Source organism: Oncorhynchus clarkii, chromosome 10 (assembly GCF_045791955.1).
Source record: "Oncorhynchus clarkii lewisi isolate Uvic-CL-2024 chromosome 10, UVic_Ocla_1.0, whole genome shotgun sequence".
Lineage (NCBI taxonomy): Eukaryota > Metazoa > Chordata > Actinopteri > Salmoniformes > Salmonidae > Oncorhynchus > Oncorhynchus clarkii.
Genome location: NC_092156.1, coordinates 28,234,647 through 28,378,825, shown reverse-complemented (window position 1 = coordinate 28,378,825; position 144,179 = coordinate 28,234,647). Strand labels below are relative to the sequence as shown.

General features: G+C 41.9%; 1 protein-coding gene across 2 annotated transcripts; it reads left to right on the top strand.

The window, feature by feature from the left end:
- Window positions 1–24,771: 24,771 nt before the first annotated feature.
- On the top strand, window positions 24,772–130,648 carry LOC139418227 (delta-sarcoglycan-like). Of its 2 annotated transcripts, none has more exons than XM_071167517.1 (9): window positions 24,772–25,138; window positions 46,461–46,646; window positions 75,738–75,839; window positions 76,774–76,861; window positions 85,248–85,367; window positions 109,156–109,228; window positions 120,287–120,410; window positions 122,356–122,448; window positions 124,238–130,648. In XM_071167517.1, exons 2-9 carry the CDS (start codon window positions 46,461–46,463, stop codon window positions 124,268–124,270), a joined length of 819 nt encoding a protein of 272 aa, XP_071023618.1. In that variant the 5' UTR covers window positions 24,772–25,138; the 3' UTR covers window positions 124,271–130,648. The 2 variants fall into 2 exon arrangements, 1 of the variants encoding a protein (XP_071023618.1); XR_011635287.1 differs by having other exon boundaries at window positions 24,909–25,138; window positions 122,356–122,754; window positions 124,327–130,648.
- Window positions 130,649–144,179: the final 13,531 nt, after the last annotated feature.

Genomic DNA, 144,179 nt, shown 5'->3' with positions numbered 1-144,179 from the left:
CGTTTCCACTTCACAGTAACATCACTTACAGTTGACCGGGGCAGTTCTAGCAGAGCCGAAATTTGACAAACTGACATGTTGGAAAGGTAGCATTCTATGACCGTGCCAAGTTGAAAGTCGTTGAGCTCTTCAGTAAGGCCATTCTACTGCCAATGTTTGGCGGTGTGCTCGATTTTATATACCTGTCAGCAACGGCTGTGGCTGAAATAGCCGAATCCCCTAATTATTGGGTGTACACATAGTTTTTATATATAGTGTCCATGTAACGGCTGTCGTGGGAAGAAGGTGAGGACCAAAGCGCAGCGTGCTAAGTGTTCATCTTATTTCATGAAAACTGAACACCAAAACAACAAAGGAACAGTTCTGTCTGGTGTAGACACACAAAGACTGAAAACAACCACCCACAAAACACAATCGAAAACAGGCTACCTAAATATGGTTTGACAGCTGCCTCTGATTGAGTACCATACCAGGCCAAACACAGAAACAGAAAATCATAGAAAAACTTACATAGACAACCCACCCAACTCACACCCTGACCATACTAAAACAAAGAGACAAAACAAAGGAACTAAGGTCAGAACGTGACAGTCCATGAAAAATGTAGTATAGTGAACAATTTACAATAGCAGACAGTTACAAATAACAAATGAGTGAGAGAAAGGCTGTAGAGACAGACAAGGGCCCAAGGGGTAAAAAAAAAAAAAACTCTACTGAAAATAAAACTTTTTTTTGTGAAGACTTTTCTTGCAGGCACACATATTGGATTCAATAGCACCATTAAAGTATTGTCAGTGTTTGTAAATCTGCTCTTGCTTCAAGGACAGACCTTAGTGTGTGCAGTTTAAACCACGATCAGAGGGAAATTGTATTAGTGTGTAATCATCGACCTGGACTTTTTTGCTGGTGAGGCAGACATTACGCCCCTCGTCCCTCCTCCTTGCTGGCAAAATCAACACACTGAGCAAATCTGATAGGTGAAAACAAAAAGAGAATTGCCAGCTTGGCCTGCATGTATTTTTGTGTTATTCCAATCAATCATCACATTAATAATTTCTTCAATGGTCCTGCTAGTGCTTTTGTTCTAATGAATGTTGAGGCTGGGCTGCGTGAAGGCATTGATTCCTCTGGTTAAATGATTATGATCAGGCACAGATTAATACATTTTACAGCTCATTGGGACACGTCTTATTCAGAAGGCCTTGTTCCTTCTCACCATCCCCTTTCTGCCATTACTGTAGCCACCCCATGATGGATGACAGACCCCCCACCTCACACCCCCAACCTCCCTGACATGGAGCTATTTTCACCCCCTTCAGTGGTCTGCACTGTCCCAGTCATATTTTAGCCTGTCCGTACATGAGTTGTTGCTCTTCAGGCTCTGTGGCCCTGCATGGAAAAACAGCAGATCTGAAACTACAGGACTTCTCATTAGGAGTCAGAGTGAATAGCACAGATTGGTCTCTCTCTCTCTCTCTCCCTCTCTCTTCCTCCTCTTTCCTGTCTCTATGTCTCATCCCCTCTCTCTCTCTCTCTCTCTCTCTCTCTCTCTCCTCTTTTCTGTCTCTGTCTCATCCCCTCTCTCTCTCTCTCTCTCTCTCTCTCTCGCGCTCTCTCTCTCGCTCTCTCTCTCTCTCCTCTTTTCTATGTCTCTATGTCTCATCCCCTCCCTCTCATACTCTCTCAATCCCTTTCTCTCTCTTAACCCTCTCTTTGGATCAGAAACTCAGACAGATGGTTGCAGTGTGGAGAGTAAACCTCTATAATGTTAAAGTTTGGCTTTTACATATAAATGTTAATTCATTTGCTCGGGGGCTCAAACGTGTTCATTATTTTCATGCCATGTTTAGCAATGCCATAACAGGAGATTGGTTACACTGGTGATTTGCTCAGTGGTTGTTATGGTTGATTTGATGGGGATTACGGTTATGAAGTATATAGTATTTATAAGAGCATTACAGCCTGATCTAGAACATTTGACTCCTTAAGAAATGTCTCAGATCACAGGTGCGTAGGAAAATCAAAATATGAAGTAGAATATTAGAATGGACACCTGCCCACTGCGTAGCCTACTGGGCCTAGTCTACTTTCAAATGAAACACTACAAATCAAAGCAAATCACATTTTGATAGAAAGTGTGAGATTTCGGTCACATGTGGTAGGTAGATCATTAGGGAAAGAGGTTGTAGGACCACCAATACAGCATCAATCACTTCTACGAAAGACCTCTTTGCAAACTTGCTGAAAATTCCATCCGCAGCCGTTTTCGCTGACAGACATTGATCAGAGATCATAGAAACCTTGTGCTTTCCCTAAGACCTGGCTGTCTAATTTCAAATCAAATCAAATCAAATCAAATTTTATTTGTCACATACACATGGTTAGCAGATGTTAATGCGAGTGTAGCGAAATGCTTGTGCTTCTAGTTCCGACAATGCAGTAATAACAAGTAATCTAACTAACAATTCCAAAACTACTGTCTTGTACACAGTGTAAGGGGATAAAGAATATGTACATAAGGATATATGAATGAGTGATGGTACAGAGCAGCATAGGCAAGATACAGTAGATGGTATCGGGTACAGTATGTACAAATGAGATGAGTATGTAAACAAAGTGGCATAGTATAGTATAAAGTGGCTAGTGATACATGTATTACATAAGGATACCGTCGATGATATAGAGTACAGTATATACGTATGCATATGAGATGAATAATGTAGGGTAAGTAACATTTATATAAGGTAGCATTGTTTAAAGTGGCTAGTGATATATTTACATCATTTCCCATCAATTCCCATTATTAAAGTGGCTGGAGTTGAGTCAGTGTCAGTGTGTTGGCAGCAGCCACTCAGTGTTAGTGGTGGCTGTTTAACAGTCTGATGGCCTTGAGATAGAAGCTGTTTTTCAGTCTCTCGGTCCCAGCTTTGATGCACCTGTACTGACCTCGCCTTCTGGATGATAGCGGGGTGAACAGGCAGTGGCTCGGGTGGTTGATGTCCTTGATGATCTTTATGGCCTTCCTGTGAAGGGGTGATTTAAAGTAAGGTCTAAAGTTAAGAAGGTAAACTACTGTATAGCCAGCCAGTGCACCAAACAATAAATTATTTAAGAAAATGTTCACACAAAATTATAGCTGAGGAATTCTATTACCTTGATGACTTAGGCTTAGCAGACAAGTTTTAGATGAGCCAGGGTATGCAAGGTAGAGGGAGATCCATACTACACCAGAGAGAGTAGCAGTCTCTGATAGTTTTTATGAGAAAGACACACACTCTCCTGCATGAGCAAACACACACACACGCACGCACGCACGCAGAGAGACTTTACTCCCTCCACTGCCCTCTTATTATCAACATAATATGGACTTACTGATGATAGAGGTGCTGGTGGCTGGGTGGAGATGTGGTGCTTAAGGGCCAGAGAGATAGATTTATGTCTTTGACTGACACACTGCCTCTGGGCCCCTGAGACCTGTGTGATCAGAATGGGTTGTTTTTAGAGTGATTTTCGTCTAATAGTGGCCCAGCTTTCCAGCCTATGCCACTCTATTAGAGTGTTTGTAGTGATATCAGCTGTGGCGAAGGTTGCTGACCCATACATTGGGACCTCTGTCATACTGTACGCACACAGGTGCATTCATCAAGGTGCTGGTGTTACAGATGGCAGCTAGCTTAGCATTGTGTAGTAGTGACATGTTGTGTGTCCCTGAGATCGGACATACTATTGCTGCCAACCAAAAATAAACATTGGCTTTTTAGGGTCAGCAATAATGTCTTGTGAGCTTTGGTACATTGTAGTGAGCATGTGTCAATGTAGTGTGTGGACTGGTACATGCTACATCTACTACTGTAGATGGACTCTTTCTTATCGCAACTGACTGTGCAAAGACGTGCATGAAAACAGCTGGAGAAAACAAAAGTTTGCAATTAACTGGAACCTATAACGAGGGACACATCAGCGTACTCATATCTCCAGCATTGCCCTCAATCTCTCTGACAATGTGTCATCTTCTGCTATGAGAAAGTTTTTAGGTTTTTCTATTGAAATGATCTGCTGTTTTCCGATTAGAAAACCCCAATCTGTGTAGCTTTTCCAGAGAGGAGATGCCTCTAATCAATGTTTTATTCTGCAAAATAAACACATCAATCTTGCTGGGGTCTGTTTAGACTCATCAAAAGCAAACAGTGTCTGGTTTTGGCCTTATCCTCATCATTTATCTCAGACGGGCTTATTCAGTGTCTTTAAAGAAGATCAAATGGGAAAGAGCTACCACCCTAAGATAAATACCATCTATCTCAGGTTGGTAGCTACAACCTTGACACAATCCAGCCTTGATTCTACTACCCAAACTGAGAGGAATGGATCATTATGGCTGTGCGTAGCCCAGCAGAGCTGACTATACCCAGTCCTTCTGTTGTACGTTCCACCATGTAAGTAATGCACATCAACTTAGTGCCAGAGACAGGAGGAAGAAACCATCTGGAGGGTTTAGTAACGATCAGGTGTACTGCTGTTTCAGGCTAGATTGGAAAAAATGGAGGCAAACAACAATTCGGCTAAGCTTTTAGAAAGCTTAGACATAAAAACATGAATACATGCAAAACATGGATTAAAAAATATATATTAAGCACTCTACGATGCTGAATTAAGGCAGAAAGATTAGGTGACTACTGTACGGATTATTCTAAAAGCTTTAGTGTGAAAATGATCATCGTTATCATGAAACAGATAAACACTGCGAATATCTCACTGACTACAGTACTGTTGGATATAAATACTTCAGCTTTGAAATACAGGAAGTCAAATCAAATCATATTCTATTTGCGCCGAATACAACAGGTGTACCTTACAGTGAAATGCTTACTTACAAGCCCTTAACCAATATTGCAGTTTAAGGAAATACCTACAAAAAAAGTTAGAGATAAGGATAACAAATAATTAAAGAGCAGCAGTAAATAACAATAGCGGGGCTATATACAGGGGGTACCGGTACAGGGTCAATGTGCAGGGGCACCGGTGTCGAGGCAATTGAGGTAATATGTACATGTAGGAAGAGTTATTAAAGTGACTATGCATAGATAATAACAGAGAGTAGCAGCAGCGTAGAAGGGGTGGGTGGGGGGGGGCAATGCAAATAGTCAGGTAGTCATTTAGTTTTTTTTATTATTACTATTTTCTACATTGTAGAATAGTAGTGAAGACATCACAACTATGAAATAACACAATGCCTAGAGGTGCATGCTGTCATCAAAGCAAAGGGTGGCTACTTTGAAGAATCTCAAATATAAAGTATATTTTGATTTGGATAACACTTTTTTGTTTACTACATGTTTCCATTTGTGTTTTTTCATAGTTTTGATGTATTCATTACTATGCTACAATGTAAAGAATAGTAAAAATAAAGAAAATCCTTTGAATGAGTAGGTGTTCTAAAACTTTTGACCAGTAGTGTATGTGTGCGTAAGTGTGTGTTTTGATTTTTAACTTCTAGAAGAAAAAGAAACGCACACCTATTAAGACGAGGTGCTGGCTAGCGGAGTAGAAACTTGAAAATAAAAGAGAGCCGCACACTCTTGGAGCTCAGATGCAAAATTTTTGATACCAACGTTTCGACAGCCAAGCTGTCTTCATCAGGGTATGATGAAGACAGCTTCGCTGTCGAAACGTTGGTATTAACATTATTATACATTAACAAAATTATACATGGCGCATCAATACACCCAGTCACTACAAAAATACAGGCGTCCTTTCTATCTCAGTTGACAGAGAGTAAGGAAACCACTCAGGGATTTCACCACAAGGCCAATGATGATTTTAAAATGAGGATGGATCAACAACATTCTAGTTACTCCACAATACTAACCTACAGTTGAAGTCAGAAGTTTACATACACTTTAGCCAAATACATTTAACTCAGTTTTTCACCATTTCTGACATTCAATCCTAGTAAAACTTCCCTGTCTTAGGTCAGTTAAGATCACCACTTTATTTTAAGAATGTGAAATGTCAGAATAATAATAGAGAGAATGATTTATTTCAGCTTTTATTTCTTTCATCACATTCCCAATGGGTCAGAAGTTTACATACACTCAATTAGTATTTGGTAGCATTGCCTTTAAATTGTTTAACTTGGGTCAAACGTTTCAGGTAGCCTACCACAAGCTTCCCACAATAAGTTGGGTGAATTCTGGCTCATTCCTCCTGACAGAGCTGGTGTAACTGAGTCAGGTTTGTCGGCCTCCTTGCTCACACACGCTTTTTCAGTTCTGCCCACAAATTGTCTATAGGATTGAGGTCAGGGCTTTGTGATGGCCACTCCAATACCTTGACTTTGTTGTCCTTAAGCCATTTTATCACAACTTTGGAGGTATGCTTGGGGTCAATGTTCATTTGGAAGACCCATTTGCGACCAAGCTTTAACTTCCTGACTGATGTCTTGAGATGTTGCTTCAATATATCCACCTAATTTTCCTCCCTCATGAAGCAATCTATTTTGTGAAGTGCACCATGATGCTGCCACCCCAGTGCTTTACGTTGGGATGGTGTTCTTCGGCTTGCAAGCCTCCCCCTTTTCCTCCAAACATAATTATGGTCATTATGGCCAAACAGTTCTATTTTTGTTTCATCAGACCAGAGGACATTTCTCCAAAATGTATGATATTTGTCCTCATGTGCAGTTTCAAACCGTAGTCTGGCTTTATTATGGCGGTTTTGGAGCAGTGACTTCTTCCTTGCTGAACGGCTTTTCAGGTTATGTTGATATAGGACTCGTTTTACTGTGGATATAGATGCTTTTGTACCTGTTTCCTCCAGCATCATCACAAAGTCATTTGCTGTTGTTCTGGGATTGATTTGCACTTTTCGCACCAAAGTACTTTCATCTCTAGGAGACAGAACGCATCTCCTTCCTGAGCGGTATGACGACTGAGTGGTCCCATGGTGCAAGGAGGCACTGAGTTTGAAGGTAGGCCTTGAAAAACATCCACAGGTACACCTACAATTGACTCAAATGATGTCATTTAGCCTATCAGAAGAATTTTCCAAGCTGTTTAAAGGCACAGTCAACTTAGTGTATGTAAACTTCTGACCCACTGGAATTGTGATACAGTAAGTGAAATAATCTGTCTGTGAACAATTGTTGGAAAAATAACTTGTCATGCAAAAAGTAGATGTCCTAACCGACTTGCCAAAACTATAGTTTGTTAACAATAAATGTGTGGATTGGTTGAAAAACTAGTTTTAATGACTCCAACCTAAGTGTATGTAAACTTCCGACTTCAACTGTACATTCATCATATCCGCTGCTACTGCTTTCTGTTATTTATCCTGCTCTTCCATTTACTTTTACTACATGTACATATCTCACATTTACATATCTACCTCATCTACCACCGGTACCCCTGCACATTGATACAATCCTGGTACTGACTCCATCCATATAGCTGATTTTAAAATCAGATAATATTTTCTTACCTTTGATTTTGAACACTGCGTTGTTGGGGAATAGCATTTCACTGTACTGTACACCAATTGTATCCTGTGCACTTGAAAAATAAACAGATTTTATTTGGTCAGCACTGGCCCTCGGTACATCTCACTCCTCAGGGATGACTTGGCTTTCGTCTGGTTTCATTGAATCTTACAAAGCTTAAAAGACCAATGTCTGGCGATAGGTACATTGTTTTGTAGTGTAGTAAAATCCATAAAAACGTACCTGTAGAGGTCTTACTGTATACTTTCTATATGGAGCATTTATGCTCAGATTTGAAGAAAAGTATCATAATGAAGTAAACCTTTTATGTCCATTAAACAGACAAGCATGTATACTGCAAGACCATAGAACCCATGTGCTGGTGTACCAGTCAATTCATTCTATCTCTTTCAATCACATTGAACCTACACAGTCAAACAATGGTGAAAATGAGTCCATCATTCTATCTTTCTCTGTCTCTTGCTCTCTCTATCGCACTTCTTTCTTTATCTCTGAGTCAGAATGAGATCTGCAGGTGCAGAATGATGATGTCTTGTTTATTTGCTTGGAGAAAACCTCAGAGCTAGCTGATGATATTTTGGGAAGGATGTGATTGAGTGATTGAGTGATTTTACTGCCAGAGATGTTCGATCGTGTTTAAGTCCGGGCTCTGGCTGGGCCACTCAAAGACATTCAGAGACTTGTCCCGAAGCCATTCATGCATTGTAGTGCCTGTGTGCTAAGGGTTGTTGACCTGCTGGAACGTGAACCTTCGCCCCAGTCTGAGGCCCTGAGCGCTCTGGAGCAGGTTTTCATCAAGGTTCTCTCGGTACTTTGCTCTGTTCATCTTTCCCTCAAACCTTACTAGTCTCCTAGTCCCTGCTGCTGAAAAACATCCCCACAGCATGATGCTGCCACCACCATGCTTAGCCATAGGGATGGTGCCAGGTTTCTTCCAGATTTGACCTTTGGCATTCAGGCCAGAGTTCAGTCTTGGTTTTATCAGAGAATCTTGTTTCTCATGGTCTGAGAGTCCTTTAGGTTCCTTTTGGCAAACTCTAAGCTGGCGGTCATGTGCCTTTTACTGAGGAGTGGCTTCCATCTGGCCACTCTACCATAAAGCCCTGATTGTTGGAGTGCTGCAGAGATGTTTTCCTTCTGGAAGGTTCTCCAATCTTGACAGAGGAACTCTGTAGCTTTGTCAGAGTGACCATCGGGTTCTTGGTCACCTCTCTGAACAAGGGCCTTCTCCCCCGATTGTTCAGTTTGGCCAGCTCTAGGAAGGGTCTTAGGTGGTTCCAAACTTCTTCTATTTAAGAATGATGTAGGCCACTGTGTTCTTGGGGATCTTCAATGCTGCAGAATTATTTTGGGTATCCTTCCCCTGACCTGTGCGTCAACACAATCATGTCCAATCAATTTAATTTACCATAGGTAGACCCCAATCAAGTTGTATAAACATTCCAATTCCATAACATGAAGATTGAATTAAATTAGAATTTAAACAATGTAAATTCTCCTGTTTGTTAGTGAACTGGAATTTCAAATTAAATTGGAATTGACCCCAACCCTTCTGGGCACAAAATGTTTGAATCAACATTGTTCCAATGTGATTTGTCAACGTAATGTGACGTGGAATCTACGTGGGAAATACATGGAATTTTAACACGAAATTGTTGCTTTGAGGACATTTTTTGTCATCATGGTAACCAAATTCAACATAGACAAACCTTGTATAAAATATGTTGAATTTGTACCAATGTCAGAATTTCAACGCACCGTTGCGTCAATTGACTCTAGGGAATTGACCTAGCGGCCCTATAGCCGCTTGGGCTGGGCAGCACCTCCTAAGGGAGAATTAATCGATCTACAGCTAACCATTGTTCTCCCATCCAGGGTTTTAACCAAGTCTAGCAATGCTTAACAATGATATTTGTCGCTGACTATTACCATTGTGTATCTCATTCCAAAGGGTAGGTTTAACTAAGCAAATTAAATGTAACCATACTTTATCACTCATATACTGTATCACCAATGATGCTATTTAGTCCTACAGTGCCTTCAGAAAGTATTCACACACCTTGACTTTTCAAAAATGTTTTGTTACAAAGTGGGCTTATGTCACCGATCCCTCCGGTACTGCTGCTCATTCCGTGTACCAGTTCCGGAGTTCTATGTCAACAGCTTCTGTCACTGAACTGGTTCATTACCACTAACCACGGACTGTCTTGTCTATTTACACACACCTAGTTCCTATTTCCCCCTGATTAGTAATTGTATATATGTGCCCCCTGTTCACCATTGTCTTGTCGGTTATTGTTACCATGTCTGTTGGACCTGTGAGTACCTGTGTTGTTGTTTCGGCTCTTGTCCTGTGTGATTTGTGCAATTGTTATTATGGGTCTCATCCCGTGTATTTATTAGAGATTTAACCTCACTATTTTGTTTGGGTTACATCCCTGCGTGTTTTGTATATGTCTTTGTTTTGGGCTTTGTCCCCGGGCCTTCCATGGTTCACAATGTGCATTAAATACTGTCAATGTAGAAGCACAACTAACATTTGTAAAAGAAAATATGAAAAATAAAACTATCTTGATTAGATAAGTATTCAACTTCCTGAGTCAATACATATTAGAATCACCTTTGGCAGCGACTACAGCTTTCTGGATTGTGCAACATTTGCCCATATTTTTTTCAAAATTCTTAAAGCTTTGTAAAATTGGTTGTTGATCATTGCTAGACAACTCTTTTCAGGTCTTGTCATATTTTCCAGTGGATTTAAGTCAAAACGCTAACTTGGTCATTCAGTGTAGATTTGGATGTGTTTTAGGTTATTGTCCTGCTGAAAGGCGAATTCATCTCCCAGTATGGTGGAAAATCAAATCAAATCAAATTTTATTTGTCACATACACATGGTTAGCAGATGTTAATGCGAGTGTAGCGAAATGCTTGTGCTTCTAGTTCCGACAATGCAGTAATAACCAACAAGTAATCTAACTAACAATTCCAAAACTACTGTCTTGTACACAGTGTGAGGGGATAAAGAATATGTACATAAGGATATATGAATGAGTGATGGTACAGAGCAGCATAGGCAGATACAGTAGATTGTATCGAGTACAGTATATACATATGAGATGAGTGTGTAAACAAAGTGGCATAGTTAAAGTGGCTAGTGATACATGTATTACATAAGGATACAGTCGATGATATAGAGTACAGTATATACGTATGCCTATGAGATGAATAATGTAGGGTAAGTAACATTATATAAGGTAGCATTGTTTAAAGTGGCTAGTGATATATTTACATCATTTCCCATCAATTCCCATTATTAAAGTGGCTGGAGTTGAGTCAGTGTCAGTGTGTTGGCAGCAGCCACTCAATGTTAGTGGTGGCTGTTTAACAGTCTGATAGCCTTGAGATAGAAGCTGTTTTTCAGTCTCTCGGTCCCAGATTTGATGCACCTGTACTGACCTCGCCTTCTGGATGATAGCGGGGTGAACAGGCAGTGGCTTGGGTGGTTGATGTCCTTGATGATCTTTATGGCCTTCCTGTGACATCGGGTGGTGTAGGTGTCCTGGAGGGCAGGTAGTTTGCCCCCGGTGATGCGTTGTGCAGACCTCACTACCCTCTGGAGGGCCTTACGGTTGAGGGCGGAGCAGTTGCCGTACCAGGCGGTGATACAGCCCGCCAGGATGCTCTCGATTGTGCATCTGTAGAAGTTTGTGAGTGCTTTTGGTGACAAGCCGAATTTCTTCAGCCTCCTGAGGTTGAAGAGGCGCTGCTGCGCCTTCTTCACAATGCTGTCTGTGTGAGTGGACCAATTCAGTTTGTCTGTGATGTGTATGCCGAGGAACTTAAAACTTGCTACCCTCTCCACTACTGTTCCATCGATGTGGATAGGGGGGTGTTCCCTCTGCTGTTTCCTGAAGTCCACAATCATCTCCTTAGTTTTGTTGACGTTGAGTGTGAGGTTATTTTCCTGACACCACACTCCGAGGGCCCTCACCTCCTCCCTGTAGGCCGTCTCGTCGTTGTTGGTAATCAAGCCTACCACTGTTGTGTTGTCCGCAAACTTGATGATTGAGTTGGAGGCGTGCGTGGCCACGCAGTCGTGGGTGAACAGGGAGTACAGGAGAGGGCTCAGAACGCACCCTTGTGGGGCCCCAGTGTTGAGGATCAGCGGGGAGGAGATGTTGTTGCCTACCCTCACCACCTGGGGGCGGCCCGTCAGGAAGTCCAGTACCCAGTTGCACAGGGCGGGGCAGACTGAACCAGGTTTTCCTCTGGGATTTTGCACGTGCTTCGCTCCATTCTGTTAATTTTTCATCCTGAAAGACTCCCCAGTCCTTAACAATTACAAGCATACCCATAACATGCTGCAGACACTACTATGCTTGAAAATATGGAGAGTGGTACTCAGTCATGTGTTGTATTGGATTTTCCTAATCATAACACTTTGTGTTCTGAACAAAAAGTATATTGCTTTGCCACATTTTTTTGCAGTATTACTTTTAGTGCCTCGTTGCAAACAGGATGCATGTTTTGGAATATTTTGTCTACAAGCTTCCTTCTCACTCTGTCAATTAGGTTAGTATTGTGGCGTAACTAAGATGTTGTTCCATTTTCAGTTCGTTCACAGTCATTCAACTCGGGAACTGTTCTCAAGTCACAGTTGGCCTCATGGTGAAATCCCGAAACACTTTCCTTAGTCTCCAGCAACTGAGTTAGGAAGGACACCTGTACCTCTGTAGTGACTGGGTGTATTGATACACCTTCCAAAGTGGAATTAATAACTTCACCATGCTCAAAAGGATATCACGTTTCAGGAGTAGACACAGACAGTGTCAACGTAACAAGTTTATTACTAGAACAGGGACAGCCAAAACGACATGTCAAGGGCAGGCAGGGGTCAGTAATCCAGATCAGAGTCCATAAGGTACAGAATGGCAGGCAGGCTCAGAAAAAGACAGGAGCAAGGGGGAAAACGCTGGCTTTACAAACAAAATGAACTGGCAACAGAAACAGAACACAGGTATAAATACACTGTGGATAATGGGGAAGATGGGTGACACCTGGAGGGGGGTGGAGACAAGCACAACGACAGGTGATAAAGATCAGGGTGTGACAGATATTGAATGTTTGCTTTATCTTTTTTTTTTTTACCAATCTACCAATATATAAAGCCCTTTTTAGAGGAAGGATAGGAGAGTGCAAGCAAGCTAGTGACTCAGCTCCCGTAATTGGGTCAGAGGCAAATAATCCCAGTGGAGAGAGAGAAGCCGGCCAGGCAGAGACAGCCAGGGTGGTTCGTCACGCCAGTGCCTTTTTTTGTTGCCATTTTATTAGGATCCCCATTAGCTGTTGTAAAAGCAGCAGCTACTCTTCCTGGGGTCCACATGAAACATGACATAATACAGAACAGTAATAGACAATAACAGCTCAAGGACAGAACAACATAAATAAAATAATTAAAATGGCAAATGTAGCCTACATGTCAATACCAATACATACACACAAACTATCTAGGTCAAATAGGGGAGAGGTGCCGTGAGGTGTTGCTTTATCTGTTTTTTTAAAACCAGGTTTGCAGTTCATTTGAGCAACATGAGATGGACCGGAGTTCCATGCAATAATGGCTCTATATAATACGATACGCTTTCTGGGGACTGTGAAAAGACCACCGGTGGTTTGTGGGTTAAGTGTGTGTGTCATCGCTGTTGACTATGCAAACAATTTGGGATTTTCAACACATACCTTTTTCTTACAGAAATAAGTGATGCAGTCAGTCTCAACTCTTAGCCAAGAGAGACTGACATGCTTAGTATTTATATCAGTCCTCTGATTACTATGAAGAGAAAGACGTGCCGCTCTGTTCTGGGTCAGCTGCAGCTTAACTTTCCTTGCATCACCCGACCACACTACTGGACAATAATCAAGATACGACAAAACTAGAGCCCAAAGGACTTTTTGGAATTTGGTGTCAAAAAAGCTGAGCATCTCTTTATTGCAGACAGACCTCTCCCCGTCTTTACAAACATGGAATCTATATGTTTGGACCATGACAGTTTACAATGTAAGGTAACGCCAAGTAATTTAGTCTCATCTTGTTCAACAGCCACACCATTCATTACCAGATTTAGCTGAGGTCTAGAACTTAGGGAATCATTTGTTCAGGACCAGTTTATTACTGGCCACCCATTCCAAAACAGACTGCAACTCTTTGTTAAGGGTTTCAGTGACTTCATTAGCTGTGGTTGCTGATGCGTATATGGTTGAATCATCAGCATACATGGACACACATGCTTTGTGTAATGCCAGTGCCATGTCATAGGAAAAAATAGAAAAGAGTAGAGGGCCTAGAGAGTGTCCACATTTGACATTAGCGAAGCTTCCATTAAAGAAAATCCTTTCAGTTATTTTAAATAGATAGCTCTGGATCCATTATATGGCAGAGGTTGAAAAGCCATAACACATACATTTTTTAACAATAGGTTATGGTCAGTAATATCAAAGGCTGCACTGAAATCTAACAGTACAGCTCCCACAATCTTCTTATCAATTTATTTCAACCAATCATGACTAATTTGTGTCAGTGCAGTACATGTTGAGTGCCCTTCTCTATAAGCATGCTGGAAGTCTTGTTAATTTGTTTACAGAGAAATAGCATTGTATTTGGTCAATCACAATTCTTTCCAACAGTTTACTAAGAGCTGGCAGCAAGTTTATAGGTCTGCTGTTAGAACCAGTAAAGGCCTCTTTACCACTCTTACTTTGGCAAATATGTTCCTCTAGGCTCAGATTTAAGATTTGACAGATAGGAGTGGCTATAGAGTCAACTGCCATCCACAGTAGCTTTCCATCTAATTTGTCAATGCCAGGAGGTTTGTCATTATTGTCATCATTTTTCCACCTCTCCCACATTAACTTTGCAAAATTCAAACTTGCAATGCATTTCCTTCATTATTATTTTTTTATGCATGAAAAGATGTTCGTTGTTGGCATTTCTTCCTAAATTTGCCCACTTTGCCAATTATGTAATCATTTAAATAAATAGCAACATCAATGGTTTTGTGATGACTAAGCCATCTGATTCGATAAAATATAGAGTTGAATTGGTCTTTTTGCCCATAATTTAATTTAAAGTACTCAAGTTTTTTTCCCCACTATTCTTTAAATCACTGATCTTGGCTTTTTAATATAGTTTCTTATTTTTTGTTGAGTTTAGTCACATCATTTCTCAATTTGCAGTAAGTCAGTCAGTCAGCCAGTCAGATGTGCAGACAGATTCATTAGCCACTCCTTTTGCTCCATATCTTCAACCATACAGTTTTTCAATTCCTCATCAATCCATGGAGCCAGTAAGTTTCTTAAATTTGAACAGGTGCATGTTTATCAATAATTGGAAGAAGCAATTTCATAAATTCATCAAGTCCAGCGTCTGGATACTCCTTATTAGTCACATCAGACCAATACATATGTTTAACATCATCCACATAAGAGTCACAGCTAAATATTTTGTATGATCCCTTATACACTATTTTAGGCCCAGTTTTTGGAACTTTGGCATTCCTGGATATTGCCATAATATTGTGACGGATACAGCTTTAGAACAAAGTTCTACAGTATTAGTAAAATGTGATTGATACTGTACATGTGGATAATCTGTAGTGTTTGTAAATACCCTGGTAGGCTGATTAATAACCTGAACCAGATTACAAACACTGGTTGCAGTGAGTAGCTTCCTCTTGAGAGGACAGCTTGATGAAAGCCTGTCAATATTCGGGTCCACAGGAAAGTGGACCTCTCTGTTTACATCACATACACTATCAAGCATTTCACGCATATTATTTAGATACTGACTGTTAGCACTTGGTGGCCTATAGCGACACCGTTGCCATTCACCTTCACACTCTTGGGTCAGACTACACTCAATCGTGGGACCTACTCAAGAGATCTCTCTAGGCTCTCTAGGAGAAAGCCCTGCCTCCAGCTGTTTCCTTGGAAACTGTAGGAACAATAAGGAGGGCTGCATCTTGTGACCGAAGCGTAAGTGTATGTTTGTATGGCAGGACCAAATCAGTGCAGTTATCAGTAAAACCTTGAAATCAGCCATAGCCTTAACAGGAAGAAAAAAAAGAAACAAAAGGAGGCTAGCTGGGGTAATGTGATATTTTTTATTATTCTAGTGAAGATTCTAGCAGCCGTATTTAGCACTAGATTAAGTTTATTTAGTGCTTTATCCGGGTAGCTGGAGAGTACATCACTGCAGTAGTCCAAAGTAACACCTAGGTCCTTCACAGTTTTATTTGAGATGACTGTACAACCATCGAGATTCATTGTCAGATCTGACAGCAGATCTCTTTGTTTCTTGGGACCTAAACTAGCTTCTTTGTTTTGTCTGAGTTTAAAAGTAAAACATGTGCAGCCCTTCATAGCGAGGTATTGGTCTTTGTGATTGAATTTATTTTTAAAATTCACTACTTGACTGCAGGACATTACAGATAATTGTATACAGTATGTGGGGTACAGAGATGAGGTAGACACTCCAAAAAGATCACACTATTATTGCAGACATAATCCATGCAATTTATTATGTGACGTCTTAAGCAAAATTTTACTTAAAATAAATTAAAAAACATAATTCCACTTTGACATTATGGGGTATTGTGTGTAGGCCAGTGACAAAAAAAATCTACATTTAATACATTTTAAATTCAGGCTGTAACACAGCAAAATGTGGAAAAGGTAAAGGGGGTGTTAACACTTTCTGAAGGCACTGTAGCATGCATAGGTCATCACCGGTCTGTGGAGATCTTCACAATTGCTGTAATAGTCTGTGCAGAATCTCAAAAAGCATTTTTCACTTGCACCATGTAGTTTTAGGGCTCCTGAGTGGCACAGCGGTCTAAGGCACTGCATCTCAGTGATAGAGGCATCACTACAGGCCCTGGTTTGATTCCAGGCTGTACCACAACCGGTCGTGATTGGGAGTCCCATAGGGCGGCGCACAGTTGGCCCAGCGTCATCCGGGATAGAGTTTGGTCGGGGTAGGACATTATTGTAAATAATAATTTGATATTAACTGGCTTGCCTAGTTAAATAAATAAAATAAAAAATGATGTAATATTAACTACAAATCCAGGTAATTTGGTTCTGCTATTAGATTAAGTACAGTGATAACACATTAATCTGTTGTTTAAATAAAGAAAATATCTGGCATTCTTTTTCCATTTTAAATTGGTTGTGCATTTAGATTGTTGAAACCATAGTGATAACAATTTAACTAACTTATGGCTGTCTTTTTGAGAGGGTGAATATAGGTTGTAATCTTATTGATTAACGTCTCAACCAAATATTACCCAATAATCCACGTAGAAATTATGTGGTGTGCCCAGTGTTTATCTCCTCACCATACCCTTAAGACACATCAAAACATAGTTTGTTCTTAACTGACTTGCCTAGTTAAATAAAGGTTCAATAAATACAAAATAAATAAACCCACTCAACCTTTTACTTGAAGGTTGTTGGTAGAGTGTGTGATTGTTTTTGTAGACCTGGACAGAACCTTTTTGTTTGACCTGAGCTCTTCACAAACATGGCATCACTGTGTGACCCCTCTCACACTCTCTCTCCCCACTGGATTGAAGTGTGCTTTCATAACTCTAAAGTGCTTTTTTCTTGATTGTCCTTGCACTCTGTGTAGAGAGCTACTCGTCAAGGTTCAGCTGCTGTAGCACAACTCCTCCTCCTTTCTCTCTCTATAATAGGCATAATATCAGTGGGCATAGTGTAGTGTTTACATCCCATCCTCAAGACCTCACCTGGCAACATTTATGTCCTGGTTCCTCTGTATAATTACCTATGGGAAGAGCATGATGGTGCAGAGGTTGATTTCACACAGCCAGGCTCTCTCTCTCAACGCCAAGCAGCTTTTAATGCCAAAGATGCTATTTACTCACAGATCAATAAGGCCTGTCAAACATCATGTTCCAGGGGTCCTTCAGATGTCAGTGAGTGTGCGTGCGGGTGTGTGTATGTGCACGTGTTCATGTGTGTGTTCCTGTCTGCGTGTGTTCTTGTCTGTATGTGTTTCTGTCTGTGAGTGTTCCTGTGTGCATGGGTGTGATGTCTGTATGTGTGTGTGCCTCCGCAGTACTCGGCTGCAATCCGTCTAACACCAGCAACAATCAAATCTGCACAAAAGAACACTCCCTTTCTGACTCACTGAACAGTTAAACAATTGTAACAGTGCCAAGGAACATTTAACTCTGTCTTCACTAAACAGCAACTAGAACGTTTTTAATGCCCTTTTCCTTTCTATTCTCCTCCACTGGAGTGTTAGCTCCTCGGAGTGCTGCTGTTTCAGGCTGCCAAAGCCATCATCTACATCATTCCCTGCTCCAACGGAACACAATCAGTACATTTCTATGGAAAACGCAAAGACATAATGGGAGCAATATGTTGTTTTTTTCTCTCTCTGCTGGCTGTGGGGAGAGAGTGAAACATGAAGGCACAGGCCTGGAATGACAGATGCTAATTCCATTAGCGACTCCTGAGGAGCACTTTGGGGAGTCCTCCGCTGGATTGAAAGAAGGTCATGAGGTGTAGGTGAAACGCATGTCCAGTTGGCCCTCCCACGCATGCTGCCTGCCTCACCTGGGACCACTTTAGAGATACCAGTTTTTTTATAGTCAAAAGACTACAGTAGCCTCTTGACAATCAAAGAAACCATTACTGCAGTTGTTTAACAGTCAACCTATTTCCCTAGTGTCAAAATTATTAAACATATATATTATGTAATTAAGTTTATTTTCATTTCTACTTCAAATGGAGCACACTGTTAATAGCATGTATTAAATCACATGAAATAATGTCTCAATAGAGTTGGGCAATATGGGCAAAATTCCATATTGTTATAAATTGACACATTTTGGGGGGATAATGATAAATCAGTGATAAATGATGCTTAATACTTTTGGGGGAGGTGCTAGAGGTGGACAATATGGACAAAATAAATGTAAATATTTTGCTCAGTAACAACAAAGACAACAACAAAAAAATGTTTTATCGACAGTTACTTTTATATAAGTGGGAGGGCTATAGACAATTTTATTCCAGTGCCAAGTAAGACAACTGAGATGGAAGACTATGAATGAACAAGTAAGATATTTCATGTAACACACCCAGGAAATGCATGATTGATATATGTGCAACTTGTCAAAATAGGATCCAGAATTTGCTCTTCAGAGAATTTGCCGACTCTTTTGTGCATATTGGCCTATAGGCTATACTATTCACCACCTGATGAAGTGGGAACTCAAAACACTTAATTAATCTGTCAATAAATGTCAGCTAATGTCCTACAAAAACTTTCCAGCACTAGGCCTAAGCTACTTGATGTACTTGATGAAACTTCACTGCAAATGGCTCACTCTGCTCGGCTCCTTTACAGGAGCTCATCAAAACCATACTAACTACAGCCTACTGTACGCCTCGATCACACCTACAGCGTCATTGCATTTTGGTACACAAAAAGTACATTCATTACTTTCATTAGGAAAGCTGCATTTGCCTTGCAGCATTGCGTTGCAAAGGAAGTTGCAGTGCGTTCTGTGTGGTGCATATGTTGGATTTATAAACTGTATGCGACTTGACAGAAATGTTAGCGGAAGATGAATGTAGAACTTTTGTTGCACACAGATCCAGATGATGCTGCATGCCATTTCACGCAATGACGTTGTAGGTGTGAACGAGGAGCTACTCCGGTTGTAAAGTGGTGCCATGACCTCATTAATAAGAGGTGAGAAATACATTATATATGCCTACTCGAAGAAAGCTGTGACACCTCTCTCTGTACCTAGAACAACAGTAGTACTTTGAAAACTGTATTTTCCCATAATTGCATTTTGAGTAACGGTCACATGCTTGTGCTTCGCAGAATGCATCTCTCCCACCTCCATCCACACAGTCCTGAGTGGGAGTGAGAGTCGGCAGCCTGACAAGCAGATACTTTCATAGCAGGAATCAACATAATGCATAGGCTATTACTGTTGAGTCAGGCTATGACAGTGTTGACCAAATAATGGTTTTAGAACAATCTATAGGAACTGTGTGTAGCAAAATCAAAGAAAATTACAGACATAAGCAAAATGCTTCGGTAAGAGGAAGGCAGTATTGGTGACCTTCATTTTCAGCTTATTTTACCAGTTAAATGACTCACCCACATAAGTTTACCTGGATGCACATGTATTAGCTTAGAAGTTTTTTAAATTGTTTGGGCTAGTGGCTTCTAGCACCAGAGCACATGGTACTTGGTAAAAGCCTGAAATACAGACCTCCCATGTAATAATTAATATAACTCTGTGTTCATTGAGCAGCTTTGCTGCATGCGCTAGGCAGTGGAGACCAACTTCAGGACTGCACAATTTGCGGCAGATGCAGGCGGTGACTCTACTTCTGTCGACGGCATAATTTTCCCCTGACCACTGGGACACTTTTTGGGGCTATGAACCCAGCGTGAACCGGCAGAGTTCGCCCATTGGTTGTTTGCGTCACGTCACCTTAGCTGAGGAACGGACCTAAACACTGTGAAGCAGGATGTGACGTCCCTCTGGTGTTACCTCTCCATGTCAAAGTCTCCAATATAAAATATCTAGAATCATCTTCACCTTAGCCATTCATGACTTAACCATTGTTAACACAAAACTGACCTTAGTATTTGGCAGCAATGCCATATGACTGGTGATACTGCTCTAGGTAGGTCTTGTTAGTATGCACTGATTTAGGATCAGTGGACCCTCCCCCAAATCCAAACTTTCACCACTGTGACAAAATGTCTACCAAGCTGACATTAGATCAGTGTCTTGGGGGAAATTAATCCTACTCTGGTTACTGGAGTGAAGAGGAAGCGCAGTATCATTTATGTCTAATAACACTGCTATCCTGGCAGGCCACTATGATTATTCACCCTGCCCCGTCTCTATGTAATTCCTCTCTAGTTCCAAAGCATACTAGTACTAAATCCCCATCAATAGCCTTTTACACATCCACACGTCCAAACAAAAGTGAGCAATAGTTGGATAATAGCAGCAGAAATATGTTTGTATTTTTTATGACAACGCTGGGAAGACCTGCCTGAGAGGTAACATATGATTTATTTTAATTTGCCTACAGTGGTTGTCAAAGCTGTGCAGTCTGAAAGTGTTGCAAAAGCTCAAATGGGCGATGAGACGCTAGGAGAATAGCGGCGACTTAAAAAATGTACCAGACATCTATTCAATACTTTCTATTCTGGACACAATACATAATTGATTTGCTGATAATGCCCAAGAAACATATTTTCAGCACTGTGTTGTGTTATCTCTATTTGTGTGTTATTATATTGTGGAACCGGTGGGGTAGTTCCTCTAAAGGTACACTTTTTCTCAAACAGGGATAATGTAAACTCTGTTATCACCATTTACTGAGTGTTTCTGCATATACTGCACATTTAAAAGCAAGGTCTAATGTGTCACATTAAAATTGCATGTGGTAAAATGTATCTTTTTCCTGGGCACCACAAAATGGGCATAGAAGTTAGAAAGAGTGACAGTGCAGGAATCCTCTTACATGCATTGCATAGGCTGCCGTAAGTGACAGACTCAATGATTGTCAGTGATTCCAGCACTTTCTCAGTTATTTCAATGCCTCAACTTTCAGTGATGTAAAAATGCATGTATCCTCTGAAAGAGCAGCAGAGTTAAAAGAGAACAGGGAAAATATCTCACCATTTAAGAAGTGTCAGGCTGTAAAGAAGTGATTCTATATCTAAGTTTCATAGACTCAGTTGCTATGTAGGACTTTTGCCAGCAAGTACTTTGCATCAAGTGAGTGTGCTGTCATGTTTAATAAAAACACTAACTTACCCTGACACATATTCCTATGAATACCCAATTTTGAGTACTTACTTTGTTACTTCTTGTAGCTGCATCCTCCCCCAATTCTCTTGAAAAAGTTTACAAGTATTTTGCTCAATCTAACAATTCTCAATTTACATCAACAACATAGCTCAGGCAGTAGGATGATACAGTCTTATACTCAGCTGGCCCCTCCCTGGATTTTGTGCTAAACGCTCTACAACAAAGCTTTCTTAGTGTCCAACAAGCTTCCTCTGCCCTTAACCTTGTTCTGAACACCTCCAACACAAAGGTCATGTGGTTTGGTAAGAAGAATGCCCCTCTCCTCACAGGTGTGATTACTACTAATAAAATGAGCCCTTAATTGATAATTTCCAAATCTAAGTGGAGTAATGGTAGAAAGTCACCACGAAAATAGCTCCAGGTGAGAAGTGATCAAGTTGTGAGAGTCTGTCTATTAGAGCCTGGTCTATTTGCAGGACCACTCAAAAGAGGTGACTTTCAATCCCCAGCAATTACTTCAGTAAATGAATCAAACGCTGTGAGTGATCATAACCAACAGCAGAGCCAGAGCGCCTGCAGGACAAGTGTTGAAGAAACCTAGCTAGTTAACTTAACTAGCTAGCCTAGTTAGCTTAGCTGGCTAGCCTGGATGGTTAACTAGCTAGTTTAGCTATAAACAGGAAGATTGGTTGGAATGTAATAATGGTTTGTCACTTCATTCCAATAGTCAGCTAATCAAATCAAATCAAATGTTATGTCACATGCGCCGAATACAACAAGTGTAGACCTTACAGTTAAATGCTTACTTACAAGCCCTTAATCAACAATGCTTTAAGTTTTAAGTAAAAAATTGAATATAGAAAATAAAAGTAACAAATAATTAAACACCCCCTGTACCAGTACTGGTACCCCCTCTACTGGTACAGGGGGTACCAGTACAGAGTCAATGTGCAGGGGCACCGGTTAGTCACCGTAATTGAGGTAATATGTACATGTAGGTAGAGTTAAAGTGACTATGCATAGATTATAAACAGAGAGAAGCAGCAGAATAAAAGAGGGGTCTGGGTAGCCATTTGATTAGCTGTTCAGGAGTCTTATGGCTTGGGGGCTAGAACCGGCCTTTTGGACCGAGACTTGGCGCTATGGTGCCAATTGCCGTGCGGTAGCAGAGAGAACAGTCTATGACTAGGGTGGCTGGAGTCTTTGACAATTTTTAGGGCCTTTCTCTGACATAACCTGGTATAGAGGTCCTGGATGGCAGGAAGCTTGGCCCCAGTGATGTACTGGGCCGTAAGCACTACCCTCTGTAGTGCCCTGCGGTCGGAGGCCGAGCAATTGCCATACCAGGCAGTGATGGAACCAGTGCTCTCAATTTTGCAGCTGTAGAACCTTTTGAGGATCTGGGGACCCATGCCAAATCTTTTTAGTATCCTGAGGGGGAATAGGCTTTGTCATGCCCTCTTCACAACTGTCTTGGTGTCTTGGTGCAGCTCTACCCTTTAGCTCAGTGTGGATGTTGCCTGTAATCCATGGCTTCTGATTGGGGTATGTACGTACGGTCACTGTGGGGACGATGTCATCGATGCACTTATTGATGAAGCCAGTGTACTCCTCAATACCATCGGAAGAATCCCGGAACATATTCCAGTCTGTGCTAGCAAAACAGTCCTGTAGTTTAGTATCTGCTTCATCTGACCACTTTCTTATTGACTGAGTCACTGGTGCTTCCTACTTTAGTTTTTGCTTGTATTAGGAAGAACAGATTTGAGTTTCCCTGCATTAAAGTCCCCGGCCACTAGGAGCGCCGCCTCTGCATGAGCCTTTTCCAGTTTGCTTCTGGCAGTATACAGCTCATTGAGTGCGGTCTTAGTGCACTCGGTCTTAGTTCACTTAGTTAATTTTTTGACATGTTCTGTTCATGTAATACAGTATCTCTAAGATCAGACAATTATCTATGCGTTCAATATTGTTATTAAGTGACCCATAATACCATCTTTGATGACTTGCGAAATCTTACTCATAATGGTGTTACAAATAATCAGGGAATTAAGGGCCTATATTTCAGAAATAGAGCAGGTGTTTGGAAAGGAGAGAGAGCAGTGAATGTTGTTGGTGGAAGAATGAATTGTCGTATATTTATTAATGATGACATCTGTGTCACAATACATATTTTCTAAGGCTGCTTGTGTTTGGACCAGCTCTAAATCCTGTCGATGGAACATCACTCTAATTGGTAGTTTTGAAACCCATATCAAAATAAAAAAAGCTCTGGAAGGATTCACTGTCAATTCTAGCCTGGATATTCATATAACAGGTTGGGGAATTGTCTCAGAGGTGAGATTCACACAACAACACAACAAAGCCAAGAGTAAGCCAAAGCTTTAACCTTCCTGAAATTCACAAATGCTCTTGTTTTGATGTTCTATCTCTCCTACATAAAAAAAGGTTTCAAAAGTGTTCTTTGACTGTCCCCATGGGATAACCCTTTTGGTTCCAGGTAGAACCCTTTTTGGTTCCATGTAACCCAAATGGGTACTACCTGAAACCAAAAAGGGTTATTCAAAGGGTTCTTCTATCGGGACAGCCGAAGAACCCTTTTAGGTTCTAGATGGGACCTTTTTTTCAAAGATTGTATTCCTCTTCACAGCTTCTTCTTGGAATCTTTAAACATTTCTTTAAAACAGCAATGATAACTCCCCAGATGTACTGTATTAAAACTGTAGGCTACATCTCCACATGCAAGTCAAGTAGCTCAGGAGCATTGTGTCTCGTGCTGCTGGCTTTTTAGGGATTTCCCTTTATCGATAAAAAAATCATGAACCCAAGCAGCTGAAGCTCCACACCACCACCAACAACAACACCATACGTTCCCTGGTGTCTCTGGGCTGTCTTCACTGACCACTTATTAAGATGCTGGATGGGCCGTGCCTGTTAAACAATGATTACTATTATTCATCAGCTCTGACCACGCTGTGGCTGGGAGGGGGAGTAAAAGAAAGTGCTGTGTAGGAGAACCTTTGTGGTTATTTCCTCCCTTGCTGGATGGACTGGCAGGCCACAGCATATTAAGTGGAGGAGGGGAATGTTTTTTTCCTTCTATTTTTACAGTCCTTCTTTTCTTTCAGAGATACCCCCCCATACCCCCTCCCACCCTCCAAAAGACACATGCAACACATACATACAAACACACCCATACACGCACCCACCCACGCACACGCACACACACACACACACACACACACACACACACACACACACACACACACACACACACACACACACACACACACACACACACACATCGTCAGACAGCCCTGCCTGTAACTTCCCACATGTGTCTGGGCTTCTAAATCTGGCTGGTGACCAGAAGGCTGTAACTCAGCACTAGAAGCCAGTGTGGGGCAGAATCTCCAGTCCCCACCAGTAGCACAGCAGAGCGGAGTAGAGTAGCCTCCAACTTAACCTAACATAGCAGGCGTAAAAAGAGCCTCCAATGAGATGGCTGGGATAACAGAGTGCGCAGTAGTGTCCAGGATATACCTCACGAATTGGGCAGGGACTTGGCCGGGGAGTGTGTTATTGGAAAAGCTGACAAGGGGGCTGCCTGGAGTCTGTCAGAGGAGGCCTCATGCAACTTTTTAAGAGGAGCTCAATCTCCTTTTATCTGCCTGACACTCCCTGACTTAGTGAGAACTCACTGAGAGCCCTGAGAGAGAAAGAGAGAGAGATAAAGGAGAAGGAGAGCAAGACAGAGGGAGAGGTAAGTTAAGTTTTCGCTCAGTTCCTGTCCTTTGTTTTAGGGGGACATTTAAGTTTCCTACTCATAACTGTTGACTGGTGGGAGGGGGAGTATGCATGGAGAAAGAAGCCTGTTCTTTACTTAAAACACTATTGCCTCATTGTTCTGAAGAAACTAAAGACATTTTGCCTTTATCTTTTGAAAATAGTATTTTTAGTTTAGTCTCAGTAGCTCTGTTATTTGCTTCAGGTTTTTCCCGACGTTCACAAAAGTATATTTTAGAACCGCTGTTTACGGAGACCTCTGGACTGAGGCTGGAAATTAATGTATTGCCAGGAGAAGTTACGAAGGTGGAAAGCCACAACTATTTAATAAAAATGAATTGCAAAAAAGATTTCCAAGGGTGTTGATCTGTAACCCTCGGGGCTGCTAGCGAGTGAACGCTGGGGCTGACCGGCCCACTTCCCCATATCAGTCCTGTCGGCATCACATTTGGTTTCAATTACTTTGCCCCTCTGGGATACGTGTTGCTATAAATAAGTAACAACGCACTTACTGTGGAAAGAGTTCAGACAGCAGCAGCCTTACTGTTCTGGGGGCCTATTGAGAGGGGCTGCATGCTTTATATTCACTAGTTTCAGAAGGGTAGGGGGGGTTGTGGCTACTGGTATGTCTATGTATAGCCTATGTGTATTGGCAGGGTTAGGAGGGGTGGTCTTTGGCAAAACTCTTCCCAAAATAGTGTTGTGAACAACAGCTGCTGTGTGTCCATGGGGACAGTACTAAACCCTGATATAGCAGTAAGGATCCAAGCAGGTGTTAAGGATCCAAGCAGGTGTTAAGTGTTTATTCGCGTTGTTGATATTTCCTGTGACCTCGTGAGTCATAAGCAGAGGGGCCGGTGTTAGGAATCCAAGAGGAGGCAGGATATGTATATATTTTCTCAGAGAGAGAAAAACACAGTAAACTGAGATGACAGAGATGGGGACATTACTGTTATTCATTCTGTATAAAGCCATTGAATAAAATCACCCACATATTCCTACTGGACACACTCTCACAATATATCACTCTTTGAACATCCATACACATGTGAACACCCATTTTTGTCTCTCACATGTACAGTACTGGCATGTATTGTATGTACTGTATGTACATTCACACATGCACAGTATTTCCTTAATGTGCAGTCTCAGCTGTTCATTGCAAACTCTATTGTGCATTTTACTGTGCATTCCTGCATTTCTGTGAGCAAACAAGCCAAATAGAAGGTGTCCATTCCTCTGCATCAGATGTGAAAGGAAGGCCTATGAGATTCAACAGCTCCTTTCCAGTCTGCCCTAGAGACGGAGTTTACTGAAAATGTCTGAGTTTTTCTCACAAGGATCTATGCCAAGGCTCAGTATATAACACAGACACACTTCAAAAGGAGAGCTCGTTCTCATCTGCTTAAAATCTAGCTCGACTGTGCAGTGATGTTCTCTGCTCACTGGAAACCAGAGTGCGAGAGAGAGAGATGAGAAAAGATAGAGAGACTGAGAGGGAGAGGAGAGAGAGGGAAAAGTGAGAGAGAGATTGAGAGGGAGAGGAGAGATGCAGAGTAATAATGTACGGATTAGGCTTTTGAATAGGAGCCACTTGATCAGTGGTGTATTTTGTTTTTAGGTTAGGGAGCAAAAATGTAAAAATGAATTGTACCAACAGATGTAGCCAATTGAATAGCCTAGCATTATAGCTTATTATCACGGCTCAGGCTGAGACCCAGACGCAGACACAGGAGGCAGTTAGTACGAGTCTCAGAGTTTATTACAGTACAATGGGCAGGCAATCGGTAGGTCAAAGCAGGAAAAGAGTCGTATTCCAAATCAGAGTCAGGCAGGTGCAGGATCAGGGACAGGCAGAAAGGTCAGAACTGGAAGTCTATGAAGGACAACACGGTAACACTCTGGTAGGACTAGATGGGACAAGACGAACTGGCAACAGGCAAGCAGAAAACGCAGGTCCAAATACACAAGGTAATGGGAGACACCTGGTGGGGGTTGGAGACAATCACAAGACAGGTGAAACAGATCAGGGTGTGACATCTGGCATCCTACCCTGGGACAGACCTGGTTGACTGGGGTGTAGACGGCGGAAGTTCACAACGAGGGCTCGGTCCGGGATATTAATGGTGGGGACCCAACTCCGGGCCAATACCCTCCCAGTCAACCAGGTACTGGAATACACTGCCTGGAATCAGGACATAAAGGGCTGTGAGATAGGGGTTTAATTCTAGATACATGGAAAGTGGGATGTATATGGAGCGTGCGAGACAACAGAAGGCCAGCTGCAGAAGTACCTGGAGATGGTCTTGAGAAGAATGGTCCCTGCTCTCTTCCAGATATTGTGACAGCGAAATACGAACATCTGGGCAGAAGGTATGCTGACCTCTTCCTCTTGTTCTGGGAAGAGTGAGGGCTGATATCCCAAGGAACACTCAAAAGGCAAGAGACCAGTACCAGAACATGGAAGGGTTTTCCAGGCATATTCCACCCACACGAGTTGCTGGCTCCAGGCGGTGCGATTGGTGGAGACGAGGCAACAAAGAGTCGTCTCCAGGTCCTGATTGGCTCGCTCCGACTGACTGCTAGACTGGGGATGAAAACTAGAGGACAGGCTGGCCGATGACCCAATGAGGGTGCAGAACGCCTTCCAGAACCGGAATGAAAACTGAGGACCACGATCGGACCATGTTGACCGGAAGTCAATGGATCCGGAAGATGTGCTGCACCATGAGCTGGGCCGTCTCCTTAGCTGAGGGCAACTTAAGAATGTGCATAAAATGGGCGCCTTTGAAAAACCTATCCACCGCCGTAAGGATGGTGGTGTTGCCATCTGAAACAGGGAGACTTGTGATAAAGTCCAAGGATATATGGAACCATGGGTGGTGAGGAACAGGGAATGGTTGAAGAAACGACCGTGAAGCTTACTAGGGCTATAGTGCCACTAACAAAGATAACTACCCACAAAATACAAAGGAAAAAAGGCTGCCTAAGTATGATTCCCAATCAGAGACAACGATAGACAGCTGTCCCTGATTGAGAACCATACCCGGCCAAAACATAGAAACAGAAAACATAGAAATTAAGAAACTAGAATGCCCACCCTAGTCACACCCTGGCCTACCCAAAATAGAGAATAAAAGCCTCTCTATGGCCAGGGCATGACAGATCCGAAGCTTTACTCAAGCGTTGCTGCAGCGTGGATGAGTTATTGTCTGCGTCGACTGCAGACAATGTGCATAGCAAAATGGACTCCAACCCATGATGGAACCCGTAGCTCCATCGATAAGGGGGTTATGCCTCTGGAGCCATGAACATCTCAAAACTTTGGGTACATGAGGAGACTCCAGGAGCAGAAACTGCATAGGCTCACTGTGGTTGCCTGACATTCGCAGGTTGATAGGAACCATATTGTCAGTGACTCTGCCAATAGAGCTCCCATCTGGCACTCTGATATCCATCGGGTTGGAAAGAAGTTGAGTGGCGATACCCAGCTCTGACACCAGGGTAGTGTCCATAAAGCTTTCGTCGGCGCTAGAGTCAATGAGCAGTCGGATGGACTGGTCTCCCCACAACAGGGTAGCATAGAGGGAGTTACGAGTAGTGAGAGATTGGAAACTCACCAGTGTACTCGTAACAACTGATGAGCAGGTCTTTTAATGGGCAGGTAGATAACAAATGTCCCGTTGCGCCACAAAACAAACATCTCTTGGTGGAAACAATCTAGCCCTGTCCAGTTGAATGGGCTTCAGAGGAGGTGAGTCGACAGCCCATTGTAATTTCCGAGGGATCTTAAGTGATACATCTTTCCGGATGGTCAAGGCTATGAGGGATTCAAGGTCCATGGGCAGCTCTCTGATAATCCATGAAGGAACGTATCAAACTGGGCTTCTGGGTTGCAGGCACTCTCAGCCGCCAACATGCGGAAATCTACCGCTCAGTCTGCCACACTACAGGAGTCTTGATGCAGTTGGAGCAGCTTACAGTAGTTTTTCCTGTAAAAGTTGTGTCATACTGCAGCACACCTTGCGAGCTACCGCAGAATTCTATGGCACGTTATTTAACCTCTCTATGGTATGTGGGATGCTAGCGCCCCATCTGGCCAACATCCAGTGAGGTTGCAGAGCGCCAAATTCAATTACAGAAATGCTCATTATAAAAATTCAGAAAACAAAACATATTTTACATAGGTTTAAAGATTAACTTCTTGTTAAACCAACCACAGTGTCATATTTATAAAATGCTTTTCGGCGAAAGCATACCTAGCCCAGAACATACCTAGCCCAGAACATAGCCCAGTTGACAAATTATTACAAACAGTAACCAGCCAAGCAGAAGCGTTACAAAACTCAGAAATAGAGATCAAATGAATCCCTTACCTTTGATGATCTTCATATGGTGGCAATCAGAAGACATTAATTTACTCAATAAATGTTCCTTTTGTTCGATAAAGTCTCTTTATATCCAAAAACCTCCGTTTAGTTAGTGCGTTTTCTTCAGTAATCCACAGGCTCAAACTCAGTCAAAACAATCAGACAAAAAATCCAAATTGTATCCGTAAAGTTCATAGAAACATGTCAAACGATTTTTATATTCAATCCTCAGGTTGTTTTTTTAGCCTAAATGATCTATAATATTTCAACCGGACAATAACGTTGTCAATATAAAAGGTAAACAAGAAATGCACATGCGCCTGAAAAAAGTCTGCGAGACGTTAGGGTCCAAACGTTCAGACTGGTCTTACTCCCTCATTTATAAGAATACAAGCCTGAAACGATTTCTAAAGACTGTTGACATCTAGTGGAACTATATGAACTACAAATGGAGTCCTAAGTCAATGGATGCTGTAATGGCATTGAATAGAATAAAAAAAAACTACTTCCTGAATGGATTTCTCTCAGGCTTTTGCCTGCTAAATCAGTTCTGTTATACTCACAGAAACTATTTTAACAGTTTTGGAAACTTTAGAGTGTTTCCTATCCAAATCTACCAGTTATATGCATATCATATCTTCTGGGCCCGAGTAGCAGGCCGTTTAATTTGGGTGCTTTTCATCTAAAATACCGAATGCTGCCCCCTACCCTAGAGAGGTTAATTGTCAGCCATTAATGCTAGTTAGTAATAGTTTGAACACCAGAAGGCATCTTTGAGAAGCATTTGACAGTCTTCAATATTGGCTGTACTAGAGAATGTAAAACCTTTTTTGTAAGAACATAGTATATGGGATTGAGAAATGTAGCTTAATTCATTTTATGAATATTATGGTGTTTCTATTCCAAGAAAAACAAAACCTTCAGGGTTTCTGATAGGAAAATATGGCGCTGTACAAAGTGACCAGTTGGGAGCAGGCTACAATAATAAGAGCAAATAATCCTAACATTTCCACACCCTAATTGTAGTCTAACTAGATTGTAGATTCAGTAAAAATAAAAATCTCATTGATTTATCAAGACCAGTCCCCATGCTTGTCTCAGAGCAGCGCGAAACGGTGCTGAAATAGTTGACCACACACGGGTAGGCTAGTGCTTCAAATCCTATTGCTTCTAACTTCAATATGCTTTAAATGCCACAATGTCACAAATAATTGAACACACACAATTCTTAAAACTCTAATGCTTTAAATATTTAATAATTTCTGCCTTCCGAATTCATATTCATTACATACATAAACCCACGTGCACCTTGATATTGGGGGTGAACCATGTGGCCGTACCTAACCGGGAAAAGGGGTGCACCATGTGGCCATGCCTAACGGGGGGAATGGAGCTGGTCGGGTGCAACCCAGGCGAAATGGAGATGAGGGGTCAACATACGTCGGCTAAAGCGATTTAATTCATGAATGCATTTGAAAGTTTTTAATACTGTGATAGTGAAGAGAAAAATTCCTCTCAAGAGAATTAACATTACAGTTACACCAACTGGTAGGCTAATCACACAATTGTACAAATTGGTAAGAGAAATAGTGAAGAAAGTTACCCCTCTACATACACATTTCTTTACCGGATTCTCAAAATGGAAATACTGGCAGATTAATAAAATTTCCTTGTACAGTAATAGATCTAATTAAATTTAGAGGATTCTAAATTAATATCTAAGGGGCTTTTATACAATTACAATGCAGGGTTAATAAAAATAACTGTTTTAAAATGTATATGTTTATTAAGTAGTCTTTCTTGTCTCAGAGCAGTGCGAAACGGTGCTGAAATAGTTGACCACGCATGGGTAGACTATTGCTTGTTGGGGAGCATTTTCACACAGTAGCCGGGCTATAAACCTAATTGTTGGATAACAGATCAGCTCTCGGAACTCATTAACACACGTTACTGTGTGTGTTTTGATATTTTCTCTCTCTCTCACACACACACACACCTGCTGTCTTGACCTCTGAATGCTCGGCTTTGAAAAGCCAGCTAACAGTTACTCCTACACTCTAAAAAGAAAAGGTTCCTGGAGTATCCTTTAGGTGCTCTTCAAATTGAAACTGTGGGGGAACCACTATATGTTCTTTGAAGATCCCTTGATGAAGGTTATTCAAAGCACCCCTTATAAAGGTTCCCTTGAAGTACCCTTTGGGGTAAAACATTTTAACTCTCTATCCACCCTCCCTCCATCATAAAAAATATTTTAATAATAAAAATATTGACTTAAATAATTCATTGTTTATTTAGTGGCAGCACAAATGTGAATTCATATTTACAAAACAATTTACTTAACAAAGCACATGACATTATGTAACCTTTATTTAACTAGGCAAGTCGGTTAAGAACAAATTCTTATTTACAATGACGGCCTACCCTGGCAAAACCCAGATGGCGCTGGGCCAATTGTGGCCGCCCTATGGGACTCCCAATCACGGCGAATGTGATATAGCCTGGTTTCGAACCAGGGACTGTAGTGATGCCTCTTGTATGTGTAAGAGGCATCACTGTAGGCTACTGTAGGCTACATAACGAGAAAATATGGAAAAATAAATAAATAATGAAAAGTTAATTATTGAAAGCAGCCCGTGTCGGCTCGAGTCCGATCATCATCAAGAGATATGCTGGACCCTATGTCAGAGAGATGTTTTTGGGACCACATCGTGTCTATTGTCCTGCTAATAGCCCTTGTGAAAACGTTTTTACATAAGGCCTCCAGGGCCGACTGAGAAGTTTCTTATTTTTCCCCCCTTCCACTTGCCTAATTTCATGTCATTTTAAGCGATTGGTGCGCCCTTCGTAGTGCTGAAAAGACAGCACCAGGATCGCTCAATTTTGTTAAAGAATATGAACCAACTTGTGGTGCTGCAGGATAGCTGAAGGATAGCTCGGCGCATTCGGACAGTTCAGGGACAAACAACAATAATTTGCAGTAGGCCTATAGCCTAATAGGTCTACGATTACATGGTATAGATATTTGTAGGATATAGCCTAATGTAAGGGAGAGCTTTACTGCGAGTTGACATTTCATTGTATTGCGTATTGCGTGATTTTATTAGCTTGAACACATGGTTACAATATACCCTATTACAGAATAGATATACTGTACAACAGAAAGGTGAGCTATCAATTCATACACTAATTGTGACTTTCCACCTGGATTTGGTCTTATGTAGCAAAATTTGAAATGGTGTTTTTTACATTAGATAAATGGACTCAGAGCTACAAAATGGTATATCATACACTGCATTTGAGGAACAACGGGAAAGTAATTCTGCTTTGAAAGTTGATCAACGTGTAAACTCACTTTTGAGAAAATCGCCTTTGAATATTTTGCTATCTATCGTTCACACCCTCACCCTAAGCTTTAGCGCTACCCATCTCGTTTCACTCTGAAAGTGCACACTTGACGCTCTGGCCGGTGTTTTGTGAAAACAGCCTAACCATCTCTGCTGGCAACAATTTCATTACGCTTTTTTGCAGACGTTTACTGACACTGGCCATATTCAACGTGTGTTGTACACACGTCACATAACGTTAGCTAACGAGCCAGCCAGCCAATGTTAGCTAGTTAAACAAAAATGAACAGTGCCAACAATGACACAGTGCTGGGAGCTAACCAAATCATGATCAATGTTAGCTAGCTAACATTAGGCTCTATCTAGAACATCAAACGGCTCTGGGAAATTAATAATAACTTTAGCTAGGGAGCCAGCCAGCTATTGTTAGCTAGATAGCTAACAGTACACTTTAGCTTGAAATGAAACCACTTTCTGTCATAATTAGAAATCGTGTAATATCTGAAAATGTAGCTAGCTAACACTAGACTATCTTACCTGTATACATCATCATGCATGCACGCGTCTCCCTGTCAGGAATGCCATGCCCTTAGTTTGAAGATGTAATCCGGAGACAGGTGTTTTCACCATCTCTTTAGCTATCATACTCTAATTCCACTGATTTCAAAACTTGGTCCTCCAGAAAGTGGAGAGCAACGCTTACGCAGCTCCACTACAAAAAAAAAAAAATTCAAGTTGAGTTCGACAGGATTACCAACACAGACTGATGAGCTTCTATGGCAGGCCAATCCGAACTCCTCTCTCGGCATGCCCAGCTAATCATAGCTAGTGGGAAGGTTGCTCACTTTTTCTGTGGCTTAACCAACAGGGCTTGTAATTTAAAAATGTATTCGTATTTACAGATGGCATATAAGTTTGTTATTAAAAAAAATACAGTTTTATATCTTTATGTTTGAAGCCTGAAATGTGGCAAAAGGTCGCAAAGTTCAAGAGGGCCGAATACTTTTGCAAGGCACTGTAAATGATGGATATGAGTGCATTCTGATGGGAGTGCATTCTGATGAAGATCATCAAAGGTAAGTGAATATTTATAATGCTATTTCTGACTTCTGTTGACTACACAACATGGGTTGTTTTGGTGTCTGAGCGCCGTACTCAGATTATTGCATGGTGTGCTTTTTCCGTAAAGCTTTTTTGAAATCTGACACAGCGAGAAGTGGATCTAAAATTCCATGCATAACATCTTTTAGCAATGTTTATTATGAGTATTTCTGTATATTGATGTGGCTCTCTGCAAAATCACCGGATGTTTTGGAACTACTGAACATAACGCGCCAATGTAAACTCAGATTTTTGGAAATAAACATGAACTTTACCGTACAAAACATAAATGTATTGTGTAAAATTAATTCCTATGAGTGTCATCTGATGAAGATCATCAAAGGTTAGTGATTAATTTGATCAATATTTCAAATTTTTGTGACTCCTCTCCTTGGCTGGAAAAATGGCTGTGTTTTTCTGTAACTTGGCTCTGACCTAACATAATCGTTTGGTTTGGTTTACTTTTGTCGTAAAGCCTTTTTGAAATCGGACACTGTGGCTGGATTTACAATAGGTGTATCTTTAAAATGGTGTAAAACACATGTATGATGGAGGAATTTTAATTATGGGATTTCTGTTTTGAATTCTGCGCCCTGCAGTTTCACTGGCTGTTGACGAGGTGGGACGCTAGCATCCCACGTACCCTAGAGAGGTTAACTGCCTTGTTCAGGGGCAGAAGGAGAGACTTTTACCTTGTCAGATCAGGGATTCGATCTAGCAACATTTTGATTACTGGCCCAATGTTCTAACCACTAGGCTACCTGCCTTCCCAGCTTCAAGGGGTAGTCACCTAGAATGTATTTCAATTAACAGGTGTGCTTTGCTAAAACTGAATTTGTGGAACTTTTTCACGTGTTTGAGCCAATCCGTTGTGTTGTGACAAGGTAGGGGTGGTATAGAGAAGATAGCCCTATTTGGTAAAAGACCAAGTCCATATTAGAGCAGTCACAAAAACCATCAAGCACTATGATGAAACTGGTTCTCATGTGGACCGCCACAGGAAAGGGAGACCCAGAGTTACCTCTGCTGTAGAGGATAAGTTTATAAGAGTTAACTGCACCTCAGATTGCAGCCCAAATAAATGCTTCACAGAGTTCAAGTAACAGACATATCTCAACATTAACTGTTCAGAGGAGACAGCATGAATCAGGCCTTCATGGTCAAATTACTGCAAGGAAACCAGTACGAAAGGACACCAACAAGAAGAAGAGACTTGTTAGGGCGAAGAAACACGCGCACTGGATATTAGACCGGTGGAAATCTGTCCTTTGGTCTGATTTTTGGTTCTAACCAATTTTTAGGGCCTTCCTCTGACACTGCCTGGTGTAGAGGTCCTGGATGGCAGGCAGCTTAACCCTAGTGATGTACTGGGCTGTACGCACTACCCTCTGTAGTGCCCTGCGGTCAGAGGCTGAGCAATTGCCATACCAGGCAGTGATGGAACCAGTGCTCTCAATGTTGCAGCTGTAGAACCTTTTGAGGATCTGGGGACCCATGCCAAATATGTTTTGTATCCTGAGGGGGAATAGGCTTTGTCATGCCCTCTTCACAACTGTCTTGGTGTTCGGACCATTCTAGTTTGTTGGTGATGTGGACACCAAGGAACTTGAAGCTCCTTACCTGTTCCACTACAGGCCATTGATGAGAATGGGGGGGTGCTCGGTCCTCCTTTTCCTGTAGTCCACAATCATCTCCTTTGTCTTGGTTACATTGAGGTATAGGTTGTTATTCTGGCACCACCCGGCCAGGTCTCTGACCTCCTCCCTATAGGCTGTCTCGTCGTTGTCGGTGTTCAGGCCTACCACGGTTGTGTCGTCTGCAAACTTAATGATGGTGTTGGAGTCGTACCAGGCCATGCAGGCGTGGGTGAACAGGGAGTACAGGAGGGGACTGAGCATGCACCCCTGGGGAGCTCCAGTGTTGAGGATCAGAGTGGCACATATGTTGCTACCTACCCTCACCACCTGGGGGTGGCCCGTCAGGAAGTACAGGATCCAGTTGCAGAGGGAAGTGTTTAGTCCCAGGATCCTTAGCTTAGTGATGAGCTTTGAGGGTACTATGGTGTTAAACACTGTACTATGGTGTTGAACGCTGAGCTGTAGTCAATGAATAGCATTCTCACATAAGTGTTCCTTTTGTCCAGGTGGGAAAGGGCAGTGTTGAGTGCAATAGAGATTGCATCATCTGTGGATCTGTTTGGGTGGTATGCAAATTGAAGTGGGTCTAGGGTTTCTGGGATAATGGTGTTGATGTAAGCCATTACCAACCTTTCAAAGCACTTCATGGCTACGAACATGACGTGGGTCTGTAGTCATTTAGGCAGGTTGCCTTTGTGTTCTTGGGCACAGGAATTATGGTGGTCTCCTTGAAACATTTTGGTATTACAGACTCAATCAGAGACATGTTGGTCAGCACATAAGAAGACACCTACCAGTTGGTCAGCACATAACCGGAGCACACGTCCTGGTAATCCGTCTGGCCCCGCAGCCTTGTGTATGTTGACCTATTTAAAGGTCTTACGTCGTCTACGGAGAGCATGATCACACAGTCGTCCGGAACAGCTGATGCTCACATGCATGCCTCACTGTTGCTTGCCTCGATGCGAGCATAGAAGTGATTTAGCTCGCCTGGTAGGCTCGTGTCACTGGGCAGCTCGCGGCTGTGCTTCCCTTTGTAGTCTGTAATATTTTGCAAGTCCTGCCACATAAGACAAGTGTCAGAGCCGGTGTAGTGTCATTCAATCTCAGCCACGAAAGGTATAGCTGAAAACTCTCTCTCACCCTCCCTCAACCTCGAAAAACTGTTCTGTGGGCACGCTCATATGCTTCACACATCTGCCAATCAATGGTGGCCAGGACTGTTGACTCTGACCAACAGAAGCTTGTTGAGGCATGAGGTCAACTTATAAATACCTGGACTCGCGCTTCAAAATTCTGAGGGTTGATGTGCGTAGAGATGTTTTGCGATTGCTAAGACTTGGGCGCTATGTTTTCGACTGACAGTGCATATAAATGATTTGTTTGTTAGTTGGTTAGTTAGTTAGCTAGCTAGCTATACAAACAAGTTAAATCTGCACACCTCTGAGAACAAACCATTTCGACCAGTTTACAGCTAATTATGCCAGTTAGCTAGCTAAATCAAGTTTGAGGGGGTGTGAGAGAAACATCTGCACGAGCTCAGCTATCCACACGTACGTGCGTGCAATTATTGACTGGGAACATTTTCAAGCTGTGAAAATGTTTACAACATGACGTCACAATCACAACACAATCAGAACAATTTATCAACTGTTTCACGCTGGGAAGATTTTTACATGACGTCCTGGCTTGAAATTCTGTGAGCATCTCCTCCATGGTTGCATGGAGGATTTTTTCGGTTCTCTCCCCAGATCATTAGGGCTTCATTAGGGCGCACAAACTCACTGCAAAAGATAATTGGGGAGCAGCAGTCAAAAGCAATTGTCCTGAAGAGTCATTCACCCCTCTTGGCATGGGCACCAACAAATTAAATGTGAAGGTTTTATGATGAAGGCATTAATTGTGTCATATTGATCACTTCCTTCAATATTACTTCCTTTATTCTCTAACTACAGCTAGTCACCTCATGCCTTTTAAATAGTCCTCCCTGCACAGGCTCAATTTTGTCATTTTAAAAATCCATGCACAGTTTTACTGACTGCTGTTCTGTCTTCAAAGCAGTGCAAAATACTATTGAGTCTCATTCAGATCACTTGAGGTCGAGTACAGTCCTTTTCCTCATATAACACCAAAGCTGCCAGAGGTGTTTCTCTCTGTAAGTGTATAGATACTAGGTAGAGTTGCATGTGTTGTCTATGGCCTTTCTCGGTCCCTCTCCTGGCCTGTCAGTTCCTCCGTGAGTATGGGGCAAACAGGGTCACCTCTGGCTTCTCTCTCTGTGTCTAATTTATTCTGCAAAGTCCTGTTAGAGAGTAGAATGACTGATTGGTACTAAAGGTAATGGTATTACTGTATAGAAACTGTCTCCAGTGGAGGATGTTACTGTGCATACTGAAGAGCTGTAGGTGAAGGATAAGGTAGAGGGAAAACCACCATGCCCTGATCAAATAACGGTTTCATGTTCCACAAGACGTACCATTAGCCTGAGAATATATTGCACTGTGACATTTCTCAAAGTGTAATAACAGTCTGTAATATATACAACGCCTGACCTGACCATGCAGACTGTACCACAATCTGTATATTCTTGAGATATAACAGCCGACCTGGATGAAAGTATATATTTTTTCAACCCTCTTAGGAAAATGTTTCAGGTTTGTGAGTCAGAGTGCTCCTGAAAAGCATTGGGATTAAGTTTTTGTCTCATATACAGTGGGGAGAACAAGTATTTGATACACTGACGATTTTGCAGGTTTCCCTACTTACAAAGCATGTAGAGGTCTTTCATTTTTATCATAGGTACACTTCTACTGTGAGAGACGGAATCTAAAACAAAAATCCAAAAAATCACATTGTATGATTTTTAAGTAATTAATTTGCATTTTATTGCATGACATAAGTATTTGATACATCAGAAAAGCAGAACTTAATATTTGGTACAAAAACCTTTGTTTGCAATTACAGAGATCATACGTTTCCTGTAGTTCTTGACCAGGTTTGCACACACTGCAGCAGGGATTTTGGCCCACTCCTCCATACAGACCTTCTCCAGATCCTTCAGGTTTTGGGGCTGTCGCTGGACAATACGGACTTTCAGCTCCCTCTAAAGATTTTCTATTGGGTTCAGGTCTAGAGACTGGCTAGAGCACTCCAGAACCTTGAGATGCTTCTTACAGAGCCACTCCTTAGTTGCCCTGGCTGTGTGTTTCGGGTCGTTGTCATGCTGGAAGACCCAGCCACGACCCATCTTCAATGCTCTTACTGAGGGAAGGAGGTTGTTGGCCAAGATCTCGCGATACATGGCCCCATCCATCCTCCCCTCAATACGGTGCAGTCGTCCTGTCCCCTTTGCAGAAAAGCATCCCCAAAGAATGATGTTTCCACCTCCATGCTTTACGGTTGGGATGGTGTTCTTGGGGTTGTACTCATCCTTCTTCTTCCTCCAAACACGGCGAGTGGAGTTTAGGCCAAAATGCTCTATTTTTGTCTCATCAGACCACATGACCTTCTCCCATTGCTCCTCTGGATCATCCAGATTGTTATTTGCAAACTTCAGACGGGCCTGGACATGCGCTGGCTTGAGCAGGGGGACCTTGCGTGCGCTGCAGGATTTTAATCCATGACGGTGTAGTGTGTTACTAATGGTTTTCTTTGAGACTGTGGTCCCAGCTCTCTTCAGGTCATTGACCAGGTCCTGCCGTGTAGTTCTGGGCTGATCCCTCACCTTCCTCATGATCATTGGTGCCCCACGAGGTGAGATCTTGCATGGAGCCCCAGACCGAGGGTGATTGACCGTCATCTTGAACTTCTTCCATTTTCTAATAATTGCGCCAACAGTTGTTGCCTTCTCACCAAGCTGCTTGCATATATGTCCTGTAGCCCATCCCAGCCTTGTGCAGGTCTACAATTTTATCCCTGATGTCCTTCTACAGCTCTCTGGTCTTGGCCATTGTGGAGAGATTGGAGTCTGTTTAATTGAGTGGGTGGACAGGTGTCTTTTATACAGGTAACGAGTTCAAACAGGTGCAGTTAATACAGGTAATGAGTGGAGAACAGGAGGGATTCTTTAAGAAAAGCTAACAGGTCTGTGATTGCCGGAATTCTTACTGTTCGGTAGGTGATCAAATACTTATGTCCTGCAATAAAATGCAAATTAATTACTTAAAAATCATACAATGTGATTTTCTGGATTTTTGTTTTAGATTCCGTCTCACATTTTAAGTGTACCTATTATAAAAAATTACAGACCTCTACATGCTTTGTAATTAGGAAATACAAAAATATCAAATACTTGTTCTCCCCACTGTTTGCAATTGCTTGACCGGCTACTTGTATCCAACCCTATTGAAGAAATTGCTAATTTAGAAAGTGAAATTGTTTTATGATTGTGGCCCAACCTTTTCGGTTGACATGGAATTGGATCCATTTAATATGTAAAACAAGAAGTGCTCAAGAAGAAAGCAGAGTGTAGTAATAATTGGGTTGAGATCTCAAGAGAGATTAAATTCATTGGCTTTATCTCAAAGTCTACATGAAAGTGGCCAAACCAAGACATGTTCTTTTGAGTCCGATGTACTAATATGAAATACTTTTATCTGAGTGTTTGTGGTTTCTCTATTGAAAAATCCTTAACTCAATCATGGATTTTCATCTAGAAGGACATTAAAAAATAAGTTTTAATTGATATTGTAAACACTCTTATTTGATATGCAAAATCCCTATTAAATAGACAGCAAATGTTCATATTCAAAGTAGCCCTGTTGATCTTAAGGTAATGGGGAAAATGTGTGGGTGAAGATACAAGGACTCTAAACCTATTGTAAATACTATGTACATGAACACTGGGAAAGGGAAGCACCTCTTGTCCCGAATTAATATTTTGTCATATTGTTGGTGAGAGAACTAGTGTGCCATCTGGTTAAATAAAGCCTTTAGCTGCTCCCATCCCCTGCAGGCCCTCCAATAGTGGAGTATTTCCTAGCAACAGTGTGTGTGTGTGTGTGTGTGCACATGTTAATGCCTGTGTGTTCCTGTATGCGTGTGCTATTGTCTGTGTGTGTTTTTGTCTGTATATTCCTGTGTGTGTTATCTCTATGTGTGTGTGTGCGTACGTGAGGGAGAGAGGTACTGAACCAGTACAAGGTGTTTCCCTTTGTAATTCAGGGGCTAAACAGAAACTATGAGATCCACATACTCTTCTATCTGTCAGCCTCCAAGCCCAGAAGCAGTATCAAAAACACTTACTCTTAAAGAGACACTGTTAGTATCAAGTTTTCAGCTAACCATTTACTGTAAGAGTGGATGGCCATAGCTATTTATAGATAGTTGATGGTAGTTATTTCTCCATGTGTCGTTACATTTGAATTTACTGCATTTGGATGGCATGTACTGTATGCCATTTTGATTATACTTATATAATGATTAAGGTGTTAGCCTCTCATAGTGGAGAGAGAGAGAGAGAGAGAGAGAGAGAGAGAGAGAGAGAGAGAGAGAGAGAGAGAGAGAGAGAGAGAGAGAGAGAGAGAGAGAGAGAGAGAGAGAGAGAGAGAGAGAGAGAGAGAGAGAGAGAGAGAGAGAGAGAGAGAGAGAGAGAGAGAGAGAGAGAGAGAGAGAGAGAGAGAGAGAGAGAGAGAGAGACAAATGCATCTGCGATCACTGTCTTCTCCCAAGGGAGGGAGGCGAGAAGCGTGATGCGCTTGATTCCCTCTGACCTGTCAACACACTATAAGCTGACCGGTGGGAGGGTTTCTTTGTTTTTCTCTCTCTCTCTTAGATTCAGATAAGCTTTATTAGCATGAATTACAAGGCCACTTTCTAAAGCAAAGTGAGATAGTGACATCATCAACAACAACAGCAAAATATAAATAATGGTGATTAGAGAAAGGGAACATTAGGAACACCTGCTCTTTCCATGACATACAGTAGACTGACCAGGTGAAAGCTATGATCCCTTATGATCCCTTAAGCTATGATCACCTGTTATCCAATCCATTTCAATTAGTGTAGATGAATGGGAGGAGACAGGTTAAAGAAGGATTTTTAAGCCTTTTAGACAATTGAGACATGGATTGTGTATGTGTTCCATTCAGCGTTCCATTCAGCGTGAATGGCGCACATACAAAGTGCCTTTGAACGGGGTATGGTAGTAGACATCAACTTGACAAGCAGCCAACTTGACAAGCATTGGAGTGAACATGGGCCAGCATCCGTGTGGAATGCTTTAGACACCTTGTAGAGTCCATGCATTGACAAATTGAGGCTGTTCTGAGCAGTGTTGTAGTGGAGGGTATACGCAGGTATATACCGTATACACACTTATTTTTCTGTGGCCATTGTGTATACTCACTTATTAACCAAATATTTATTGGGATATTTGTATTTCTGGATTTGATAGCATGAAATGCTCTTCAGTTTTTTTTCGCTCAGGGCCTTTGCAGCCAGCCTAAAACTCCCCTGATTAACTTTTCTCCAGGCCCAGGTAATTATAGCTGGAACTGTGTTTCAGTGTAGTTCCACTGTAGGTAAACTGGTACTGGTTTCACTGGGATCTGGCTTTCTTCTGAAAGATTGAAGTTTTTTCTAAGTTTACTATTAGTACCCATCTTTGGCAGTACTGCTCTACAAGGGACAGGCTCTGTTGTAATCTTTGTTCTCTGGGTGACGACAAAATTAAGTTGTCAGGGTACAAAATGCACTTCGTATGTGTGTCATGGAGGGTGAGGACTGAAGCTGCAGATTGCTCCAACATTTTTGGTAGTTAATTTATAGAAATATTGTTGGACCCCACGTCTTTGGGAAAACAATTCTCTTATTTTGCTTCCAATTTTTATTACACATTTGTTATTCATACATTAGGATTTCAAGGTGTAATACATTTTCCCCCATATCAATTTGGAGGAGTTAGTTTAATAGTCCATCGTGCCAAATTGAAGTCTACAAAGCAGGCAAAACCTTTTCTTGTGTTCCTTTTGATATTTAGATTTATGAGTGTGGAGGGAGTAAATGTGACCTGAGGTGTGATGTTTGGGGAGGAAGCCGCTTCTGGTATTCATTATGCTGCAAAATATCTTTCCCAGATTACTGCATACACAGATGCCTCTGTAGTTATTGGTGTCGAATTTGTCTCCTTTTTTATAGATGGGCATTATTAGACCTTCATTGTAGATTCCAGGGTAACATCCAATTTCCAGCATTAAGTTTAATAATTTAAGCAGTGCGTCCACCAGCTTAGGGCTGCTCAGTTTCAGCATTTCATTATGGATGTTGTTTTATTTTAAAGTTTTGATTTGATATTTGATTTCAGTAGCTCTGATAGTGAAGTCGCTCTGTCTCTCTCCTTAATCCCGTCTTTAATTACACATGTGGAGGGCTCTCTCTCTCCCTCACTTTGAGGCCACATGTGTTAAACACAGCGGAGTGCTGCTCCTTTCAACCCCTAGCCCATGTAATTCCTCCCCAACATTTTTGAAGTAGTGTCAGTTTGAAGCAAATTGAAATAGTTTGGCTGAGACTTTCTCTGCCCTACTTGTGGTCGCTCAGATATTCAGCGAGACCTCAATCAAGTAATATTATGGTAATTGTAGGGCTTGTTGACTTTGGTGATGTAAAAATCACTACATGGATAGAGATACATTTGGCCTCTACTGCAACAGTACTTTTTGAATGAAGTTAGACTTGAGTCTTTGAATCCAATGGTATGTATCCCTCTGTTCTTTAACATGAATACAGCAATTTAGATGAGTGGGTGACTTCAGTACATTGGCCCTGATACCCATTAAACAATGATGTTCAGAGGTATCTTATCTTATACAAGTATATATGTTGGAGGGCATTGTAAGCCAAAAACAGTCATAGAGGGCCACACACACACACATGCCTTGCCAAGTTGCCTTAATCAGGGTTATAAAGCTCGTTGGTAAGCTTGATTTGAAAAGCTCACTCTCCTGCTGTATTTATAAGAAAGTAAAAATACAGAGCATGTTGAGCTGATAGTATTCATTGTGCCATGCAGACAGCAATCACAGGCTTTATTCTCACCTTCAGACAAGCGTTAGTTAATGCATTCTGTTGATTGTGTAGCTGGAACTCAATGATTTATGAATCACTGAGAGAACACTTTGTTATATTTGGAGCAGATTCAACGCTCATTAGGTTGTTGACTGTAATGCCATGACCTTTAAAATAAATCTGATTTAATTGGCCATGCATATCTACATTATGTAAAGTGGAACAGTGTGTCCGTGTAATAAGACAATGAGGCAAAGGAGACAATATGGCCTAGATAGCTCTTATAAATGTTGTGTGGTGAAAGTGAAGATTAGGACTGCTTGTGAATGGCAAAATGTTAATTAGTTAAATGTGCTCATGGCATATTTTCTTCCCATAATTGTGCATATACAGTAAATGTATTATATCTCAAGTCTGCTTCTTCCCAGCCTAAACTTACTGTAGACATAAACAATGTTAGGATCCATTCAGAAGCCTCTTGCACTAGACACAGTAGAGGACATTTTGTGTATTTTCAAATTTGGACAGGCATTGCCTCTGAATGGAGAACTGGGACAGAAGTTGGCAGAATCTGGTACCGAACCACATGTTGTCTATAAAAGAGCCTAGTGGAAAGATGCCCAGTGAGTTGGCAAGCGAGAAGAACCAACAACATTCAACAATGCTTGGGATGCCTTTGATCAGAAACAGACTTTGTTTTGTGCCGCTGTTCTTTCTTTAGGCACTAACTAACTATCTAGCTATCGTTAGACGGTAGCTAGACAGCGGGATGAAGCCTTCAAATGACAGTGTTCTGGTGGGCCTCCATTTATTTTTCCTGGCGCATCAGTTTTTCCTTCTGTGCACCAGTCCCTTTTGGGTGTAAAATACCATGGTTTGTCCTCAGATTTATCCGCTCACATTTTTTCATCCCGAAATCAAGGGTGACAGTGTTGACTCTTTTGCCTGATTAACACTATAGGCCCACCCAAACCTCTTGGATATTTTATTTTCACATTGTCCTTTTTCCAGCACGGTTACAGCAACTATGGTGGATGCGTAACCAAGCCAGCCCAGTAAAGCTTGGCTTGGCTTGTCCCTATAGTGTGAACTAGACGTATATGTATGAGGGGACTAACTCTGTATATAATACAACAGGAGGTTATTGTGGCTGATGTACAGTAAGATGACCCACCAGTGGGTCACACAGATATACGATTTACCAATGGCCTCCAACAAGGTTATGGTTAATACTCAAACAGTCATGTTTGCAGTAATAATACTGTGTGTGAATCCTGTTTCTCTCGGTCGGTTTGTTTCTGTACTGTACAGCGTGTACACACCACCTGGGGTTGCTGACAGCTGTATCCACATACATTTTTTATATCACCAGCTACCTGGTGAGATTGACTGAAAGGAACCTCCTCCCCCCTAGTTGATGTAGTGTAGGTTGAGTGTTGCTCTTGTGTCATGCTCTGGTGGCCCTGGATCTGGTGAGCCACAGTCTGCAAGCCTTGATTTGAGCCAGTACTAACACCCCCTGTTAAATTAATCAAGCACTAAGTCTGTTTTTGCACAGTTCTGCTCTAAACTCAATGTTTACTTTGGAAATAGAGAACTAGATGCCAACCTGGAGGTGCAATACGTGGTAAACTAGACTTCATGGAAGGTAATAGAGTATTTGGTCCTGTTCTGAACCACACCAATTTAGTCTGGAGCACCTGTAAGGATGGAAGAACAAGTGCTTCCTGAGTGGCGCAGTTGTCTAAGGCATTGCATCGCAATGGTTTGAGTCCAGGCCCTGTCACAGCCGGCCGAGACCGGAAGACCCATGGGGCGGCGTACAATTGGCCTAGCGTCGTCTGGGTTAGGGGAGTGTTTGGCCGGCCTGGCTGTCCTTGTCCCATTGCGCACTAGCGACTCCTGTGGCGGGCTGGGTGCATGCACGCTGACACAGTCACCAGTTGTACGGTGTTTTCTCCGACACATTGGTGTGGCTGGCTTCTGGGTTAAGTGGGCATTGTGTCAAGAAGCAGTGCGGCTTGTCTGAGTCATGTTTCAGAGGACGCACGGCTCTTGACCTTCACCTCTCCTGAATCCGTACGGGAGTTGCAGCGATGGGACAAGACTGTAACTATCAATTGGATACCACAAAATTGAGGAGACATTTTTTTGGGGAAAAAAAGTATGGAAGAACACTGGTACACACTATTTCATATGTTATATGTTATGTTTCATATAACTTCAGGACTGAAATATAAGAGCTATGCACAAAGTAAATGTCATGTTCTCCATCAACATCATCACCATCATCATCATCAAAACAATGTGTCCCTGCACATGCCTACCGTTTACTATGCCCTACATACAAACACTGAAGTGCAACAGTACAATCAGATTTTTGGTTTTGCTGACTGGCTTTAGAGGGCTGTCTAGTGTCATTTGTACCAGTTAGCGTTGTGTGGTTGTCAGATGCGATTGGCTTTGGCAGCGGAGCCAGCCACTCAAAGCACTGTAGAAAGTAAAATTGTATTTTGCACAGAGTTATTAGGCTATTATTATGGAGCTTGAAGTGAACAGTGCCTTCTCCCACTTTACAGGCGGACAATTAGAATCATCATTAATGGACACTATCAGCACATCAATGGTGCGGAGAGGGAGTAATGGATATATAGAAAGCTTATGGGACAATGAATCAGTTTGATTCCTAACTAAACTGTCTTTCATTGTGTCCGAACTCAATGGCTGACTACGGCTTCAACAGTAGAGCCAGAATGTACTGTTTGGGGCATGTTGGATTCAGAATGCATAGGCTTAATTTACAGGAAGTCACTTACCCTCTTCTTCTTCTTCTCTTGCAGATGACCCAAGAACAGTGCACTCATAGGAACAATGTCCAGAGCTCAGAGAAACCACACGTGTACAAAGTGGGAATTTACGGCTGGCGGAAACGTTGCCTTTACTTCTTTGTGCTCCTGTTAATGATCCTGATCCTGGTCAACCTCGCTTTAACCATCTGGATAGTAAAGGTCATGAATTTCACCATAGTAAGTCCTACTCCCTACCTGCCGGTCTCTTTTTATTTGTGATTTATTTTTATGACTGTTGGGGCATTGATTATTTGATTTGCTTAGAAGTGTGCTGGAATAATAGGGTTTTTCTCCACAGGGGGACTATAATGACGGGCTGGTAATTGCGAGCTGTGGCACTTTAGTACAGCGACTTCATTTTCACTCTCAGTGGTCGATCTGCTATGGTCTTAGTCCACTTAGCTAACTCCAAGCTAGGGGTCTCTCTCCTCCCCTCGTCTCTCCTTCTATTTCTCCCCTACTTCCATCCCTGCATGTTAGTTTCCAAGTACCCCACTGTTCTTTTCTTCTCTCACTGAGAGAGTTCAACTGAGGGCATGTTTAGTACAACGGCCTCAAAGTACAAGTCTAGAACCGATGACACTGTCACTTCCTGCACAGGAGAGAGGTGACAGCGCAGGATGCAAGTTGGCATTTATTGTCATAGGGTGACATCAGCAAAGGAGAGTGGTGACATCAGGGCCATACACTAAAGTATATTATACATGTGTACCATTCACATTAATGCCGTGCATACAGTACTTAGCTCTAGACTGCGGAGTTTGACATTAATTTCCACTGTGATTCTCTGTATATCTGTTGTATTAGTCTGTAGCTCAAGCCCTGTGAGCCATGCCGTTTGAGTGTCTGGCTGCTTTTTGCTTAGTAATCCTCAGCACCTGCGATGAGTCAGATACTTGTAGTGCTGCATGCCTCCCCTCCTTGTCTGAATAAACCATGAGAACAGGTTGATGTTTCACAGTGGAGTTTCATCTGAGTTGCACTCCGAGGTCTATCGGTGTGGTTACCCAAAGCAATTTGGATAACTGGTGTCCGTCTGCATCTGTGCTGGACACTGGGTGGCTATATAAGGGTTCTAACCTTTATCCAAATAGATGCAAGTGGGATGTCATGGCAAGTGGGATATCATGGTGAAAAGTGATCCAGTTAAATTTCAGTATAAAACTTTGATTTTACCATCATCCTTGTAGGGAAGGAACTACAGTCCCTTTAAAAGATTAATGTATGTGGGCGGGGAGCTTGTATTCATGAGCTCTCCTTGACTGACAGCACTTTGAAACACCCTTGTGGTCGTTCCCGGGTAACAAGGTAAACAAAAAAGTATTAATTCCATGATTCATTCCAAGCCTAAATATTAATTCCAAGCCTAAATAGTATACCTCACCCCATTCTCTCTGCAAAATGGTTAACAGAACTGAAAATGAACTATTGAATATCAGACAAACAGCAGCAATACGCAAATATATTTATATTGTTTTGCAACTAATTAGAGAAGACAGTTCACTGATACACTTCTTCACATGAATTAGTAAAGCCTGAGTCACCTTAGAAACTTAGGCATAAAGGAATGTACATGAAAACAACATGGACAATGTATTGGTGCTTCTGCATAAGCATTGTAAATGACAATATGTATTCATCAGACATTTACAATTGGCCAGCATAGCTGAAATATTGATCAACATGAACACTCATGATAAATAAAGATGAGAAATAATTGTGAGACACATTTTTTGTTGTTGTTGCTATAAGCCTAATATAGGCAACCAGCCTCCCTACAATGTGCAGGACCCCATTAATTTGTACAATTTGTGACACTCGTCTCTCATCCGAATGCCTGAATAAAACGATACAAAGTAACAAAATGAGACATGTCACGTAAAAAAAGAGATTGATGGGGAGGGGAGCAGGAGAGGATGGGGACTAATGTACACCGCTTCAATCAAGCGGGTGTCAGTCACCCCAAAGATTGAAGCGGGAGACTCCTCCAGCTATGGCCTCCTTGTCAGGCCTGGGATGGATATCTCGCACAGCTTCCCCTCGTTGAAGTGGAGATCCAGGGTCTGTCTTCACAGACTTTACAGCATATCCCCCATTCTTTTTTGGGAAAGCTGATTTTATATCACAGCATTCCTGCTGCAGTAGATGCCTGGGAAGCTGTTCAGACAGAGTAGATGTTGAATTTTCAAAAATGCATATCATTACAAATTTGATGAAGTGAATTAATAATATGCCTGCCTCCTGAATCCAAGCGTTTGACACGGGGGGAGGGGAACAGTAACGTTATGATCAACTTTGTCAATGTACCAGCTACAGTCATTTTTCATAATTATGTCAACCTACTATGAACTTAATTCAAATATCATCCAATTTGATGAAAAACATGATTTTCACTGTTTGGAACCTTTAATATAAATGATCCAATTGGTGATTAGAAAATAATCCAGCCTTTTAGCAGTTGGACCATTGCTGATGCCCTCAACAACCGTCAGCAGCCACTAACCAATACATATTTCAGTAGGCCCTATACTATGATATCCCTATTTTTCCATAAATAGTGTAACTAGAGACCAATCAATAAAGGCTTTAATACTTCACCAGTTAACAGACCTCTTTTCTGGACGTAATGTATGTGATTTCATACAGGGTGCAATGAACGGAGCGGGTTTCAAATCATATTCCTTGATGGTGCCAGAATTTATAGAATTATTTTGCATACAGTATCATTTTAATGACTAGACATCCGTGAATGCTTCTTGAACGTTTGTTTTAATGTAGCCGTTTCAAATATATTACAAAACTCAGCAATTCTGACAATTTCTTATTTTTTACCACAATTCTGGCAATATTTTGCTAAATACATATAACTGACATACTTGGGCTATCATGTTGTGTTGTCCTCATTATAACACAACTTTTAAGCCATTATTGGTCTTATTACACCAATTATTCTATTCAGTTCTGGCCATTTAAAATCAATGCAGTTCCTCCCCATTGAAATAAATGGCTGCTGGGACTGATTATGGGCTAAATCTATGATGAATTTATATAGGGTCTCATTGTTCTGTGTAAAATGTGGTATAGTTATCAGATTCTAGGGTACACTCTTAGGTTGTTTTCATACATAGTTCTGAGATATAGTTTGAATCAGAGTTTAATTGTTTGTTACATTGTACTTTTTCACATTGCCAAATGTCAAATAACTAAAATGCCTAAACAAAACCATATGTTTTACATGTTCAAGTAATTTGTTTATTTGAAAAAATGCTCACGTTAAATGAATCTATGATTATCAAGAAGCATAACTTGTCCCAAACTTCATATTACTTACGCTTTGGCGTTCAAACAACATGCAGGAGGAAACAGTGCAATAGACGCTGTAACTGCAAGGTGAGTAGACTATAATAAGTAGCCTATATCCCCAGTATAGGCCCGTCTCCCTTAATCTGCATCGGATGCGTTCATAAATGCGTTGCTACTCACAGAATGTTTCAGAGATATCAAGTTATGGTTCAAACAACCAATAATAATGCACACCTCTGGTGATTTTCCTGTGTTTGGTCTGGACTACGTTCTCACCTGCAGCGAACCGCACCATGGTATGAATGAAATTGGACAGAGACCACCCTTTTTGAACAACCATGGTGAGTTGTTTAGTGCACTCCCAAGTACCAGTCCAAACGAACAAAACTAAGGAAATACTCTCCAAACCAATTTGGTCTGAAAGCACCCTTAGCACATTTTTTTGATCTAGAACCTAAAATGGTTATTCAGGTGTCCCCATAGGAGAAAACTTTGAAAAAAACCTTTTTGGTTCTAGCTATAACCCTTTACACAGATGGTTCTACATGGAACCCAAAAGGGTTCTACCCGGAACCAAAAAGGTTCTACCCGGAACCAAAAAGGGTTCTACCCGGAACCAAAAAGGGTTCTACCTGAAACCAAAAAGGGTTATTATATGGGGACAGCCTAAGAACCCTTTTGAAACCCATTAATTTAAGAGTGTACCATGTGATAACAGAGCACATCCCAATACTGTCCATTCTGGATCCATAGACAAAAAAATGCATGGATGTATGACCTTGGACCCCCCAAGGTGGGCACATATAGATGTCATTACCATTACAATTGTTTCATACATTAATATGTATTGTATTAAGTTAATACCTTATCAAATTCGCCTTCGATAACCCACAAAAATAACCCACAGACATGAAAATTATCATTAGACTTTGCCACCCCAAGTGGACAAAGATGTGAAATTTGGCCTGCTGGCCCATGGACTATAAAGGTATTGCTGTCTCATGTACTTTAAATGGTCTCAAGGTCACAGGTTGTATGGAAAGAGTTTGATGACAGAACTGGAGATCCATGGAGGCAGAAGAGCAGATGGCTAATTTACAGATTTATGTTGTATTTAATTGCTCCGAAGCCCAACAGTGCTGCATGACACGTCAAGGATGGGGTTTGGATGAAAGTCGAGTTACAGTGGGACTGTGAAAATTAATGTGGAGAGGGTGGGGGGCGTAGGTGGGAGTGCGTGTGTGTGTGTGTCTGTGCGTGCTTACATTATGTATTTCTACAAAAAGATGTCCAGTCCTGAACTAACTATCTTTGCTATATATTTTTTCAGTATAACCCAGAATGACAGTTCACATGCACATGTAATACTCCTCAGTATTTCAATAACATGACAAGGAAATGTAAATATATTCCCATTAAATGTTCATGAAATATTTCCATTACATTTCCATTCCCAGGTGATTGTAATGCAAAATAAGCCATTTTCAGACTGCTAGGTTGCTCAGGGAATACAATTTGCCACTATTTTCCAGCTTGCATGAGATCATAATGTCACGCCCTGATCTGTTTCATCTGTCCTTGTGATTGTCTCCACCCCCTCCAGGTGTCACTTATTTTTTTTGTCATGATACATAAGATCTTTTCATCAGTAGAATGTTATTCATATCATAAACAGCACTGCACAATACTGCCAGTTCTAATTCAAGCCTCCACTCTATCCATCTTCACAAGCAGCTTGTCAAAACGTAGAATGTTATTCATATCATAAACAGCACTGCCACAATACTGCCAGTTCTAATTCAAGCCTCCACTCTATCCATCTTCACAAGCAGCTTGTCAAAATGTAGAAGGCCAGAGCTACAGGTCAACAATGATTGAGTCAAATCTCTTCCATTGCACGTTTCCCCACACACACACTCACATACACAGGCCTACTGGGCAGTTTCACCCCAGAATTAACTGAACTCTTCGGGAGGAAGCTGGAGCTGGTTGTGTTTCAATGACAGAGTTGATGAGGTCTCTGATCCCCTAGGCTGTCTTTTTATGAGCGTTTAGTAATTGCAGTTCTGTGTCTTAAAAGTACATCAAAGGAAGTAGCTAGCTGTAGGAGTCAGAGTCAGTGTCCAGTCACAGAGCAGGCTTGATGCCAGACCAAGCGGATTCAAACAGTAGGCTGTAATTCCTCAGACTCCCACTCTCCCTTTGAGACCTAGTGCTTGTCTGAACTCCTCGTCGTGTTAAATATGGATGTTCTAATGCAAGTGAAACTCTGGTCTAGATTATGACAGATTAAAGTACAGTGCACTCTTTACTATTGCAGCGCACAATTACAAAGTTAATGGGGAAACGGAGACAGATCTATTGGCAGTAGTCATATCTGGGTTCCCCCGTTTAAATTCATATCATTTTACTGTTCTGGACTGGGCTAACAAGGCGAACTTCACTAACATCATGTGTCAGCAGTAATGGTAATTAGTCACACTGTCCTTATCCTGGGTCTTCCTGTAAAACTCACTCATACTAATAAACCTTCCTCATTAAGAACAGGAAGAGAGATAAGTGGGGCGTACAGATTCAGACACGTCTTGGCACGTGTCGGAGACAGATGAGTCATGCAGGGTTACATAAACCTGGTCTTTTCCCCAACCTCCTCCACTGTGCTGCTGCAGCATTTTTTAACCATGGGCAGAAAGGTTACAGGGCTCTTTGTCCTGAGAGTCAGAGGTAGACATCCTATTCAAACAGGAGCCTTGCTGCTCTGGTTCTATCTGGGCCCCATGCCAGGCCATCCTGCGCCACTGGCCTTGCCTGGGAGAGGCTTCTATCTAATGTGGTGAGAGGGGAGCATGGGTGGCCTCCCTGGAGCAGCTGCTCCACCCAAGACATCCATCCATAGCCCTCGCAGTCCTCTCTCTGGAGCATGGATCATCGCTCTGGGCAGACTGATCTAGGGCTCAGGATGGAGCAGCAACAGTCCCGCTTTACGCTCCACAGGGCCAGAGACATATCATTCTCATCCCCCGGCCAGTCCTATGTTTTCTGGCCATGCTTTGTGCCACCACTTCACCCCACGTTTGAATAGCACACCAATCTCTGATGAGGAGAGGACAGAACAGAAAGCCGGCACATTCACGACTCCCCAGTGTCACCATTGGGATGACCTCATTGTTCAGAAGTTTACTTTTTCTTTAATCCCCAGTACTTGATGCCAGCCTTTACCGAGTTCATCGTTTTCATTGGTGCTGCTTGTGCTCTCAGGCCTGGGCTGAGCTAAGCGGGGCCTGTCATATAAAGGGGTCGTGGAGCTTGTTCTTCTCTTCAGAGGCATAATTCCCATAGGGTGCACAGGGGCATGCCCCTTAGATTTGAAATTGTTTGAATTGTTGACATTTTGTTATTTAATTTTTTTCTCTGTAATACTACTTTTTTATGAAGTTGGATTTAGCTAGCCCATATTGGTTCCATTTCAGGTTGTCAATCAAGTTAGAGTAGCTAGCTTGTCTTACGATCTAAACTGGCATGCTTGCTGGCAAGGTTGGTAGACTTTAGAAAAGCAAGCAATGACTAAATATACTGAATAAGACTCACTTTCCTTTCAATCGTTTATCCATATTTTAGCAGAGATGCAGAGAAGCATATTTAGTTTCTTAAAATAAATAACCACCAGTCAGGAGGATACAGACAGCTCCAGAGGTCTGATTAAATAGACAGAAAAATATACTTTTTTTTTTTACATCGAATTAAACTTAATGATTATGGCTCTAGATTTGCAGGAAAAAGCGGTCTCAGGTGTTTGAAAAGGCTAGTCTCCAACTTACGCATAGGGGCCTAGCCCCCCTACGGACCACTCCCCAACCATCCTCTCATACATTGTGCCCCCTCAGAATTTGAGGTGCATAACTCCCCTGGTTCTGTTTGTTTATGGAAGCCAGTGAGGGGCCACTGTGGTAGCGCTAGTTTTCTGCATTTTGCACTGAACATTTTGTCGTATTCTATTAACCTCTGAGATGTTTATCCTATGTCTCTCTACATTCTCCACAGTCGTTCTCTCTGCTCACTACTATGTACTTTTTCTCTCTCTCTCTGATGCCCCATCTCTCTCTCTTTCACTCTCTTTATCTCTCTCACACAGTCTCTCTCTATCTTACATTCTCTCTCATGGAACACTGCAGATTGTGTCTGTGCAGCAAGTCAGTGTTGGACAACTCGTCTTGTGTTGCTTTCACTGGCATCAGCAGAAACGTCTAGGGAGTATACTGTATAGTCTGTCTTTGTAATATATGTGGAATTAAATATACAACAAGCTTGAAGGCCACGTTTGTCATCATGTTGATTACCTGAGAAATACACAGACATATGGTTATTTTATCCCCTGGTCCGCTTAATCAAAAGCAACTACACCATGACAGACCCAGCAACATTTGTCTCCACAAGAAGACCATAGGTTCTACACATACTGTACGTGGTGCATGAATTGAGTTACCCCAAAATGCAAAGCTCTTGGACACCTAGAAAATGAAAGTGCTGAATAAATGCAACCCATTCATCCATTTTTCTGCTCATTGATATCTGTCAATAATTTGTCCTCAAAATTTGAGATTCATCGGCCATCACTGTAAATTTAACAAACCATGTTGTTTTGTCTCTTCATTTGGTTTGTTGGCAAAAATAAAAATTAAATGTAATATACAGTACCAGTCAAAAGTTGACACACCTACTCATTCAAGGGTTTCTTTATTTTTACTATTTTCTACATTGTAAAATAATAATGAAGACAAACTATAAAATAACAGATATGGAAGCATGTAGTAGCCAAAAAAGTGTGGTAATCAAAATACATTTTATATTTGAGATTCTTCAAAGTAGCCACCCTTTGCCTTGATGGTCGCTTTGCACACTCTTGGCATTCTCTTAACCAGCTTCATAAGGTAGTCAGTCACCTGGAATGCATTTCAAAAACAGGTGTGCCTTGTTAAAAGTTAAGATGGAAAGAAATGAACATGTTTGAGCCAATCAGTTGTGTTGTGACAAGGTATGGGTGGTATACAGAAGATTTGGTAAAAGACTAAGTCCATATTATGGCAAGAACAGCTCAAATAAGCAAAGAGACAACAGTCAAACGTTACTTTAAGACATGAAGATCAGTCAATTCAGAACTTTGAAAGTTTCTTCAGGTGCAGTCGCAAAAGCCATCAAGCGCCTTGATGAAACTGGCTCTCATGAGAACTTCCACAAGAAAGGAAGACCCAGAGTTACCTCTGCTCTGGAGGATAAGTTCATTAGAGTTTTCCAGCCTCAGAAATTGCAGCCCAAATAAATGCTTCACAGAGTTCAAATAACAGACACATTAACTGTTCAGAGGAAACTGCGTGAATCAGTCCTTTATGGTCAAATTGCTGCAAATAAATCATTAAAGGACACCAATAAGGAGGTGACTGCTTGGGCCAAGAAACCCGAGCAATGGACATAGACATTGGAAATCTGTCCTTTGGTTTGATGATTACAAATTAGGTGAGTGGATGATCTCCACATGTGCGGATCCCACCGTGGAGTATAGAGGAGGAGGTGTGATGGTGTAGGGGTGCTTTCCTGGTGACACTGTCAGTGATCTATTTAAAATTCAAGATACTCTTAATCAGCATAGGTACCACAGCATTCTGCAGCGATACACCATCCCATCTGGTTTGCGCTTAGTGGGATCATTTGTTTTTCAACAGGACAATGACTCTACACACCTGCAGAATGTGTAGGGCTATTTGACCAAGAAGGAGAGGGATGGAGTGCTGCATCAGATGACCTGGCCTCCACAATCAACCAAATTCAACCCAGGATTATGTTGAGGCACAGATCTGGGGAAGGGAATGAAAAAATTTCTGCAGCATTGAAGGTCCCCAAGAACACAGTGGCCTCCATCATTCTTAAATGGAAGAAGTTGGGAATCCCCAAAACTGAGCAATCGGGCTGAGAAGGGCCTTGGTCACGGAGGTGACCAAAAACCCAATGGTCACTCTGACAGAGGTCCAGAGTTACTCTGTGGAGATGGGAGAACCTTCCAGAAGGACAACAATCTCTGCAGCACTCCACAAATCAGGCCTTTATGGTAGAGTGGCCATACGCAAGCCTTTCAGTTAAAGACACATGACAGCCCACTTAGAGTTTTCCAAAAGGCATCTAATTGACTCTCAGACCATGAGAAACAAGATTCTCTGGTCTGATGAAACCAAGATTGAATTCTTTGGCCTGAATGCCAAGCATCACGTCTAAAGGAAACCTGGCACCATCCCTATGGTGAAGCATCATGCTGTGGGGATGTTTTTCAGCGGCAGGGACTTGGAGACTAGTCAGGATCGAGGGAAAGATGAACGGAGCAAAGTATAGAGAGGTCCTTGATGAAAACTAACTCCAGAATGCTCAGGACCTCAGACTGGGGCAAAGGACAACAACCCTAAGCACACAGCCAAGCTTGTACCATCATACCCAAGAATAACCAAGGCTGTAATCACTGCCTAAGGTGCTTCAACAATGTACTTAGTAAAGGGTCTGAATACATATGTGAACCCTTTGGAATTATCTGGATTTCTGCATAAATTGGCATAAAATTAGATTTGATGACTTACAACATCAGACAAACAAAGACTGCTTCAACGAATAACACACACATTTATTGTATTTTTCTTGTCTATATTGAATACATCATTTAAACATTCAGTGTAGGTTGGAAAATGTATGTGAACCACTAGGCTAATGACTTCTGCAAAAGCTAAGTGGAGTCAGGAGTCAGCTAACCTGGAGTACAATCATTGAGACTAGATTGGAGATGTTGGTTAGAGCTGCCCTACCCTATAAAAACACTCACAAAAGTTGAGTTTGCTATTCACAAGAAGCTTTGCCTGATGTGAACCATGCCTCGAACAAAAGAGATCTCAGAAGACCCAAGGATAATAATTGTTGACTTGCATAAAGCTGGAAAGGGTTACAAAAGTATCTCTAAAAGCATTGATGTTCATCAGTCTACAGTAAGACAAATGGTCTATAAATGGTGAAAGTTCAGCACTCTTGCTACTCTCCCTAGGAGTGGCCATCCTGCAAAGATGACTGCAAGATCACAGCGCAGAATGCTCAATGAGGTTAGGAATAATCCTAGAGTGTCAGCTAAAGACTTACAGAAATCTCTGGAACATGCTAACATCTCTGTTGACGAGTCTACAATACTTAAAACACTAAACAATGGGAGGACACCACGGAAGAAGCCACTGCTGTCAAAAAAAAACATTGCTGCTGAAGTTCGCAAAAGAGCATCTGGATGTTCCACAGTGCTACTGGCAAAATATTCTGTGGACAGATGAAACTAAAGTTGAGTTGTTTGAAAGGAACACACAACACTATCCGTGGAGGAAGGCACAGCACACCAACACCAAAACCTCATCCCAACTGTAAAGTATGGTGAAGGGAGCATCATGGTTAGGAGCTGCTTTGCTGCCTCAGGGCCTGGACAGTTTGCTATTATCAACAGAAAAATGAATTCCCAATTTGCAGGAGAATGTAAGGTTCTGTTTGCCTATTGAAGCTCAACAGAAGTTGGGTGATGCAACAAGGCAATGACCCAAAACACAGAAGTAAATCAACAACAGAATGGCTTCAGAAGAAAATGTCTTCTGGAGAGGCCCAGTCAGAGTCCTGACCTCAACCCAATTGAGATGCTGTGGCATGACCTCAAGAGAGCGGTTCACACCAGACATCCCAATAATATTGCTGAACTGAAACAGTTTTGTAAAGAGGAATAGTCCAAAATTCCTCCTGACCATTGTATAGGTCTTGATTTGCAACTACAGAAAAATGTTATGTCCAATTAATGCAGAAGTCCAAGTAATTCCAAAGGGTTCACATACCTTTTCTTTCCACTTTATGTAAATGTACATTTATTTTTATTTTTATACATTATCAAAAAAATGTAAAAACATGTTTTTGCTTTGTCATGATGGAGTGTTGTGTGTAAATTGATGAGGATTTTTTATTTATTTAATCCATTTTAGAATAAGGCTGGCACATAACAAAAATGTGGGAAAAGGGGACTAAATACTTTCCGAAGGCACTGTACAGTATATACAACCGATGGTGACACATACACATATTGCAGCAGCTGCACACACAATGAGGTAAAAGAACATTGATGAGCTTTGATTTTCCAATTCCCGTTAGTGTTTCAATGAGCTACACTAAAGGCTCCTTCGCTTTCCATTCCTGTATCAACTGAATAATTGTTTTCCCGTGAAGAACGGTCTCTGTCCTACACGAATTTGTCCACTTCGCTTTGAAACAAACCATTATCTCCCATGCAGACTCCAGATTGCTGGATTCACTGCCTGTTTAATTCTAACTCTGTCGATGATGTGTGGGCCGCTGACTGGCTGGCTCTCGCTCTGGACAATTAAGTCTCACTACACAGAAACAGCATGGAAAGGTCAAAGACAGAGAGCATGGAGAAATAGGCAGCTTGTTTTTCCACCATTCAGATGTAATTCATTTACAAAATGAAGAGCAGATTGGAGAATGGGCTGGAATTCGATTGTGTTTGAAAGTGTGAGGGGTGGATTGTAGGCCTACATACAAGTGAATTTGCCACAACATTGTCCATATTAGGAGAGCATCACCTTACACTACCACTTTCTCTCCCATGACTCGACACTTTAAAGAATCATACAAATAATATATTGTAAAGTTGCTGCATGTTTTCAGTCTCCTTCCTTCATTGTGTCATGGATCCCTTAGAGGTCTTACATCATCCTTGGTCTCCCTTTGAACAGACTTAAATGTACATAGTAATAACCACCATTCCTTTGTTTAGAGTGGAATTTGTTTGTACCTGCAGATAGATCATGTGACATGAAAAGGCAAGGGAGAGTAGGAGTTTAAAGATAAAGGGAGGTCATTGTCTCTTAAAAATGGAGATCAAAGACACTAGTGTTCTTTCCCTGAGGATGACTCATTGTACTGTAGTTTAACCAGTCAGTGGTGTTTCTGCAGTAGCCCCTGGATGGCTCATAGTACTGCAGTTTAACCCCTCAGTGGTGTTAAAGATGCTGGAGGAAACCGGTACAAAAGTATCTATATCCACAGTAAAAACGAGTCCTATATCAACATAACCTGAAAGGCCGCTCAGCAAGGAAGAAGCCACTGCTCCAAAACCGCCAAAAAAGCCAGACTACGGTTTGCACATGGGGACAAAGATCATACTTTTTGGAGAAATGTCCTCTGGTCTGATGAAACAAAAATATAACTGTTTGGCCATAATGACCATCGTTATGTTGTGAGGAAAAAGGGGGAGGCTTGCAAGCCGAAGAACACCATCCCAACCGTGAAGCACTGGGGTGGCAGCATCATGTTGTGGGGGTGCTTTGCTGCAGGAGGGACTGGTGCACTTCATAAAATAGATGGCATCATGAGGTAGGAAAATGATGTGGATATATTGAAGCAACATCAAGACATCAGTCAGGAAGTTAAAGCTTGGTTGCAAATGGGTCTTCCAAATGGACATTGACCCCAAGCATGCTTCCAAAGTTGTGGAAAAATGGCTTAAGAACAACAAATTTAAGGTATTGGAGTGGCCATCACAAAGCCCTGACTTCAATTCTATAGAACATTTGTGTGCAGAACTGAAAAAGTGTGTGCAAGCAAGGAGGCCTACAAACCTGACTCAGTTACACCAGCTCTGTCAGGAGGAATGGGCCAAAATTCACCCAACTTATTGTGGGAAGCCTGTGTAAGGCTACCCAAAACTTTTGACCCAAGTTAAACAATTTAAAGGCAATGCACCCAAAAAACTAATTGAGTGTATGTAAACTTCTCCCCCACTGGGCAAGTGATGAAAGTTTGCTCTACTATTATTCTGAATTTTCACAATCTTAAAATAAAGTGGTGATTCTAACAGACCTAAAACAGGGAACTTTTACTAGGATTAAATGTCAAGAATTGTGAAAAACTGAGTTTAAATGTATTTGGCTAAGGTGTATGTAAACTTACAACTTCAACTGTATCTGATGGTTTGCTCCTCTGTCTAGACCGGCACTTCATTGACTCATTAATGTCGCTTCTCATATGTATATACTGTATATTATGTACATATTCTTATTCATTCCTTTACACTTGTGTGTTTAAGGTAGTTGTGAAAGTGTTAGATATTACTGCATGGTCAGAACTAGAAGCACAAGTATTTCGCTACACTCGCATTAACATCTGCTAACCATGTGTATGTGACAAATAAAATGTGATTTGAGTGGTTATCTGGCTCAGACACTGATTTAAAAGAAAGAACAATAAAATGAAGATTCTCAGCCTGTCACGACTTCCGCCGAAGCTGGTGCCTCTCCTTGTTCAGGCAGCGTTCGACGCTCGCCGTCACCAGCTTTCTAGCTTCCACCGATCCATGTTTCTGTTTTCCATTTGTTCTGTCTTGAGTGGACACACCTGGTTCCCATTAAGTTATTATAATTTCCCTATTTAACCCCCTGGTTCCCATGATGTTTTGTGCGTGATTGTTCCTGGTTTGTGTTAGTCTTTTGTGTTAGGGTTTGTGATCCCTACGTGGATTTATTTTTCCTGATTATTTTCCTGAGTAAAGTTTGTTATTTTACTCAGTTCTGTGTCCTGCGCCTGACTCCGTTCTCACCTCTGCACAACTAACACCTGACAGCCTACAACATACATATTAGTAAGTCACTGCATTGTCAGGTGAAACTCACTGTGTCAATATTGGGGCGGCAGGGTAGCCAAGTGGTTAGAGTTGTAACCGGAAGGTTGCAAGTTCAAACCCCCAAGATGACAAGGTGACAAATCTGTTGTTCTGCCCCTGAACAGGCAGTTAAACCCACTGTTCCAAGGCTGTCATTGAAAATAAGAATTAGTTCTTAACTGACTTGCCTAGTTAAATAAAGGTCAAATAAATAAATAAAATAAAATTGAGGATGGGACACTGTCAGTATGTGCCTTCAATTATATTGGGGATGGCAAACTGTGGTCCTGGAGAGCAACATCTAACTAATACACTTGAAACCGATTGAGGTCTCAATTCATTAATTGAGGTCTGAAGATCATTTGTAGATTATTGAGTGAGTGTGTGTTAATCCTGTGGCATACATTCCAAAAGAGAACAAATTTACAATCAAGCATGTCCAGTCAATCAGAACTCATTTCCACACACGCATTGAAAAGCATTCAGTGTGACATTTAGCAAAACTGAGAGAAAAATAATTGTGTACCTTTTTAAAACCCTTCATTTAAATGCTTATTTCTTGAAAGGGAATTGACAACTCATAAGAATGGCTCTGTTTGACCTGCTCTGGCAGCCATAGGAGCTGTCTTAGAAATGGCTATTACTAATAGGCAGGGTCATTAATTAGACTCTGGACAGGGGCGAAGGTGGCAGTTACAGCAATTGTTGTGCCTCTGTGATGTATAACGTACACTGCATTACAACGGGAGACCAAAGCACCCCTGTGGAATATTAAGCATTAGGAGGACCAGCCCTGGGTGATTGGAACACTTTCTAGTTGCATATTAGCATTTCTATTCAGGGAGTAAACAAACAAAAAAACAGAAGTTACAAGCGGCTGAGTGGCGGTATAAAATTTGGCATGAGATATGATTCTGTTGCAATATGGATATTGCACGTCAATATTGTGATTTCGATGTGAATTTAATTAATTTTGCAGCCCTAGTACATACTGCACTCCACATTCAGGGTTATTCATTGATAGCAGATCAATTTTATGATAGTGATTATTATAATAGCCTTCTGTACATTTTTACAAGGAAATAAAGTTTCCCAAACTATGACAAACTTTAGTGTGGGAAAGATTTGCTAACATTTACATTTTAGTCATTTAGCAGATGCGCTCATCCAGAGCGACTTACAGTTAGTTAGTGCTTAAATCTCAACAAAGCTAGGCGGGACAACCACATACTGTATCACAGGCATAGTAAGTACACTTTTCCTCAATAAAGTAGCCATCAGCAAAGTCTGAGCTAGAAAAGGGGTGGGGGCAAGTGCAAGTGTTGGTTCAGGAATGTTTTTTTTAGGTGTGGGAGGGCCAAGAGACCTTTGGTGGCAGAACGGAGTTCTCGGGTTGGTATATAGGGTTTGAGCATAGCCTGAAAGCAGGGAGGGACAGTTCCCTGACAAGCACCATGGTCTTGTCATAGAGGTGAGCTTTGACTGGAAGCCAGTGGAGTGGAGGGACATGGGAGAACTTGGGAAGGTTGAAAACCAGGCAGGCTGCAGCATTCTGGATAAGTTCCAGGGGTTTGATGACAAGCGGGAGAGCCCAGACAATAGTGATTTGCAGAAGTCCAGGCAGGAGTGCCTGGATTAGGACCTGCACCGCTTCCTGTGTGAGGTAGGGTCGTACTCTACAGATGTTGTAGAGCATGAACCTGCAGGAGCGAGTCACTGCTTTGATATTTGCAGCGATTGACAGGGTGTTGTCCAGGGTCACATAAAAGGTTCTTTACTCTCTGGGAGGGTGACACTGGAGTTGTCAACTGTGATGGAAAGGTCTTTGAGCGGGCAGGCCTTCCTGGGAGGAAGAGCAGCTCCATCTTGTCAAGGTTGAGCTTGAGGTGGTGGGCAGACATCCAAGCTGAGATATCTGGCAGGCACACAGAGACACATGTCGCCACCTGGCTGTCAGAAGGGGGGAAAGGAGAAAAGTAGTTGCGTGTAATCTGCATAGCAATGAAAGGAGTGAATGTGAGGATATGATGGAGCCTAGTGATTTGGTGTATAGAGAGAAGAAGGCCTAGAACCGAGCCCTGGTGGACACCTGTAGGGTTTATGGTGTTGAAGGAGGTGGATAGATCTAGGAGGATGAGAACAGAGGAGAGAGTCAGCATTGGCAGTGCAGAGAGCCTCTGACACAGAGAAGAGCAGTCTCAGTTGAGTGACTTTGAAGCCTGACTGGTTAGGGTCAAGAAGATTGTTCTGAGAGAGATAAGAGAGTTGATCAGAGACAGCATGCTCAAGTGTTTTGGAAAGAAAAGAAAGAAGGGATACAGGTCTATAGTTTTTGACGTCAGATGTGTCGAGTGTTGGTTTCTTGAGGAGGGGAGCGACTCAGGAAATTGGTCAGGGATCAGTTGATGAGAGAAGTAAGGAATGGGAGAAGGTCTCCAGAGATGGTCTGGAGAAGGGGGGGTTCGAGTGGGCAGGTTGTCGGGGCGGCCAGAACTCACTAGTCGCAGGATTTCATCTGGAGTGTGAGGGGAGAAAGAGGTCAAGACGTAATGTAGTTCTGGGTGAGTAGGACCAGTAGGACCAATAGGCTGAGTGAATGAAGTGTGGATGTTGTCAACCTTCTTTTCAAAGTGGTTGACAAAGTCGTTCGCTGAGAGGGAGGAGGGGGTAGTAGAGGATTAAGGAGGGAGGAGAAGGTGGAAAAGAGTTTCCTAGGGTTAAAGGCAGACACTTGAAATTTAGAGTGATATAAAGTGTATTTAGCAGCGGATACAGAGGAAGGGAAGGTAGAGAGGAGGGAGTGAAAGGATGATGTCTTCCGGAAGTTTAGGTTTCCTCCATTTTCGCTCAGCTGCCCGCAGCCCTGTTCTGTAAGCTCACAAAGAGTCACTCAGCCACGGAACAGGATGGGAGGGCCGAGCCGGCCGGGAGGAAAGGGGACAGTGCAAGTCATAGGATGCGGAAATGGAGGAGAGTAGGGTTGAAGAGGCAGAATCAGGAAACAGGAGGGCGAAGGATTTAACGGAAGGGAGAGATGATAGGAGAGAATAGGAAAGAGTAGTGGGAGAGAGAGGGAAGATTGTGACAGTGCATGACCATCTGGGTAGGGGCTGAGTGGTTAGGGTTGGAGGAAAGGGAGGCAGAAAAGTAAACAAAGTAATGATCAGAGACCTGGAGGGGTGTTGCAGTGAGATTAGTAGGTTAACAGCTTCTAGTAAATTTGAGGTCAAGTGAAGTGCTTGCCTTGTGAGTTGGAGGGGATTGGGAAAGGGTGAGGTCAAAAGAGGCGAGGAGGGGAAAGAGAGAGTTTGAAAGAAATGAATCGAAGGCAGACATTGGGAGGTTGAAGTCGCCAAGTACAAAAGATTAGCTTATCAAGGTGTCAAGCTCATTGAGGAACTATCCATGTCTCCGTAACGGCAAAAAGTCAAGGGACTGAAGTGAAGCATAGGCTGAGATGAACTCTGCATTTTTGACTGCAGTTCGGCAGTGACCCAGAATTCTACATGTGTTGTGTGCGCAGGGTACACTAAATTGGAAGGGTTGCCAAGGGATAGGGAGCATCTGTAAAGCCTACAGAGAGGAGCAAACAGGTATAGAAAATAACTAGGTAAGATACTCAAGTGAGAGAGTGGTGTGTAGCCTTCTTCTCTTTCCTTTCTCGAACAACTGGCGACAGTCTAGGTTTTGCAGACGAGACTGCCCCTGACACGACCACAGCTTCTAGCTGTCGCTGAGAAACCAGGGAAGACTGAAGTACTAACACTAATTGCTAATTGCCAAGCAGAGGTGAAGAGCACACCTCCCTGTATTAATTGCTGATAGCCTAGGAGAGGAGCTACTCTCCCTCCAATACAGCCACTGCTTCCCAAAACAAGTCACAAATTGCCTTGCCGCTTGGTCCTGGTTGATGGGTCAACAATCATCTGCAAGTTATGAGCAGTCAGCAGTTCACACACCAAGTCGGCTACTGGGAAAACAGGCAACACTTAAAGTAGATTGTCCTAGCTAGCAAATAGACAGTACTAGACAACAGATAAAGACACAAATTATACTTATCACTCCTGGAGATATCAGGAGTCCTCTGACTATAGAAGGAAGCCCTTTTCTCCCTAACGCTGCACTTTGTCTCAATGCCAAACATTTTCTCAGATAGACGCTTTTTCCCAATTGATCTGTTGTGAATATCAATACTAGCATTCACAGATCAGAATGTTATTACTTGGAATTATTTCTTGACTTGCAAGGCCTTTTTTCTCTTTTTAAGCTTACTACAGGGGCTCCGAGAGAACAGGAGGTATAGATCGTTGACAAGGGAAATGTATTTCAGATCTTCTATATACCCCCTTCTCTACCTCTTTCTCTGTCTTTCCATAAAACAACTGACATACTGCACAGTTTTGAGTGTTAAAAATAATAAGTGAAAAATAGACACGAATATATTGTATATTACTTATCCAATTCAGCTTTAAACAGCCTTGACAATATTGTAAATTCCCATTGGATAGACAGGATGCCACTTCTGACGTGGCATAGCCTGAAGGACATGGTTTTATCATGGAGAGAAAAGCACCAGAAGGTAGAGATCAAAAGGTAGACAGGATATAACTCTGACAACTTGCCCTATTATATAGGGCTGACTCTCTATCTGCAGGGGATGGGAGATAACATTAGGGGAATGCAGCACTATTTAACGTACTACCCCAATGTGCTAGTTGAAATGAAAAGCTGTAGAATCTTCCTCTCAAATACATATTTTGGGATTAAATTGGCTTTACTCACTCTTACTCATACCACAAAGAATAGACAAAGCACTTCTACTGTATATGATGTAAAACATTTTGAAAAATACTATATCGTCTTTGACGTGCTTTCTACCCTGTGGTGAAACACAATAACCCTTGGGGAACAATGAATACCTATGCAGTCACACAGATTACAATTCCTTTACAAATGCTGTTTGGATGGGGATGGTGTACAGTGTATAATAAGGTAAATGTTTGGCATCTCCCATGTGAAATCAACATTAAAGCCAGGATAAAGGAGTGTGATAGGCCTGACTAAAGAAATGCCAAGGCCTGTGAATCTCTCCCTCGACTTGATCAGGGGAGAGAGTAAGGATTGCAATTGGTTTACAATGCCCCAGGGGTAAAAAAAAAACTACCTCTGCACCAGCTAAGATGTAACTTCCCCTTTCCCACTCCACCACTACCTAGTGTATTGTAAATCCTGTACTACCCCAGCCCCTCTCCTCTACACAACTCTAGCCAGTCAGACGTAACGTAATACAGGTCACCTCCAATGAATTAAAAGGTTATCTCTAGAGCTGCAGGAACATGTTATAGTCCAGAGGGAGCATACATTGTCATTGACATCTCCCTGATAAAATAGATGGGACAACCTAATGCACTATTGGCTATATTTTACATCACTGGGTCCAAGGACAGTGCAAAATATCATAGCTCGATAGAAACATATACCACGGAATGTACTGTAGAATAACTCAATAAAATGGCCTTTTGTTAAGTGTTAGACAGTGGATGACAAAGAGAGAAGAAGTGTTTTGACTGGGGGGGGGCACCATAGCAGTCATATTGAAGAGGAGGACAGAGAGTGAATAAGACGCTTGCCTTTGTCCAGTGGATATAGTGTCTCTGCAGTAGGGGAGTAAAAAGCCTTCCCCACTCTGCTGTGGCAGAATCTATTACCTTGAAGCCAGCACTTCCCTTTGATGTTGTGCCTTAAAAACAAGGCTATTCAATCTCCCTGGTCAGACTCAATAAAGCCCGGGTGTCGTAAATTTCTACATGCAGGTTTTTATGGAATCCTGATCTAGTGGCACGGATCTGGGGGAGAGGCTAGGAGGCTAGGAGGCTAGGACAAAGACCTAATTTGAAGTGTCTTGGGAAAAAACAGAATGAATGCAAACAAAGAGTAATGAGGCACTTTAGTTTTTGCTGCCGTCTAGGAGGGGAACAAAGTTTGCAGGTTGTGGTGGAAAGACGACTGCCCCCTGCTTTAGCGGTTTGGTCAGGTCAATTCCAGGACATTGCGTTTCATCAACATCCCAGTCAATCAATGTCCAAACTGTGTCTCTTCAACTCGGAGAGAGCACTGTCACACAGTCAAGGCTTGAGCGTGACTGCCAATGCCTCTTCCCAGAACCTCTCTCAGTCTCTCTCATATCTGCTCAGGAAAAAAATGTAACTGTTTACAATTAGCGGTGAGAGATTAGATATTAAGGGGTGCTAATTGCACTGTTTGGTCTTGTATCACGAGCCATCCATTACAGCTCAGCAACCGTAGGTGAGGGGGCTCTAGTATGTTCTGGCACAGCGGTTTGTCTATTCACATAACAATCAATGTCACGGCACGCCTCGATTCAGCACTCCTATAGGCGGCCCAGGGTTGTGTTGGGCGGCCCAGGGTTGTGTTGGGTGGCCCAGATGAATATGAAGTTAATAGGAAATCTATAGCAGCTGATGGTGACGAGTTGCAGATGGGAGGCTGGAAAAAAGTAATGAAGCCCCGTCTCTTATATCAGGGTCAGTAGTGGGCACACTGTTTATTTGCCAGGTTAAATAAACGGGACAGATATCAAAAGACATGCCAAACGGCTGATTCATGCAAACTTTTTGGCATAATTGATCGTCATGAAAGTATTCATAGCCCTTGACTTATTCCACATTTTGTTGTGTCAATTAAATTTGTCATTATTGTGTATTGTCTGTAAAAAAAAAATGTTTTAATCCTTTTAGAATTAATTCTAAAAGGATTAAAAACATTTTTTCTTACAGACAATACACAATAATGACAAATTTAATTGACTGAAAATGAAATACAGAAATATCTATTCACACCCCCTCACATGTTAGAATCAGTCTTTTGCGGTAAGTCTCTAAGAGCTTTGCACACCTGGATTGTACAATATATATATTTTTTTAAATTAACTCTTCAAGCTCCTTGAAGTTGGTTATTGATAGATGCTAGACAAACATTATCAAGTATTGTGAAAGATTTTCAAGGCGATTTAAGTCAAAACTGTAACTAGGCAGCTCAGGAACATTCAATGTGATCTTAGATATCAACTCCAGTGCAGTCGGACTATATTCAGACTCCTTGGCTTTTTGCACATTTTCTTACGTTACAGCCCTATTCTAAAATGGATGAAATAAAACAAATCCTCAATCTACACACAATGCACCATAATGACAAAGTGAAAGCAGGTTTTAAGACATTTTTGCAAATGTAATGAACATAAAAAAACAGAAATACCAAACAGAGCAATTGGGGGAGAAGGGCCTTGGTCAGGGAGGTGACAAAGAGTCCAATGGTCACTCTGACAGAGCTCCAGAGTTTGTCTGTGGAGATGTGAGAACCTTCCAGAAGGACAACCATCTCTGCAGCACTCCACCCATCAGGCCTTTATGGTAGAGTGGCCAGACGGATTGTCCGTTCACCTACTCTGCGTCGCAAAAAGACACAGTTGTTGGAACCAAAAATCTCAAATTTGGACTCAACAGATGCAGGACAGATTTGTCAATTGCTTGTATTTCTTGGCCCAAGCAAGTCTCTTATTCTTATTGGTGTCCTTTAGTAGGGGTTTCTTTGCAGCAATTTGACCATGAAGGCCTGATTCACACAGTCTCCTCTGAACAGTTGATGTTGAGATGTGTCTGTTACTTGAACTCTGTGAAACATTTATTTTGGTTGCAATTTCTGATCTGGTAACTCTAATGAACTTATCCTCTGCAGCAGAGATAACTCTGGGTCTTCCTTTCCTGTGGCAGTCCTCATGAGAGTCAGTTTCATCATAGTGCTTGATGATTTTTGCAACTGCACTTGAAGAAACTTGAAATTTTCCCAGATTGGCTGACCTTAATGTCTTAAAGTAACGATGGACGGTTGTTTCTCTTTGTTTATTTGCTGTTCTTGCCATAATATTGATTTGGTCTTTTACCAAATAGGGCTATCTTCTGTACCTTGTCGCAACACAACTCATTGGCTCAAACGCATTAAGAAGGAAAGAAATTCCACAAATGAACTTTGGACAAGGCACACCTGTTAATTGAAATGCTTTCCAGGTGACTAACTCATGAAGCTGGTTGAGAGAATGAGAGAGTTTGCAAAGCTGTCATCAAGAAAAAGTGGCTACTTTGAAGAATCTCAAATATATTTTGATTTTACACTTTTTTGATTACTACATGATTCCATATGTGTTATTTCATAGTTGTGATGTCTTCACTATTAATCTATAATATAGAAAATAGTACAAATAAAGAAAGGTGTGTCAAACTTTTGACTGGAACTGTACATTTACAACCAAAAAATATGACATTGTCATTATGGGGTGTTGTGTGTGAATTGATGAAGGAAAAAAACAATTTAATCAATTTTAGAATAAGGCTGCAATGTAACACAAAAGAAGTGAAGGGTCTGAGTACGTCCCGAATGCACTGAATATTTGGCCTTGTGTTTTAGGTGATTGTGCTGCTGAAAGGTGAATTTGTCTCCCAGTGTCTGTTGGAAAGTAGACTGAACCATGTTTTCCTCTAGGATTTTGCTTGTGCTTCGCTCTGTTCTGTTTCATTTTATCCTAAAATGCTCCCTAGTCTTTCCGATGACAAGCATAACCATAACACGATGCAGCCACAACTATGCTTGAAAATATGAAGAGTGGTACTCAGTGATGTGTTGGATTTTCCTCAATTGTATTGCTTTATATTCAAGAGATAAAGTTAATTTCTCAGCCACATATTTTTCATTTTTACTTTAGTGCCTTATTGCAAATAAGGATAAATAAATAAATAAATAAATAATAAACAAATAAATAAATAGGATGTATGTTTTGGAATATTTTTATTCAGTACAGGCTTCCTTCTTTTCACTGCTAATCTGTACTCAGTTTTCTAATATCACAGCCATTAAACTAAGTGTTTTAAAGTCACCATTGGCCTCATGGTGAAATCCCTGAGTGGTTTCCTTCCTCTCCAACAGCTGCATTAGGAAGGACGCCTGTATCGTTTTAGTGACTTGGTATATTGATACCCCATCCAAAGTGTAATTAATAACTTCACCATGCTCAAAGGGATAATCAATGTCTGCTTCTTTATCTTAAACTCATCTAACAATAGGTGCCCTTCTTTGCAAGCATTGGAATTACCTCCCTGGTCTTTGTGGTTGAATTTGTGTTTGAAATTCACTGCTCAACTGAGAGACCTTACACATACTTGTGTGCATCGGGTACAGGGATGAGGTAGTCATTCAAAAATCATGCTAAACACTATTATTGCACACAGAGTGAGTCCATGCAACTTAATAAGTGACTTGTTCAGCACATTTTTACTCCTGAACTTATTTATGATTGACATAACAAATGGATTGAATACTTATTGATTCAAGACTTTTCAGCTTTTCATTTGTATTAAACTCAGCAACGTCCCTTTTTCAGGACCCGGTCTTCCAAAGATGATCTGTGAAGTTATTTGTATTTTTACGAATTGTCATTGTAAAGGGTTTAAACACTGTTTCCCATGCTTGTTTATTGAAACATAAACAATTAATTAATGAACATGCACCTGTGTTAAGACACTAACAGTTTACAGATGGTAGGCAATTAACGTCACAGTTATCAAAACTTAGGACACTAAAGAGGCCTTTCTACTGACTCTGAAAAACACCAAAAGAAAGATGCCCAGGGTCCCTGCTCATCTGCGTGAACGTGCATTAGACATGCTGCAAAGAGGCATGAGGACTGCAGATGTGGCCATGGCAATAAATTGCAATGTCCGTACTGTGAGACGCCTAAGACAGCGCTACAGGGAGACAGAATGGACAGATAATGGTCCTCACAGTAGCATACCACATGTAACAACACCTGCACATGATTGTTGCCATCCTGTGCCAACAACTGCCCGAGTTACACCAGGAACGCACAATCCCTCCATCAGTGCTCAGACTGTCCGCAATAGGCTGAGAGTCTGGACTGAGGGCTTGTAGGCCTGTTGTAAGGCAAGTCCTCACCAGACATCACTGGCAACAATGTTGCCTATGGGCACAAACCCATCGTTGCTGGACCAGACAGGACTGGCAAAAAGTGCTCTTCACTGACGGGTCGCGGTTTCGTCACACCAGGGGTGATGGTTTATTGTCGAAGGAATGAGCGTTACACCGAGGCCTGTACTCTGGAGCGGGATCGATTTGGAGGTGGAGGGTCCGTCATGGTCTGGGGTGGTGTGTCACAGTATCATCGGACTGAGCTTGTCGTCATTGCAGGCAATCTCAACACTGTGCGTTACAGGGAAGACACCGTCCTCCCTCATGTGGTACCCTTCCTGCAGACTCATCCTGACATGAGCCACCAGCCATATTGCTTGTTATTTGCGTGATTTCTTGCAAGACAGGAATGTCAGTGTTCTGCCATGGCCAGCGAAGAGCCCTGATCTTAATCCCATTGAGCATGTCTGGGACCTGTTGGAACGGAGGGTGAGGGCTAGGGGCCATTCCCCCCAGAAATGTCCGGGAACTTGCAGGTTCCTTGGTGGAAGAATGGGGTATTATCTCACAGCAAGAACTGGCAAATGTTGTGCAGTCCATGAGGAGGAGATGCACTGCAGTACTTAATGCAGCTGGTGGCCACACCAGATACTAACTGTTACTTTTGAACCTCTCTTCGTTCAGGGAACTTGTTCAGTTTATGTCTCGATTGTTGAATCTTGTTATATGTCATACAAATATTTACACATGTTAAGTTTGCTGAAAATAAGCACAGTTGACAGTGAGAGGACATTTATTTTTTGCTGAGTTTACATTTTAACATTTTCGAAAACTAGAATTCCACTTTGACATTACGGGGTATTGTGTGTATGCCAGTGACACAAAACCTCAAGTTAATCTATTTAAAATTAAGTCTGTAACACAACAAAATGTGGAATAAGTCAAGGGGTGTGAATACTTTCTGAAGGCATTGTATGAACATTGTCTGTACCAGACCTCACCCTGTTAAGTTTCAACTGAAATTTTCCAAGATTAACTAGCTAGCTAGCTAGCTTGATAAACAGTGCTGACAATTCAATTTGGGCTAGGTAGCTAAATTATACAGCCAGCACTTTGTGTGTTACAATAACCAAACAGTTGGATAAATGTGATGTATGACAGGATTGGATGTTACATGCAATTTCAATGTTGTTTGAGTTGCTTTGTGTATCAGCACATTTGTTTGATATAATCTCACTGCAATACTGTGTGCATGTTGCTTGACATAGGCATCACTCAAGGTGAGCAAAGCTCCCCATCTACTCAGCCTACTAGCTCCCTGCCCACTCAGTCTGTATTTTCAGACTCCCTCATAGTTTGACATAAGACAAAAAAATACTTTCTCAAATGTTGATTCACATCTTGCTTTATCTGAGAGTAGAATCCTTTTTCAGGAGTTTAATTATTGCATTGAATCAAACGTTTGTTTTTGATTTAACAGGGAAGGAATGTTCAATAATAATTTAATCTCTAATTAGTGATAGTAATATGTTGTCAAGCAGAGATTCCTATTACAGAGAAGTACTGTCTCTCCCAGTACAATACAATAATTTCCTCTGTTAGTCACAAAGGTATTGTTTTTAATCATCCCACTATTTGTTCTTGCTTCAAATGATGGGGGAATAAGTTACATGTTTATGCTCTCATTAGATAATAGCCCTGAGGTCCCTCAATATTGACATTATAAATCATAGTGATCTCAAAGCGCTGCACACACAGCTTGGCTCTGTTCAGCGGGTGGGTCACCTGTACTGATGAATGTGCATACTTTAGCTAAAGGGGGCGGACAACCTCCAGATTCTTATGCAAATGAGCGTTGGGGCTCCTGCGTTGTCCTCTCCTCTTGACAGCATGGCAGATAAGATCTAGCGGCTTGACGGAAAAGACCCTTAAAAGCTGTTGACAAGGAGCACCATTGTTTTGGCTGCATGCTCGGCTCCCGCTTGCTCACCGCTGTCCCTCAAAGTCACATCAAGAGATTAAATCTATATCTTAGCCAGGTCCACTGTCGCAAACACACCCACACAGGCAGAAAAGCAGGCAGGCATGCACACATGCATGCACACATGCACGCACACACATACTAAACATACAAGCTACACACAAGCCACACAAGCAACATCCCACATTCTCGGGTCCACGATTAATATTAAGCTCCCAGCGCATTGACAGTCGTGCCTGGGTGTTTCGAGTGGAAATTAATTTACTCCCTGATGCTGCTTAAACTCTGGCATGCAAGTGGAGGTTTGTTGACTTCCGACAGACCGGAGCTGTTATGGGGACACTCTGACAACGAATGCCTCTCTGCATTATTCATGACATGCGTCCTGCCTGTCCTCCCCGGCTGCACCGCACCACACCACTCACTCAGAAGAGAGCGATAGAGGGGGTGTGGGGGCTGAGAGAGGGGGAATGAGTGAGGGAGAGAGAGGGGGAGGAGAGAGAAGAAAAGGGAAGGAGACAGAGGGTCCTATCCCCAAGCACAGTCATGAAGAAGTAGTTGGCGTAACACTACAGTAGGTAAGGGATTATGGCTCTCTCACTTCAAATTGTCCAAGGGATGTCCAGGGTGTTAAGACCTTTCATCTGTTTTGTCCCAAAAGAATCCCCCCAGGGGGACATTTGTTGAACATTTTGCTTACCCATTAAAGCATTGGAATAACGTTTGGAGTATATCATGCAAACCCAATGAAAAACTCTCCCTTTTCATTCTGTGGACGTTTTTTGTTAGCTGTGTTACTCTCACATTGAGCTCTTTTGGGAGAGGTATGCAACGCTCACAAAATCTGTGGATTTTGAGTTTCCTACCGAGAGTTCCTACCCAGTGCCGTTGCTACAGCAAAGCTCAGGTGCTCCATCTCCGAAGATGTGAGTTTTTGTAACAGAGGGAGAGATGAAGGATGAAGAAGTGATTATATTTTCAACTATTCAGATAGTTTATGAAATGGAAGAGCTACGGGGGTAACGAGTCCATAATATTACAGTAAAACCAGGAAAGAGAGAATCAGCGTCTTTAATGTGAGTCAGTGGTTGAATCTGATGATGAAGACACTTTCCCCTATGGAGCAAAGGGGAAAATACTGCAGAGTGGCAAAATATACCACTTGTTGTCATATAGGCTATTATATTCTTCAAAGTGTCTACGATACTTACATTTAGCAGCAATATCATCTCCTATGGTTCTACAGGAAAGAGATACATATTCACGCCACGTTCAGGTCTCACTTACTTTAAACTTCTCACTATCTTGACAGAATTCTAATAGAGGAAGTAGAAAGTGTTGGGTAGAGGCGAGAAGGCGTTTTAAAGCATTCAGATCCAGAAGGATTGCTCAGGTCTTGATCTCCATTTGGGAATGGTCCTCAGAACTCCTCAGGATCAAAGATGTTGGAAAACAAAGAGGCTTGGTTTCTCCTCATGATCACATGGAGGGATAGAAAGAGATAGAGAGCTCCTGTCTCTTATCAGACAAGGCACTCATCTTCACAATGATTCACCACGCTTATTTATTGACCAGGGGAAGCAAGAGGTCAAAGTCAAACTTGTTGGAATCAAAGCAGCTCTGTGAACTCCTCCCTTGTCTCCAAAGCTCACTTCATTGTTGTTTAATATATCCTTTAGTCTGACATGATTCAGTAACACACAGAAACAGATAGGGGTTTTGTGAATACTGTTCCACTATTCAGTGACTGTCATTGGGGTATTTATACCTGTACTGCAGTTAGCCGATTTATGCCTATATAGTCAAAGTTCTGTTGATCTTTTTTTTTTGTATTTAATTATCCTTTATTTAACTAGGCAGGTCAGTGAAGAACAAATTCTTATTTACAATGACGGCCTACCCCGGCCAAACCCAGACGACGCTGGGCCAATTGTGCGCCGCCCTATGGAACTCCCAATCACGGCCGGATGTGATTCAGCCTGAATTCAAACCAGGGACTGTAGTGACGCCTCTTGTGCTGAGATGCATTGCCTTAGATCACTGCACCACTCGGGTGCCAAGATCAAGATCAACATCAAAATGTTTGTATCCAAAGAAGTATGGATGGGATGAATTAATTATGTGTGCATTTTGCATAAAAATTCAGATACGTAACTAGGGTTTGAGTTCGGGAAGCATAGAAATGCAGTAATAGAGCTAAAACTTTTTTTTAAATGTCCACCCCAACCCATGAAAAATACAGCAGGGTTGCAGTACTTGACACATGCTGGTGTGCCTGGCATCTACTACCATACCCTGTTCAAAGGCACTTAAATATTTTGTCTTGCCTATTCACCCTCTGAATGGCACACAAAAAAATCCTTCTTTAACCCTTTGATGCGTACAATCACATATTTGTGATCAATGTTGAGTGGTCCTTGCAGTGTGCCATCTCAAATATGTAATTGGAACCGTATGATTCAACAAATCCACCTAAACAGTATTGTTGTCTGAAAACCATCTAAACAATGTTTTGTACTGATGGGAAATAAAGGTCTTGACAACTTAATTCATAAATGTAACCTTTTAATGTAAAAGATCAATGCAAACATCATCATCCTAGCATCACACGGAACACATCCATAGCCAAACTCATTCCATAAACCAGTTTAAATCACAGGTTGCGCTGACGAAAAACCAAACATAAGTTAGCGACCTAACAGCTAGACTTGTTTACAATGTACCACATCACAAGGGAGAACTGTAATATTTTTTTTTTTAAATAGCTACTTGGCAGCTAAGTTTAAAGCAGCTAAATTGTGTTGTGTGACAAAACTGCACATTTTAGAGTGGCCTTTTGTTGTCTCCAGCACAAGGTGCACCTGTGTAATGATCATGCTGTTCAATTAGCTTCTTGGTATGCCACACCTGTCATGTGGATGGATTATCTTGGCAAAGGAGGAACGCTCACTAACAGAGATATAAACACATTTGTTTATGTAATTTGAGAAAAATAAGCTTTTTGTGCATATGGAACATTTCTAGGATATTTAATTTCAGCACATAAAACATGAGACAAACACTTTCCATGTTGCGTGTATATTTTTGTTCAGTGTTAAAAATTAGTACGAGGCACAAGCCTTGGTGTCCTCATATGTAATTACAACAATGTACACATGGAATATTTATGTCTTTGTTTTATCAGCAACAGATGGAATCATCTCAACTCATACCGAAATAAATATTGACCATATCCTATTCCTTCTCTCTTTCTCTACAGGATGGTATGGGCAATTTAAGAATAACAGAGAAGGGTCTGAAATTGGAGGGGGACTCTGAGTTTCTCCAACCTCTGTATGCCAAAGAAATTCAGTCCAGACCAGTAAGTACTGCATCTGCACTTCCACCACCATAGAATTACGAAGGAAAGTAGTATCAGAGAGAGGTGATGTCATAGGCGATGGAGCGATAGATGCTCACTCACACTCTGCCTGGCAGTAATAATACCACAGAGCATGCATTGGATGAATAGATTGATAATGTGTGGGGCTTTATCTGATCTGTCTCGAACCAGCAAAGAGAGAGAGCAGTCCGGCCACAGTGGAGGTGAACGGAATAGTAATTATTGATAGGGGTGAAAAATGGGAGAAGATAAATTGTCCAGTCCAGGGGAGATACAGAAGGGGGAAAAATATAACCTCTCTCTCTCTCTCGTCTGAGTAGGTGATATTAATGAGGCCTTACAGAGAGACTGTTAATTGCTTGTATACTGTATTAACAGGAATGAGAGGGGAATGGGGATCAAGGTTACTGTAGTAGGACAAAGAGTCTTGAAGGCCAGAAATGCACTTTCAATTAATTTATGAGGGGCCTAATATACTAACTGAACATTATTCCCATGGAACCTATTCATTTGAATCTCATGTCCTGAGCCACATTGTTAAAGTGATAGGTCAATTCAGGAATATCAATATTTTGCTTATTTACTGTGTTGCTTAGGAACCTTGATAAGCATGGAGGGACCTCATATTATCTAAAATATACATGAGATGCATTATCTTGCCGACTTTAAGCACAACACAAAGGCTGGCTGCTATATTTAATTAAGAAGTTGACTGAAGCATGAAAAATTACTCTGGCAAGTAAGACAGATCCAGGCTTCAGACGTGATATGCATTCCAGATTGGCTGTTGAAAATGGAAATGATCTATAAAACATAGAGTCCTAGTTACACACTCATGCTGAGCACCAGGGTCACTAATGGGGGATTGTGTATTGTCGATAGCATTGTTTGTTTACCTGCTTTGTCTCCATAGGGCAGCCCACTGTTCCTGCAATCCTCCAAAAATGTGTCCGTCAATATCCTAAATGGAAAGAATCAGCTGGTCACACAACTTATTGCAGGTAATATCATACAACACAACAGGAGACAGTCACACATCCATGGAGGGTGTGCGCTAATATGGACACCATACACAGCAATGCAAATCCATGTACTTGAACTAGAGTTCTGTTCAGCAGACACAAAAATAACAGATATTTCAATCCATGTACACCTACAGCCAAACACCTCTCCCATGTTAAACTGCATGTTAAACTGCATTTGCCTTCTGGCTGCTGATTATCTGGCGAAGATAATGGATGAGTGAGTAAGTATGCTAGAGACTCCACTCTAGACACAGCAAAGCAGAATCAATTGTCTGTGTGACGGTGTCAGTCGCCCTGTCACGCCCTGACCTGAGTATTCTTTGTTTTCTTTATATATTTTGGTTAGGTCAGGGTGTGACATGGGTGATGTATGTGTTTTTGTACTGTCTATGGGTTTTTTAGGTTTATGGGGTTGTTTACCATCTAGGTGTTTATGTATGTCTGTGGTTGCCTAGATTGGTTCTCAATTAGAGGCAGCTGTTCATCGTAGTCTCTGATTGGGAACCATATTTAGGCAGCCATCTTCTTTGGGTATTTCGTGGGTTATTGTCTATGTCTAGTTGCCTGTGTCTGCACTATTTATATATAGCGTCACGTTCGTTTCTTGTTTTGTACGTTTTTAGTGTTCTTTCTTCATTAAATATAGAACATGTATTCATATCACGCTGCGCCTTGGTCTCCTCCATTCGACGAACGTGACACGCCCTCTGCTCAGATCGCTTGTTCCTCGCCACTTCATGAAACCATTTCAGGATCATCAGAGTCAATTAGTTGTTTTACTCAGCTGTTTGTTGTACTATCAATAACAGTTTGATTTGGTGTAGGGGCTGTGTTTTTTGGTCTGCTTTGATTCGTCTTAGTTATATTTGCCTGTAGTTATAGTTCAGTAATTGTCTCTTTGCATAAATCATATCAAGTATGAAGGTAAGACCCAGATGCAGACAATGTCGAATTAACAATGGTTTAATAATCCAACAGTGGCAGGCAATAGACAGGTCAAGAGGCAGGGGTCAGTAAACAAGAGGTGGGGCAAGGGTACCGGATGGCAGGCAGGTTTAGGTTCAGGGTAGGCAGAGAGGTCAGACAGGTGGGCTAAGAGTCAGGACAGGAAAGGGTCAAAACCAAGAGAGCGAGAAAAAGAGACACTGGGAAAAGCAGGAGCTGAGAACAAAAACACTGGTTGACTTGACAAACAAGACGAACTGGCCACAGACAAACAGAGAACACGGGTATAAATACACAGGTGATGATGGGGAAGATGGGCGTCACCTGGAGGGGGGTGGAGACAATCACAAAGACTGGTGAGACAAATCAGGGTGTGACCGTACCCCCCTTCTAGGGGTGCCACCTGGCGTCCTACCTGGGCAGATACCTGGTTGACCGGGGTGCCGGCGGTGGAGGTTGGCGATGAGGGCTGGTTCCAGGATGTCTCTAGCGGTGACCCAGCACCTCTCCTCTGGGCCATAACCCTCCCAGTCAACCAGTTACTGGAAACCCCTGCTCCGTGTTCGAAAACTCAGGAGGCGTCTCACCGTGTACGCCGGATAGTCATCAATATAGGGAGGAGGGGTGGGCCTGGAAACAGAAGACAAAAGGCTGTAGGTAAATACCTAGGGTACGGGGTAGCAAAAGACGGACAGCAGTGGGGCTAATGACTCTGGAGATGGTGAACGAGCAGATGAAATGGGGGGGAAATTTACGGGACTCCACCCGGAGGGGCAGGTCCCGGGTGGAGAGCCATACCCTCTGCCCGAGCCGATAGCTTGGAGCAGGGGTCCGGTGGCGATCCACTTGTCGCCTATACCTGGAAGTGGTCTTCGACAGAGCGGCCCGGGCTCTCTTCCAGGTACAGCAACAGCGGCGGATGAACATCTGGGCAGAGGGACTGCTGACTTCCTCCTCTTGCTCAGGGGTGGGCGGAGGACAAGGAACACTTGAAGGGCGAGAGACCCTGTGGTGGAGCAAGGAAGGGTGTTGCGGGCATACTCAACCCATACCAGTTGCTGACTCCAGGTGGTAGGGTTGGTGGAGATTAGGCAGCGAAGAGTCGTCTCTAAGTCCTGGGGGTGGAATCCGGAGGACAGACTGGCCGACAACATGCAGAATGCCTTCCAGAACCGGGACAAGAACTGCGGGCCCTGGTCGAAGACCATGTCCACCGGGAGTCCTTGCATCCGGAAGACGTGCTGCCATCTCCTTGGCTGAGGATAGTTTGGGGAGAAGAATTAGGTGGGCGGCTTTGAAGAACCAGTCGACCACAGTCAGGATGGCAGTGTTGCCCTCAGGTGGAGGGAGACCCGTGATGAAATCCAGGGATATATGGGACCAGGGACCGTGAGGGAAAGGTTGGAGAAGACCAACCGGAGCTTGCAAGGAGTCTTGTTCTGTGCGCAGACCGTGCACGTGGCAACAAATGCGGCAACATCTGGAACCATAGTAGGCGACCAAAAGCGTTGTCGCAAGAAGGCCAGGGTCTGACGAGAGCCCGGGTGACAGGCAAGCCTGGAGGAATAGACCCACTCCAGGTCTGCGGAGCAGACATCGTCAGGCACAAACATCCGGTTATCTGAGCCCCACCCAGGGTTCGGCAGAGACCGCTGCACCTCCCAGGCCTGTTTCCCTTTACCCCAGCTAAGTGCCGTCACCAGGAACGAGGTAGGAAGGATGGTCTCGGGCTCTGGGGTGGTAACCATGGGGTTATAGCGGCTAGACAGGGCATCCGGATTGACATCCTTGGACTCAGGCCGGTAGGAGAGGGAAAAGTTGAACCAGGTAAACAGTAGGGCCCATCTCGCTTGCCTGGAGTTGAGGAGCTTGGTAGTGCAGAGATACTCCAATATCCATGTTTTTGTGGTCGGTCCACACAATGAACGGATGTTCTGCACCTTCGAGCCAGTGCCTCCAATGCCATCTTCACCGTGAGAAGCACCCGATTCCCCACATCGTAGTTCCTCTCCGTGACGTTGAGGCGGTGAGAGAAGAAGGCGCAGGGATGCAGCTTAAGGTCCAGGGCAGAATGTTGGGACAGGACAGCTCCCACTCCGACATCCGAAGCAACGGCCTCCACCACGAACTGACGAGAAGGGTCAGGATGAACCAGGATAGGAGCAGTGGTGAAGCTGTGTTTAAGGTCCTGGAATGCCCGGTCAGCAGCAAAGGACCACGTGAATGGAACCTTGGTAGAGGTGAGTGCAGACAGGGGGAGGCCAGGGTGCTGTAACCCGGCCATAAATGTTAGTGAACCTCAGGAAGCATTGCAGCTGCACCCTGGACGTAGGCTCAGGCCAATCCACCACCGCTCTCACCTTCTTGGGATAAATCTGGACACTCCCAGCAGAGATGATGTAGGGAAGGGTGGAGCAATGGTTCTCACACTTTTCCGCCTTAACAAACAACTGGTTCTCCAGAAGGTGCTGGAAGACCATGTCCACCGGGAGTCCTTGCATCCGGAAGACGTGCTGCCACTCGTCCCCCTCTCGTATCCACACCAGGTGGTAGGCGTTTTTCGTAGATCCAGCTTGGAGGAAACTGTGCCCCCCTGGAAGAGCTTGAAGTCCAAGGAAATGAGTGGTAGCGGATAATGGTTCTTTACATTAATGTCATTGAGTCCCCGGTAGTCAATGCACAGGCGCAAGGTCTTGTCCTTTTTCACCACAAAAAAATAACCCTCCGCCAGCAGGAAAGGAAAACGGATGGATAACTCCTGTTGCTTGCTGAGCACCTCCCGGAGGTCCTGGTACACGGAGAGGTCCAGAGCAACTTCTGAGCCCCCAGGACTTCAGACAATGGGTGTGGCAGAACGGACTCCAGCTCATGATAGCACCCGTAGACTAATTGATGAGGGGATTGTGTCGCTGGAGCCAGGAGAATCACAAAACCACAGGAATCTGAGAGGACTTGACAAGCAGGTATTGAATGGTCTCGCTGTGATTCCCTGACACACGTAGGTTGATGGGAGTGGTTTTATAGGTGACCCGACCTATAGAGCGCCCATCCAGCGTTCTAACATCCATGGGAATGGAGAGGGGCTGAGTGGGGATGTTCAGCTCGGAAGCCAGATTCAATGTGGACCCGGGGAGATGGACTGGTTTCCCCACAGCAGGATGACATGAAAAGGGGTGCGAGTAAGGGAGCAGAACATATGGCCCACCAGAGTACTCACTCCTACCGGTGAGCCTGGTCTTTATCCGGGAAAGAGGGCACAAAATGACAAAAAGTCCTGCAATACAGACAGCTCCTTGTGTCAACAGTGAAGAGGCAACTCCAGGATGCTGGCCTTGTAGGCAGAGTTCCTCTATCCCGTGTCTGTGTTCTTTTGTGTTATTTTTCGTTAGCGGAACCCCTCGACAACAGCCAATGAAATTGCAGGGCGCCAAATACAAATCAACAGAAATCTCATAAATCAAATTTCTCAAACATACAAGTATTAGGTACCATTTTAAAGATACAATTCTTGTTAATCCAGCCACAGTGTCTGATTTCAAAAATGCTTTACAGCGAAAGCTCCTCAAACGATTATGTTAGGTCACCACCAACTCACAGAAAAACCCAGACATTTTTAAAGACAAAGAGAGGAGTCCCAAAAATCACAAATAGAGATAAAATGAATCACTAACCTTTGATGATCTTCATCAGATGATACTCATAGGACTTCATGTTATACAATACATATATTTTTTTGTTCGGTAAAGTTCATATTTATATCCAAATATCTTATTTTACATTGGTGTGATACGTTCAGCAGTTCCAAAACATGCAGTGCTATTGCAGAGAGCCACATGAATTCACAGAAATAGTCATAATAAATGTTGATGAAAATACAACTATTATACATGGAACTTTCGATAAACTTCTCCTTAATAACCTCTTACTTCTACCCCCTCCTTTTTTGAAAATTCTGTTAAAAATCGCGCAACTTTTCAGCGTCCTGCTACTCATGCCAGGAATATAGTATATGCATATGATTAGTATGTGTGGATAGAAAACACTCTGAAGTTTATAAAACTGGTTAAATCACGGCTGTGACTATAACAGATCGTGTGTTTCATTGAAAAACGCAAGAAAAACTGCTCTCTGAAAGCAAAAAATAATTTCCATAAGTCACTTCCACCAGTTGTTAAAAGAGAACAGAATTTAATGGGAATCTGCCTGCAATTCATACAAATTCCGCACGATGGCGCCATTGTCCTAATTTTCAATTGAATTAATTGTTGGAAAATCCTTCTGTCTGACCTCCATTTTCCCAGTCTTCACCCGGATGCAGTTGAGGGAGAGATCAGATGGCATTGTTTTTGAAGTGAAGACCTATTGAAGAGACATCGCCCTGTAATCATTTTGATAGATTATAAACGTTTACTAATACCTAAAGTTGGATTACAAAAGGATTTCGAAGTGTTTTGTGAAAGTTTATCGTCGACTTTTTTAATTTTAAAAAATTACGCAGCGTTTAAAAACGATGATTTTTTCTGAATGACACAACTTCCATACAAAGCTATTTTGGGTATATATGGACCGATTTAAACGAAAAAAAGACCCAATGTTTATGGGGCATATAGGAGTGCCAAGAAAGAAGCTTGTCTAAGGTAATGAATGTTTTATATTTTATTTCTGCGTTTTGGGTAGCGCCGGCTATCGCAAAATCTGTTGTTTACGTGTCGAGCTGGCATTTTGGGGGGTGCATGCTATCAGATAATAGCTTCTGATGCTTTCGCCGAAAAGCATTTTAAAAATCTGACTTGCTGGCTAGGTTCACAACGAGTGTAGCTTTAATTCAATACCCTGCTTGTGAATTTTGATCAAAGATTGAGTTGTAACGAGTACATTTAGCATTTAGCGTAGCGCATTTGCATTTCCAGGGGCATACTTGGGACGTCTGCGTGTCAAGTATTCTCAAGAAGTTAATGCAACCGCTGTGTCAGCATTATTCATAAATAGCATTATAAATATTCACTTACCTTTGATGATCTTCATCAGAATGCACTCCCAGAAATCGCAGTTCCACAATAAATGCTTGTTTTGTTCGATAATGTCCATAATATATGTCCATTTATGTCCAATAGCTTCTTTTGTTAGGGCGTTTGGTAAACAAATCCAAAAGCGTGATCTGGTCCATTCGGACGAAACGTTCAAAAAGTTATATTACAGGTCGAAGAAACTTGTCAAACTAAGTATAGAATCAATCTTTAGGATGTTTTATCATAAAAGTTCAATAATGTTCCAACTGGAGAATTCCTATGTCTGTAGAAAAGCCATGGAACGCAGTTAGCTCGTGTGAAAGCGCGTGACTGAGAACGAGGCTGCAGGCAGACCCCTTAGTCAAACGGCTCCCATCCGGCCCCCCTTCACATGAGAAGCCCGAAACAATGTTCTAAAGACGGTTGACATCTAGTGGAAGCCTTAGGAAGTGCAAAATAACCCATATCGCACTGTGTATTCGATAGGGGTGAGTTCAAAAACTAAAAACCTCAGATTTCCCACTTCCTGTTTGGATCTGGGACTGAGTAGGAGGCAGTTCACTCTGGGAACGCTGTTCATCCAAAAGTGAAAATGCTGCCCCCTATCCCAAAGAAGTTAATCTTTTACTTTTATTGGCCATTCTGAGATATGGCTTTTTCTTTGCAACTCTGCCTAGAAGTCCAGCATCCCGTAGTCGATTCTTCACTGTTGACGTTGAGACTGGTGTTTTGCGGATACTATTTAATGAAGCTGCCAGTTGAGGACTTGTGAGACGTCTATTTCTCAAACTAGACACTCAAATGTATTTGTCCTCTTGCTCAGTTGTGCACCGGGGCCTTCCACTCCTCTTTATATTGTGGTTAGAGCCAGTTTGCTCTGTTCTGTGAAGGGAGTAGTACACAGCTTTGTACGAGATCTTCAGTTTATTGGAGATTTCTCACATGAAATAGCCTTCCATTTTTCAGAACAAGAATAGACTGACGAGTTTCAGAAGAAAGGTCTTTGTTTCTGACCATTTTGAGCCTGTAATCGAACCCACAAATGCTGATGCTCCAGATACTCAACAAGTCTACAGAAGGCCAGTTTTATTGCTTCTTTAACTAGCACAACAGTTTTCAGCTGTGCTAACATAATTGCAAAAGGATTTTCTAATGTTCAATTAGCCTTTTAAAATTATAAACTTGGATTAGCAAACATAACGTGTCATTGGAACACAGGAGTGATGGTTGCTGATAATGGACCTCTGTACTCTGGACCTCTGATTAATTTGATGTTATTTTAATGGATAAAAAAAAGTGCTTTTCTTTCAAAAACAAGGACATTTCTAAGTGATCCCAAACTTTTGAACGGTAGTGTATAAAAATATTTGTACAATATTGACAAAAAGATAGATCTTAAGGAGATAAGCCATCAGTGACGGAGTTGACAAGCCAATGATGGCATAGACAAGAAATATTCAAAACAGATATTATTACATATTTGTAAAAGGGTCAGGGTCATATTTGTAAAAATATTGAAAATTATTCATTTGAAAATCCCCAATGAAAATATAAACATTCTATAAGATCTTTCGGCACTCTGATGTAGTGCTGAAAGATTGGATCGGACAGAGTTTACGGAGTTGTAAAAAATAGCATTTTTGGTCTTCGTTCAAGTGATATACAAAGTAACAATTTTGGTTTTCCTCAATTGCTTTATGGCTCTAAAACCTAATTAAAATGTAAATATTCGAACCAAAGTTCATATCTTATCTATCATGCAGATGGCGTTGACAGTTTATGGTTGTGACAATGGTGATTTTAAAATTGTTTCTTTAAATCTATCAAAAGTAAAGAACTTTACAGACCATGAGTTGTCTCATTGCACAATGTAATGAGGACATGAAGAGGGGTCAATGTGGTGTAGCTGACCATTCTCTTTCATGATTCATTTGGGATTTTATACAAATCTGACTGAGTTGACCAAGTCTCCTGACATATTTTTTAGGAATCACCGTTTTGAGAGAAATATTTTTTTAAGTCAAAGATGGCTGTTGCAAGAAACGACATGAGATCCTTTTTCAGTTAATATTCATTATTGCCTTTTTAAAACTTTTGGTGAGAGTTTGAAATGTGGATTATTGTTCCAGACAGGGGCATTTCCGGGCATAGATCCGACATGAAAATGAATCATTTTGAAAATAATTAGAAAATTCCAAAAGCAAATCTTCCCCTTATAAAATTCACCTAAATGTCATTTTTAAGCCATTTAAAAAAAATCTAATTAGAAGAATAACGTTTACATGTCGGATTAAGATTGTCCTGACTTGCAAGAATCTCTGAAATACAAGAAGTCTATCTTTGTTTATCATACAGAAGCCACCTGTTGAACTTCACTGACTTTTCCTAACAACTTTTGCCCTGTCCAGGATCCAGTGGAGTGCGTGCACAAGGGAAGATGTTGGAGGTGAAATCCAGCACCGGGAAGCTACTGTTCTCTGCTGATGACCAGGAGGTGGTGGTGGGAGCAGAGAGGCTACGGGTGACGGGTGAGTTAATGGACCAGACACTACATCATACTCAACAGTCTACTAGCAGTTTATTGAACAACAGTTTTAAACTTGACTGGACTCAAACTGTTCAAGTGTTTAGAAGCTAAATTGAGAGATCTAAAATGTGGTGTACTTTTGGATGAATTATCAATATCACTGTAATCACGTTACAATGAATTGAAATTGAGCAAAAACAAGCTGGCATTTTAGGGCTAGCTAACAATTTTATACATTTCACAGGAGAACTTGCATTTGAAGAACAGCTGAACATAAATTATGGTAAATTAGACTAAGACGTAAAAGAGTCTTTGAGTCAGAGTTTCTATAGGGGAGGACGTGTGAGTCTGTATAATTTAGATTAGAAGAAATCATCCAACCATGTTAAACAATAACAGATTCAGTCACTTTTGTTGTTGTATAACATTGTCATTTGAGTTAGAAGAAAAAAAGGATGTGGAAAGCCACTCACAAAGTATGGACTACCATTCGCTGTCCATGGTGCTGAAATTGCGACAATGAAAGGCTTTCTGTGGTGCCAGGGCATTTAGCCTATAGCTTGGCTTTGGATAATGGATACATGTTTATTGGTAGGCCTATTTGGTCATCATTTTATCATGTTAAATGTAAAATTTCATGAAGCTATTACATGGTGTCGCAATGCTGCCATTTATTTAGACAGCTGGCTGGTGGCAATAATGTAATTACTTGTTCAGTAATTAAAGTTGGAAATTCAAACATTACAGATTGTAAAATGTATTTCCGATGCAAAAGCATGGTAATAATCTACCAATAGATTTTTGGGAATTTACAACTGTCCTGTATAGCCTACCTGAACCTGCATGACATGAGCGGTCCTTGCGCTTTCACCCAGCTTGGATAGAAAGTTGTTGTGCATTAATCCAGTCTATTAATACCAGATAATACAGTCAGTCCACCCACAAAACACTAGCTTTCTAGATATTGTTTCATTATGCATTGTAGTTTACTATCTATAGCTGTATAGAGAATTTAGTTGCTATTTATGAAAAATATAATTTAAAAAATTACACATCAAAAGGCTTAACAATGAGGAAAAAAGTAGTCGACAGGACAAATTCCGTCATTATTTATATTATCTATTTATTGTTGAAATGTTTTCACAACGGCCTGTAGGTCCAGGTTGCGGGCCCGACTGTTTTCTATACTGAATATTGCCAACCCAGAAAGTCTTTCCTGAGACATTGTGCATTATATGTCCATTGCAGTGCACACAATTTAAATGTAGTCTTGAATGATCCTTGCCAAAATATACCAAAGATAAGGGACTGTTAATATTGCAACCACACAACTCAAACGCCGGTTCACTAGTATGAATAAAATCACAACCTGTTTTTTTGTTTAAGCCCTCAAGAACGGTTGTCCGCTAAAGTTGATAAAGTTTGCATCTGTCAATTTATTGGCTGTCCAATATCCAGACGACCTGTCCCCAGAGCTTCCTATACAGTTACCCTTTCCGTAAGGTGTTGAGGCCGGCAATTAAGGAGAATGAGAGGCTCAATTGAAGATGATGCTGAACTGCTGTACTTGAAGAACTGCTGTACACACCTTTCTGCCCAATTTCCTTGATGTTGCTACGGCAATCAAGCTGTTTTTTACCATCCCTGTAACTGTCGCTTCTGCAGAGAGATCTATTTTCTAAAACTTGTAAAGAACTACCTAAGAAGAACTAAGAAGGCCTTTCTACTGAGGACTGTGGTTGCCAAGGCGTTTGATGAACCTTGTGGCCCAGGGCAGCCCCATCAAAAAGGGCCGCAGATAAATGGGGTAACTGGCAAATCATCATTATTACTATCTCTCTCTGTACCCCTCCCTCCCTCCCTCCCTCCCTCTCTCTCTGTACCCCTCCTTCCCTCTCTCTCTCTGTACCCCTCCTTCCCTCTCGCTCTCTATACCCCTCCCTCCCTCTCTCTCTCTCTCTGTACCCCTCCCTCCCTCTCGCTCTCTCTACCCCTCCCTCCCTTTCTCTCCCTCTCTGTACCCCTCCCTTTCTCTCTCTCTCTACCCCTTCCTTCCTCTCGCTCTCTCTCTCTCTCTCTCTCTGTACCCCTCCCTCGCTCTCTGCATCCCGCTGCTTAGCTGAGGTGGCTGGGGTAAGGAACTCTGGCTGAGAGTTCTGATTGAAAGTAAGGGGATATCGGTGAACAAATGCCGTGGTCAAAACTATGATGCCGCCAGTGCAATGAGTGGAGCTTACTCAGGTGTTCAAAAGTGAATATCAGACCAAGAGCCTAATTCTAAAAAGGCCTCTGTTGTACTGAAAGTGTTTTGTGCGTACGTGTGGGTGGGCATGCAGGCATACAGTATGCGTGTGAGTGGGAGTGCATGTATGTGCACACGTGTGTGTGTGTGCGCGCACATGCATGTGTCCTGTGTCTGTGTACTTGCTTGTGTGTGTGCATGTACGTGTCTGTGCGTTCACTCCAAACCGTGCCAAACAACATGTATCAATAAATATAGCCAATGATTTCAGGCCTGGGCAAACTGCTACTAGCTTCTCCCTCTGTCATTCCATCCATCAGTCAGGATGAAGTGAGGCCAGATTCCTATAAAACTGCCACATGCCATTACCAAATGAATGCTTCTGTCCAAACCAATAAAATGCATAGTTATGCTGAGCATATAACTTTAATTGGCCCAACTGAGGTCATTGGAAATCTATGATAGAGCTTTCACTGCCTTCATTAGGCCTTTATTGCACTATCTACAGTGAACAGTGATCCAGGAACCCTCAGCTTCCAATGGGTAATAGGGGAGGTGTTTGGAATCATGCTAACTTAGCAATTTGTTACTAGCTTTTTACAGATCTGGATTTCCCTCATATCACAGCTAATCAACCCCCTGAAATGATTGGATTATTTTTTACACAAGATTGACAGGTGCTACATCCAGTGAACAAAACTAGCAACTTTGGGATAAGAATATACTGTAGCTTTTGATTGCAGGCAAAAGGATACATGTCGGCAAATGTCTTCAATGTCGTCAAAGCAATCTGCGACTTAAATGTGGCTGTAAATAGGCTTTTAGAGGCAGATATGAAATTTGATTGCTTTATACACGTATCGCTATATTAAATATGATTGTTTTTTACATGTCTCTCTTTTTAACACAAGGCTCAATCAGTGCTGCCAGGTAAAACTTGATTACAGTGTTCTGCAACCTTTTCAAGATGGTCTCAAAGATGAACAATGCTATATGAAGCCAGAGTTGTGTAACTGTGTCTGAAAGCAATGAAGTGGAAATATAAATCTTGACACTTGAGGAAAACACAAGTGAAATATTTCTGACAAGAGCATTGTAGGAAGTGAGTTTGATTGCGATCCTCGAGATGTCTCCCTCAGAATGGATTATTGTCCAATGAGAGACCCGAGAGACTGCATGGCTGTATTATGATATCAACACTTGATTTGGCTGTTTAATAGATCAAATAAAATGTGGTTTTAAAACCAACAATGTGGTTTTAAGAAAAATAAGTGTTAAGAAAGTATTTACTAAAATAAACTGAAGTAAAAAATAAATAATAAAAAATAAAAGTAAAAAGAAGAAAATAGAAAAATAACAAATAATTGAAGATCAACAATAAATTAACAGTAGCGAGGTTATATACAGGGGTTTCCGGTTCAGAGTCAGTGTGCGAGGGCACAGGTTAGTCAAGGTAATTGAGATAATGTGTACATGCAGGTAGAGGTAAAGTGACTACATAGATTAGCAGCAGCATAAAAAGAGTAGTAGCAGCAGCATAAAAATGGGGGTGGGGGGTGGTCAATGCAAATAGTCTGGGTAGCTATTTGTTTAGCTGAGTCTTATGGCTTGGGGGTAGAAGCTGTTAAGAAGCCTTTTGGACTTAGACTTTGCGCTCCGTTACCGCTTGCCGTGCGGTAGCAGAGAGAACAGTATATGACTAGGTGGGCTGAAGTCTTTGCCAATTTTTAGGGCCTTCCTCTGCCTGGTATAGATGTCCTGGATGGCAGGTAGCTTGGCCCCAGTGATGTACTAGGCCCTATGCACTACCCTCTGTAGTGCCTTGCGGTCTGAGGCCGAGCAGTTGCCATACCAGGCGGTGATGAAACCAGTCAGGATGCACTCGATGGTGCAGCTAAAGGACTTTTTGAGGATCTGAGGACCCATGCCAAATCTTTTCAGTCTCCTGAGGGGGAATAGTCATTGTTGTGCTCTCTTCATGACTGTCTTGGTGTGTTTGGACCATGTGATTGGTGATGTGGACACCAAGGAACTTGAACCTCTCAACCTGCTCCACTACAGCCCCGTCAATGAGATTGGGGGCGTGATCGGCCCTCCATTTTATGTAGTCCACGATCATCTCCTTTGTCTTGATCACATTGAGGGAGAGGTTGTCTCTGACCTCCTCCCTATAGGCTGTCTCATCGTTGTCGGTAATCAGGCCCACCACTGTTGTGTCATCAGCAAACTTGAGCATGTTGAGTCATGATTGGCCATGAAGTCATGTGTGAACAGGGAGTACAGGAGGGGACTGAGCATGCACCCCTGAGGGGCCGCCGTGTTGAGCAGATGTGTTGTTACCTACCCTGCTGTAATGCAATTCAAAGTTTACCTGTCTATTGTTATTGTTACTCAACTGCTTCAAGTTCCACACTAGGTGGATAGTTTTTGTTGAGCAAGACGCCACTGTGGAGCAGAATAATGTCATGAATTGTTAGCTTGTCAGTTACAGCAAATGTTTTCACCTGTGTGAGTACAATTAGGGTAATACTGAATAGTCACACAAACCATAATTACAATAGCAGTTGTATATGGTACACAAGACCACACACTCTGCACTTTGGAGACCTTTAATCAAGATTCAGAGAACTGTGGCCAAATGGCATTGTGTGTTGTGTATACAGTCTCGTGAGCCAGCCCTGTACAGTACAGGAGCGCAACCAGCAGTTTACAGCGATCCTCATTGTCTTCCCTAGGAAACCAAACCTAATCAATTACACAAGAAAAATCATGAGAGAAAGGAATGAATTAGCCGGGAATGAGAGGACACAATGGAGCACTCCTCTATGGTAATTAAAATATGCTTGGAACAGGGAATTCCGGAATTGTCAATGGAGCATGCTCAATCGAGTATTCTCATATTCCCTCCATCCCTCTCCACCCCCCTCTCTCTACTCATCATCACAACCGTAATTAGCAGGAATAGACAGAATAATGACATTACCTGCTGCTGTTTTTTTATTTTTTATATATAATTATAATTAAAGGCTCATTTATTTGCCTCAATTATATCCCATTGGACTGCAGTGGAGGCTGATTCAAATTGAATTACACACTTAATAATCACAACAGCACTCTGATGATTGTAGGATCCCTGAAACAGATAGTATTAATAGATAGCCAGGTTTGGAGAAATGCTCGTCAAGTTATTAGCACGGCACAGATGATAATGTGGCAAACCCAATTTTAGATGCTACAATGGGGGATGTCAATATGGATTGAGAGAAGCAACGTGCAGAAAGTAGTCCCATCCGTCAGTGATGTGTCTGTCTCACAGTAACCACATCACCCAGTGAATGGTCGTTACACCAGTCCAGATGTTTGATCTGACAGACGGGGAGACAATGCCAACTCCATAATATTTTTACAATCCCTAGTCTGTAATATGACACCCGTGAGAGAAAATGGGAAATTAGTCTGCTAAGCGCAATGTTTAATTCATATCAGGTTTATGAGGAGAGCATGATACAGATATGGCCATGCGGCCAAACAACATTGCCTTTATTTACATCCTGTCTACTGTATCTATCATGTGGCCTTCAGACCTTCAGCTGTGATGTGTATTACAGTGTGTGGCTGCTGGAGAGCCACTTGACCTGACCTTAGTTTCCTGCTTCAGCCAGTCTCTAATTACTGTATAGGGCTAGGGTCACATCCACTCCTGGTGGGTGGCTACCTGGCAGTGGTGTTCCAGACTGCTGATGATGGGGGCATGACCCTACAGCACATGGCCAGTGGCCTCATTACAGTGGACTGGTTGACTTGGTTAGTTAGGGGTCAGTCTCAGGACTTTGTCTTGCTCCTGGTGCTGTATGTTGTCATTCCACTGCTACTGTGAACAATGACCAGTAGAGCACATGGGGTACAATGGTCTATAGCCTATGGCACTATGCTTCCTAGGGTTAGTTTAGTTTTCAGATGTCTGCTATAAAAATAAAGAGTTAAGGAAATGCCCACTGCATTGCCGTCAAAATTACAGCTGAGTCATTCCAAATTCATCCATTTCACTTCATTCTCTTCCTCATTTTATTCCCTTCCCTCTCTCTCTCCTTGTGTGTGGCTCCAGCTTGCATTAATACGATCATAAAGAGCAGCCGGGAGTAACTGTGTGACAAGTGTCATACATGAAATGAATATAGGGCGCAAGAGGGAGACTACATTTCACCGTCTGATCAGGTAGGAATGGGGAATGTGCTTTGCAGAGTGGCCATTGGATTTCTGTCAGGTGACCATGCTAAGTAGATGATAAAGAATCTCTAAAAGCCAGTGAGTTATATCCACCTGCTTTACCTGAGCCTCTTCCTAGGGCTTGGTTTCACAGTCCACATAAATCTAGCCCGCCACTGGTCTGGTCACAAAGCTAGATTAGATTGTAACCATGGAGTCAGCACAGTCCTGGGGTTTTACAGCGCTGCGCACCCGGCAGAGCCATTTGCAAAATCATGGCAACATTGTTTGCCTTTCAAGTCTTGTTTCTGTCACTGACACCCTAAGACCTGCATTACAGACGGATAATGTGTTTCTTTTCATCTTTCGGATATATAATCCCTGTCAAGGCTATGTGAGAGGGAGGATGCTCTAGGTGTACACCTTGTCTCCAATAGCAATATTATCCAACTGCATCCACCACTGATCCATAATAACTAATGGTATCTGTGAACATGGATGGCTCTGGTAACGGTCTAAAATGTAAGCCTGCAGCTGAGTATCTTTAAAAGGTCCAACGCAGCCGTTTTTATCTCAATATCAAATTATTTCTGGGTAACAGTCCTCCGAAGGTCTGGTCAAGGACACACACACACACACACACACCAAACCACACACATACATCCACAGCCCACTACACACACACCCGCAAACCCTCTCGACACGTACAAACATACACTCAATAGTGTGATCACACTGTTCCAGAGTGAGCTTGTTTATCCACACAGCACAGTTATGAGTTCCACAGCTCCATGTATGGCTCCATGTTGCTGGGGTGACAAATGGCCTGGTAGCAGAGGACGATGCTATCGGCGCCACACTGTTCTGCTAACCCGTCCCCTCTACCTGTACCGGGCGCCTGCTCCAGGTGTGATCACTGCAGTTTGTACCTATAAACCGGACGACCAGATGATAGTAGAGTAGTTCAAAGGGTACAGTATAAGTACATAGAAAAATGGAAGGAGACATGCATAGTGAAAATACATGTAGATAACCTATGGGCCTACATTTACTTGCAATTGTGAATTCAAAGTAATCAGCTACAAACTAAATATGTTCTGGTGTATTAGACATATATTTCACATAATTTGCGTTAGTGTACTTAGAAATACTTGACTTCTTGCTTTTACAAACTATGTCCCACTGTTTAATGTATACTCCTCAGTCCCTGTTGAGCCTTGTTATCGATGCAGTGTACACTCTTGTCCTCCACACCCCTGCCACTAATGCACCCATCCCACTCCTCTCTGACCTATTGCAAGAGGAGGCTGATGCAAAATGCATTTCATTATAATCTACAGTCTACTGTACCACTGAGGATCCCTGGAGCACTCTTCAACTGTACATCACGTCCAAAAACCTCCTTCTCCCCAACACTCAAGTACACTTTTGTTCCAGGAGCAATAGCCACTTTCACTATAAAAGGTCCACCGGGTCTTTGGATAAAAATGTATGCAATTCAGCTGCTAATTGGCACTGCACCCAAGGCAGATAGATAGTTCCAATTTTACTGCATTTACTGCATTCGGCCACCTGGAGTTCTCTTCTGGAGTACTGTGGCTGGAATCCTATTTAAAGATGCTACAATGACGCTTCCATTAATTGGAGACAAATAGCTGGTGTGTTGTTGTTCGGTAGCAGCCACCTCAGGGTAGTGTGAGGGAGACTCTGTTTAGCTCCCAGAGTAATATCCCTCTCATTAGAATTGTATACTTCATGTACAATTTGGTCTACATTACATATTACACTGTCTCTTAACACTTTGTCAATCAGCTTTTACATTTTTTCTGATACACATCTATGCAATCCCGATAGCTAAAGGCAATTTAAACATTGCTCGATCCCATGTTTAGATACAGGTCTTCTATCGTATAAGGAATGCCTTTGAACATTCTAGTGTAAATACAGCAGGACCTCCAGATATCAGCTCAGCAGCCGTGCTATCCCAGTTAGATCCTGCAAGAAGACCCATGTACTGTAATATGTGTGTGCAGCCGTAATGCGTACGGATACTGTAACAGTCAAAAGTTTGGACACACCTATTCATTCAAGGGGTTTCTTTATTTTACTATTTTCTACATTTTAGAATAATAGTGAAGACCATGAAATAACACATATGGAATCATGTAGTAACCAAAACCAAAAAGTGTAAAACAAATTTGACATTTTTCAAAGTAGCCACCCTTTGCCTTGGTGACAGCTTTGATCACTCTTGGCATTCTCTCAACCAGCTTCATCTGGAATGCTTTTTCAAGTGTTTTGAAGGAGTTCCCACATATGCTGAGCATTTGTTGGCTGCTTTTCCTTCACTCTGCAGTCTAACTCCTCCCAAACCATCTCAATTGGGTTGAGGTCAGGTGATTGTGGAGGCCAGGTCATCTGATGCAGCACTCCCTCACTCTCCTTCTTGGTCAAATAGCCCTTACAGTCTGGAGGTGTGTTTTGGGTCATTGTCCTGTTGAAAAACAAATGATAGTCCCACTAAGCTCAAACCAGATGGGATGGCATATTGCTGCAGAATGCTGTGGTAGCCATGCTGGTTTAAGTGCACCTTGAATTCTAAATAAATCACAGACAGTGTCACCAGAAAAGCACCCCCACACCATCACACCTCCTCCTCCATGCTTCACAGTGGGAACCACACATGCGGAGATCATACGTTCACCTACTCAGTGTCTCACAATGACATGGCGGTTGGAACCAAAAATATCAACTTTGGTCTAAAATTTGCTTGTGTTTCTTGGCCCAAGCAAGTCTCTTCTTATTATTGATGTCCTTTAGTAGTGGTTTCTGTCCTCTGAACTGTTGATGTTGAGATGTATCTGTTTTTATTTGGGCTGCAAATTCTGAAGCTGGTAACTTGAATGAACTTATCCTCTGCAGCAGAGTTAACTCTGGGTCTTCCTTTCCTGTGGCGGTCCTCATGAGAGCCAGATACATCATAGCTCTTGATGGTCTTTGCAACTGCTCATTTGCAAAATGTTCCGCATTGACTGACCTCCATGTCTTAAAGTATTGATGACTGTCATTTCTCTTTACTTATTTGAGTTGGTATTGGTATTTTACCAAATAGGGCTATCTTCTGTATACAACCCCTACCTTGTCACAACACAACTGATTGGCTCAAACGCATTAAGAAGGAAATAAATTCCACAAATTAACTTTGAACAAGGCACACCTGTTGATTGAAATGCATTCCAATCGACTGGTTGAGAGAATGCCAAGAATGTGCAACGCTGTCATCAAGGCAAAGGGTGGCTATTTTGAAGAATTTCAAATATAAAATATATTTATTTGTTTATGTCACACCCTGATTTGTTTCACCTATCTTTTTGATTGCCCCCACCCCCTCCAGGTGTTGCCCTTCTTCTCCATTATCCCCTGTGTATTTATACCGGTGTTCTCTGTTTGTCTGTTGCCAGTCTGTCTTGTTTGTCAAGTCAACCAGCGTTTTTGTATCAGCTCCTGCTTTTTCCCCAGTCTCTCTTTTCTCATCCTCCTGGTTTTGACCCTTGCCTGTCCTGATCCTGAGCCCGCCCGCCTGACCACTGTGCCTGCCCCTGACCCTGAGCCTGCCTGCCGTCCTGTACCTTTGCCCCTGTTGCTGTTATGAACATTGTTACTTCGACATGGTCTGCATCTGGGTCTTACCTTATCCTGAAAGTTTAACTTCTTGAGTGTAGGATTTTCATTTTTGGCAAAAAAAAGTACCCATTTGAAACGGCCTATTTTTCAGGCCCAGAAACTAGAATATGTATATCATTGTCAGATTAGGATAGAAAACACTCTAAAGTTTCCAAAACTGTCAAAATATTGTCTGTGAGTATAACGGAACTGATATTGCACGCGAAAACCTGAGGAAAATAAAACCAGGAAGTGCTGTTTTTCCTGAAAGCTCTCAGTTCCATTGGATGCCTTGCCTCCATTTAAAGGGATATCAACCAGATTCCTTCTCCTATGGCTTCCTCAAGGTGTCAGCCTTTAGACATAGTTTCAGGCTTTTATTTTGAAAAATTAGCGAGAAAGATAACATTGCGTCAGTGGATAGCTGGGTGTTCGCAGAGTTTTGCTTGCGCAACAGAGTGGGGCAGCCATTGTCTCTCCCTCTCCTATTGAAAAAGCGACAGTCCCGGTTGATATACACTGCTCAAAAAAATAAAGGGAACACTTAAACAACACAATGTAACTCCAAGTCAATCACACTTCTGTGAAATCAAACTGTCCACTTAGGAAGCAACACTGATTGACAATAAATGTCACATGCTGTTGTGCAAATGGAATAGACAACAGGTGGAAATTATAGGCATTTAGCAAGACACCCCCAATAAAAGGAGTGGTTCTGCAGGTGGGGACCACAGACCACTTCTCAGTTCCTATGCTTCCTGGCTGATGTTTTGGCCACTTTTGAATGCTGGCGGTGCTTCCACTCTAGTGGTAGCATGAGACGGAGTCTACAACCCACACAAGTGGCTCAGGTAGTGCAGCTCATCCAGAATGCACATCAATGCGAGATGTGGCAAGAAGGTTTGCTGTGTCTGTCAGCGTAGTGTCCAGAGCATGGAGGCGCTACCAGGAGACAGGCCAGTACATCAGGAGACGTGGAGGAGGCCGTAGGAGGGCAACAACCCAGCAGCAGGACCGCTACCTCTGCCTTTGTGCAAGGAGGAGCAGGAGGAGCACTGCCAGAGCCCTGCAAAATGACCTCCAGCAGGCCACAAATGTGCATGTGTCTGCTCAAATGGTCAGAAACAGACTCCATGAGGGTGGAATGAGGGCCCGACGTCCACAGGTGGGGGTTGTGCTTACAGCCCAACACCGTGCAGGACGTTTGGCATTTGCCAGAGAACACCAAGATTGACAAATTCGCCACTGGCGCCCTGTGCCCTTCACAAATTAAAGCAGGTTCACACTGAGTACATGTGACAGACGTGACAGTCTGGAGAAGCCGTGGAGAACGTTCTGCTGCCTGCAACATCCTCCAGCATGACCGGTTTGGCGTGGGTCAGTCATGGTGTGTGGTGGCATTTCTTTAGGGGCAGGAGTTGGCGGATGCTTTAGTCCAGGTCTGGGAGGAGATCCCTCAGGAGACCATCCGCCACCTCATCAGGAGCATGCCCAGGCGTTGTAGGGAGGTCATACAGGCACGTGGAGGCCACACACACTACTGAGCCTCATTTTGACTTGTTTTAAGGACATTACATTAAAGTTGGATCAGCCTGTAGTGTGGTTTTCCACTTCAATTTTGAGTGTGACTCCAAATCCAGACCTCCATGGGTTGATAAATTTGATTTCCATTGATAATTTTTGTATGATTTTGTTGTCAGCACATTCAACTATGTAAAGAAAAAAGTATTTCATAAGAATATTTCATTCATTCAGATCTTGGATGTGTTATTTTAGTGTTCCCTTTATTTTTTTGAGCAGTATATTTTCCATAACCAAAAATATAGTATTTTCAGCTGTTTGAAGCTGGTGTACAAAACTGAAAGTAAAATATGCAAAAACTAAACTTAAGAACGGGAAGCATAAAAAAAGCACATATAAAAACAGATCTATTGCTTCTTAAACTTGCTTTCAATGAGAATGACAGATCTATAACGCACATTTCTATATGAATTTACATAGAGTTACATATTGCAGATTTAAGGCATACCTCACTGTGTGTCTTCACTTTCACACCCTTATTTAGAGAGCAAGATAACGTGATGCAGTCCTAATATGGGCACTGTAATACTGAACGTTTAATATTCCCCATATCTAGATATACAGTGTGGAGAACAAGTATTTGATACTGTTGCAGGAATTTAATTCCTCTATGTTTTAACACCCAATTAAAATTAAACACTGTCAATTCATAAGGATTTGTATGACCCTTATTTTATAAAAATGGACAGAGCCCAGTCTTAAAGTCAAATAGCAGCTTTTATTCACGAGAGTGCTGAACACGATACAGTTTACCACAGGTTATAAACTGAAAATGATGTCATTATTTTTCGAACTGTCCCGTCTCTTCTCCCACCCTGGTACTAATTCAGTATCTCAAGCCTTCCCACATCGTCTCCCTAACAATGTAATATGATTTATGACTGAGCCAAGGTCTTCCTGTGTAGATAAGCATTCTAGCCAGTCTGAAGATATAGTTCATTCATTTCTACCAAGGAACAGACAGTCATTGTTCTAATTCTTGATTATATTTACACACATTATATTCAGTACTAGGATTAAAAAGAAAATTCATACATATACAGTAACATAATAGTATGCTGATGAGTACATATACAGTAACATAATAGTATTCTGATTAGTCAGTCCTGATTGAAATGTATACATAATTAGTCATTATTGATAAAAAATCCCTTAACAGATACGCTGCCAATTTTGCAGGTTTTCCTACGTACAAAGCATGTAGAAGTCTGTAATTCTTATCATAGGTACACTTCAACTGTGAGAGACGGAATCTAAAACAAAAATCCAGAAAATCACATTGTATGATTTTTAAGTAATTAATTTGCATTTTATTTTATGACATAAGTATTTGATACATCAGAAAAGCAGAACTTAATATTTGGTACAGAAACCTTTGTTTGCAATTATAAAGGTAATACGTTTCCTGTAGTTCTTTACCAGGTTTGCACACAATGCAGCAGGGATTTTGTTCCACTCATCCATACAGACCTTCTACAGATCCTTCAGGTTTTGGGGCTGTCGCTGGGCAATACAGACTTTCAGCTCCCTCCAAAGATTTTCTATTGGGTTCAGGTCTGGAGACTGGCTAGAGCACTCCAGAACCTTGGGATGCTTCTTACGGAGCCACTCCTTAGTTGCCCTGGCTGTGTGTTTCGGGTCGTTGTCATGCTGGAAGACACAGCCACGACCCATCTTCAATGCTCTTACTGAGGGAAGGAGGTTGTTGGCCAAGATCTCGCGATACATGGCCCATCCATCCTCCCCTCAATACGGTGCAGTCGTCCTGTCCCCTTTGCAGAAAAGCATCCCCAAAGAATGATGTTTCCACCTCCATGCTTCACGTTTGGGATGGTGTTCTTGGGGTTGTACTCGTCCTTCTTCTTCCTCCAAACACGGCGAGTGGAGTTTAGACCAAAAAACTCTATTTTTATCTCATCAGACCACATGACCTTCTCCCATTCCTCCTCTGGATCATCCAGATGGTCATTGGCAAACTTCAGACGGGCCTGGACATGTGCTGGCTTGAGCAGGGGGACCTTGCGTGCGCTGCAGGATTATTTTCCATGACGGCGTAGTGTGTTACTAATGGTTTTCTTTGAGATTGTGGTCCCAGCTCTCTTCAGGTCATTGACAATGTCCTGCCGTGTAGTTCTGGGCTGATCCCTCACCTTCCTCATGACCATTGATGCCCTTCGAGGTGAGATCTTGCATGGAGCCCCAGACCGAGGGTAATTGACCGTCATCTTGAACTTCTTCCATTTTCTAATAATTGCGCCAACAGTTGTTGTCTTCTCACCAAGCTGCTTGCCTATTGTCCTGTAGCCCATCCCAGCCTTGTGCAGGTCTACAATTTTATCCCTGATGTCCTTACACAGCTCTCTGGTCTTGGCCATTGTGGAGACGTTGGAGTCTGTTTGATTGAGTGTGTGGACAGGTGTCAACGAGTTCAAACAGGTGCAGTTAATACAGGTAATGAGTGGAGAACAGGAGGGATTCTTTAAAAAAAAACTAACAGGTCTGTGAGAGCCGGAATTCTTACTGGTTGGTAGGTGAGCAAATACTTATGTCATGCAATAAAATGCAAATTAATTACTTAAAAATCATACAATGTGATTTTCTGGATTTTTGTTTTAGATTCCGTCTCTCACAGTTGAAGTGTACCTATGATAAGAATTACAGACCTCTACATGCTTTGTAAGAAGGAAAACCTGCAAAATCGGCAGTGTATCAAATACTTGTTCTCCCCACTGTGTGTGTGTGTATATATATCTGGTAACAGAATGGGGTTCAACATAGGAGACAGTGCTGCCTATGATCGAACGGTAACTGTTATTTTCCCTCCTTTCTTAACCACTGCAGTACAATCAGAGCTTAGTTGTAGTATGCATGGCCTTGAATCAATAGCCTGCCTATGGGAACCACTTGATCAATATCTTCTAACTTTCATTTACACATCACCTTGTGAACTTTAGTCGACTTTCATACATAGGCACACACATGCGCACAAATGTTTGCACAAACAGACACACACTTGCTCTCTCACTAAACTCTCCATTGGGAACCGGACTGGGCCGACTCTCCCGGTGACATCCTGTAATGCACTGGCCATAAACATCCATAAACAGATTGAGTGAAATATCGATAAAGCCATTTTGTTTTATTGTCCCCCCTGAAATTATTTTGTCAATGTGCTTCCATTACGTCTCCTCCAACTCCCCTGGTCCGCTAGTCTCCTGCTGATCAATCAGCGCTTTATGAAGCATGCAGCAGGATATAGCACTAGTGTTTGGAGGCCTCATAAACATTCACTTAATAGCTACTATAGCAACTGGTGGTGGGATGGAGGGAGGTGATGAAGAAGAGTGTATGGGCAAAGGACGACAAAGACAGAGGCTTGTTTCTAAATAGGTTATATAGCACAGTCGGTGTGGACCAGACCTCCCAGTGAGAGGTGATGTTGTTGATCCAGACATACAGTACCAGCCAAAAGTTTGGAAACACCTAATAATTCAAGGGTACTTCTTTATTTTTTATTATTTTCTACATTGTAGAATAATAGTGAAGACATCAACACTATCACATAACAGATATGGAATCATGTAGTAACCAAAAAGTGTTAACTCCTTGACGCACCCATCCCTTTAGCGGGATCATTTTCATCAACACCCGCTGAATTGCAGTGCGCCAAATTCGAATTAAATATTTAATTTTTAGTGCAATATAGCAAAACACAGTTTAGCTTGTTGTTAATCCACCTGGCGTGTCAGATTTCAATACAGCTTTTCGGCGAAAGCTATCCATGCGTTTATGTAAGAACACCTCTATCAGTAGACAAAATATTACAAACACTAGCAGCCAAGTAGATTGGTCACGAAAGTCAGAAAAGCAAGAGATTAAATCGCTTACCTTTGATGATCTTCAGATGTTTGCACTCACGAGACTCCCAGTTACACAATAAAATGTTCCTTTTGTTCCATAAAGATTATTTTTATATCCAAAATACCTCCATTTGTTTGGCGCGTTATGTTCAGAAATCCACAGGCTCGAGAGGTCACGACATCGCAGACGAAAATTCCAAATAGTATCCGTAATGTCCACAGAAACATGTCACACATTTTTTTGAATCAATCCTCAGGTTGTTTTAAAAATATATAATCGATAATACACTGCTCAAAAAATAAAGGGAACACTAAAATAACACAGATGAGGATCTCATCTCGGTACCTAATGGCAGTCAGGCTACCTCTGGCGAGCACATGGAGGGCTGTGTGGCCCCCCAAAGAACTCCCACCCACACCATGACTGACCCACCACCATACCGGTCATGCTGGAGGATGTTGCAGGCAGCAGAACGTTCTCCATGGCGTCTCCAGACTGTAACATGTGCTCAGTGTGAACCTGCTTTCATCTGTGAAGAGCGCATGGCGCCAGTGGCGAATTTGCTAATCTTGGTGTTCTCTGGAAAATGCCAAACGTCCTGCACGGTGTTGGGCTGTAAGCACAACCCCCACCTGTGGATGTCGGGCCCTCATACCACCCTCATGGAGTCTGTTTCTGACCGTTTGAGCAGACACATGCACATTTGTGGCCTGCTGGAGGTCATTTTGCAGGGCTCTGGCAGTGCTCCTCCTGCTCCTCCTTGCACAAAGGCGGAGGTAGCGGTCCTGCTGCTGGGTTGTTGCCCTCCTACGGCCTCCTCCGCGTCTCCTGATGTACTGGCCTGTCTCCTGGTAGCGCCTCCATGCTCTGGACACTACGCTGACAGACACAGCAAACTTTCTTGCCACATCTCGCATTGATGTGCCATCCTGGATGAGCTGCACTACCTGAGCCACTTGTGTGGGTTGTAGACTCCGTCTCATGCTACCACTAGAGTGGAAGCACCGCCAGCATTCAAAAGTGACCAAAACATCAGCCAGGAAGCATAGGAACTGAGAAGTGGTCTGTGGTCCCCACCTGCAGAACCACTCCTTTTATTGGGGGTGTCTTGCTAAATGCCTATAATTTCCACCTGTTGTCTATTCCATTTGCACAACAACATGTGAAATGTATTGTCAATCAGTGTTGCTTCCTAAGTGGACAGTTTGATTTCACAGAAGTGTGATTGACTTGGAGTTACATTGTGTTGTTTAAGTGTTCCCTTTATTTTTTTGAGCAGTGTATATTTCACAGCGGTTTAGATGGTACAATAATTCTCTACACAATGAATGGTTGTTTTTTCTGTTTCCTGGTCTAGATCTGACTACAGCTGCAGTCTGTCAACACTGAGTAACTTTATTACTTTCTCTCTAATGGGCTCTAATTAGAATCTATCAACTTGTCTATGGACTGTGGCTAGCGGGGTGGTAGCAGTGTTTGAGAGAAGACTGACTGGGCTCTGCAGTGACAGAATGAGGAACTGATGTTGTGTTCTCTGATATACTGCACTGGTAATTTAGAACAGATTTTCTGGGTTTTTACTCTTCACCTTAATACTGTGTTATGCATTAAGCCAAACCATTCTGGGTTATGTCCCTCAGACTGTATGAATTCATATAACGAAACGAGCTTGAAGAGACGGTACTTATGTGTGAGTTTGTGTGAGTTTATGGCAAAAGAGGCCCCTCAAATAATGATATTTCAAAATGTTGCTTTGACACTATGGTATTCTGAAATACTGCTGTCTTGACAGCTCATCACACACCCATGTACTCTGTGAAAACTGGCATTACATATGGACAGCCTCTATTGCTTTTCATGGATATGGGTGGCAAGTTTGAATGGTCTTCTCTTTCAGGCAGGGGGCTGAGTTCTCTTTCAGCATTGTTAAATAAAAACAGTCCAAATTGTTCATTTTGACCAATAAGCTGGCACTCTATACTGGCCATCTTTCTCTCCATACTATGATAATCGGCAGACAGCCTAGTGGTTAAAGAGTTGGGCCAGTAACCAAAAGGTTGCGAAATCGAGTCCCTGAGCTGACCAGGTAAAAATCTGTCATTCTGCCCCTGAATAAGGCAGTTAACCCACTGTTCCTAGGCCGTCATTGTAAATAATAATTTGTTCTTAATAACTGACTTGCCTAGTTTAATAAAAAAAAATAAAAAAATCCTCATAAAAGCTGCATCATGACTCTTTTCCATACCATCTGAGCAAAAGGTAATGTCTTGACTGTGAGGCCTGGTTATTTATACGAAGAGCTCCTTGTTACAGTGTAGAACTATGCATGTTTTTTTTCTGGTCTGTGTCGTTGGGTGACTTGTGACAGGCTTTTGGGGTTTGGGGATTGTGATATGTCTCTTATCTGTCATAGTCTCAGTAGTCTGTTGGTAAATACATGTACATATACAACAGCCTACAGTGTATAACTGCCACTAGAGACAGTTGATGCATATGGGTTGCAAGCATTGGTGGAAAAGTACCCAATTGTCATACTTGAGTAAAAGTAAAGATACCTTAATAGAAAAGTACTCAAGTAAAAGTGAAAGTCACCCTGTAAAATACTTGAGTAACAGTCTAAAAGTATTTTTTTTTAAATGTACGTACTGTAAGCATCAAAAGTACATGTAATTGCTAAAATATACTTAGGTATCAAAAGGTTTGCATTCTTAGGAAACTATGCAGAATTTAGTTTTTTCATGTATTATTTCTTACACCGTTACCCCAGGAAATGTTAAGTGTTATTACATACAGCCGGGAAGAACTATTGGCTATAAGAGCAACGTCAACTTACCAACATTACGGCAAGTAATACGACTTTCCAAAAGTGGATCCTCTGTTTGTAGCACCACCCAGGATAATGGATCAGATCCCAGTAGGCGACCCAAAACAATGTCGCTGCAGAAGAGGCAGACACAGCGGTATTCTGGTCAGGCTGACTTCCGTCATCATGAAGTGCATTGAGAAACTAGTCAAGGATCATATCACCTCCACCCTACCTGACACCCTAGACCCACTCCAATTTGCTTACCGCCCCAATAGGTCCACAGACGACGCATTCGCAATCACACTGCACATTGCCCTAACCCATCTGGACAAGAGGAATACCTATGTAAAAAATGCTGTTCATCGATCAGCATTTAACACCATAGAACCCTTCAAACTCGTAATTAAGCTTGAGACCCTAGGAAGCAACATCTCCACCCTGCTGATCCTCAACACTGGGGCCCCACAAGGGTGCGTTCTCAGCCCTCTCCAGTACTCCCTGTTCACCCATGACTGCATGGTCATGCACGCCTCCAACTTAATCATCAAGTTTGCAAACGACACTACAGTGGTAGGCTTGATTACCAACAACGACAAGACGGCCTACAGGGAGAAGGTGAGGGCCCTCGGAGTGTGGTGTCAGGAAAATAACATCACACTCAACGTCAACAAAACAAAGGAGATGATCGTGGACTTCAGGAAACAGCAGAGGGAGCACTCCCTTATCCACATCGACAGGACAGTAGTGGAGAAGGTGGAAAGTTTTAAATTCCTCGGCGAACACATCACGGACAAACTAAAATGGTCCACCCACACAGACAGCGTGGTGAAGAAGGCGCAACAGCGCCTCTTCAACCTCAGGAGGCTGAAGAAATTTGGCTTGTCACCAAAAACACTCACAAACAGCCTGGTACGGCAACTGCTCCGCCCACAATTGTAAGGCTCTCCAGAGGGTGGTGAGGTCTGCACAACGCATCACCGGGGCCAAACTACCTGCCCTCCAGGACACCTACAGCACCTGATGTCACAGGAAGGCCAAAAAGATCAAAAACAACAACCACCCGAGCCACTGCCTGTTGACTACGTTTTTTAATAATTAAAAATGGGATGTAATAGATGTATCACTAGTCACTTTAAACAATACCACTTTATATAATGTTTACAAACCCTACATTACTCATCTCATATGTATATACTGTACTCTATACCATCTACTTCATCTTGCCTATGTCGTTCGGCCGTCGCTCATCCATATGTGTACATATTCTTATTCATTCCTTTACACTTGTGTATAAAGGTAGTTGTTGTGAAATTGTTAGATTACTTGTTTGATATGACTGCATGGTCGGAACTAAAAGCACAAGCACTTCGCAACACTCGTATTAACATCTGCTAACCATGTGTATGTGACCATTACATTTTGATTTGATTTTAACAGTATAATTTCAAGTTCTTTAAATTAAGCAAACCAGACGACATCATTTTCTTATTTACGTTGTAACGGTTTTGACTTGAGGTTATTATTTATAGGGGTGCCGGGTAGGTTGTGCCCAGAGAAAACATTGGTTTCTCCTTTTGGTTTGGGAGGGAATGAGTCCCAACTGGTCCATCACGTCTACACCAATACAAAGGACTTATGTAAAAGTCAGGATGGAAATACAATTTCCATAAACCCTTAAAACATTGTAAAGAGCTTCAAAAACAACTATATTCTTTTGCGCGGGTTGTATTAGCAACATCAATGATTACACACACATATATAATAACATCACAATGAGTTCTGGTTCCTCCAGAAATGTCCTGTACCTCGGGCCTAAAAAAGAGTCCAGCCCGGTAAAGGAGTTCAGGGAACTCAAGTGACTTTTGTCAAGCAATGTTTGTCAGTTCATTCAGTGTAGCGTAAACCCAGTATTATCATACAATCAATATAACAATTATTGTACCACACAGCTATAAAGCGTATCAACTCAAGTCAAGTCAACTCAAATCAAGTCCTCAACTACAACTAACTACATAAATCATCACAATATACATCACATCAAAACAAATGAAATACCGTATACAAAAAGGTTGTAGTCAGTCAGACAATCCAATCCGCCAACAGATCTCCAGCAAAGGCCACGAAGAACAGAGAGGTGTAGTCCACGGACGCAAAGAGTAGATCCGATCCTGTGTAAACCCTATTAGGCTACAAAACAAACGGAATAGAGAAGCTTCTCGGGAACTTAGGGTTGAACCCATCACAACCCCACTTTTGCACAGTTGATGTTGGCTATTTAATTGGGAATTAAAGGGAAAGCGCCCTATTGGAATGAGAAGCACTGAGACGGTTCAGAAAAATTCACAACATATAGCCAGGGGCATGCTCCAACACTCAGACATCATTCACAAACGGAGCATGTGTTTAGTGAGTCTGCCAGATCAGGGGCAGTAGGGAAGACCAGGGATGTTTTCTTGATAATTGTGTGAATTAGGCATTTTTTCTGTCCTGCTAAGCATTCAAAATGTAACAAGTACTTTTGGGTGGAAGGGTGTAAAAAGTATATAATTCTCTTTAGGAATGTAGTGAAGTAAAAGTTGTCTTAAATATAAATAGTAAAGTTAAGTATAGATACCCCTAAAATCTACTTAAGTAGTACTTTCAAATATTTTTACTTAAATAAATTACACCACTGGCTGCAGGTAGCCTAGTGCTTAGAGCATTGGGCCAGTAACTGAAAGGTCACTGGTTCAAATACCTGAGCTGATAAGGTGAAAGTCTGTTGATGTGTCCTTGAGTAAAGCCCTTAACCCTAATTTGCTCCAGGGGTGTCGTACTACTATGACTGACCCAGAAAACAACACATTTCACTGCACCTATCTGGTTTACATGACAATAAAAACATCACATGAATGGTCCAATAGAGTACTGTCTCCTGTTTAGTGTCTCTTAATGGACCCTCATCCCTGTGGGAGTTCAAACAAAGTTCATCTGACAATATTCAATTACAATGTATACTGTATTCCATACAATCTCCATATTGACTTCACTAATAATACTTTTCATATTCATCTGTTTCATGCAACTCTCATTGCATTACCTGCAACACCTGTCTGCTGTTTCAATGTTTGCTTCCTTACAAAAACATTTTATCAAATAATGTTTATATTATTACCTTTTTGACAAATAGATGTGTCCCCCTAAAAGGGGAAGCCAGACAAACAGAAAATGCAAAAACAAAAAAACATAGCTTGAAGAAACTTTCTGGGTAATTTTACAGCCCAGAAGTCCAGTTACACAGTCTTATAGCCATTCCCTTCATCTCAGCTGAAGAGGTGTGACTCCTAGCAGCAGAGCTGTCAGAGTAAAACAAACCCCCTGCCAAGCCTACTGTACATATGCCCAAGAGGCCTTTGGGATACATACAGAAAGACCAACGCTGCTGTGCTGTTGCCTTTACATTTACATCAGGAGAACAGAAGCGCTTCCACCTGGAATTGACCATCAAGTTATCTACAGTGCATTCAGAAAATAATTCAGACCCCTTGACTTTTTCCACATTGTGTTACGTTAAAGCCTTGTTCTAAAATGTATCTCTTTTTTCCCCTCATCAATCTACACACAATGCCCCATAATGAGTATTCAGTATTCAGACCCTTTACTTTGTTGAAGAAACTTTGGCAGTGATTACAGCCTCGAGTCTTCTTGGGTATGACACTACAAGCGTGGCACACGTGTATTTGGGGACTTTTTCCCATTCTGCAGATCTGCAGATCCTCTCAAGCTCTATCAGGTTGGATGGGGAGCATCCCTGCACAGCTATTTTCAGGTGTCTCTAGAGATGTTCGATCGGATTCAAGTCCGGGCACTGGCTGGGCCACTGAAGGACATTGAGAGACTTGTCCCGAAGCCACTCTTGCATTGTCTTTGCTTTGTGCACAGGGTCGTTGTCCTGCTGGAAGGTGAAACTTTGCCCCAGTCTGAGGTCCTGAGCGCTCTGGAGCAGGTTTTCATGAAGTATCTCTCTGTAGTTTGTTCTGTTCATCTTTCCCTCGATCCTGACTAGTCTCCCATTCCCTGCCACTGAAAAACATCCCCACAGCATGATGCCACCACCACCATGCTTCAGCGTAGGGATGGTGCCAGGTTTCCTCCAGACGTGACACTTGGCATTCACACCAAAGGGTTCAATATTGGTTTATTCTGACCAGAGGATCTTGTTTCTCATGGTCTGTGTCCATTAGTTGCCTTTTGGAAAACTCAAAGCAGTCTGTTATGTGCCCATTTCTGAAGAGTGGCTTCCATCTGGATACTCTACCATAAAGGCCTGATTGGTGGAGTGCTGCAGAGATGGTTGTCCTTCTGGAAGGTTCTCCCATCTCAACAGAGGAACTCTGGAGCCCTGTAAGAGTGACCGTTGGGTTTTTGGCCACCTCCCTGACCAAGACTCTTTGTGGTTCCAATCTTGTTTCATTTAAGAATGATGGAGGTCACTGTGTTCTTTTGGACTTTCAATGCTGCAGAAATGTTTTGGTACCCTTCCCTAGACCCTTCCCTTCCCCAATTCCTTCGACCTCATGGCCTGGTTTTTGCTCTGACATGCACTCTCAACTGTGGGACCTTATATTACCACAGGTTGACTCCAATCAAGTTGTAGAAACATTTCAAGCATGATCAATGAAAACAAGATACACCTGAGCTCAATTTCGATTCTCATAACAAAGGGTCTGAATACTTATGTCAATACAGTATTCAAAATAATTGTTCTTATACATTTTCAAACTTTTCTAAAACCTGTTTTCACTTTGTCATTGTGTGTCTATTGATGAGGAAAACGTGTAACTTAATCAATTTTAGAAGAAGGCTGTAACATAACAAAATCTGGAAAAATTCAAGGGGTTTGAATACTTTCCGAATGTCCCACATAGCTGAGGGAGTACTTCTTTTTGTATATTTTCCCTTGCTGCTTTCCGATCGAAGAGCTGAGAGCTGTAATTCAAGAAAATCCTTAAAGGAATAACGTCCCTGTAAATATTCTCAAGTATTCAGGTACCCAACCATCACCCTGTCGCTGTTATTGAAAATACTCCCCTTATTCGTTTTTGAATAGGATAACTTTTAGAGGCTAAACTTTTAGAGGTGTTTTGGAGTCCCTGCCGTGCCACAAAGTGCTTTGTAACACATTTAGTGAGGCCATCGATCCACTAGCAGCACCCCAATGTAAAGGTTATTCAATAGCATAGGGTGGGACTACAGTAGCTCAGAGCCTAAATTAACTCTGTGGCATAGGTGAGACCTTGTGGGATGTGGCGGCCATGGCGGCCCATATAGATCTGTAGCTTTAGAGATTATGTCCATTGATTTGGCATCACAGTGTGGTATTGAGCGACGGGCCGACGGCTGGCAGAGAGAGGAGGTCTCCTGGCTAATGTTGTAGTTCTGTGATTACAGGTGCCGAGGGAGCCGTATTCACCAACTCTGTGGAGACGCCACACGTCAGGGCCGAGCCCTTCAAAGAGCTACGGTAAGATAAGTTTCTCTTTGAATCCACCCTGATGCACACACATAATATACATGCACACACACGGCCGGGTTTGGGTACGGTGTAAACCTTGGTGTGTGGTGAGGGAGGGTGTGAGTGGAGTATTTCCTTTTAAATTATTCACTAACCCTATGCATACTGCCACTGACAACCATTACTATATATTCCAGCCAGATAAGTGGTGTTTTAAAGATTTCTGTAGATGTTCTGCTGACAGGGCCTATACTGCAGGTGTGTCCTGTCATCAGACTAAGGTTATTTGCTTGTGCTAAGGCACAGCATCAAAATCTTCCTTTTGGTTCAGTTTTCCTTCTTAATGGGGTAGAGAATGATATGTGAGTCCCCACCTATATGCTAGCATACAGTATAAACATACCTTTTTTGTAGTCAACTAAAATCACAGTATAGTTTTTAATAGTTTAGAAACAGCAGATAGGCTCCACTCACAGGTAGATAGATACATTTTACCCTTGTAGCAAATAATACAGTGTAATATTACTTTTGGGGACTCCCGAGTGGTGCAGCGGTCTAAGACACTGCATCTCAGTGCTAGAGGCATCACTACAGACCCTTGTTCGATTCCAGGCTGTATCACAACCGGCCGTGTTTGGGATTCCGATAGGGCGGTGCACAATTGGCCCAGCTTCGTCCGGGTTTGGGTGTGGCCGGGGTAGGCCGTCATTGTAAGTAAGAATTTGTTCATAACTGACTTGCCTAGTTAAATAAAGGATCATTAAATATAAAAATTAGCTTTGGAACAGGCCTACAGGATTGGACTTTCTTCCAATGACCTGTAGCTTGGAAAGACTCGACTCTGTGAAGCAATTTACACTCCTCGAGCAACTCCATCCCGTCCAGTTGAGTGTTGATGAAGAATCATTTGGCTGCGTTGTTGTGTGGTCTCCGACATGTACAGATCAATGGCTGTATCTTTGGCAGTGGATGAGCCCCCTCTCTACTCAGATCAATGCCCGGATGCTCATCAGAATGTAATTAAAGGAGCTTCTCATGAACTAAAACAAACATATGAAGTACAATGCCAATATCAGAGGCAAGAGACATAGAGAAGGGAGAGAGGGAGAGGGGTAAAGAGAAGTAGAGTGTGGCTGATGGCTGACAAGTGGTGGATTAGACATGGCAGGGAAGACAGATTTGTAGGGAGAGAGATAATGAGCAGTTAGTGCCACTTGGAGCATTGGCCTCCACCGACACACAGGTGACTATACTACCACACAACCACCCAAAACATATCTGGACAGACACACACAAGCACACTCTTCACCTTCCAATCTACAACATGGGTGTCAAACATATAGCACAGTGTTTTGGGGTCCAATCCGGCCTGTGTGCGTTTTGAGATTATCATTTGGGTGGGGGCGAAACAAAGTAAATATACTTTAAAATGACTAAACCCAAATTTAAACTGTGTAGAAATGATAATGGACCTACATTTATACAGTTTTGCTGACTGTCCAGCTCACTTACAATCACAGAAATGAAAACTAGACAGTCAGGGAGTATCAAAAATTCCCAAAACAATAGATAGAGGACTCGTTGCAGACCAAATGGAGCCCCCGGGGCAAAATGTATTTGACACCCCTGCCATAAAATGATGTTTGTAAAGCCACAGACACAGCACCTCTCTCCCTCCCCCTGGCCCTAACAGAGTGAGAGGAGAGAAGGGTACAGTGGGCCCACCCTCATTGACAGTTGACACTGGTTATCATCCCTGCCTCCACATACACCAAACATTCTGACACCCATCAATCAAAATGAACACTCTGTATGAACACGCAGTTCATAGCATCACCGTGCTACTGTAGCAGCCCATGCATCATCCTTTACTTTCAGAACAGAGGAGGCCCATTCAGTGGTATTTAGATAGAACTGTACAGCTTCTTCATGTAAATGAACCGTGACTCATCAATCATTTACGGAGCTTTAGACATGATCATTTAACCTTTTACTGCAGTGGGCTAAATCTGGGTCAGACAGTGACTCTTGGTAGTCTTAAAAAAATCTACTTTGAAACAAACATATACAACGCATAAACATGGTTATAGGCTTGCAAAAAAGAAGACACCTGTACCATGTCAGAGTTTGCATCGAAATATTACACTTTATATACATCACAGAAGACTGAAATATAACACAATTGTTTGACATAGAAACAGCTGATTTTTGGCAGCATTTTTAGGAAAAGGACAGATCACTTTGAGTGATGCTCCGGAGCTCAGCATACCATTCCCAGTGTAATTTTTAGTTGGAGGCTAGGGCTTTTTCTTCTATTTATGCGCTCTTTTGTAACAAGTAGCCAATTGAAAATGAGATATGACCCAAATTATCCAATTACTTTGGAAAGAGGGGTGAGCGCAGTGGAGCATGAGTAAAATCTAATATTTCCATAATGTGTTGGAATCCATGGCAGGCATCAATTCAGGATCCCATCATGTTCTATTTTGAGAGTCATATTCTCCTACTTAGAACAATAGCCGGCATCATATCTCTTCGGTTGAAGATCATGTGTCATCCACATTACATGTCTTTCTATTGAATACATTTCTCACTTGTGGCAGCAGAAAGGCGGACAGGAATATTTGACAGATGTCCTGACCCGTTCTCTACACAGATAAAGACAAAACAATATGACGCCTAGCTTGAGAGCAAAAAAACATCACAATAACTCCTTGAACATGGAATGTGTTCTCAAGAACGAATGTGACAAACCCATAAAAGGCTTCCTTTGAAAATGGAGCCACTATTTTATCTGGCTTTATTATTCGACCGTGTCGTGACTTGACTTTGACATTAACATTGACTGTTGTTTTTCGAATTAACTAAATTTGTCTAATTGTTACCTGATTAAATGAATCACGTAACAATTAACTCATTTGGATCTGGAGCAGTTCTATAAAGAGTTACCATCTCCCGAATCAAACTCTAAAAGATCTTTACCTATCACACCTATAAACAGTCAACTTATTATTCAAAACCTCGTATCATATCACCATTCTGAACAGTCATAACCTCCTTGCATCTAACCAGAGCCTTACTTATGATTCAGTACCACACAAATTGGTTTCGTTATTTATTTACCGGATAATTAAATGTGAACACAGGATAAACATACACACTCTGCACCGGTTATTGACTGGAGACGTAATATGCTGAAAACAGGTCCCTAGCGGAATGACAACAACATGGCTTCTTGTTAAAGAAGAGAGGGAGAGAGAGGGACAGAGACACTTGACATTCAGAAACTACTCTCACCTACAATAACCATGTACTTTGCACACGAACCGCAGCCCTCTTTGAGCAAGAAATCATTAATGTATTTACTTGAAATGCCTGGGTTCGCCGGAGATTTCTCGGTGAACGGGGCAGTCTTGGAAAGGGTGATGGGCCATTTCGCGGCACGCTTGTAAGGCTCTGATTGTCCAAAATAGTTCCAACAACTCTTCTACTGTTGTCCTTCTTTGTAGTTGTTCGGTATCCGGTGACTTGTCGTGTAGTCCTGAACAGAACTACAGAGTTAATTTTCCTTCCATTCGCTCTTTAAGATACTTCTTTGAAGATAGGCTTGCCAACCTTATCGATGATTCCCCAGTGGGGTGATGAGAGTAGAGTAATACGATGGTTTGAATCTCTCCACCTCATGTTGAGATTCAAACTTCAAACCATTTTAAACGTGTAGCAGCCGCTTCATACATTTTCTGGTTCCTTCTGTTTTTTTCTTAACCCATTATTTATACATTTTGCTCAAAAAGGGTGGTTCCGGCAGGCTGGCACACTCCCTGACCTCACTCCGGGGCAGTGACTACTCACTATGCCAAGTTATGCGGAAAAAATTATCTCTTATAACTTCTCAAATCACATCCTTCTCTTAACAAAAACACTTTCATCATGTTCCATATTACATGCACAACCCTTAGTATGGAAATTTCATCTGTGTAGTGGGTATACTTTCAAAGTTACAGTATTTCCTTTATTTCATTTTTAATGACATCACAAAATAACAAACATAATGACATTAGTGTTCTATAGATCGCCTCTGACCATTCCCCACATTCTACGTTAGAAATATTGTTCCAGTGTTCGCTTTTGAGCGTGTTAGAGTTTCAGCGGGAAAAAGTATGTTGCGAATTTTGAAAGCACAGGCCTGGATCTTCTCCGTTAATTTACAATAGGACGTGAGTTGTTAATCCCCACTAGTTCTTTCCTTCCCCCTCTGGGTGAGAGGGAGTCTGATTGAAGTTATTCATTGCCAACCTGATCTGACCTATTTGGATTCTCGTGGACAGTCATGAAATCTGTCATAACTGTTATACCTTTGAGTTGAGTTTTGGAGGTGATTTGTAATCATTAAAACAAATTCTGTGTCTGTAGTTCGGCTGAGGAAGTAGGCCCTGGTGGAAATGCAATAGGTTTAGCGCTTCCATCCACACTGCAATAAGACCCAGACATGTCAAACAGACCCCCATTTCAAAGTGTATATTTGTCAGAGTAATTGGGCGAACATAGTGTGCCGTTGCCGATGTTCAGGTCACAACATTATTTCAGAAAGCCACAATCACACTAATCACTGGAGATAATAAACTCTACTGTTATCCAATCAATTAACTCTATGATCACTTGTCCGGTTAAAGTAGGATACATTTCATTTAATTTCTCACAGTTGACCACTATACAGATAATACTGTATGTATCAGATCATAATTAGCTATGATTAGGAGACGTTGTGAAGGACACAAAAGGGAAAACACACCGCAAAAATATGGCGTACATTTACATTGTAATCCCATGCAATTTCTTTCAATTGGAAAAGCATATAATTTACACAATGGCATATTTGAACTCTGGTGATATGAACGAGGACGCATGAAAAGTAATTGACCTTTGATCTCGGCTGGAGATGTTGATGGTGGTGCATGCCACCAGAGGAAGGGAGGGAACAGAGAGAGAGAGGGGGAAGGGAGGGAGTCACTGGTGGCATCTCATATTCTCGGTGCATGCAAATGACCCCTTATCTTCCTGTTTTACGGGTGATAATCAGCGGGGGGAGGGGGACTCTCTGTGATCCTGAGTCGACACCAAGGATACTGTTACTGTAATGTTATGTCTTATAATCGGTTTATTTTCCCTCCAGCAGCATCTGAGACACACAACACAGCCCAACCCTGAATACAGATAGATGGCCAGGCTGAGGCTCACACGCTTTTCAAAGAGGAAGAGCACTTTGGGCTAAGATTAATGGGAATTATTGTTTGGATTTCCAAACCAATAAATACTTTTTTAAATTCCTTTATTGTGATTCTAATCAATGATTGAACAGTTGTTGTTTGACTCTTTTCTGATCACAACATGACAACAACATATGACATGATGACAATGTTTTGTCCTTCATCTTTACAGTGAAGATAGTAAGCTGTTTCTCATCCTGCTATACTGATGTCAAACTCCAAATAAAGTTTTGTCCTGTTGTGTTGATCACCTCTGAGAGGACATGGTGTACCATCACAGTGTTATTCTGCTCATTTATGTTTTAGCAGACACAATTAGCACTATGTTTACTCTCTAAGAGTGTACATTATGTCCAAAGCATTATGCCCATATGCCCGCTCCCTGGTTGGTCAATATTTCCAATTACATACTGAGATAGTGACCATCTCCTTGATTTTAAACATAATAAAATAAGTATACATGCTGTAGAGTCCTATACCCCACTCTGGATATGTAGCCTATTTTGAATTAGCTGGATATGTAGCCTATTTTGAATTAGCTGGATATGTAGCCTATTTTGAATTAGCTGGATATGTAGCCTATTTTGAATTTCTGCCTAGATTCAGACTGCTTGAATATTATAAGCATTTGATGATTTCCCAGTGTGGACAACATTGCACACCTGTCAAATCAAATCAAATCAAATCGTATTGGTCACATACACATGGTTATCAGATGTTAATACGAGTGTAGCGAAATGCTTGTGCTTCTAGTTCCGACAGTGCAGTAATATATAACAAGTAATCTAACAATTTCAAAACAACTACCTTATACACACAAGTGTAAATGGATGAATAAGAATATGTACATATACAGTGCCTTGCGAAAGTATTCGGCCCCCTTGAACTTTGCGACCTTTTGCCACATTTCAGGCTTCAAACATAAAGATATAAAACTGTATTTTTTTGTGAAGAATCAACAACAAGTGGGACACAATCATGAAGTGGAACGACATTTATTGGACATTTCAAACTTTTTAAACAAATCAAAAACTGAAAAATTGGGCGTGCAAAATTATTCAGCCCCCTTAAGTTAATACTTTGTAGCGCCACCTTTTGGTCTGGACTTTGACTTGGCCATTCTAACACCTGGATATGTTTATTTTTGAACCATTCCATTGTAGATTTTGCTTTATGTTTTGGATCATTGTCTTGTTGGAAGACAAATCTCCATCCCAGTCTCAGGTCTTTTGCAGACTCCATCAGGTTTTCTTCCAGAATGGTCCTGTATTTGGCTCCATCCATCTTCCCATCAATTTTAACCATCTTCCCTGTCCCTGCTGAAGAAAAGCAGGCCCAAACCATGATGCTGCCACCACCATGTTTGACAGTGGGGATGGTGTGTTCAGCTGTGTTGCTTTTACGCCAAACGTAACGTTTTGCATTGTTGCCAAAAAGTTCAATTTTGGTTTCATCTGACCAGAGCACCTTCTTCCACATGTTTGGTGTGTCTCCCAGGTGGCTTGTGGCAAACTTTAAACAACAATGGATATCTTTAAGAAATGGCTTTCTTGCCACTCTTCCATAAAGGCCAGATTTGTGCAATATACTAGATGTCTGCAGTTCATCCAGAGTGATCATGGGCCTCTTGGCTGCATCTCTGATCAGTCTTCTCCTTGTATGAGCTGAAAGTTTAGAGGGACGGCCAGGTCTTGGTAGATTTGCAGTGGTCTGATACTCCTTCCATTTCAATATTATCGCTTGCACAGTGCTCCTTGGGATGTTTAAAGCTTGGGAAATATTTTTGTATCCAAATCCGGCTTTAAACTTCTTCACAACAGTATCTCGGACCTGCCTGGTGTGTTCCTTGTTCTTCATGATGCTCTCTGCGCTTTTAACGGACCTCTGAGACTATCACAGTGCAGGTGCATTTATACGGAGACTTGATTACACACAGGTGGATTGTATTTATCATCATTAGTCATTTAGGTCAACATTGGATCATTCAGAGATCCTCACTGAACTTCTGGAGAGAGTTTGCTGCACTGAAAGTAAAGGGGCTGAATAATTTTGCACGCCCAATTTTTCAGTTTTTGATTTGTTAAAAAAGTTTGAAATATCCAATAAATGTCGTTCCACTTCATGATTGTGTCCCACTTGTTGTTGATTCTTCACAAAAAAATACAGTTTTATATCTTTATGTTTGAAGCCTGAAATGTGGCAAAAGGTCGCAAAGTTCAAGGGGGCCGAATACTTTCGCAAGGCACTGTAAATATGTGGATGAGCGATGGCCGTGCGGCATAGGCAAGATGCAGTAAATGGTATAGAGTACAGTATATACATATGAGCTGAGTAATGTAGGGTATGTAAACATCATATAAAGTAGCATTGTTTAAAGTGACTAGTGATACATTTATTACATCCAATTATTAATTATTAAAGTGGCTAGAGATTTGACTCTGTAGCCACTCAATGTTAGTGATGGCTGCTTAACAGTCTGATGGCCTTGAGATAGAAGCTGTTTTTCAGTCTCTCGGCCCCAGCTTTGATGCACCTGTACTGACCTCGCCTTCTGGATCGTAACGGTGTGAACAGGTGGTGGATTGGGTGGTTGTCTTTGATGATCTTTTTGGCCTTCCTGTGACATCGGGTGCTGTAGGTGTCCTGGAGGGCAGGTAGCTTGCCCCCAGTGATGCGTTGTGCAGACCTCACCACCCTCTGGAGAGCCTTACAATTGTGGGCGGAGCAGTTGCCATACCAGGCTGTGATACAGTCCCACAGGATGCTCTCGATTGTGCATCTGTAAAAGTTTGTGAGTGGTTTCGGTGAGCCAAATTCGGTCAGCCTCTTGAGGTTGAAGAGGCGCTGTTGCTCCTTCTTCACCACGCTGTCTGAGTATGTGGACCATTTCAGTTTGTCCGTGATGTGTACGCCGAGGAACTTAAAACTTTCCACCTTCCCCACTGCTGTCCCGTCGATGTGGATATGGGGCTGCTCCCTCTGCTGTTTCCTGAAGTCCACGATCATCTCCTTTGTTTTGTTGACATTGAGTGTGAGGTTATTTTCCTGACACCACACTCCAAGGGCCCTTACCTCCTCCCTGTAGTCCGTCTTGTCGTTGTTGGTAATCAAGCCAACCACTGTAGTGTAGTCTACTTGATGATTGAGTTGGAAGCGTGCATGGTCACGCAGTCATGGGTGAACAGGGTGTACAGGAGAGGGCTCAGAATGCACCCTTGTGGGGTCCCAGTGTTGAGGATCAGCGGGGTGGAGATGGTGTTTCTGTCGGTGGCCATTATGTGATTATAGTTATAACCCAGGCCCCTTTGTTGCCTTTTCATGTCCTCATTTTCCAAATGTGAACAAATGAAATGGCAGTAATATACTAGAATATAATAATATGATATATAATATCATAATACAATTCTAAAAAACAGTCAAGTAATATCACAGCAATACATAATGGAAATCTGATATGATTCAAGATCTTTCATCTAGAATTCATCCTCCACTACAACATTTGAATGTCTGTGTGAAGGCAAAGCAAACCCATTTGATATTAATAAAGATGACAGCTAGTTATTTGAATATAAATTCGGCTTGTTGTTTGTTGGTCATGTGATCGATACTTAATTTCCTTTGTTGGGCGGCGGCTGAGGCTGGCAGTGGCCAGAGAAGACAGAGAGAGGGAAATGAACTGGAAGCTCTGCTACTGCAGTCACAGCCACAACCTCTTATCCCAGATCATTGTCTAGTGTCTCCCTGTCTCCGTTCCACACTCTGGTTCATATCTCCTATCACTGACAGAGTGATAACAACACTCCCCCAACAGATAGACATGGATAGCATATTCTTACACAATGGAGGCCCTATGTATGAACCACTGATACATATGGCAGCAAGCAGAAATCATTTAGGGAAATCTCAATTTACCTTTCACTTTTAGTGTGTTTTAGTCACTTTTAGTGTGTTTTAGTCACTTGATGTGTGTTGTAGTCACTTGCTGCAGCAATGAACGGGGTGGACAGGATGACAGAAAGGATACACGATCAGTTGGATAACGAAGCAAACTATCTTCCTTTATGTGTAATCAGTGAACGCATTACCATGTTGATTTAAATCTCCATTGGTACACTCCACATTAGCATTCCAGAATAATTTCATACACTCTCACAGCTGTAATATGCTGACTGTGCAAGCGGCAGGACTTACGGTTTCATATTTTACTGAATAAAATATCCACTTTTCAGTATGTTCAGACTACATAATAGGGCAACAATATGTGAATATACGGATATACTAATCACAATATTTCACATTGTTTGTCTGCATGATTTAAATCTAATATTAATTTGAATGAGGAAAATTCCACTTGACCAATAGTTATTGCTCTAGTATCTTCTAGTGCCGCGGGTGCCAATAAAATCTATAGTGCCACCAACTGGTCTGGTGCAGCCATCTAAGGTTGCAGTGACTTTATATTCACACAGCTTCTAAGGATATATACACTGAGTGTAAAAAATATTAGAAACACACAAGGTGTCAAAAGCGTTCCACCGGGATGCTGGCCCATGTTGACTCCAATGCTTCCCACAGTTGTGTCAAGTTGGCTATATGTCCTATGGGTGGTGGACCATTATTGATACACACAGGAAACTGTTGAGCATGGTTGCAGTTCTTGATACACTCAAACCAGTGCGCCTGACACTTATTACCATACCCCGTTCAAAGGCACTTAAATATTTTGTCTTGCCCATTCACACCAAATGGCACACATACACAATCCATGTCTCAAGGCTTATAAGTATTTCTTTAACCTGTCTCCTCCCCTTCATCTACACTGATTTCAGTGGATTTAACAGGTGACATATATAAGGGATCATAGCTTTCACATGGATTCACCTGGTCAGTCTATGTCATGGAAAGAGCAGGCGTTCCTAATGTTTTGTACACTCTGTGAATACACTCCGATCCGAGGCGAGATAAACTATTCATCATGTTTTGTGTTTTGGTAAGAGCACGGAGTGATTTAATGCACCCAAAAAGCCTCAACCAATCAACCAAAGGATATTAATGGCCATGTTCGAGAGGATCAAAACCGTAATATATAATGGGTAAATTGTTACTGACTGATCTACAAATAATAATGAGTAGTTATTTATGATGCAAGGTTCTTTGTAGATCAGTCAGTTGGCATTCACCTGCACTGTCGGCTGCAGTGTCAGCTGCAATGTCGAACAAGCCCTCCGGGTATCCTACAAAAGGAAATTTTCGCAAATTTTCCCAAAAACAGATGTCCTGACACTGTATGCCAATGACAAATTTAACATGGTTCATCATGGTAATGTCTTTGATGAACCTAAAACATAAAAATGTGATAGGTCACTGTGAAGTGGATTTACAAAGTATTTAAATGGACACGTAAAATCAGATTTTCTGATTGATCAATAACTCAGCCATCGCTTAACAAATCCCTTAGCTTTTCTCTATCTAAGTTAACAGATCTACCATGGGCCTACATACATATGGGCATACATTTGGTGTTATTTGGAGGCGGATATGAGGGTTTAAGTGAGACTGCTTATAACTGAGGCACCTATAGGCCAATCAGTACCATTCCTTTTGACCAAGTCAATCATGGCCTGTAGTTTCTGTGTGCCAAATTAGAAAAACTATTACCAATCTACGCTTGACTTATTAATAACAATAGCTTTGCTGTGAACCCCTAATAAATCATCTCTACCCCATGGCTATGGTTCTTATGATTTCTCCTGGGTATTCAGTCATTCATTGATGGAATTGTCTCTTCTCTCTCTTCCAGCCTGGAGTCTCCCACTCGGTCTCTGTACATGGAGGCCCCTAAAGGAATCCAGATCCTAGCAGAGGCAGGGGACATCCAGGCCACATGTAGAAGTGACCTACGCCTAGAGTCCAAAGACGGAGAGGTAGGGGGCCCATTCTCTCAACTTTTATCTTTGCATATTTTCTTACTCCTCTGTTAAAGTAGTCATTGATCTAAAGGATTTCACTCCATAGCGTTTATTTTCAAGTTATGTCAGATTAGTTAATCACTGATCTCATGAAGGAAGGAAGTCAGAAAGGAAGAAAGGCTGCATTAAGAGTTCTTAAACTGTGTATACTCTACATCTGTATATCTGTCTGTCGATGTTATGATCTGAAGTGAATGTTGATGAGGGTAAAACTTCACTTGTTCGATCGTTGCCCTTGGGTTATTCTTCCAAAGTTTTATCAGACAATTTAACAGAATCATGGGACTATTTGATTTAACACATGAACAGAGGCCCCTCTCAATTTTATCGACTTGATGTGGCTTATATCAAACATTTAGTGCTTTGCCATCTTCCTCATGTAACTGCACCCCTGCTCTCACACTCCATTTGAGTTGCCTTCCAACTGTCCATTTGTCACCTGCCTGACTCGTGGACAGACACTTCACAAGACACCTCTCGCTCTCTAGGATCCCCTTGGCACTTCCAACCGCAATTAGTGGTGAGGTTTACCTATTAGAGACCTGCTGATACCCGGCCCCCGGCCTCTCTCTCACTGCAGAGATTATCTCAATAGCAGATGTGTGGAGAAGTCAGCTGAGACTCCCTACTTAAAAGTGTTACAGGTCATTTGATAGGAATGCTTCCCTGAGGCGCCTGGAAATGACTCCTTTTACCTTTTATATTAAGAGCAGATCCTCTCCCGGCTAGGGAAATACAACCCCTTAAAAGTCCCGGGAGGGCGAGGGGGAGAGGAGGTTAGAGAGATGGGATTTAGACTGACTGTCTGGTTTGGTGGAATGGTAAAGATGGGCGAGAGAGAAGTACTGTACCAATTCAAATGATAATACCGGAGTAAAGTGAGAAGTTATTGTTGGAATTGATTGGTAGCTTGAACGCTGGGTATGGATTTGTCCATCTTAAATCATAAAGGAGTAAATAATTCAGCGTACAGAGATGAGTTGGGTGTGTGGCCGTTAAGAGGTTAATGCCATAAACGGCTTTGTCTATCGATAGCCACTTCTCTTTAGCCCAGAGAAGAACGGCAGAGGTGCTAGAACAGGTAATACAAACAGATCTACAGTATATTGTCCACAGTGCTTTAAGTGATTTATCATCTCTCATTGTGATTGTCTTGAAGTTAGGTAGAGGAGGCTATACATGGGTAGAGTCACACAGTTCTCTCTCTCTACTCTCTCTCTCTCACTCACTCACCCACCTATCCAACTATATATGCGGTAAAGGAGTCAATGGAACGTGGATGTTTAATTGACCAGATTGGCGCACATTCAACAAACCTGATCTAACAAAGTGGATATTTGTCAAGTCTGTCATGATTTATGTGTTGTAACAGACCCACAATGTGGTTACTTAAGTTCAATGTGGAAATATTTGTCTGTTTTTGCTGCGTAATATGTAATAATATAATCAAGTTTAGAAAGGGTGGGGCGGGGGACACAGCTATATCGGTCTGCTAATACAGGACTAGTAAAGGCGCAGTGCACTCCTTTTTTCAATTATTCAATTATTTTTATTTGACTACATCCCGTTTTTATAAGATGGTTATAATAGTTCACATACAGAAATCGGTGGTTGTAGTCAAAGTAGTTTTGAACTGTAATGCTGTTGATTGGTAATGATGACATGGTTTTTACCTCAACATAGTGTGAAATACACGTATAAATAATAGCCTAAATGTAGGGTAATTTTGTTTGGGGGCAATGAGGAGACTCAGGATCTTTCCCCCACAGCCCTTTCCCTCATGTGTTTCCATGGCAATTCCAGTGTTTTGGTCTAGTTCGATTGACCTCTTTACCACATCTATACATAAATAAATAACATGACTCTGTCCTCATTTAACCCGTTGTCTCCCTGTGGTTAGATCACTTTGGACGCGCGGAGGATCAGGCTGCTGCGTCTGCCTGAGGGCAAGGCCTCACCCTCGGGGACCACTACCAGACAGACTGTCTATGAGGTGTGTGTCTGTCCCAACGGGAAACTCTTCCTATCACAGGCCGGGACAGGCTCCACCTGCCAGATCAGCAACAATGTCTGCCTCTAGAACACACACATGCACAAACTAACACTGAAACACACACACACACACACACACTAACACTGAAACACACACACACACACACACACACACACACACACACACACACACACACACAAACACACATGCAGAACATATCAAAACACGCACTCACTGAAACATACATACATACATGCATACATGCATACATGCATACATGCAAACATACATACATACATACATACAGTGGGGAGAACAAGTATTTTATACACTGCCGATTTTGCAGGTTTTCCTACTTACAAAGCATGTAGAGGTCTGTAATTTTTATCATAGGTACACCTCAACTGTGAGAGACGGAATCTAAAATCCAGAAAATCACATTGTATGATTTTTAAGTAATTAATTTGCATTTTATTGCATGACATAAGTATTTAATACATCAGGAAAGCAGAACTTAATATTTGGTACAGAAACCTTTGTTTGCAATTACAGAGATCATACGTTTCCTGTTGTTCTTGACCAGGTTTGCACACACTGCAGCAGGGATTTTGGCCCACTCCTCCATACAGACCTTCTCCAGATCCTTCAGGTTTCGGGGCTGTCGCTGGACAAGACGGACTTTCAGCTCTCTCCAAAGATTTTCTATTGGGTTCAGGTCTGGAGACTGGCTAGGCCACTCCAGGACCTTGAGATGCTTCTTACGGAGCCACTCCTTAGTTGCCACGGCTGTGTGTTTCGGGTCGTTGTCATGCTGGAAGACCCAGCCACGACCCATCTTCAATGCTCTTACTGAGGGAAGGAGGTTGTTGGCCAAGATCTCGCGATACATGGCCCCATCCATCCTCCCCTCAATACGGTGCAGTCGTCCTGTCCCCTTTGCAGAAAAGCATCCCCAAAGAATGATGTTTCCACCTCCATGCTTCACAGTTGGGATGGTGTTCTTGGGGTTGTACTCATCCTTCTTCTTCCTCCTAACACAGCAAATGGAGTTTAGACCAAAAAGCTCTATTTTTGTCTCATCAGACCACCTGACCTTCTCCCATTCCTCTTCTGGATCATCCAGATGGTCATTGGCAAACTTCAGACGGGCCTGGTCATGCGCTGGCTTGAGCAGGGGGACCTTGCGTGCGCTGCAGGATTATTTTCCATGACGGCGTAGTGTGTTACTAATGGTTTTCTTTGAGATTGTGGTCCCAGCTCTCTTCAGGTCATTGACAAGGTCCTGCCGTGTAGTTCTGGCCTGATCCCTCACCTTCCTCATGATCATCGATGCCCCACGAGGTGAGATCTTGCATGAAGCCCCAGACCGAGGGTGATTGACCGTCATCTTGAACTTCTTCTATTTTCTAATAACTGCGCCAACAATTGTTGCCTTCTCACCAAGCTGCTTGCCTATTGTCCTGTAGCCCATCCCAGCCTTGTGCAGCTCTACAATTTTATCCTTGATGTCCTTACACAGCTCTCTGGTCTTGGCCATTGTGGAGACGTTGGAGTCTGTTTGATTGAGTGTGTGGACAGGTGTCTTTTATACAGGTAAGGAGTTCAAAGAGGTGCAATTAATACAGGTAATGAGTGGAAAACAGGTGGGCTTCTTAAAGAAAAACTAACAGGTCTGTGAGAGCCGGAATTCTTACTGGTTGGTAGGTGATCAAAAACTTATGTCACGCAATAAAATGCTAATTAATTACTTAAAAATCATACAATGTCATTTTCTGTATTTTTGTTTTAGATTCCGTCTCTCGCAGTTGAAGTGTACCTATGATACAAATTACAGACCTCTACATGCTTTGTAAGTAGGAAAACCTGAAAAATCGGCAGTGTATCAAATACTTGTTCTCCCCACTGTACGTACATACATACATACATACATATCGAAACACACGCACACTGAAACAAACATCCACATGTATACTGAAACACACACATGCAGTGAAACACATAGACAAATGCACATAACGCAACACATAGAAAAACGTATCTACACATACACAGAAACACACGCAATCATGCATATACATTGACACTTAGGGGGTCTGTTCCTTCTAACAGCCTTTGACAGGAACTGAGAGGGATCCTCCTGAGATTTACAAAGAGACACTCGGAGTGACAATGTTCTGTTCAATGTCCTGAAGACAATTTCAGTACCAGAATCACTAGGGTGATCACCCACATTAGAAACCCTGCAATATCCTGCCATTTCCCCATCTCTCTGCTTCATGCCACCTACCACACATGTAGTGATAGAAGGCTCATTGCTATTTTGTTCAATGATAAAAATTTGAGCAGTTCTAAAGATATTGTAACTTTTGAAATATGAAGAGTGTAACAATAGTGTTTTCTTTTGTGAATCATTTTGACTGTCAATGTGTCAGGCTTGGTTTCATTTTCATATCATGTCAATTCATGTCAACGTTGATTTTTTTAAATCGTGAAGAAAGCAAAAGCAGCACAGATTTTAAACCTACACCACTAACAGAACATTAGTAGTAGTAGTAATAGTAAACATTGCATGGTGATGGTCTTCACAGGTGGTCACCCTACCAATTCCTCGTACTGGGAGTGACCCACTCTGTTCAAAGAGGGGAAACTGTGCCTGTGCCTTATATCAATGCACTTGTGGCAAGGAGAAGCACATCACACAGACTTTATTTTGTCAACATTAGTTTTTCCTTTTGGTTCAATCCTTTTTGTGTGTAGAGGATGGGAATGCAAAGATATCTCTGACTCACCCAACTGCATGCAACCACACCCTCTCTCTCTTCTTCTCCTGTCGTTTTTTTTCAGTGGTTTAATGCCTTTGACAAGAAGATCAGGGCCAACATGTTGGTAAACACATGGTTTTTGTTTTTGAAATATAAGCAAGAGCGTCAACTTTTTATACCGTTTATCTGTAAATACACATAATCACATCTGAGTGTGTCAAGGGCACAACCTCATGAAATGAAAAATCTGCTCTTTTTCTAAATTAAAGCTTTTATATATCATGTGTTTTTCAAACAACAACAAAAAGATTGAATAAGTAAATATCTTAATATTCTACAGGTTAGCATGTTTAGTATACCATGTTTGCCAGTTGGGAAAGGTTATATTGCTTTTTCTTTATTTTGTGTAAACTTCTCACACACTGAGATCAACAATACAATGAAACGCTTGCCCATTTTGTTTGGCAGTTGGGGGTGAGGTCTTTGCATTCCTTGCGTGTGTCGTGTGGAATTTGTTCTACTAATAGTTTTTTTTAATGTCTTCTATCGACTGTGTATTTGGCTTTACTTGTTTAATGATGCTCAGAGTTACAGACACACAAACCAAAAAGCGGAGTGGCCCCTACTATGACATAGTCATCCTGTACGATACTCATTGAGTACTTGTCTTGTCCTTAGCTCCCATACACTGCAATCCTTCTGAGGCGATCTGAAGTGAACAGTGTCTGTGTTCAAGTTCATTAGAGAGCAAAAGGATTTCCTAAAGTCCACTTTGCCTGGCATCAACATCTGCTTTTTTTACTCCATTTGAATGGGGCCGTTTGCCTCATTTTGCACCACCTGTTATTAGCTCATCATCCATGCTGAAGAAAGCAATACAGTCTTCAGGAGGGTTTTTACCGCAGGGTTTTTACAGCTCTGTCAATGTTGTGGAGCATTGTGCTACTGTATATTCAAGAGATGTTATGTTTTATATCGCCTCTGTAAAATTATATAAATATAATTTTTTTCTCCACATAAAAGCATTTTATTTATTTAGATTTCCGATGTGCACACTGTAAAATGCCACTGAGTATTGTTGAGAGTATATAATAAACTAAATTGCAAGATGACTGAACCATTTCCCCAGGCACATTGCATTTAATTTGGTCTGTTTTATAGTTATTATTGTCTGAAAAGCAGATCAGTTGTACTAAACTACAGCATTCTTATATTTCAGTTTGGCACCATCTAAAAGTTATGAGACACACATACTGTACATACAGTGCCACATCCCTTTCACAGTTGTCACAATTTTTTGCCTTGATATGTCATCTAACAAAGGATTACATTGGATTTTTTCCCTGCTGGTCTACAAACCCAGCTACTTCAAATTAATAAAAAACTAAAACTAAGATGTCTTCGTACCTCAGAGTTAATACTTGAACCATTAGCAGCCATTACAGCTGTGAAATACTTTGAATAAGATTCTACCAACTTTGCATAATTCTTAGGGCAACTTATGTCCATTGTTTTTGTCAAAATGTCTCAAGCTCAGTAAATGTGGTTGGGGAATCTTTGATTAACAGCATTTTTCAAACATTGTCTCTGATTTTCAAGCATATTTAAGTCAGGACTGATACTGGAGACTCAAGAACACTCAACACCACTAGAAAGCCATTATGGTGTGTCTTTTGAAATGTGTGTAATTATCTTCCTGAAAAAATGAAACTATATCCCAGGATTAGGTATTCAGAGGTTTGAGGCAGGTTTTCTTCAAACTTTTTACCTGGGCTTTGCTCTTTGAATATTAATTTTGATCCTAACAAACTCCCTAGTCCCTTTTGGTGACATGCATATCCATAACATGATGCTGCCACCACAATAATTGAAAATACAGAGGATCAACAACATTGCATTTACTCCACAATACTGGCTTTTAAACCAAGGCATTGTTGAATACTCATTTCTGATTGGCTTGAAGGGCATTCTAGATTGGCATTATTTCCCTATAATGCACAATATATAAGCACAGTAGAATTCAATGGCTATAGTTCATTCTTACATGTTTGGTTTGAAATGGTTTTGAAAGCAAAAATCTAATTTAAAACATAATTGTCAGATTTGTAATATAGCAAGCTAGGACTGAAGGTTTGGTTGACTAAACTAGCAAGTATGTTTGTCTGTTTGGCAACTACTGTAGCTATCTAGTACACTTTCTAGCTACTTCAGTGGATGTTGAACATATTCCTGTAAAATGAACACATTTGTAGGGGAAATGTGTTAAATTATAGCCATGGTAAAATAGTGATAATCAACTCAGGGCTCTATGCATTCTCTTGAAGCTTGCGTTTTCTGGAGCACACCTTCCACGTCGCACATTATTTTCCATAGAACCCATACCCCCTCGTTGGTTATCCCTTACATATGACAAAGTGCAATGATGGAAGCCTGTGTTAAAAAGTTCACTCCAAATATTATATTATGTTTGAACAAGGCTGTTAAGTAATACTGCAGGACAACATGCCAAATAAATGTACTTTTAGGCCTAAATGAAAAACTTTAGGTTGGGTCAAATCCAATACAACACAAGAGTGAAACTGTGGTGGCAGCATCATGTTAAGGGTATGCTTGTCACCAGCAGTGACTAGGGAGTTTGTCAGGATCAAAATAAATATGAAAGTCGCAAAAACCCAGTTAGAAAAAAACCTCAGTCTTCTAAATACCTAACCCTGCGATAGTTGTATTTTTCAGCAGGACAAAATGTCTTTCCAAGTTGTGTTGAGTGTTCCTGACTGGTGCAGTCAGTCCTGACTTAAATCTGTTTGAAAATCACAGATAAGGTTTGAATATTGCGGTGCATCAATGATTTCCAATCAAATTGACTGAGGTTGAGCAAATTTGACAAAATCAATAGATATATGTTGCAATAAGATATATGTTGTCCTAAGAGTTGCCATACGTTGGTAGAATCTTATTCAAAATCATTCACAGCTGTAATGGCTATCAGAGGTGCTTCCACCAAGTATTAACTTGAGGTGTGAAGACATAAGCAATCAAGACATATTCATTTTTTTATTGTAATTCATTTGGAAAATGTTATATTTTTTCTTTCACTTTGAAATTTTCAACAAGTTTGTATAAATCTGTCAATTTTTTTTATCTCAATTTAATCTTTTTTTTATTACGTTTTAAGGTTGCAAATTGTGATAACATGCAAGGGATGTGTAGACTTTCACTAGGAACTGTGCACATGCACGCACGCGCACGCGCACACACACACACACACAAACACACACAGTGTACAAACATGCGTGTGTCCAGTGCTAATTGACTGAATCAGAGGAGTGTATCAACACCACCCAAATTGACATTGACTTTAAATCCCAATCACGCTCTAATGCTTAATTTACACAATACAGATTGAATAGAGCCCTAAGTATTTGCTAAGTGCCCAGTCACTAGTTGACTCTGCCACAGTCCCAATAACGGACTAAGGATCGTAAATCATTCAAAGCAGACCCAGTCCTCCAGCACTCTCCTGTCCACTGCACACATGATATTCTAACTATCAGTTATTGAATAGTCTCTGGGTGTTTTTGTCATTCTTTATGTAAGGCCATCCTTTCTTCAACATCCTGATCTCTTAACTAGGGCTTTCCAAGGTCAAGATGGTATTTTATTAATTTAGGATAATTGCATGTAGTTTGAATGAACAGTCAAACACTAGACATTGCTTCTGGTTCTGGGTACACAAATGAACAGCAATTAATACTTCCTCTAAGACTATTCTAATAAGCCACAAATTAATCATTGCCTTCGTTCAAGGCTGTCCTCTGAAACAAGTCTGTTAGCCCATACTGAATGAAGATGTAGGAGCTCAGTTTATATAGGATGTGGCTACTTTCCGATCAGATTTTCCTAAAGGGCTTTATCAAATATATTTTATACATATTTTCAGAGGGATTATCTGACATGCATGACTTCATATGGATTATTTTGGACCGTTTACATGATTTGTGAAATAATTCCCCTGTGAATATGGTAATAAAAAAAGCAAACCCTCAAAATGAAACCCTGCCAATAGAACCAAACACACAAAAGTCTCAAAAGGGTCTATGAATTGACAGTGTTTATTTTATAGACTGAGAGTGACAGATGGCTTCGAACATAGATAGACTTTCTCTGTTATGATGGGGACATAGTTATACTGTATGTTCAATGGGCTAACCGCCAGTGGCTCCAGACACATAAATATATCAGAGCTATCATTTTACAAGACATATTGCTTTGATCTTGTGTGCTAGCTACAGTATGTGTTGTCTCTCACACCTCTCCAGTTGAACAAGGTCTATTGAGCTAAAAACAGGACTTTGAGTGCATTGTTTATAATATTCTAATTTACTTTTAATTCATTAACATGGGTGTAAACACTACATGATTGAAGGACATATATTTTGTCAGTTTTGAGAAATTGTGCATTCTTGTGTAATTTGTTTACTTCTTAGCTTCACAAAAATGTGTTACACCATGTGTCGATGCGATTTTGAACAGCATGTGAAAGGAACACAAAATGTTGATGAGGACAAATGTTGAAAAGAAAACAACACTCAATCAATCACATTTTCGCTTCGTACCTTGCTTTGAGTTTGGCATGATGGGCCATTCTCCCATCTGTTTGAAAATAGTGTAAATACAGATATTAATTTGGAATGTTATCTCTGTTATTAACCCAGAAGTAAAATCTTGCGTAATATGGTCAGCGTGATTAACTTCTGTGTTCATGCATATTAGAAATTGAAAGTTCCACCAAAGACTATGTCTCCACTCTTGCAAAAGGACCCCCCCCCCCTTCCAATCCGTGTGGGCACATGCGCGAACCACTCAAGGCGAAGCAGTTTGAGCACCGCCTTCGCCAAATCCTGATACGTCCAAATAACCAGTGACGAAACCCCAAAAAGCCTGAACTAATGCTGCTCGTTATCTCACGCATCCCATTTAGTCCCGGCAGATTCTTCAGTCTACATGCAGAATCTGCCCACGGGAGATTATTTGGAAAGGGACATCGGTTACCTGTCTTCTCTTCAATCAAAAGTTCATATTGTTTCATATTTCAAGATGCTGATCTGATATATCACTTTCAAAAGTGAAAGCTATGTCATCCATGTTGTGGTATGACATTAATTTAGTTCACATACATTTATTTAGTCATCTCATTTAAATTTTACATTTCAAAATGGTGGGTTGACACATTTTTGCTAAAATGGAGAAATCATTTTTTTTTCTTAGTTTGTTTTTTTACCTTGCACATTCTATGCAAAACAAATGGATATAGACATCATTGTAATAATGCGAAGATGTATGTCAGTTAATTAACTATCTTAATTTTATTTCTTTATACAGTTTGTATTTATGAATTGAGCTGCAATCTAAACTGTATCAATAAACTTATTTTAAAAATAGTATATTCATGTGTGGACATATTCACTCTGAGTACAAGGAAAGGGAAACATGATACTGAACATTTTGTCCATCATATAACTGTTCATCGTTTTCATTAACACCAGGTAAAGCACATCTCACAGCATGAGTCACCTAAACACAAAGTAATGGGGAATGTAGAGTGATTTTATCTCTCACATCTTATACATTAGTGCAAAGTGGACTAAGAGAAATTACTGTAAAGTAGAGTGAGTTAAGTTGAGACGTTTTTTACATTCAGCATCAAGTGAAATATAGTATTCTTTCAAACAAATAAATCTACAAATATTTCAGGATGTTGTCTATCCCTGGAAATAATCAGAATTCATGTAAACATAACCGTTTTGAAAACATAGCTTGTCAAAAAAGAGGTCTCTAGGGACAGGGTCAGTTGAGCTGCCTTGGGGTAAGTGGGTGAAGGTGTCCTGTGACTGTGGGTAATGGTGCTGGTAGGTCAAAGTTTAATCAATTTAATGGGGGTACGGTATATTTTAACTGTATGCCTAAATTCAGATATAGATCTCTCTTTTCAATATCACTTAACCATTCATATCTTGACCAGTTGTCTGGGACAGGGATGTTATTTCAGTGTGCCAATTCATTGGAAAGTTATCTGCATTTGAGGCTACGAAGCCCATTAAACTGGTCCATGAGATTCTTTATGTGTTTAGCAAGCTCAGACTGCATTGTCATCAGATAAGACGGTGTGTACCTCTGCTACTCTAACATAGCCTCTCTTTCACACAGGTTCATGTTCATTTTAATTTTTGTCACTGTACCTTTTCAGTGTCATTTAGTCTATGTGTGCATCTCATGCTGCTACTCAAATTCAATTCTTCCATTCTCTCACTTTATTGGTAACTGTCTAAAAAAACTCAAGAGTATTTGGTATTTAATTAGGATCCCCATTAGTTGTTGAGAAAGTAGCAGCTATTTTTCCTGGGGTCAACACAAAACATGGAACAACATAATACAGAACATTAACAGACAATAACAGCTCGAGGACAGAACTACATTCATTTAAAAATGGCACATGTAGTCTACATATCAAGACATACACACAAACTATCTATGTCAAATAGAGGAGAGAAGTTGTGCCCGTGAGGTGTTGCTTTATCTGTTTTTTGAAAACAGGTTTGCTGTACATTTGAGCAACATGAGATGGAGGGGAGTTCCATGCAAATATTTCTCTATATAATACTGTTTGGTTTCTTGAATTTGTTCCTGGATTTGAGGACTGTGAAAAGAACCCTGGTGGCATGTATGGTGAGGTAAGTGTGTGTGTCCGAGCTGTGTGTCAGTTAACTATGCAAACTATTTGCTATTTTCAACACATTAATGTTTCTTATAAAAAAAGGAGTGTGCAGGCAGACTCTCCTCAACTCTTAGCCAAGAGAGACTAGCATGTTTAGTATTTATATTAGCTCTCTGATTACAATGAAGAGCAAGACGTGTTGCTCTGTTCTATGCCAGCTGCAGCTTAAACTTCTTACGGATGAAATCCCGTTAACGGGATCAAATTGACAACAGCCAGTGAAAGTGTAGGGCGCCAAATTCAAACAACAGAAATCTCATAATTAAAATTCCTCAAACATACAAGTATTATACACCATTTTAAAGATAATCTTGTTGTGAATCCTACCACAGTGTCCGATTTCAAAAAAGCTTTACAGCGAAAGCACCACAAACGATTATGTTAGGTCACCACCAACTCACAGAAAAACCCAGCCATTTTTCCAGCCAAAGAGAGGAGTCACAAAAAGCACAAATAGAGATAAAATGAATCACTAACCTTTGATTATCTTCATCAGATGACACTCATAGGACTTCATGTTACACAATACATGTATGTTTTGTTCGATAAAGTTCATATTTATATCCAAAAATCTAAGTTTACATTGGCGCGTTATGTTCAGTAATGTTTTGCTTCCAAAACATCCGGTGATTTTGCAGAGCCACATCAATTTACAGAAATACTCATCATAAATGTAGATGAAAATACAAGTGTTATACATGGAATTAAAGATATACTTCTCCTTAATGCAACCGCTGTGTCAGATTTCAAAAAAGCTTTACGGAAAAAGAACACCATGCAATAATCTGAGTACAGCGCTCAGACACCAAAACAAGCCATACCCGCCATGTTGTGGAGTCAACAGAAGTCAGAAATAGCATTATAAATATTCACTTACCTTTGATGATCTTCATCAGAATGCACTCCCAGGAATAGCAGTTTAACAATAAATGTTTGTTTTGTTCGATAAAGTCCATATTTTATGTCCAAATACCTCCTTTTTTATCACGCGTTTAGTTCACAAATCCAAATTCATGAGGCTTGAAAGACTTGAAAACCTACAAACCTCAGATTTCCCACTTCCTGGTTAGATTTATTTTCAGGTTTTTGCCTGCCATATGAGTTCTGTTATACTCACCGACATCATTCAAACAGTTTTAGAAACGTCAGAGTATTTTCTATCCAAATCTACAAATCATATGCATATTTTAGCTTCTAGGCCTGAGTAGCAGGCAGTTTACTCTGGGCACCTTCTTCATCCAAATTACTCAATACTGCCCCCCATCCATAAGAAGTTAATTAACTAGGTCTTCCTTAGCAGCACTTGACCACATGGCTGGACAATAATCAAGATGAGACAAAACTAGAGCCTGCAGGACTTGCTTTGTGGAGTGTAGTGTCAAACAATTACAGACATAACTCTCCCCATCTTTACAACCATTTAATTTACTGTATATGTTTTGATCATGACAGTTTACAATCTAAGGTATTACCATGTAATTTAGTCTTAGTCAACTTGTTCAACAGCCACACCATTAATTATCAGATTCAGCTGAGGTCTAGAGCTTAGGGAATGATTTGTACCAATACAATGCTCTTAGTTTTAGAGATATTCAGGACCAGTTTATTACTGGCCACCTATTCCAAAACTGACTGCAACTCCTTGTTAAGGGTTTCAGTGTCTTCATTAGCTGAGGTTGCTGACACGTATATGGTTGAATCAGCAGCATACATGGAAACAGATGCTTTGATAAATGCCAGTGGCATGTCATTGGTAAAAATAGAAAAAAAGTAGAGGGCCTAGAGAACTGCCCTGCGGTACACCACACCCTATGTACATGTTTGACATTAGAGAAGCTTCCTTTGAAGCCTCAATTAGATAGATAGCTCTGAATCTATGATGTGGCAGAGGTTGAAAAGTTATAAAACATAAGTTAACTCAACAACAAGTTATGGTCAGTAATATCAAAGGATGCACTGAAATCTAACAGTACAGCTCCCACAATCTTCATATTATCAATTTATGTCAACCAATCATCACTCATTTGTGTCAGTGCAGTACATGTTGAATGCCCTTCTCTATAAGCATGCTGAAAGTCTGTTGTCAATTTGTTTACAGAGAAATAGCATTGTATTCGGTCAAACAATTTTTCCAACAGTTGTCTAAGAGCTGGCAGCAAACTGATTGGCCTGCTGTTACAACCAGTAAAGGCCGCTTTACCACTCTTGGGTAGCGGAATAAATTTGGCTTCCCAACAGGCCTGACGACAAACACCTTTCTCTAGAATCAGATTAAAGATATGACAGACAGCAGTGGCCATAGAGTCAGCTACCATCCTCAGTAGCCTTCCATATCAGTTTTCAATGCCAGGAGGTTTGTCATTATTGATTGATAACAATCATTTTCCACCTGTCCCACACTAACTTTACAAAATTCTTATTTACAATGCTGTTCTTTCATTATTTGTTTTTTATGCATGAATACGATGGCTCACTGTTCGTTGTTGGCATTTCCTGCTTAAGTTCACCTACTTTGCCAAAAAAGTAATCATCAAAATAAATGGCAACATCAAATGGTTTTGTGATGAATAAGCCATGTGATTTGATGACAGATTGATCATTGATATTTGCTTCATAATACAGTTTCTTCTTATTGTTAAGTTTAGTGACACATTTTCTCAATTTGCAGTAAATCAGCCAGTCAGATATGCAGCCAGACATATTAGCCACTCCTTTTGCCCCATCTTTTTCAACCATACAGTTTTTCAAATCCTCATCAATCCATGGAGCCTTAATAGTTCTAACAGTCAGTTCCTATGTTTATCAATAATTGTATCAAGTGCATCGTCTGGATGCTCGTTATTAATCACAGCAGCAAATCTTTTCACAGCAAAAATGTTTGTATGATCTCTTATACACTATTTTAGGCCCAGCTTTTGGAACCGTGGTTCTCTTAGATATAGCCTAAAAATAATGATGACTGCATCCAATGAGTATGGATAAAGCTTTTTGAACAGAATTCTGCAGTATTAGTAAAAATGTGATCAATACATGTGGATGATCTTGTTCCTGTAGTGTTTGTTAACACCATGGTGGGTTGATTAATAACCTGAACCAGATTACAGGTGCTAGTTACAGTGAGAAGCTTCCTCTTGAGAGGACAGATTACATCACATACACTATCAAGCATTCCACGCACATTATTTAGATACTGACTGTTAGTACTTGGTGGCTTATAGCAACACCCGAAAAGAATAGGCTTTAGATGAAGCAGGTGAACCTGCAGCCACTGTACTTCAATAGAACTTGACATGAGATATTTTCTAAGCATTACTGCGAAATGGCTCTGAATACACAGTGCCTATCGGAAAGTGTTCAGACCCCTTCCCCTTTTGCACATGATGTTATGTTACAGCCTTATTCTAAAATTGATTAAATGTATTGTTTTCCTTGTGAATCTACATACAATACCCCACAATGACAAGCAAAAACAGGTTTTTAGAAAGAAAAAAATATATATACCTTATTTACATAAGTATTCAGACCCTTTGCTATGAGACTAGAAATTGAGCTCAGGTGCATCTTGTTTCCATTGATCATCCTTGAGACATTTCTACAACTTGATTGGAGTCCACCTGTGCTAAATTGAATTGATTGGACATGATTTGGAAAGGCACACACCTGTCTATATAAAGTCACACAGTTGAGAGTGCATGTCAGAGAAAGAAAACAAGCCATGAGGTCCAAGGAATTGTCCGTAGAGATCCAAGACAGGATTGTGTCGAGGCACAGATCTGGGGAATGGTACCAAAACATTTCTTCAGCATTGAAGGTCCCCAAGAACACAGTGGTCTCCATCATTCTTAAATGGAAGAAGTTTGGAACCACCAAGACTCTTCCTAGAGCTTGTTGGGGAGAAGGGCCTTGGTCAGGAAGGTGACCAAGGACCCAATGGTCACTCTGACAGAGCTCCAGAGTTCCTCTGTGGAGATGGGAGAACCTTCCAGAAGGACAACCACCTCTGCAGTACTCCACCAATCAGGCCTTTATGGTAGAGTGGCCAGATGGAAGCCACTCGTCAGTAAAAGGCACATGAAAGCCCACTTGGAGTTTGCCGAAAGGCACCTTAAGGACTCTAAGACCATGAGAAACAATATTCTCTGGTCTGAGGAAATCAAGATTTAAGTCTTTGTCCTGAAAGCCAAGCATCACGTCTGGAGGAAACCTGGCACCATCCCTACAGTGAAGCATGGTGGTGGTAGCATCATGCTGTGGGGTTGTTTTTCAGCGGCAGGAACTGGGAGACTAGTCAGGATTGAGGGAAAGATGAACGGAGCAAAGTACAGAGAGATCCTTGATGAAAACCTGCCCCAGAGCACTCAGGACCACAGACTGGTGGTGACTGTTCACCTTCCAACAGGACAATGACCCTAAGCACACAGCCAAGACAATGCAGGAGTGGCTTCAGGACTTGAGTGGCCACATTCAGAAACTTGTCCCAAAGCCACTCCTGTGATGTATAGCAACACCTCCCCATAAGCATGTTATATCATTATATTGCTACTGCTGTATCATCAAAGGAATTTTCTCAGAAATTGCTCAAATATGAATGTTATCAGATAAGTAAGTTATTGATTTCATTAACCTTATATCTTAGGCTACATATATAATTATGGGCTATATATGGGCTATTTTCAGCCCTTTGCTGGGTAGCTTCTCAGAGATAGACATAATATTGAAAAGAACAACAAAAAAGAACAACAAAAAAATATACATTTAGTTGTCATTTAATCAGTGGATGTGTGTATGCTGCTGGGTTCAAGCTACAGACCCATAGACTTGGCTCTCTCATCGCTTACAGGCTTTTGGGAGGGAGGGAGCAAGACCCCTGCTTGTTTCACGTTTGTATACATGGGAAATGACGATGTCTGCTCTGAAACAATAAAAATGCACCATATTGAGTTCAAATCAAATGACATGTTATTGGTCACATACACATACTTAGCAGATGTTATTGCGAATGTAGCGAAATGCTTGTGTTCCTAGCTCCAGTAATATCTAACAATTCACAACAATACACACAAATCTAAAGTAAAAGAATGGAGTTAAGAAAGATATAAGCATTAGGATGAGCAATGTCAGAGTGGCATTGACTAAAATACAGTAGAATAGAAACAGTATATACATATGAAATGTGTATAGCAGTGTGTAAACATTATTAAAGTGACTAGTGTTCCATTATTAACGTGACCCATATCTATGTATATAGGGCAGTAGCCTCTAAGGTGTAGGGTTGAGTAACCGGGTGGTAGCCGGCTAGTGATGGCTATTTAACAGTCTGATGGCCTTTAACAGTCTGATAGAAGCTGTGTTTCAGTCTCTCGGTCCCAGCTTTCATGCACCTGTACTGACCTCGCCTTCTGGATTGTAGCGGGGTGAACAGGACGTGGCTCGGGTGGTTGATGTCCTTGATAATCTTTTTGGCCTTCTTGTGACATCGGGTGCTGTAAGGTGTTCTGGAGGGAAGGCAGTGTAACCCTGGTGATGTGTGGGGCAGACCGCACCACCCTCTGGAGAGCCCTTCGGTTGTGGGCAGTAAAGTTGCCGTACCAAGCGATGATACAGCCCAACAGGATGCTCTCAATTGTGCATCTGCATCAGCTTGTGAAGGTGTTAGGGGCCAAGCCAAATTTCTTCAATCACCTGAGGTTGAAGAGGCGTTGTTGCGCCTTCTTCACCACAATGTCTGTGATGTGTACGCTGAGGAACTTGAAGCTTTTCACCTTCTCCACTGCGGTCCCGTCGATGTGGATAGGGGCATGCTCTCTCTGCTGTTTCCTGAAGTCCACGATCAGCTCCTTTGTTTTGTTGATGTTGAGGGAGAGGTTATTTTCCTGGCACCACTCCGCCAGGGCCCTCACCTCCTCCCTGTAGGCTTTCTCGTCATTGTTGGTAATCATGCCTACAACTGTTGTGTCATCTGCAAACTTGATGACTGAGTTGGAGTCATGCGTGGCCACGCAGTAATGGGTGAACAGGGAGTACAGGAAGGGGCTGAGCATGCACCCTTGTGGGGCCCCTGTGTTGAGGATCAGTGAAGTGGAGGTGTTGTTTCCTACCTTCACCACCTGGGGGTGGCCCATCAGGAAGTCCTGGACCCAGTTGCACAGGGTGGGGATAAGACCCAGAGCCCCGAGATTAATGATGAACTTGGAGGGTACTATGGTGTTGAAGGCTGAGCTATAGTCAATGAACAGCATTGTTACATAGGTATTCCTCTTGTCCAGATGGGACAGGGCAGTGTGGATCTATTGGGGCGGTATGCAAATTGAAGTGGGTCTAGAGTGTCAGGTCATGTAGAGGTCCTTAACTAGCCTCTCAAAGCACTTCATGATGACAGAAGTGAGTGCTATGGGGTGATAGTAATTTAGTTCAGTTACCTTTGCTTTCTTGGGTACAGGACAAATGTTGGACATATTGAAGCAAGTGGGGACAGCAAATCAAATCAAATTTATTTATATAGCCCTTCTTACATCAGCTGATATATCAAAGTGCTGTACAGAAACCCAGCCTAAAACCCCCAAACAGCAAGCAATGCAGGTGTAGAAGCACGGTGGCTAGGAAAAACTCCCTAGAAAGGCCAAAACCTAGGAAGAAACCTAGAGAGGAACCAGGCTATGAGGGGTGGCCAGTCCTCTTCTGGCTGTGACGGGTGGGGATTATAACAGAACATGGCCAAGATGTTCAAATATTCATAAATTACCGGCATGGTCAAATAATAATAATCACAGTAGTTGAAGAGGGTGCAACAAGTCAGCACCTCAGGAGTAAATGTCAGATCATTGAGAGTATCTCTACCACTCCTGCTGTCTCTAGAGAGTTGAAAACAGCAGGTCTGGGACAGGTAGCACGTCCGGTGAACAGGTCAGGGTTCCATAGCCACAGGCAGAACAGTTGAAACTGTAGCTGCAGCACGGCCAGGTGGACTGGGGACAGCAAGGAGTCATCATGCCAGGTAGTCCTTAGGCATGGTCCAAGTGACACACCCCTCCTAGGGACGGCATGGAAGAGCACCAGTAAGCCAGTGACTCAGCCCCTGTAATAGGGTTAGAGGCAGAGAATCCCAGTGGAGAGAGGGGAACCGGCCAGGCAGAGACAGCAAGGGCGGTTCGTTGCTCCAGAGCCTTTCCGTTCACCTTCACACTCCTGGGACAGACTACACTCAATCAAATGACCCACTGAAGAGATGAGTCTTCAGTAAAGACTTAAAGGTTGAGACCGAGTCTGTGTCTCTCACATGGGTAGACAGACCATTCCATAAAAATGGAGCTCTATAGGAGAAAGCCCTGCCTCCAGCTGTTTGCTTAGACATTCTAGGGACAATTAGGAGGCCTGTGTCTTGTGACCGTAGCGTATGTGTACGTGTGTACGGCAGGAACAAATCGGAAAGATAGGTAGGAGCAAGCCCATATAATGCTTTGTTGGTTAGCAGTAAAACCTTGAAATCAGCCCTTGCCTTAACAGGAAGCCAGTGTAGGGAGGCTAGCATTGGAGTAATATGATCACATTTTTTGGTTCTAGTCAGGATTCTAGCAGCCGTATTTAGCACTAACTGAAGTTTATTTAGTGCTTTATCCGGGTAGCCGGAAAGTATAGCATTGCAGTAGTCTAACCTAGAAGTAACAAAAGCATGGATTAATTTTTCTGCGTAATGTTTGGACAGAAAGTTTCAGAGTTTTGCAATGTTACGTAGATGGAAAAAAGCTGTCCTTGAAACAGTCTTGATATGTTCGTCAAAAGAGAGATCAGGGTCCAGAGTAACGCCGAGGTCCTTCACAGTTTTATTTGAGACGATTGTACAAACATCAAGATTAATTTTCAGATTCACCAGAAGATGTGTTTGTTTCTTGGGACCTAGAACAAGCATCTCTGTTTTGCCCGAGTTTAAAAGTAGAATGTTTGCAGCCATCCACTTCCTTATGTCTGAAACACAGGCTTCTAGCGAGGGCAATTTTGGGGCTTCACCATGTTTCATTGAAATGTACAGCTGTGTGCATCCACATAGCAGTGAAAGTGAACATTATGTTTTCGAATGACATCACCAAGAGGTAAAATATATAGTGAAAACAATAGTGGTCCTAAAACGGAGTCTTGAGGAACAGCAACATTTACCGTTGATTTGTCAGAGGACAAACCATTCACAGAGACAAATGGATATCTTTCCGACAGATAAGATCTAAACCAGGCCCGAACTTGTCCGTGCAGACCAATTTGGGCTTCCAATCTCTCCAAAAGAATGTGGTGATCGATGGTATCAAAAGCAGGTATCAGCAGGTATCAAAAGCAGGTATCAGAGCCTCGGTCTGATGCCATTAAAATGTAATTTACCACCTTCACAAGTGCAGTCACAGTGCTATAATGGGGTCTAAAACCAGACTGAAGAATTTCGTGTACATTGTTTGTCTTCAGAAAGGCAGTGAGTTGCCGCGCAACAGATTTTTCAAACATTTTAGAGAGAAATGGAAGATTCGATATAGGTCGTTAGTTTTTTATATTTTCTAGGTCAAGGTTGGCTTTTTCAAGAGAGGCTTTATTACTGCCACTTTTAGTGAGTTTGGTACACATCTGGTGGTTAGAGAGCCGTTTATTATGTTCACCATAGGAGGGCCAAGCACAGGAAGCAGCTCTTTCAGTAGTTTAGTTGGAATAGGGTCCAGTATGCAGCTTGAAGGTTTAGAGGCCATGATTATTTTCATCATTGTGTCAAGAGATACAGTACTAAAAGACTTGAGTGTCTCCCTTGATCCTCGGTCCTGGCACAGTTGTGCAGACTCAGGACAACTGAGCTGTGGAGGAATACGCAGATTTAAAGTCCGTAATTTGCTTTCTAATGATCATGATCTTTTCCTCAAAGAAGATCATGAATTCATTACTGCTGAAGTGAAAGCCATCCTCTCTTGGGGAATGCTGCTTTTTAGTTAGGTTTGCAACAGTATCAAAAATACATTTCAGATTGTTCTTATTTTCCTCAATTAAGTTGGAAAAATAGAATGATCGAGCAGCAGTGAGGGCTCTTCGATACTGCACGGTACTGTCCTTCCAAGCTGGTCGGAAGACTTCCAGTTTCGTGTGGCGCCATTTCCGTTCCAATTTTCTGGAAGCTTGCTTCAGAGCTCGGGTATTTTCTGTATACCAGGGAGCTGGTTTCTTATGACAAATGTTTTTCGTTTTTAGGGGTGCAACTGCATCTAAGGTATTACGCAAGGTTAAATTGAGTTCCTCAGTTAGGTGGTTTACTGATGATTTTTGACCTCTGACGTCCTTGGGTAGGCAGAGGGAGTCTGGAAGGGCATCAAGGAATCTTTGGGTTGTCTGAGAATTTATAGCACGACTTTTGATGCTCCTTGGTTGGGTCTGAGCAGATTATTTGTTGCGATTGCAAACGTAATAAAATGGTGGTCCGATAGTTCAGAGTTATGAGGAAAAACATTAAGATCCACAACATTATTCCACATTGATTCTGAAAGCCTTTTGGAGTGGGTCTGTGGACTTTTCCATGTGAATATTAAAGTCACCAAAAATTTGACTATTATCTGCTATGACTACAAGGTCCAATAGGAATTCAGGGAACTCAGTGAGGAACGCTGTATATGGCCCAGGAGGCCTGGAAACAGTAGCTATAAAAAGTGATTAGGTAGGCTGCAAAGATTTCATGACTAGAAGTTCAAAAGACGAAAACTTCGGGGGGGGGGGTTGTAAATTGACATTTGCTATCGTAAATGTTAGCAACACCTCCGCCGTCGCGGGATGCACAGGGGATATGGTCACTAGTGTAACCAGGAGGTGAGGCCTCATTTAACAGAGTAAATTAATCAGGCTTAAGCCATGTTTCAGTCAGGCCAATCACATCAAAATTATGATCAGTGATTAGTTCATTGACTATAACTGCCTTAGAAGTGAGGGATCTAACATTAAGTAGCCCTATTTTGAGATGTGAGGTATCACGATCTCTTTCAATAATGGCAGGAATGGAGGAGGTCTTTATTCTAGTGAGATTGCTAAGGCGAACACCGCCATGTTTAGTTTTGCCCAACCTAGGTCGAGACACGGTCTCAATGGGGATAGCTGAGCTGACTACACTAAGCTGGCAGGCTGGCTAACAGCCTGCTGCCTGGCCTGCACCCTATTTCATTGTGGAGATAGGGGAGTTAGAGCCCTGTCTATGTTCGTAGATAAGATGAGCGCACCCCTCCAGCTAGGATGGAGTCCGTCACTCTTCAACAGGCCAGGCTTGGTCCTGTTTGTGGGTGAGTCCCAGAAAGATGTCCAATTATCTACAAATTCTATCTTTTGGGAGGGGCAGAAAACATGTTTCAACCAGCAATTGACTTGTGAGACTCTGCTGTAGATCTCATCACTCCCCCTAACTGGGAGGGTGCCAGAGACAATTACTCGATGCCGACACATCTTTCTAGCTGATTTACACGCTGAAGCTATGTTGCGTTTGGTGACCTCTGACTGTTTCATCCTAACATCGTTGTTGCCGACGTGAATAACAATATCTCTATACTCTTTACACTCGCCAGTTTTAGCTTTAGCCAGCACCATCTTCAGATTCGCCTGGTAAACAGTGTATGATCCCATGGTAAACAGCGTATGATCACTGGATGATTCGTTTTAAGTGTAATACTGTGGGTAATGGAGTCGCCAATGACTAGGGTTTTCAATTTGTCAGAGCTAATGGTGGGAGCCTTCGGCGTCTCAGACCCCTTAACCGGAGGAGTATAGACCAGAGAAGGCTCGGCCTCTGACTCCGACTTGCTGCTTAATGGGGAGAATCGGCTGAATGAGCGAAATCGGTTGAGCATTCCTACAGCATTTCCCTCCAGAAGCCACAAGAAAGTTGTCCGTCTGCGGGGCCCGTGCGAGGAGATTTATACTAACGTTATTATCTGTACTTACTGGTGGCACAGACGCTGTTTCATCCTTTCCTACATTGAAATTTACCATTGCCTAACAATTGCGTCTGAACCTGGGCTTGCAGCACAGCTATCCTCGCCGTAAGACGATTGTTCGCCTGTATATTATGAGTACAGCGACTGCAATTAGAAGGCATCATGTTAATGTTACTACTTAGCTTCGGCTGTTGGAAGTCCTGATGAACCATGTCCAGATAAAACATCCGGAGTGAAAAAGTTGAATGAAAAAAGTTGTTTGAGGGAAAGACAAAAAATATAAACGGTCATTAAAAAGTAAAAACTGTAAAGTTACCAGGTAGCAAGTTCATTCACACTGTTTGGCCAGTGTGTGGCTTCAGGCTCAGCAGACTGAGATAGGGAGAGATTCAATATGTTCGTAAACACTCCAGCCAGCTGGTCTGTGCATGCTCTGAGGACACGGCTAGGGATGCTGTCTGGGTGGGCAGCCTTGCGAGGGTTAACACATTTAAATGTCTTACTCATGTCGGAAACAGCGAACGAGAGCCCACAGTCCTTGGGAGCGGGCCGCGTCAGTGGCACTGTGTTATCCTCAAAGCAGGTGAATAAGTTGTTTAACTTGTCCGGGAGCAAGACGTCGGTGTTCGCGACGTGGCTGGTTTTCCTTATAGGAAGGGATGAGGAAAATGGCGTCACAATCTGATTTTGTAATATGGTCTGCATTTGACTGTGAGGTATTCTAGATCGGGTGAACAAAAGGAGTTGAGTTTCTTTACCTTTCTTCTTCCCAGAGAGTTCTTTATTCCTGTCTGTGCAATGTACTGAGAATACATCTGGCTGTATGGGCGGGGACAGTATATCCGGAGAGAGCCATGATTTTGTGAAACAGAGTATGTTACAGTCCCTGATGTTTCTTTGGAAGGAGATCCTCGCCCTGAGCTTGTGTACTTTATTGTCCAGAGACTGAACATTAGCGAGTAATATACTCGTAAGCGGTGGATGGTGTGCATACCTCCTCCTGAGTCACACTAGAAGTCCACCCCGATTACCTCTTCTCCGCCGGCAGCGTCTTGGAGCAGCCTCTGGGATAAGTTAAATAACACATGTAATAACACAAAAAACTTTCTGGTCTAATAATGTATGAAATAACACACAAATAAACAAAATACTGTAAAGTTGCAAGTTGCTTAGGAACTAGAAGCAGAGCTGCCATGTCTGTCGGCGCCATCTTGAGATGCATGACCAATTGTAATCATCATTATTTGGGATATGGTGGCC

Bases quoted from the DNA above. Each gene is read 5' to 3' on its own strand.
- LOC139418227 (XM_071167517.1), top strand. From the start codon at position 46,461: ATGACCCAAGAACAGTGCACTCATAGGAACAATGTCCAGAGCTCAGAG. The intron at 46,647-75,737 runs GTAAGTCCTACT...CTTTCTCTACAG, and splicing joins AGGTCATGAATTTCACCATA to GATGGTATGGGCAATTTAAG. The intron at 122,449-124,237 runs GTGTGTGTCTGT...TTTTTGTTTTAG, and splicing joins CCAGACAGACTGTCTATGAG to ATTCCGTCTCTCGCAGTTGA.